The sequence below is a fragment of the Lepus europaeus genome, chromosome 8 (assembly GCF_033115175.1).
Source record: "Lepus europaeus isolate LE1 chromosome 8, mLepTim1.pri, whole genome shotgun sequence".
In the NCBI taxonomy this organism is placed as follows: Eukaryota; Metazoa; Chordata; class Mammalia; order Lagomorpha; family Leporidae; genus Lepus; species Lepus europaeus.
This window is the reverse complement of record NC_084834.1, coordinates 43,178,105-43,322,283: the sequence shown is the minus strand read 5'-3', so window position 1 is coordinate 43,322,283 and position 144,179 is coordinate 43,178,105.

Genomic DNA, 144,179 nt, shown 5'->3' with positions numbered 1-144,179 from the left:
ATATTAAAAGGGATAAAGTATTAAATTGTACATCAACAGTCAGGACAAGGCCTGTTCAAGTCTCTGTTTCTCATAGTGTCACATAAACAAGACTAGTTTCTGCTAATACTAACTGATAGAATAAAAAATGGAGAAAACGATCCAACATGGGAAGTGAGATACACAGCAGACTCATAGAATGGCAGATGTCCCAAATAGCACTCTGGCCTCAGAATCAGCACTTAAGGCATTCGGATCTGGCTGAAGAGCCCATGAGAATATTTTAGGCACGGAAAGCCAAGACACTCTGGCAAAAAAAAAAAAAAAAAAAAAAAAAAAAAAAAAAAAAAAAAAAACAACTAATGAAAGATCTCTGTGAGTGAGATCCCAGTAGAAAGAACAGGCCATCAAATAAGGAGTTACCTTTCTCTTAAGGGAGGAGAGAACTTCCACTTTGACTATGACCTTGTATATATAAGATCTAAGTAAGCGAACTCAAAAAGCATCCATAGCCTTGGCAACTCATGACTAGAGCCTAGGGAGATTACTGACGCCATAAACAAGAGTGTCAAATTGTTAAGTCAGCAACAGGAATCACTGTGTACTTACTTCTCATGTAGGATCTCTGTCCTTAATGTATTGTCCAATGTGAACTAATGCTATAACTAGTACTCAAACAGTATTTTACACTTTATGTTCTGTGTGGGTGCAAACTGATGAAATATTTACTTAATATATACTAAATCGATCTTCAGTATATAAGGATAATTGAAAATGAATCTTGATGTGAATGGAATGGGAGAAGGAGCAGGAGATGGGATGGTTGTGGGTGGGAGGGAAGTTATGGTAGGGAAAAAGCCATTGTAATCCATAAACTGTACCTTGGAAATTTATATTTACTAAATAAAAGTTTAAAAAAATATGACCTGGATAATGGAAAAAAAATCTATTTGTTTCCAACAAGAAACTCTCCTCATCAACAAAAATACCACAGATTGAAATGGAAAAAGATATTCAATGCTAACAGAAAGCACAACTGGCAGGCGTAGTCATCCTAATATCTGACAAAATAGACTTTAACATGAAAACTGTTAAAATGGACAAGGAACGGCCTTATAAAATGACTAAGGGATCAATTCAACAGGGAGATATGACTATCATAAATATATATGGACCCAATGGCAGGGTACCTCTCTATTTAAAACAATGTTAATAGGTCTAAAGGGAGACATAGATTTTAATACAATAATAATGATGGGGGTCAGCACTGTGGTGTAGCAAGTAAGGCCACCGCCTGCAATGCTGGAATCCAATATGTGCACCAATTCAAGTCCCAGCTGCTCTACATCCAAGACAGCTCTCTGCTATAGTCTGGGAAAGCAGCAGGGGATGTCTCAAATCAATGGGCCGCTGCACCCGTGTGGGAGACCTGGAAAAAGCTTCAGGCTCCTGGTTTCAGATTGACACAGCTCCAGTCATTGTGGCCATTTGAGGAGTGAACCAGCAGATGGAAGACATCTCTTTCTATCTATCTATCTATCTATCTATCTATCTATCTCCCTCTTTCTCTCTGCCTCTGCTTCTCTTTATCTCTGCCTTTCAAATAAATAAATAAATGGAAAAATCTTCCATATTCATGTACTTGAAGAATTAATATCAAAATTTCTATACTTCCAAAAGGAATTTACAAATTCAACTTGATTTAAATCAAAATATCAATTATATTCTCCTCAGCTTTAGAAAAATCATTATGATAAAATTCATAAGGAAACACAAGAGATCATGAATAGCTAAAGCAGTCTTAAACAATAAAAACAAAGCCAGAGGCATAACAGCACCATATTCAAGAAATACTACAGGCTGATTATAATCAAAACAGCCTGGTACTGGCACAAACATAGACACATAGAACAGTGTAACAGAATGAAAACCCTAGAAATTAACTCATGCATCCACAACCACCCAATTTTTGACAAACAAGGTAAAATCAATCCATGCAGAAAGAAGCTCCTGGCTACTAGCTTCCGATCAGGCCAGTTGCAGGTTTTATAGTCAATTGGGGAGTGAACCAATGGATGGAAGACATTGATTTCTGTCTCTCCCTCTCTGTGTCCGTAACTCTGCTTCTCAAATAAATAATAAAGCCTCTTAAAGAAAAAGATATGGGCAAAGGACATAAACAGGAAGTTTTCGAAGGATGAGATATAAATTGTTATCAGACTTGTGAAAAAATATTCAGGATCAGTAGCCATTAGGGAAATGGAAACAAAAAAAAAAGTATTTCCTCACCCAAGTTAGGATGTCTATTAACCAAAAAAAATCAATAAACAGTACATGCCATGGAGGACTTGGGGGAAAAGGTACCATATATACACTGTTGGCATGAATGGCAACTAGTACAACATTATGGAAGAGAGTATGGATATTCCTCAGAGATCTGAAAATAGATCCACCATATATCCAGCCATCTCACTCCTGGAAATTTACACAAATGACATGAAATCAGTTTATTATGAAGTTATTTGTACCCTTATGTTTATTACAGTTCAATTAACAATAGTTAGGATACGGAATCAATCCAAATATCCATCAGTTAATGACTGGATAAATAGAATGTGCTAGATAAACACAACAGAATATTACCTAGCCATAATAAAGAATGAAGTCGTGTCTTTTGCAACAAAATGGATGCAACTGGAGAGCATTAGGCTTAGTGAAAAAAATCAGTCTCAAAAAGATGGATATCGTACGTTTTCTCTGATATTTGACAGTTATTATAGAAAGCAAAAGGGTATAGGAATCAAATGGTCATTTTGAACTATGATTGTTGTATTTAGAACTTATTTATACTCTTGTGGAACTGCGTCCTTTCTGCTTTTTACTTGTTGAATATTATTATTACTGCTGATTTAGGACTATGGCTATAAAGTGGATTAAAATGTGTCTTAGCAAAAACTGATAAAGAGAGGTAAGGGAAGGAGCTGAAATTTGGGGAAGCAAGGGAGTGAGGGAAGCATGATTGTCTTCTTGGAACTGTACTGATGAATACATAAAATCTGTTCCTGTTATATTAATTATTGGGAAAGTGCACAATTGCTGAAGTTAGCTTGCATCTTAGAGGGTGACAGGGGTGAACATTTGGCATTACATCTCACATCAGAGTACCTTAGCTTGAGTCCAGCTCTGTTCAGCATTTTAGCTTCTTGCTAAAGCACACCTTGGGAGTTAGAAGGGGATGGCTTAATTTGTTGGGTACCTACCACCCACATCAGAGATCTACATTGAGTCCTGGATTCCTGGCTTCAGCCAGGCCCATCCTTGGCTATTGCCAGTACTTGGCAAGTAAACCAGTAAATGGGAGATCCCATATATGTCTCTGACTGTCTGCTTGTCTTCAACTAAAATTAATTTAAAAATAAAATTATCCAAAAAGAGAGGGAAAATTAAAAAAAATTCTTTTATCTCCTAAAAAAGCATGTGAAAAACACTGATTTGCTACTTCAGTTAGATATCAGAGAGAACTGACAAACTGCACAGAAAGCACCTGGTAGGCAGCAATATTTATTCTAACCAATGCATATTCTTGCTATTGACAGAAATTGATGGTGATTTTTGATTATATTTCCTACTAAGTATTTGCTTGAGACAGTTAAAGCACCTCAGATTCCAATAAAAATGCTTCTGTGTATGCATAATGCAAATATGACTATTTTATTGATAGCCTTACATACAAATTTCACCTTCACATTGGGAAAGGGAACATGTGAGACATCTAAGAAAATTCTTAAAATAAATAACTGAAGTAAATAGCAATGTACTAATGGTTTTATTGAATTTATTTCACATTTCATTTAAATTTCATTTCATATGTGCTCATTTTTCTTTCTGAAAATGCAGGTAGTAAAGTTTAGAACTCTTTTAGAGGCTAGCATTGTGGCATAGTGTGTTAAGTTATCGCATGCAGCGCCAGCATCCTATATGTATGCCAGTTCTAGTCTCAGTTACCCCACTTCCAATCAGCTCTTTTCTAATGTGCCTGAAAAAGCAGAGGAAGATGGTCCAAGTGCTTGTGCCCCTATACATATATGAGAGACATGGAAGAAGCTCCTGGCTCCTGACTTTGACCTGGCCCAGCCCTGTCTGTTATGCCCATTTGGGGAGTGAACTAGCAGATGGAAGACCTCTCTCTCTCTGTCTCTCCCTCCTTCTTTCTCTCTCTGTAACTCTACTTCTCAAATAAATAAAATAAATCTTCACAAAAATAACTATTTAAGTATATATAAATGATAAAAATGAACTATTTTCTATATTTGTACTAAATAATAACATTGTATGGATTTAACAATTAGCAAAATATTTTTGGTTATTTTTACCAGCAGAGTTTTTGGTATTCAACAGAGCTTGATAAATTTTTGTTCATTCATAATTAGCTCAAAGGAAAACAAAACAAAGAAAATGTTTAATCGATTCTAATGAATAATTAGATTGACTCTGCCAGTGGAATAAATTCCTTGAAGCTAGAAAATTGCATCATTGTTGTATATTGTTCAGCACATAGACCAGAATTTAAAGCAAAATAGATGGTAAAAATAGATTTTAGGAACAGCCAGGGCCATTAATTATTTAGGGAAATAAATGTTAATACAGAGTTTAATTGAAACCAGAAAATACTATAGGGAAATATATGGAATCTCTACTCCTAAAAAGTTTGAAAACAATCTATCTTAAGTAATGTTTCTGTCGGAAGAAGTTACCCTGATATTTTAGATGCCTTTCTCTATAATGAACATTCATGAAAACCCTATAGTCAATGTATGACCCCTTCTACAATAATAACCGTCCTCCCTAAAATTACGAGATGAATTTATTTTTCTGAAGAAAAAGTACAGGTTTTCAGGAGAAAGGAAATTATACGGAAGTAAACGATGATCTTCTGTAAATGAGATATTTTCCACCAACTTCCCAGACTACGAATTGCATATACATTTCCCAATCTTAAACTGCAGAAGCATGGAAATAAGGAAGAAAGTCTTGGTTGTGTGCACAGATGGGTGCAGATATCCGGGCCAGGCTGCCCAGGAGTGGCAGAGCCAAGAAGAAGCAGCTTTTCCATTTTACAGCACAGTTGGCAGACAAGCTGAGTAATTATCCAGTGAATGTAAAGTCACAGTCAAAATTGGCTGTTTTTCTTTATTTTGTTTATTGGTGTGTTCCTTGCCTAGACATAATTAAAAATGGATTTCAAGAATAGTAAAATAAATATGATGACTACTCAAGTATATAAATTTAAAAAGAAAAACAAATCTCATCCTATTTTGCCAATATGTTTTTACTTTTTAGTTGTTCTTTTGGGTCTTCAATTCTCCTTCATTTAGTAACATAGTTTATCAGAAGTTAGGTTAGACTGATTTAATTTTATCTAGACATGAAATCTCCATGTCACTCTGCCTTTCAAATACATTTTTAAAGAAAGATATATTGCTCATCCTTAGGCTCACTTTGGGTATGTTTTTCATTTTGAAATATTAAGAGATTTCAGTGATGTACAATAATTTTACTCTCTATCTGACCTGAAAGATACGGTTAGTACAATTCTGAGGTTTGATATAGAACAACTTCCTCAAAACGAGTTGAAGGAATTAATAGTCTTGAAAACCATCTGCTAGCTTGATGAGAGGAAAGTCAATCACGTAAAACAAGGCAATGGAATAAATAAGTTGATCACAATGAGCAGAGCTAGAAAGTAAGCAGCTATTGCTTACTTCATGGACTCACTGAAGGGTTGTGCGTGTAGGTTCTTATAGCTTGGAGTTAGACTGAGGCTTGCATGATCAGCAGGTATCCACGTTCCTGGTTTATTCATGGTGCTCAAAACCTTCCATGATTGGTAAGTACTACCATGTTCTTTAGGATACAAAAGTGGGTCTCAGCCAGCATGGGAGCTGTATACAAGTATTAGGTACTTCTTTCTCTGGCCGTAGAATTCTCTGCACTCGTCCCTGAAAGCAAATCTCCTGAAGCACAACTAACTATCAAGATAGTAATTATTAGAGGAAAAATTAACCCCATGATTCTGGTGATTAGAATCTTGTAGGAACAACAGGAATCCTATAATTCAGTGAGTTAATTTTAATAAGTGCTTGTTTGGCAGTCATAATGGGTGGGGCACTTAAAGCTAAAAGTGAGAGGCTAGGAGAGTGAGACCTGGTGGTATCTTGCATCTGCATTCAAGGCACTGTATGGAGAATCAGTTTCAGTAGAAATTTAGGAAAAATAGGCCGGCGCCGTGGCTCAACAGGCTAATCCTCCGCCTTGCGGCGCCGGCACACCAGGTTTTAGTCCCGGTTGGGGCACCGGATTCTATCCTGGTTGCCCCTCTTCCAGGCCAGCTCTCTGCTATGGCCCGGGAGTGCAGTGGAGGATGGCCCAAGTGCTTGGGCCCTGCACCCCATGGGAGACCAGGAGAAGCACCTGACTCCTGGCTTCAGATCAGCACGGTGCGCTGGCTGCAACGCACAGGCCACAGCAGCCATTGAGGGGGTGAACCAACAGAAAAAGGAAGACCTTTCTCTCTGTCTCTCTCTCACTATCCACTCTGCCTGTCCAAAAAAAAAAAAATTAAGAAAAATGTTTTTCTATCATTGAGTAATGGGAGAGATTTCTCTGTTCTGGAATAGTGACTCCTATGATCCTATGACTCCTTATGATCGAAATTTTAAACACACACACACACACACATATAAAACTAATATTGTATGCCAACCTTACAAATGACTGAACTAAGGAGCACCAAAATCAATTAATCAATTTAAAAAAAAAATGAGTATATGATCTTCTGGAGAAAAAATGAAAGGTGCTATATATCTTTCTCAGAGGCATGTTTTTAGGTACAATTAATAATTCACATGCATGAGGATAAATAAAGAGTAAATTTTATGTTTAACTACATATGGTATAAAATGGGCAGTTAGGATGAATTTTTGGGTAAACTTGCTCTAGATTGATGAATGCCTGACAAATTAAGCATAATTTATCATGAACAAACAGAGATACAAAAATCTAATATAGAACTCTAAAATTTCTTTTAAGAAATTTTTTATGCAGCTAAACATTTTCCTGTTGCTTTACTTCTCCAAAAACTTAATTTTTAAATAAAAGTCTAGTTCATAATCCTTTGTAAAGGATAATGAGCAGAACCCCCCCAATATAATTTGCAGTTGTAAAAAAAAGGAGATATGGATATTTGTATGGAAAATAAAATTTAATTTTCAAAGTATGTTCTTATAAATAGCACAGCAGTTTATGAAATCATGTGTAGAGTTACTGTAAAAGCTCTAAGGTTTTTAGATGTTTAGACAATTCTTGAACTGAGATAAAATGGAGAGTTATGCTCTCAATGTGCTAAGCAGTAAAACTTGACTTAGATTATTGAAAGTTCTATATTCTTTGATCATTCCAAGACTCTGAATAAAAAGCAATTTGACTTGGTCAACATTGAAATAAGAAATACCATACTATTTGTAAAATCTTCCAAAAACCTTAATATTAAACACACACACAAATATGACACATACATATTAAAATTGTTTCTGGTTTATTTGATATAGTTTCATTTTTGGTTTATCAAGATACGTCTTTTAATTACATTAACCCTTGTATTATTCATCTTGATTTGAATATGTATGTATAAATTGACTCAAACATTGTAATTAAATTAAGTAACAGAGGCAGACACAAAAGTAATTTGAAATTTAAAAGATATAAAATAAGATTGAAAGTGAAAGTTTAGATTCTTTAAACTGATTATTTAGCTGTACTTAGGCATGATATCAGTAGAGCATTAAATCCTATATGGACTTAACCAAGAAAAAAAAAAGAGTACTAACTGTAGCACATTATCTTGTTTTTTGAAAAAGATGTATTTTATTTATCTGAAAGACACAGTCACAGAAACAGAGAAGAAACATAGAGACAGACAGACACACACACACACACATATACACAGAAAAATAGAGGAGAGAGAGAGAGAGAGAGAAGAGGGGAGAGAGAGAAAAAGAGAGAGAGCTTCTATCCATTGGTTCATTTCCCATGTGGTCACAATGGCCATGGCTGGGCCAGACAGAAGCCAAAAGCTATGATCTTCTTCCAGGTCTCCCACATAGGTGCAGGAACCCTAGCACTTGGGCCATCTTCCACTGATTTCCCAGGCTCATAAGCAGGGAGCTGGACTGGAAGTGGAGAATCTGGTACTAGAACTGGTGTCCATCTATGATGCTGGCATTGCAGGCTGCAGCTTTACACGCTGAGAAAATGCCAGCCCTTCTTGAAAGATTTTTCTAAAGAGAGAAGCAAAGTTGATTGTTTTGATCCTTTCATTTTTGTTACTATTCATTCAAGTGTGAAAAGATTAATACATAGGAACCTACTGTGTAAATAGAAATAAAATATGTTTAGCTTGATGCAAAAACTTAAAACTATACAAAAAGTTTTCATAATATGCATTTTCCATGATCTTTTCAAATCACCCTGTATTTTCTTCAAAGAGTGGTCATCAACAAGTCACACCAAATGATGTACCTTGACACATATTTTTCTTTTTTTAATATTTATTTATTTGAAAGGCAGAGTTACAGAGAGACAGAGGCAGAGAGAGGTCTTCCATCCTCTGGTTCACTCCCTAAGTGGCCGCAACAACTGGAGCTGGGCCAACCTGAAGCCAGGAGCAACGAGCTTCTTCCAGGTCTCCCATGAGGGTGCAGGGGTCCAACTACTTGGGCCATCTTCTGCTGCTTTCCCAGGCCATGGAAGAGAGCTGGGTCAGAAGTGGAGTAGCCTAGACTCGAAAAGGCACCCATATGGGATGACAGCACTGCAGGCTGCAGCTTTACCTGCTACACCACAGCACCAGCCCCAGTTGATATACATCTTTAAAAACACAAGAGAAAGCATTTGGTGTAGCAGTTAAGATGCTTCTGGGGATGCACACATCTCACATTGGAGTGACTGAGTTTAAGTCCATGATGTACTCCAAATTCCAGCTTTCAGATAATGCAAACCTAGAGAGCCAGTAGTTTATGGCTCAAATACTTGAGTGCATACTACCCATGTGGGAGACACAGACTAGGTTACAAGCTCTGGATTTGGCCTAGCCCAGCCTTCACAGTTGCAGCCTTTTGAGAGTTAACCAGGGAGTGAAAAATCACTTATGCATTTCCAAATTTCTTTTTACCAAAGCAATCTTATCTTTTACTACTTATTTAATGCTGAACTTTTTATAGTGCATTTATATGTACATATAAATATATGACTTTGTCATATCATATGATTTATTGACAATAATGTGAATCATTTGATAAAGTATAGCTTGTTAAATAAATAATACCAATAATCACCAAAATTATATGGAATTCATCAAAGGAATACAAGAATTAACATATTTAAATCAATAAATGTGATAAACTATATCAACAGAGGAAAAAACAAAAGTCATACAATCATCTTAATAGAGAAAAGCATTTGATAAAAATTGAGATCATTTCATGATAAAAATTATCAACAATTTAGGTATAAAACAAATGTATCTTAACATATTAAGACCATATATAACAAGCTGCAAATGACATCATACTTATACAGAAAAGTTGATAAGTGAGAATTCAACAAGAATGTCCACTTTCACCAAATTTTATTTAGAAAGATGCCGAGGAATCAAATGAGAACAAATGAAGTATATCCAATTAGAAAGGAGAATTAAAATTATTACTGTTAACAACTGTCATGATCTTACACATAAAGATCCCAGAGAATTCAGGAAAATGGTGAGAACTAATACATGACTTCAGGAAAATTGAGTTTCCATATATAAAAAATCATTAGCATTTCTATCCACCAACAACAAATTAAATAAAAGAAAAATCAAGAAAGCAATCACACTTACAATAGTTACAAAGAAAAAGCATACAGAGGCACAAATGAAATGAAAACATGAAATATATGTACAATGAAAAATATTTTAAAAGATAATGAGGTTCAAAGAACACAAAAAACTAGGAGAGTTATATTATGTTCATGCATTGATAGAATCAATAATGTTAAAATGTCCATACTATCTAATAGCAGTCTACAGATTCAATGTAATCTCTATGAAAATATTAATATTCTTTATGAAGGTACAAAAACATATATTAAAATTTGCATAAAATCACAAAAGATCCAAAGTAGCCAAAGCAACCTTGAGAAAAAGAACAAACAGTAGGCATTACACTATGGAATCTCTTAAATGTCTATTAACTAATGAATGCATAAAGAAAATTTGATATATATGAATAATGGAATACTATTTACCTATGAAATAAATGAAGTCCTGTCATTTGCAACAGTGTGGATGGAACTAGAGGACATTATATTAAGTGAACTATGCCTGGCACAGAAAGGTAAAATCTGTATGATCTTACATGTGGAATAGAAAAAGTTAATCTCACAGAAGTAGACAGTACAACAGTGAAGGGTAGAGGGTAGAGTGTATGGGGATGAGAAAACATTTATCAATGTGTGCTGTTTTAGCTAAGCAGGAGAAATAAGTTTTGATACTCTATTTTGTTGTGGTGACTATAGATAGTGTACTGATTATTTTTCATTTAATTTTTACTACTTATTTATTTATCTACTTGAAAGGCAGAGAAACAGAGAGCGAGAGAGAAAGGGAGAAGAAGAGGGAGAGGGAGAAGGACAGGGAGAAGGACAGGGAGAGGGACAGGGAGAGGGAAGGGGGAGAGGCGGGGGGAGAGGGAGGGGGATAGAGAGAGAGAGAGAGAGAGAGATCTCCAATCCACTGGTTCACTCCCCAATGGCCAAGACTGGGCCAGGCTGAAGCCAGAAGCCTGGAACTCCATTTTGGTATCTCATGTGAGTGGCAGGGACCAAAGCACTTGGGCTGTATTCTGCTGCTTTCCCAGGCATATTAGCAGGGAGATAGATTGGAAATGGAGTAACTGGTACTTGAACCAGTGTTCATATGGAATGTTGGCATCATAGGTGGTAGCATAAACCACTATGCCTCAATGTCAGCCCCTCTATAGCTTTTTTTTAAAGATAGAATAAAAGTTTTTTTAATGCAGTCTTCATAAAGAAATGATAAATGTTGGAGAATATTTATATTATGAACATATATATTTTTACAGTGATTTTTAAGATTATGCAATGTAAACCTGTAGGAAAACATGCATGGTATCCCATAAATACATAGAATTTTTATGTGTTAATTTGAAAAAAAAATAACAAAAAACAAAGAAAAGAAGTTGTGGATTTGGTCAGGTGGAGCAGAAATTTTCCACTGGTATTTTTTTACTTTCTTGTGAATCTTAACCAATAATAAGAAGAAAGGGGTCATCATTCTGATTTATATGATGTATTTTTACAAGTTTGGTTGGTTCACCTTTCCTAAGATTTGCGAAGATGTAAGATCTGAGTCTCTTTGGCCTGACTTTCTATCTCTGTTGATATTTTGATAGCACAGAACCTTACAAATCTTGATGTAGAGAAAGTTCATTTAAAGCCATTTATTTCTTCAAAAACATGTATTTATTTTTTTCAGAGGCACAGAAATGGAGAGAGTGATATGAGAGAGAAAGAGAAAGACAGAAAGAGAGAGAGGAGAGAGAGAACACTCACATGCAGTGTTCATTCCCTCAATGCCTGCTACAGCTGAGTCTCTAAACACAGGGCCTGGGAACTCAAACACAGGTGGCAGGAACCCAATCACATTGCCTTCTCTGGGTGCACATTAGCTGGGGGCTAGAATCAGGAGCCAGCGGTGGATATTTAACCTAGATATTCTGATGTGGGATATTATGTATTTCTCACTTTTCCCTGCTCATTGACAATATATATTATCATAAGTCTGCCTGATACATAAGAAAGCAAATTGATATCATGAGTATTCTAATATTTGTGTAAAATGTAACACTGCATACATATGTAACATACATACATATAATTCTAATTTAATTTATTTATACATATTTTCATACCTTGAATTCATTTAACATGGAAGATATTTTGTAATTTTCATGTTTATGCAAAATCAAATAATTTAAAGCAAGTAATTTCCCACAGTAAGTTGTACCAGTCAGCATGTTCATGGATGGCAGTTCACTTATGTAGCTACTGATATAGTCTTATGTATCTTAATTTTATTCCAGATCCTTATCCCAACAGAGATAAAAATCCAGATTGGAGGCATAATATAGTGCATGAGTGAGGATAGGATGCATTTAAAAGTATGAGTGTGGGCAACCCCACACTCAGATATACCCATCATGAGTATGCCAGTGAGTTGCCTAAAAGGACAGAGAAAGAAAGCCTAGTTTTGTCCCCAAACATGAACATATGCAAAGAAGGATCTCTCTTCTATTATGAGTTTCTTTTATGACATTGGGAATGGTGCTTAATTAAATAAACGTATGAGGTAGGGTCTTAACATGAGTGAAGTTTTTTGGGATTTTTGTGGTGCCTCTACAAGGAATTTAACTTCCATGTGGTCATTCTGTTTTCATCTACTCTCTGGCCCAGGATGAGACACGGGTGCATCCTAGGAATGTGAGCATATTAGATTGACAGGTGAAGAAATACATTACAATGCCAGACTGGCAAAAATTCCAGCTTACCTAACTGCCTGCCTAGTTTCCCCCATATCACTACCACTAATTGAAATCCTAATTCCTCTAGTGAGATTTCCACCGATTTAGTAAAATAAACTGCTACCAGTGTGAACAGAAGTGTACTGATTACATACTAAGAATGATGACTGTAGCACAAGGGAAATGGAAGCATGGATACCAGCTTCTGTAGTAGATAGAGAATAAGGCTAAAGTTCATCTCAGTGTGTTAGACTCAGTCTGCTGCCATTACAATTGATAAATCACCATACCCTGGGCAAGTACCTTCACTAACTAGAATAAAGCATTTAAAAATAGTAATCCTTGTAACAGGGCTAGAAATTAATGAATATGAAAGTAGTAATAGAATACAAGAAAATGGATTTACTACATTGTCTACTATAAAACTAACAATAGGTCATTGTTTTTTAAATTGAGGTAACAAATACAAAAAGTATGGGTTAAAGTACTCTGACTCAATTATCCATAAACTTGTCATTATGTTTTCAAAAGAGCAAATTTTGTTGTACTAAGCCAATTTAATATACCAGATTTTTAAAATTATTTGATAATGTTGAAACAGTTGTGTTTGGAGTAAGTCTGTGACACATTTAAATAAAATACTAACTCAATACATGTATACTTCTCACATAAATTTACACAGAGCTTATTAAATTATGATGTTATATAAAGGCAATAATTTTAATTAGAGTTTTATAACTCTTTTAACAAAACACATTCACACACATACACACATACACACACAAACATCTTGCACACTGAACCAGTCTCATTTCCCCATAATAAAACAAAATACAATAATGTGTGTTTTTTTTTTTTTGCTTTATTGTCAAGAAAGAGCTTCTATGGATTTTTAATATAACTGCCAGTTGATGCTTTCTTATAATTTGTTAGATTTAACTGCTGACAGTAGACAATTTTAAGCCATTTTAACAAATAAACATGTACACAGTCAGAAAAACATAATACTTTCTTTCATTCTATGCTTCTCATATTATTGGCTTCTCGTTTCTAAAGAAATTAAAAGTAATTGAAGTTCTTCTGATCATTTTACAAAGATCTAATATGTCCATAACCAGGCAAGATCCCAGCAGTAGCTTGAAATGAAGATGTGGGGACTTTAAAGACATTTCAGAGGTGTAAATTAGCTTTGCTTTTCAGTTAGCAACCGACAGATGGTAATATTTTGAGAAGATAAAATAGCAATGGATTAGCTGCTTGACTATACTTCAAACTTTCTGTATGCTGTATTTCCAGACACCAGTACTTAAATCCTCAAATCCTGAGTGTGCTCTGAAGAAACATACACAAATACTCATGATGTTTTTTTTTTTTTTCTATTTGACCTGAAACTTCCTCAGAATCTCTGGGAATCTAAGATAACTGAAAGATGAGCAGTCAGTTCAGACTTATTTTAAGGTAGGAGCCAGGATAGGTCAACAAGAGAGGTTACCATAGTTGTGCTGTTTTACTTTCTTGAACAAAATAAATAAATAAATACAGCATTTCAGCAAGGTAGTAAATCTTCAGTTTTCCAAAGTCCTCTGGACACCTTAGTGTTTAATACCTGACATTCCTAAGAAAAGTGCTCAGCAATAGAATTTGCTCAATAAATGTCACCGAAGAAATAATTGTTACTTCTGCTTCTAATACATTTGTGTTCATGTCTCATGAAGTTTATCTTTTTTAATTAGGCAACTCCTTAATCAAGTCAGATGTTTAACAAAGATGTCCAGATTTCAACACTTTACATAAGTGATGTTAGACAAATCATAAATTATGTATTTAAACTTGAGGAAAGAACTCTATGTGATTTCTTGTTTCTGTCCCTGTTACTGAAACCAGTCAAGACTCTCCTAATTTAATTTTGTAGTATTCTAAAAAGTTCTCTCACTTTCCCTTTCAAATGTAATTCCAATTAATTTAAAAATATTAATACAACTTTTGATTTGGATGGATCACAATATTGGCTAATGTTGATAGTATGCTCATACGTTTGATAATAGGTTCTCATGGAAGTGGTGTATTTCCTTTCATAAACTAACTTATTTACTGCCCTACTTTCAAGCCATTATTTAATATAGTTACTCCAAGAGACTTTTAGATTATTCTAGCCTATCACCAAACTATTGACAGTTGGAGCTTCCAGCTCACAAAGCTCTCAGTAATTGTTTTGTGCTACCATGTATATTTCATGTGTTTTTATTTTGTTTCTTTATCAATGGTTCATTAAACAGAGAATAAACTGGAAGACTAGTCTGTCATTGTTAGCTGAGACTAATCATAAGGTGACTTTTTGTGGATTTTGAATTATTTAATGTGAATGGGGTAATCATATAATTTTAGAAACATTTAGGAAAATGTGTAAGAACATGTAAATTATGTTCAATTAGTCTCTTCTTTAGATCCTCCAACTTTTATTTTCTCTCAGAACATTCTAAAGATACAAAACACAAATGTAGTTATAGATGTGTGGGGGAATCACAGTTATTATGAAGGTGATTGTGAAATCGATTACCTTTATATAATGAACAGTGCATTTTTAAAAAGCAATTGGACATAAAAATTATGAATGACTTGAGACATGTAATAAGAAGAGTGATAAGATTTAGTTTTATTTCTGAGGATATATGACATCTCTATTTAATTAAATATATTTTGATAGAATTATATTTTTAGTATTCTGCATGGCATATTAAGGTGAGATATTTCTTTGTTTTGATAATTTTCATTAGGTCCTATTTTATTTCTCAAATGTTAATTTTAATTAGAAATTAAAAAATCTTTTGAGATATTTCTGTAGTCAAAAGCATTTTATGCTTTGGTGGAACTGACTAACATTCTTTAGGCAAAAAGAAATATATAAAACCATCTTTTCATTTCATTATTATTACATTACAGCTTATATCTATTTTAACATTTTATTCAAAATCAAAACAAATTACAGTGGAAATTAGCTTACTATTTATTTGTTCCTGGTAGTAAAGACATGCATCAGAACATTTACTGAACTTTCCTGGTCATTAGATTACTCTCTCATTACATTGTAAATTATCCAAATTGTCTAGACTTTATTTCAGTTACTGGAAGAAAATGACAACAAAACTGAAGATGTATTTTTAGAAAGTTATCAACGTCTAGTACTCTTGCAGGAATACTTAAGAATTAACAGTACAAAAGTCAAAACTGATTGATATGACTAAGATCTTTACTGTGGCTGGAATACCATCTCAAGAACTTTATGCATTCTATCCTCACTTATGAATATTCATAATTCAGATTAAAAGTCACTGTATCCATTTAGTGATTCAGGCTATATATCATTCTCAAGTGAGTTTTATATTGGCTGAGGAACTCAATCAAGCTTTCACCTAGAATTTCTACAGGGATATTTCTGAGCTTTTCATTTCTGCCTCTTCTAAACTGATAAACAGTTTTTTTGAGCATTTATAATCACTGTTTTACATTGTTATATATATATATACACATATATATATATGTATATATATGTATATATATATGTATATATATATATATATATATATATATATTCCATCTGGTTTGAAAAGTACAGGAAGAGAGAGATTTTGCAACTGCTGGTTCAATCCACAGCAGCCCTAAAGAGACAGGCCAGGCTGAAACCAATCCATAGGGCTCTACCTTGGTAACCCACTGGGTGCCAAGCACTTGAATCATCATCTGCTACCTCCTATGGTGCACAGTGGCAAGAAGCTGGATGGGAAGTAGAGCTGAGACTCAAATTCAGATATTTGTATATGGGATATTATGGACATCCTGTTTAATAAATTAACTGCTAAGCCAAATGCCAACCTCTCATAGCCACCATTTTTTTAAAGAATTGTTTATTTATTTGAAAGGAGAGATACAAAGAGAGAGAGAGAGAGAGAGAGAGAGGCAGAGAGAGAAACAGAAAAATCCTCTATCAGCTGGTTCACTCCCCAAATGGCTGCAATAGCCAGAGTTGAGCCAGGATGAAGCCAACAACCAGGAGTATCTTCCTGGTCTCCTACATGAGTGCAGGAGCTCATGCACTTGGGATGTCTTCCAGTGCCTCCCCAGGAGCATTAACAGGGAGTTGGATGGCAGTGGAGCATCTGGCACTTGAACTAACACCCATATGGGATGCTTTACCTGCTATGCCAGAATGCAGCCACACAACCAACACTTTAAACAGCTTTGTTACATACTATTATATTGTCAATGTGATTGCTGCAAGATTATTTTGGATTTAAATTTATATAAACTATTGGCAATCTATTTTGTTATTAAGTATGAGTTGGCCTGATGGGGCAGGGAAGAGTGGAGTTACACACTAACCTGAAATATATATATATATATATATATATATATATATATATAATATATAAACACACACATATACATAGAAATGCACATTCTTACATAATTGTGTAATTCATTAGAAGTACATATGTGATTTTGTGTATATGTTAATAATTATATATATATATATATTTATATATAATTTTTACAGACTATGTGGAACTGGCGATCAGCAGTCAGAAAAAAATATTGTTCTGTTGTGCACAGATCGTTGGATCCCCAAACGCCACCAGAAACTTGAACACACCGAAATGCAAGAGCAAGGTTTATTTCGGAAGTACAAGCTGTAGCAGGGACCCTGTCTACTCAACCGCGCAGCAGAGGGCAGAGGAAAGCCCTGAGCCGTGCTTGGGAGCCTCCTTTAAAGCCCCTGTTAAGTCATCGTGGGGTGTGGGGTAACAGTGGATTGGTTGTGGTCACCTCTGGTACTTCCTGATCCAACACCATTGTTCCTGATTTCCTTATATGGTGAACGCTAGCAAGCTGTTCCATTGTAACTTTCGGTTTCCCCAGAGTGAGGCTGCTTAAGGGAAGTCTGGCCTGCCTCTGCAAATGGGGGCACTTTTTCAAAACATAGTTACTCTGGCCCTTCTAATCTTCCCTTGATGCAGTATTTGCATTCCAACGGGTATCAGACTGAGGACTTGAAAACAGAGACAAAAGAGAATAGATTAAGACTATTTCGCAAATTGATTGTCTATTTTCATTCTTCAACTGTTTTGAAGTTCTTTATTACCATTTTTTTAAAATTTCTAAGTCCAAACTGTAAAGAAGACAAGAGTACCCAGATATTAGCAAACTACTGCATATGAAAAACAGTGGAAATACAATCATTGCAAAAGATTTTTGGTGCTTTTTATATATACAATATTGAGTTTTCAAAGGTGTGCTGGTAGGGAATTTATATGATCAGAAAATTGAAAGTGTAGTACTGAAAGTAAGACAATCATAGATACACGTACATTTTAAAAAGGAAGATTATTTAGAGTATCACTTTGATTAATTGTGCATGCAATCATGTGGGACTGAATGACGCTGCTGATAAAAATGAAGAATTGTGCTAATTTATTACATGTATCTGGACTGAATTCAAAAGACAGCATAGGTATGTAGAACAATATTACGTTTAGCAAATTTGCTGAAATAAGCTATAATTTTTGTATACTCATTGTCTATGTTTTAAAGTGCAGCGAATGAGAAAGTAGTTGTGTTTTTAAAGTTGTATGGGTGTGATAAGAAGAGCATGGCTTTGTTCATGCTATAATTTGCTCAATAATTAATATTAAGTGAAAATCTTTTGATGACTGTGTAGGATTAAAGCAACACTGGCACTGAAATTGCCAACTCCTAAAGTTCAAAACTTGCCAATCACTTCTTTTCATTCCTTGCTGTTAGGTTTGCTAACATTACTCTCTTCTCCTCGTTATCATTGAGATAATATCACAAGAGTCATTAATTTAATATTGTTTCCAAAAGTGTATTATCTTCATCTCAGCTCTAAGAGTATTGTAAGTCAAAAGACCAAGTTCTAATTTGAGTTCAGGGCCAGGAAACTTTCTTTCATATTTAATACTTTACAAATCTGGATTCATACAGAATACCAAACATCAAAAGAGATTTGATGGTATTCTAAACCATAAAGTAAAAAAGGAAGGTAGAGATTTTAGATTCCCTCACGTTGCGTATTGTAACCACCTTGCATCTCACGAACTAATTTTGGATTAATTAACTGACATCATGTCTTCTGTCTGTTGAATAATTTGAGCATTTTGTCATATCTAGACTACCCATAGTTAACTTTTACACTGAAGTAACCTTTATTAGTTGTTGACACAGTAAAAAGAAAAGCCTTCGATCAGATCCTTTGGTCAGATCTAAAATTGTTTCCTTCCTTTTCTGCCTGTAGTTCTAGCATTATGATAGCATGTTTCTCCAAAAATGGAACGTATGACAGAACTTAGGAAAGTTACTTGAATTTGAGCTTGAATTTGCTGATTATCAGCTTGCTAGTCTAGAACTTGAGGATGACAATTCCGGTTAAAAATTCACTTAAGTATTAACAAGAGGTAAAGTACGTAAAAGCAATTAACAAAATGTGAGTCACTATCAAAATGTGAGAATAATATTTATAAACAATAATGATAATTTTCCATGATTTGAAATTTAGTAATTCTTTTGAAGCAAAATACATCTGAAATGAGCATGAAATATGTCTTTATTTTCTGATAAAGACTATTTCAGTCATATTTTACTCATATCTACATAGCATTTTTAACAAAGCAGCCAATTTTATATTTTATTACAAAATAAATGCTGTTTTCTTTTTATTCCCTATAAAAATCATTCCCCCAAAGGGTTTAGTTCCTTGACAAACTCCAATGGTTAGTGTCTGTGATGAAGCTCCAATAATTGCTCACTAAAATGTTAGTTTTTCCTCAAGGAATTATTGTTTATAATTATTATGGCATATCTATCAAGAACTAAGACACAGATTTTGTTGCATTGGGATTATAATTCATTTGTGGAGATAAAAAGACAAGTAGTCATTTATGTTACAAATTAAATTGATTTAAATGTTTAATAATGATAAACCCAAACAGTGATAAAAGCAAAGAGAAATTTTCCAATTCCAAGAAAGAAAATAGACCTTTCGTGGAAGAAAGGTAAATTAGGTTTTGAAAGATACATAGAGGCCGGCGCTGCGGCTCACTTGGCTAATCCACCGCCTGCAGCACCGGCACCCCAGGTTCTAGTCCCGGTCGGGACTCTGGATTCTGTCCCAGTTGCTCCTCTTCCAGTCCAGCTCTCTGCTGTGGCCTGGGAAGGCAGTGGAGGATGGACCCACATGGGAGACCAGGAGGATGCACCTGGCTCCTGGCTTCGGATCAGCACATCGCACCTGCAGCAGTGCGCCAGCCATAGCAGCCATTTGGGGTGTGAACCAACAGAAAAGGAAGACCTTTCTCTCTGTCTCTCTTTCTCACTGTCTAACTCTGCCTGTCAAAAAAAAAAAAAAAAATGAAAGATACATAGAAAATCAATCATAAAGAAAGTAGACATAGAAAGAAGTGTTGTCATGTTAAGTTCACATTTTCTTTTTTTTTTTAAGATTTATCTATTTCTTTTGAAAGGCAAATTTACAGAAAGGCAAAACAGAGTTGGGGGTGGGGGGCTTCCATCTGCTAGTTCACTCCCCAAATGGCCAAAATGGCTGGAGCTGCACTAATCTACAGCCAGGAGCCAGGACGTTCTTCCAGGTCTCCCACGTGGATGCAGGGATCCAAGCATGTGGGCCATCTTCTACTGCTTTCCCAGGCCATAGCAGAGAGCTGAAATGGAAATGGAGCAGCATAACCTGAACCAGTGCCCATATGGGATGTTGGCAGAGCAGCTGGCAGCTTTACCTGCTATGCCACAGACCTGCCCCAAGTTCACATTTTCAACAAATATATATTGATTGGGGCCTGCATGTGGCATACCAAGTAAAGCCACCACCTGCGGAGCCAGCATCCCATATGGACTCTAGTTCAAGCCCCAGCTGCTCCACTTCCAATCCATCTCTCTGGTATGGCCTGGGAAAGCTACCGCTCAGGTCCTTGGGCCCCTGAACCTGCATAGGAGTTCTGGATGAAGCTCCTGGCACCTAGCTTTGGATTGGCACATCTCTGGCCAATTGGAGAGTGAAACAATGGATGGAGAACCTCTCTCTGTGCCTCTTCTACTGTTTTCTTTCTGTTTCACTGTGGTGAGTTTAATTACAACGTGTCATGGTGAGGATGTCTTTTGGCCATGTTTATTAGGGGTTCTATGAGCTTCCTGTACTTGGATGTCTCTTTCCTTCTCCAACCTGGGAAATTTTCTGCTAGTATCTCACTAAAAAGGCCTTCTAATCCTTTCTCCCTCTCCATGCCTTCAGGAACTCCTAGAAACCGAATGTTGGGTTTTTTAATAGTATGCTGTAGATTCCCGACAATATTTTTTAGATTTCTAATTTCCTCTTCTTTCTTTTGTTTGACTGTATACTTTCCTGTTCTCTGTCTTCTAATCCCGATATTCGCTCTTCTGCTACACCCATTCTGTTTTTAAGGCTCTCTAACATGTTTGTCATTTGATCTATTGAGTTCTTCATTTCATTATGATTTCTTGTCACTATCACAGTTTCATGTTCTGCTAGTTGCTTCATTTCATTTTGATTCCTCCTTATTATTTCATTTTCGCTAGATTTTCTATCCTGTCCATTAAGGATTTCTGTAGTTCAAGAGTTTGTTTTTGAGAACTTCTTAGTGTTCTTATCAATTTTTGAGATCTGCTTCTTGCATTTCTTCAATCTCCTCATCTTCATAATCTTGAATTGGGGTGTGTTTATCATTTGGCAGCGTCGTAGTGTCTTCCTTGTTCTTGTTACCTTGGTTTCTGCATTTGTTTGGCATATTGGATATATTCTTTGGTTTCTTTGCTGTGGTGTTTTTTCTCGTTATACTATGACTCTAGATTAAGTGGACTGTCTGCTTTTGATGGATCCTTAGAGGCTGTGATGGGTGTGGCCAGATAACACTGTTTGGTTCTTCATCGTTAAGGGTGTGCCAAAGTTGACTCACCCAGTTTGTTTTCTCCTCTCTCTCTCTCTTTTGACTCAAAAGGGAAGTAATTCCAAACAGCCAAGTGGAATTGAGGGTAGTTGATGTATGAAATCTGGCCCCTGTGGGTATTAGTCTGCTCTACCCCAAGGACCACACAAAGGGTCTATGCAGCCCTCAGTGTGGTCTCAAATTTCTCAGCAATCTCTCACCCATTTGCCAAGGTTACCAAGTTGGTGTACTTGGTGAGTTCTCTCACCCACCCTTAGATATTCACAGTCTCAGTTCGTTAGCTCCACACTTTCACTAGGTTCTAACCTCGAGTTATTTCTCCCCACCAGAGTCAGGTTTTTCTGCTTGGCTGATGGCGGGCAAAGACTTCCTGGAAAAGACCCTAGAGGTGCAAGCAGTCAAAGCCAAAATTAACTATTGGGATTGCATCAAATTGAGAAGTTTCTGTACTTCAAAAGAAACTGTCAGGAAAGTGAAGAGGCAACGGACAGAATGGGAACAATATTTGCAAACTGTACTACATGTAAAGGATTAATAACCAGAGTCTACAAACAGATCAAGAAACTCCACAACAACAAAACTAACAACCCACTTAAGAGATGGTCCAGGGACCTCAATAGACATTTTTCAAAAGAGGAAATCCAAATGGCCAACAGACACATGAAAAAATGTTCAAGATCACTAGCAATCAGGGAAATGCAAATCAAAACCACAGTGAGGTTTCACCTCACCCCTGTGAGAATGGCTCACATCCAGAAATCTACCAACAACAGATGCTGGAGAGGATGTGGGGAAAAAGGGACACTAACCCACTGTTGGTGGGAATGCAAACTGGTTAAGCCACTATGGAAGTCAGTCTGGAGATTCCTCAGAAACCTGAACATAACCCTACCATACAACCCAGCCATCCCACTCCTTGGAATTTACCCAAAGGAAATTGAAGTGGCAAACAAAAAAGTGGTCTGCACCTTGATGTTTGTTGCAGCTCAATTCACAATAGCTAAGACCTGGAATTAACCTAAATGCCCATCAACAGTAGACTGGATAAAGAAAATATGGGATATGTACTCTACAGATTACTATACAGCAGTCAAAAACAATGGAATCCGGTCATTGGCAACAAAATGGAGGAATCTAGAAAACATCATGCTGAGTGAAATAAGCCAGTCAAAGGGACAAATTTCATATATTCTCCCTGATCGGTGACAACTAACTGTGCACCAAAAAGCAAACCTGTTGAAGTGAAATGGACACTATGAAAAACGGTGACTTGATCAGCCCTTACCCCAACTGTTGATGAACAACTTAATACTTTATCCCTCCTAGTATTTTTTTGTTTGGTCTACTTAAAACTATTGGTTGAATTCTGTAATTAATGCACAGTTATTCTTAAGTGTTGATACTTAACTGAAAAAATGATCCCTGTTAAATATAAGAGTGGATATAAGAGAGGGAAGAGTTGTACAATTTGGGACATGCTCAAGCTGACTTGTCCCAAACAGTAGAGTTAGAAACATACCATGAGATTCCAATTCAATCCCATCAAGGTGGCATGTACCAATGCCATCTCACCAGTCCAAGTGATCAATTTCTGTTCACAATTGATCATAATGATAGGACTAAGAGTCAAAGGGATCACATAAAGAAGACTAGTGTCTGAAAATACTAACCGATAGAATAAAAAAGGGAGAAAACAATCCAGCATGGGAAGCGGGATACACAGTAGACTCATAGAATGGCAGACGTCCTAAACAACACTCTGGCCTCAGAATCAGCCCTTTGGGCATTCGGATGTGGATGAAAAGCCCATGAGAGTATTTCAGGCATGGAAAGCCAAGACACTCTGGCAAAAAAAAAAAAAAAAAAAATGACCTAAATGAAAGATCTCCATGAGTGAGATCCCAGTGGAAAAAACAGGCCATCAAAGAAGGAGGAACCTTTCTCTGAAGGGAGGAGAGAACTTCCACTCTGACTATGACCTTGTCTAAATATGATCAGAGTCAGTGAACTCAAAAGGCTTCCATAGCCTTGGCATCTTATGACAAGAGCCTCGGGTGATTACGGATGCCATAAACAAGAGTGACAATTTGTTAAGTCAACAACAGGAGTCACTGTGCACTTATTCCTCATGTAGGATCTCTGTCCTTAATGTGCTGCACATTGTGATTTAATGCTATAACTAATACTCAAACAGTATTTTTCACTTTGTGTTGCTATGTGGATGCAAGCTGTTGAAATCTTTACTTAATATATACTAAGCTGACCTTCTGTATATAAAGAAAATTGAAAATGAACCTTGATGTGAATGGAAGGGGAGAGGGAGCAGGAAAGGGGAGGGTTGCGGGTGGGAGGGAAGTTGTGGGGGGGTAGCCATTGTAATTCATAAGCTGTACTTTGGAAATTTATATTCATTAAATAATATTTTTTTTAAAAAAAAGAAATACTCAAAAAAAAGCCTACTGCAAGGCAAAGTGATAGATGAGGTATGTGGTCGTTCTTTCATGGCTGGAGATCAGCAACAATATTAGAAAAGCAATGTTGTATAATCATTTGATTTTGATAAATCTAGTAATAGAAACTTAAGAATATCACTTACACAGATAAATGTAAGGAAGTGATGACATCTAGTGTAGATTATTCTTTAAAAAATAAGGGTGGCTGGTCTACCTTCAATATTTTTCTGTTTTCAGTATGGTGTTATCTCCCTTTGACTTTTAGTGTTCCCAACCTCGAAAGAAGAATTTTTAATGCATTTTCTATAAAAATTGTGCCCTGTTGTGCAGGATGTAACCAATTTGGCAAGCCTGTGTTGTGTATCTCCTGCAGATTAAAGGCTTGTGAATTCATTGTATTCTGACAGGTGACCTCCATGCCCTTGGGATATTCTGACTAAACAAGAATTTTTGTTTATATGTGGGGTTTGGGCTCTACAAGATAGCTTCAACAACATGACTTAGGTAGCATTGTTTGTCCATGTCCAGCATTCTTGATAGCTGGAGAAGCCAGAAAACAAAAGGTTATCTGTGTCTCTGAACAACAATAAGAACCCCACACTCAAGGCCTCAAGACAAGGTTTTCTGGCCGGAAGTGCTCCGTTGTCACATGTCTTTGCTGGGGAAAATATGCAATGCCTGCACAACTGGTGGCAGGGGGACACTTAGGAGCTAACACCTGAAGTGTCCTGTACTTTGTCCTGTGTACCCCTTCCCCCTGCTCTTTATTCTGTGTGCTATTACAGTTATAAGCATTAATCATGATGCACTGGACTTTCTGAGCTCTGTGAGTACTTCTAGCAAAATATCATAGCCAATTATAGCCATGAGGACTCCCAAATCACATCCATAGAGGTCAAAGAAAGTATCTACAACAGTGACACTCTGTTTTAAATCTATTTTTCATTTAATAAATTGAAAAAGTAGCTAAAATGTGATTATTCACCAAAGTTTTAAATTAATAGAGTTTTTTAAAAGTTTTAATCCTAGATGCCATTGTAAAGGGAAGTATTTAGAAAGAATTACGTATGGCATGTATATTTACAGAACATTACTCATGGAGGGGCCCGCAGCAGGTTTAGCTACCACCTGTGATGCTGGCACACTATATAGGTACCAACTCAAAAGCTGGCTTCCCCACTTCTGATCCAGGTCCCTGATAACTTGCCTGGGAAAACATTGAAAGATGGCCCAAGTATTTGGTCTCCTGAAACCCACGTGGGAGACCAGGGGGAGCTCCTGGCCTCTGGCTTGGGTTTGGCTCGGCCCTGGTTGTTGTGGCTATTTGGGGAATGAACCAGCAGATGGAAGTTCTCTCTCCCTCTCTTTCTCTCTCTGTCACTGTATCTGCTTCTCTCTCTGTAACATTGCCTTTCAAATAAATAAATAATATTTTAAAAAATCCTCACAAGAAGCAGAGAAATTATTAAAATATAAACTAATAGTGAAAATGCATTCAGCCTTTATTTCCGAATAACTCATTTTTTGTGATAAATACTTTGGTATGTTAAAACTTACACCTTTTTAACTAATTGTTATACCTCTAGTATTTAGTATGTCAGCAATAAATATTGAGTGAGGATCCAGAGATGTAGTGCAGTGGGAAAAGCCCCTGCTTGTGGTACCAATCCCATTTTGGAGTCCTGGTTACAAAGCTGACTGCACTGGTCCCAGTTTGGCTTCCTACTAATGCAACTGAAAAGGCAACAGAAGATAGCCAATGTGTTCCTGTCAACCATGTGTGGCACAAGCATGAAGTTCCTGGCTCTTGGCATCAGTCTGGCCCAGATCAGGCTATGGTAGCCATTTGAGGAGTGTACCCATGGATAGAATCTTTCTCTCTCCCTCTTTGTCTCTCTCTTTCTACCTCTCTCTGGTGCTCTGACTTTTCCATAAACAAATGCATAAATAAACAAATCATATATATTATATATATGGAAAAAAGATGCTCATTGAACTAAATAAATAAAACCAATTCTAAAAGAAATTAATATTTTGTGCAATTTTCATAATTTCATTCTAATTGAGTATTCTTTTCCACAATACAGAAGGAAGATGAGCAGATTCCTTACTATTCTTAAAATCCTCAGTCAAGTCTGATAATCACACCACATTCCTTCCTCATCATTATTGGTTTCCTCTTTAGAGTTTTGCAACTACTCTTTCATTTGTGTTTAACCCAGAGTTTATACAATTTGACAATAAATAGCTGAAATCTAATTGGGAGTACTATTCCAGTTGTTAACTGCATAATTATCTTCATTCAAATTACTTGAGTCATGTTGCTATCTTAACTCCACAATGTTCAGATTCTTACTGTCTGTGAAAGTATTCAACAAATATTCAACTCTGCCATTTATTGTGAAGTCAAGGACCTATCTCAGGATAGTAAAAATTTAAGTCTGTTATTTTCCAATGATAGTCTAATATCTTAGTGATGTAATGGATTGTTTCCTCTAGATTATAATTTCTTAATGTTCAAAATATTAAAGAAATTAACCTTGGCAATGGTCTTATCATTTAAGGCCTGTAGCAATTGGCTCCTGGTATTGTTAATGTTTGGGTACATCTTTAACAGAGGAATTTATTTTTCTCACTTAATGAAGTCTGTTTTATTTTAAATGATTCCTCAAGGACATAATTTTAACTCCTGGGATTGCTAGGTAATTCACTTTTCTATGAGTAATTTCTGATTTGCTTTTTAAAATTTATTACATGTAACTGAAATCATTTGAAAACTTTATAATAAATTTAATACATGACAAAAGTGTACTCTGAGAGCACACGTGCCTTGTGTAGCTGTAATGGAAGTTCATTGTGAATCTTCATAAATTCATTGGTGTAATATGAGTTTCTATGATAATTTAACAAAAATGAGTATGAAGACATTCAAAAAGTAGGATATTAAACATGAGAAAGAGTCTGAAAAATGCTCAAATAAACAAGTAGAAATTAGAGTATCTTGCTTTATATTTATTATTATTATTATTCCTGGACAATATAAGAGCATTGAAATTGCTGTAGTCCTGCTGATCTATCCAATATATTGAATATTTATATGGTAAATTTATTATAACTCGCTCTTCTACAGTTATGTAGAAGATCAATAATCTTGTAACATGCCTATTACAGATGTATGCAGACTTTTCTTTAATACCCATTGGATAGTTGATGAACCATCAGTTCTAGTTATAAACCTATAGTGAGTTGATGTTTTGGAGGTGATTATGCTATAGCTTCCTGTGTCAGTCCTTAAGAGGACAAGGAGAGAACAAATCCCTGGAGGAGTATTGTCAGGGTTCCATCTCGAATCTCAACTTCATCTTGATTCTGTCAAAGGAGAAAAAGAGTATTTCATTCATACAGAATAATGTCCCCGTGGAGCAAGCATCACCCACTTATCTTACTGTTATTTAGAGTGAAAGCAAAATATTTCCATTCACAACAGAGCATTTACTAAAATAGACAAGGCTAACAATGTTTGAGAAACAGATTGGTTCCATAGATGCCAAACATTTGCTGCTACTTCATTAGGCTGATATCTCACTGCTAAAGGCCAACTAAATATCATGTAAGGCCAGGCATTTTGAAAATGTAGCTTTTACATTTTGTTTCAGAATAGTAACTAGAAATAACAGGCCTCCAAAACAGATGCCAAATTCCTTGCTAGAATTTAAATTTTACAGAAAATTTCCTGCAAAAAGTTAAATAAATTAAGAAAACATATTCATTTTTATATTTATATTTAATATAACAACAGTAATAAATTATTTACATTAACACTATTTCTGAATATAAATCCATCTTATTTTCTTTGAATTTTGTTTTGGCATATTTACAATTTACATTATAAACATGATTAATCCTCCACTAACAAATATTTCTTTTTTTTTAACTTTTATTTAATGAATATAAATTTCCAAAGTACAGCTTATGGGTTACAATGGCTTCCCCCCTCCCATAACTTCCCTCCTACCCGCAACCCTCCCCCCTCCCGCTCCCTTTCCCCTTCCATTCACATAAAGATTCATTTTCAATTCTCTTTATATACAGAAGATCAGTTTAGTACATATTAGGTAAAGATTTCAACAGTTTGCCCATATAGCAACACAAAGTGAAAAAACTACCATTGGAGTACTGATTATAGCATTAAATAACAATGTACAGCACATTAAAGACAGAGATACTACATAATAGTTTTTTTTAAAAAAATTAATTAATTTTCTGTGCCATTTCCAATTTAACACCAGGTTGTTTTTTTTCATTTCCAATTCTCTTTATATACAGAAGATCAATTCAGTATATAATTAGTGAAGACCTCATCAGTTTGTACCCACACAGAAACACAAAGTATAAAAATATTTCAATAAGTAGTAAGTAGGAAAAACACAGTCCTCCGGGTTGCGGGGATCCTGATACTTTCTGTTGTACAATTCACATGTGCAGTGCAGTGAAGGAATGACCTAGTTCTTTTATTTCCCCAAAAATAAACAAAAATACAAAGTGATTGTCTATTGTCTTCATCTTCAGTACTTTTCCATGATGTAGATGGTTTTGAGCAGATGATAATGAAAGAGGTTAAAATTAAAATATAAACAGACACAGACACAGAATGTCAATGCATAATGCATACGATTTTGAAAATGTGAGACATTGATAAGATTTTTATAATAGGAATGTACAGAATTAGTAAAAAAGAGAAGTAGCTCAAAATATTTCGAGACTACATGTTTGAATATCTGTAGAACTGCGGATATAAACTATCTCACTAACAGATCAGGCAACTCAAATTGTTTTGGTTACTGCAATTTGGATATTTGGTTCAACATATAAAATTATTCATAAAAATAATAAAAGTGTATAAAGTTATATATGTGTGTTTCTATTGTGGTTACATGAACATTGATGTTTATATAGAAACTATTTTGTGATAAACATGTTTTATTGTTCTAATAAAATTGAGGACATACATCTTTAAAGAATTTCTAGCACACTATCTGCCCTTAGAAAAACATCATCACTAATTCATTTCTGAACAATGATAGGGGTCAGGGGCTGTCTTCTCAGTTGAATAGACATTGTTCTCTGTGCAATGCCAATATCTATTTTTAAAGATTTATTTAGTTAGTTAGTTAAAAGGCAGCATTATAGAAAGAGGAAGAGAGAGAGAGAGGGAAAGAGAGAGAGAAAAGGTGGAGAGAGAGAGACAAAAAGAAATCTTCCCTTTACTGGTTTGCTCCTTACATGGACACAACAGCTGCAGCTGAGCAATGCTGATGTCAGGAACCTGGCACTCCATTTGGTCTCCCATTTAGGTTGCAGGTCCCTGAGTACTTGGGCCATCCTCTCCTACTTTTGTTCGAGCATTAGCAGGAAGCAGGATTGGAAACAGGGCCAGAGCTCCTATAAGATGCCAGCATTGCAGGCAATGACTTAACCCACTGTGCCACAATGCCAACCCCATCTGTAGTGTGCTAACATCATAAAATGATCTGCCATAATGCATAAGGAAATACTAAATGTTTGGTGCATGTTTTCTAATTACATCGTTGCTATATACTATGTGAGTTCTTACATGGAAAAGTAATGGTTGGAAAAGTCACATAACCATTCCAACGTTTGACAGTGAGGAAAGTGTCTGCTGACTAGGTTGGTTGATCAAAGATGAAAAGTTCTAACCATCTGAGCTATATTTTCTTGTATTTCCTTGAATAATTATTTTTTTTAAATAAAACTGATTCTACAAATGTGAAATACAGAAGAAACTGAGACACTGGATGTTTATACTCTGTCCAAACTAAATAAAAACAAACAAAACACTGAAAGGTTAACCTTGAAGCATGATTGATTCACTCCGAATAAAGCAGGGCACATGCTTTTTTTTCCCCTTTATTATACTACAGCACCCAACATATTGTACGTGTTTATTTATTAAGTGACTTTCAACATAAATATGAGAGGGAAGAGACACACACACAGAGAAAAAAAGAAAGAGAAGGTAGTTGTGTGGATAGAGGGAACAAACAATAACTTGACAAGTTACTTGCAAATTGTGGAAAGATAAGACAATTGAGTGAAAAAATGAGTTCATTTATCATTTAATGTAATTTTATTAAGCATCAGTATTTCCTAAGAGTGTATTTAGCAGGAGAAATTCAATGGTGAAAAATACAAAGAAATGTCTTCCATCACAAAGATTAGAATACTAGAGAAGAAAAGAGATTCAAGAGCAACAGCATTAAGCATGACAAGTGTTGGGCAAGAGGAAGTATGGGGTTCTAAGCGGATGTTTAAAACGAGCAATCTCACCAGTCTATGTGGAAAACAGATAAGCCTTTCTAGAAAAAGTGACACTGAAGACTAAAGCTAAGAATTAAGAGGAGTGAAATTATAAATACTTCAGTAAACACAGAGGGAAATGCTAAAGAATTAATAGGTATGCCAGAGTCTTCAAATGTAAAACACTTCATTATTCTAAGCAGATCTGTTTTTGTTTCCATGTAGCAAGATTTAATTCAGAAGTCCACATACAATTAAAAGGAGTGAAGGAAAGAATCAATTATGATTGTGTAGCTATTCAGTTAAATTCCAGACCTACCCCATCACTCCCTCCATCCTTCCCACCCAGACATACAGAATTATTCTAACCTGTTTTATTTATTGATTCAACTTCAACTCTGACTTAACTGTACCATGCATGCTTTATTATACAAACATTTTTAGTAAATTTTCTGTCTCCAGTTGAAAACTTATTGGTATTACAGCATGCAGATAATATTTTTATTGACATTAGTGTTTACTATTTCAACATACAATAGGGAGTGCTGTTTTAGATGCACTGTGCAGGGATGCCTCTTAATTTACACAATTTTGAGCAGACATCTAAATGATAAAGAGTTGACACTTCAAGGTTTGGAGAAAAAGTTTTCCTTGGAGAGAGCATTGAGGGCAAAAGCCAAGAGCTAGGGATGAGTTTTGTATGGCCGAGGGCAATGAGACATTGTAGATGGAGCCCACAAGAGATCAGGAGATGAGGGCAGAGAAATGAGCAGGAACCATCTCACTGGGTCTTGTAGGATTAGTTAAGAGGTTGAATTTTAATTTAGCAGTAGTAGGAGAATTCTGAAAGTATTTTAACAGGAGAGTGGCATGATCCTACTACATTTTTAGAAAAATCACTAAATACCACGAAACGAAGGGATGTGAGCTATCCTCCTCTCATCTGGAGTTGGAGAAACCCAGCGTGCCACTGATTTACAAGACTCAACATCTCATCATGCTTAAATCAAGAGGACTGACTGCTGCTCATAACAGACTTAAGACTCTTCAGAGGAAAGGTGTTGCCAGGAGAAGAATTTTTTTAAAGATATTCTCATAAGAATTTATTGAACAGAGAAGTCTCTTAGGACAACATAAATGACACTCATAGAAAATTGTAAATTTTTCTACAACAGACATTGGGTAACATCACCTCTCTGTTTCATTGGTTGCTGACTAGCTGAGGGTTGAATATAAACCACAAAGCATTAGATGAGGGTCCCAAAATCTGCCTGCTGCCTTCTCCTCCATTTTCAACTGCAGCAATTGAAGTGTTCTGAAGTCTTATACTGCTGGGTCTTATTTCCCTATATCAGGAATTTCATCCCCTCACTGTCACCAACCACATGTTCATGTATGAACTCATACTTATCCCGCAGAATGCAGCTAAAACTTCTACTCTCATCTGAATAATTCTATGACCACCAGTGAACTGCAAGGGAAGGCTCATCATTCCATCCTATGGCCACTACTATATATTGCACATGATTCTACTACAGTCTAGTACATTGTTGCAAATCTTCATATACATACATATGCCTATGCTCCCTTCTAAATTCCAAACTCCTTGAGGTCAGTGACCATGTCTTATTCATCCTTGACACCCATTAGAGTATCTGGAACATTGTACAAACTCAATAAATATTATAACAATTAAAAATACTTAAGAAAATTATGAAAAAATTAATAACAATCTCAAAATAGAGAGGTGAAATATAGCAAAATATGTGAAAAGTTAATATGTAGTATATAAAACACACTCTGTATATGAGAATCATGTCTAATTTCAAAAATCAGTTTCTAAGAAAATGGGCTTTGTTATTATTATGAAGAACTCTAAAATTCAACGTTCTCCATTTTCTGACATTTAATATTGTATGAATATCGTGTCCTTTGAGTTGTCTTTGCACATGTAGTGTTTTTTTTTTTTTTGATACATTTTATACCTCTCATCCCAATGAACAATGATGCCTGAAGTTAAATACTGTCCTACACAACTCCATTTCTCTGTAGTGTTTACTAGAGTAGGCACTACAATTCAGATTTTTTAATATTTAAAAATTACATTTCTTAGAAAATAAATATGACTTTTCAAACATTTTTTCCACAAAATGTTATGAAGAAAGAAGTCAAGATTACCTGACAAAATTAGGTTACATATATAAAGGTCTTCAAGAAGTTCAATGAAAATGCTTATTATGAGAAAAATGTGTATGAATTTAAATATTTTTGCAGCATAATGCACATTTTAATTCTGTTTTTCCCCAAATTTAAAAAAAATTCCTATGTACTCTATAGTTATGTAAATATACTCAAAAGGGGAGAAGAAAGGCAAAAATACACAGAAAACATGTAGCAGATAGTTTATGACACAAGGGCTTGCTATAATCTTTCAAAAAGACATGTCTGAAGACAATAAAGCACAATTCATTTTCACAAAGTATTAAATGTTAGTTGTGTTTATTTCTAATAACCACATCAACTCCCCAATAAAATAGAGCAAAATGAGAAAGTAAACATGGGCTGTCCAGGTAACAGAAATCAAGTCATAGAAGAGCAAAAGCTGTGGCTATAACTTCTTTAGAACTTGAGAGCAGAAAGCTCAGTGTGCTTCAGTATTCTCCAGTGAAGTCTGCACTAAGGTAATTTAAAAATAAATTATCATTTGTTTGACTTGCACTTTGTTAGGTGCTTCTGTAATCTTTCTGTTTGTTAGTATCTTTTCACCTACACAGCTGCTAATGGACAGTGGCAGGGAAAGACCAAGCACCTCTGAATGGCCTAGGGCCAATCACCCACACAGCCTTCAGGACTGCTTCCCAGACTTCCAACATCCTCTAACTGGAGAAATAATTCTCATGGTATCATTTTATTAGGGGAGGGAGTGGAACAAAACCTAAAAGGTAAGATTGAACACCTGACAATAACTCCTATGACTATTACTCTAAATCATAATCATATCCAAATTATAAGGTTTTTAGTTGAACAATAACAAAAAGCCTGCATCGAAAAACAAAGCCCATCCTGGCATGTTTCTCCCGAAAAAACAAAAGGTAAAATTAATGATACAAGCATTGAAACATATCAACTAATTCAAGCTCAACAGTTAATGTGTCCATCATTCTTTCTGTTTTGCTTAACAATTTGGGTAAATGCTAAATACAAAAGCACAAGAAAGAATTGCAAATTCTAGTTGCATATTAAACTGTAAGTTGAGAGAATTATGTCATCATTAATATTTGACACTTTACACTCTTTTCGTATTATTTGCTTTTCAGATATGTACTTTAGATCTCTCCCTTCCCTCAGTAGATCACATACTTCTTGAAGTCAGTTGCCATGTATTATTTATTTATCATTTTAGAATGGCAAAAGATGTAAGACAAACAACTAGAGTTGAAATGATATTTATTTAATGACCTAATAAATACATAAGAATAGAAAATATGAAAACTTTGAAAGTATTGGAGATATTAAAATATGGCAAACAGGTGAAATATAAAGCTTTTGATGTATTTTCCTTCATTTCTTTTTGATCTTCAATTCTGTTTTATAACAGAAATCACTTTACAAGGAAATAATTATGAATATTTACCCTTGCAACAGATTCAGAATTTTCAAGAGAGTTTGTTGACTTTCATCTATTTTAGAAAACTGAATAATAAGCTATTTTGCCATATAAGGGTATCTTCTTTATTTGGCTACAGAAATAAAGGATGATTCAAAAAAGCATCGTGTTTATTATTGGGTTACAATTACAATTAGGTAATTTTGTTCTAATGTAGTATTATTATATAGCTTGAGTTCATGATATTTCAAGAATAAAAATATCAAGGGAAAAAGAAAACAAGTGGAGTCAAACTTCATGCTGTACTTGTGCATAAATTCAAGTGTGAATTTTTATGTTGGAGAATAAAAATAATTAAAGAAAAAAACACAAAAAAATAACTTAAAATAATAGCTTGAATACAAGGGCAGATGATCCCTGAGGCAGAGTTTGAGTAAATAGGAGTGGCCTTTGAGGAAATTCCCTGAAAATTTCAGCCCTGCAGGGATAAACAAAATGTTAAAAAAAAAAAAATTTACAATAGATCAAAGAGGGGAAGGAGGAGATATAGCACCCAATATAGGGGTGTGGGAAATATTAACCAACTGGACACTCCCTGCATATAGACAGAGATAGGGGGTCCAACTACTTAGACCTTCGGTGCTCCTGGACAGAGATGGGTATGCCAATCCAAATACAAACCCTACTGTATGCACTAGCTGATGGGCCAGTATGTCGCAAATAAGGGAGAAGAGGGAGAAAAAAAAATAACAGAAAAGAGATTCCCCTGGGGCAAGGGATTCCCAGCTCCAAGGCTCCTCTTCCTTCATGGGGGAGCTTCTGTAGCTTATTGCAAATAAACTTGCTTTCACACTTGCACTCTCATTCACACTTTTTCCTTTATTTGTATATTGAGCAACAAGTCCATGGACCAGGGGAAGCTGCTCTCCACAAACCAGGACATAACAATGAAGAAGGCAAAGAGGGATGCTGCAGAAAATAGAATAGTGAAGTACATGCTTAACTGGAATATTAGACGATTTTTCAACAAAAGATTAGTAAAAGCAAATAAAAATATAAAATTTTGGAGTCTTGATGTAAAAGAAATGGATAAGGAAGAGAACAATGCAACTCCCATATTTTGACCAAATTTGAGAGGACAAAATATTTTATTCCAATCCAAAATTGAGGATGAAAAAAATCCTAATAAACTACAATTAAGCAAAATAGTTATTGCAACCCAGGATGGCTGAATAGGGAGAAGCTGCACTAACTTCAGCCACAGAAGGATCTATAAATAAATAAATAAATAAATAAATAAATAAATAAAATGGAAGGGCCATGATTCCATAGATGGACTGACAGAAATTTTCAGTGGGGATGTGACAGAACAGAGACTTCAATGGGACAGGAACTAAAGAGGACAGACTGCTCTGTGGCCAGTTTTATTGCATAGAAAGCTGCCGGCTGGGAGTTGCTATCGTCCCAGGTTAGGATAATAAGAAGCTGCTGCCTGACCAGCCATCAACAGCTTTAGCTGAAGGAGAATTCCACAATCTCCCACTGAATTTTAATGACAGCCTAGGGAGCTCCCTGGGGTGTGTGCTACTGCTCTGTTCTGAGAAGGAAAAAAACATTAGCTTCCTCTTCCACCTACCCAGGCCCGCAGAGCCCAGGACTCAGTTGGTTGTCACAGTTGGTTTTTACAGGCTTTGGTCTGCTGCTACTTGAAGTGAGGAGAGTCAGAGAGCCAGAGTTGGAGCAAGGTGCAGAGCAGAACAGAGACCCCCTGAAACTTGCAACTGTGGTTGTTTGGGGCATAAGCCCGGTAGCTGCAATCACTCACTCTACATTATCCAGAGAGGATCCTTAGCTTCTTGATCTACCACCTGCAACAGCCCATTTAAAATAATCCAGATGTGACCTGAAGAAGTTCCCTCTGTACCTCCTAGTTCATGGTTCTGGGAGCCTCTAGCACAACCCTCAGCGACAGCTTTGCATGCCTTAGGAGAAACAAGGGCAATTTCATCTATGCCCTGCAGAACTGGGGCTCTTTATGTTGGTATTATAATCTTTGGATCAATTTGCAGTCATGGTATCTGGAGTGCTCTCTCTGCATTTCTCTGCTTTGGACATGTGGCTCCCACCTTGGGAGATCTAGCTAATGACCACTCTGTACACTGCAATAGCAGGAATGTAACAAGCGACATTAATTTCCTCAAGCCTACTGGAATCTATCTGGTAGAGCATAAGGAAATCCTGCCCCCATTCTGCCTCTCTGGACCCACACCTGCCAATGCAAAATCTCTTGTATACCATGTTGTTACCCTGTAGGACTGGAGCAGGGTTCAGTTCACATCCCCCCCATTCTGTTTCTGTTATGAGCCCAGGGCTGTAGGTGTTATAAGCCCTGGCACAAGTTGCTATCTCTTAGCAGTGCAACTGAGTAAGGTCCCATCCTTATCATGCAGTCCTAAACCATAGTCATTGTTGCCATGTGCCCCAGCACCACTCAGGCTTGAAAGTGGGAAAAGGGGACAGCCCCATTTATATCAGACCTGAGAAAAAGCCTCAGGCTATCACAATTCCCAAGGTAACTGACAAGAAACTCTTTGTACACTGAAGATAGACACCCTAAAAGTCCACATTCCCCTGTGAATCATTCTTTTACCCTTAAGAACTGCAACAAAATAGACTACCAGGTCACCACACAGCATTCTCTTGTTTTTTTTTTGTTTTTGTTTTTGTTTTTGTTTTTAACTAAAGCAAAAAAAAAAAAAAATGCAGAAGATACACTTCTGGGCTCACATAGAATCAATTCCAGAGCAACCAGCCAAGTGATGTCCTGTGTTTCATCTAAAACATAAACTCTTTTCCAACAAATCATATGTCATGAAGAAGAAGGGACTATTATACCAGATACATAGACGTCAATGTAGGGACCTAAGAAACTGAAGGTAGTACGACACCTCCAAAAAAACACAGTGCTTCTCCAGAATTAGATCCTGATCTGAAGGAAATATGTGAAATGCCAGAAATAGATTTCAAAGTAATGATTATTTTTAAATTTTTAGTTTTTAACATATTCAATGATATTTGTAGATACAGTTCTTAGAATATGATATTTTCAGTTTTATCAGTTAGTATTAGCAGACATTAATCTTGTTTGTGTGATCCATTTGACTCTTAGATCTATCAGTGTGATCAGTTGTGAACTGAAATTGATCACATGGACTAGTGAGATGGCATTGGTACTAGCCACCTTGACGGGATTGTATTGGAATCCCCTGGCACTTTTCTAACTCCATCATTTGGGGCCAGTCCAATTGAGCATGTCCCCAATTGTACATCTCCTCCCTCTCTTTTTCTCATTCTTATATTTAACCGGATCACTTTTCAGTTAAGATTTAGACACCTAAGAAAAATTGTGTGTTAATTACAGAGTTCACAAAAAAAATACTAAAATGGATAAAGTATTACATTGTGCATCAACAGTCAGCACCATGGCTGGGAGAGAAGGATCCAACATGGGAAGGGGGAGACACAACAGACTCATAGAATGACAGATGTCCTATTTAGCACTGTGGCCTCAGAATCAACCCTTAAGGCATTTGGATCTGGCTGAAGAGCCTATGAGAATATTTTAGGCATGGAAAGCCAAGACACTCTGGAGGAAAAAAAAAAAAAGATGAAGAAGAAGAAGAAGACCTAAATGTAGGATCTCAGCAAGTGTGATCCCAGTGGAAAGAACGGGGCCATCAAAGTAGGAGTTACCTTTCTCTGAAGGGAGGAGAGAACTTCCACTTTGACTATGGCCCTGTCGGAATAGGATTGAAGTTGGTGAACCCTAAAGGCTTCCATAGCCTTGGCAACTCATGGCTAGAGCCTAGGGAGATTACTGACGCCATAAACAATAGTGTTAAATTGTTAAATCAACCTCAGGAGTCACTGTGTACTTATGTCCCATGTGGGATCTGTCCTTAATAGGTTGTCCAAGGTGAAGTAATGATATAGCTAGTACTGAAACAGTATTTTTACACTTTGTGGTTATGTGTGGGTGCAAACTGATGAAATCTTTACTTAGTATATACTGAATCGATCTTCTGTATATAAAGATAATTGAAAATGAAAAAAAAAAAAACTCTGGTGTTAAATTGGAAATTACATAGAAAATTAATCAATCTTTTTTAAAAAAATATCATGCAGGATCTCTGTCATTAATGTGCTGTACACTGTTATTTAATGCTATAACTAGTACTCCAACAGTATTTTTTCACTTTGTGTTGCTATGTGAGGGCAAACTGTTGAAATCTTTATATATACTAAGCTGATCTTCTGTACATAAAGAGAATTGAAAATGAATCTTGATGGGAATGGAAGGGGAGAGCGAGTGGTAATGGGGAGGGTTGCGGGTAGGGGGGAAGTTGTAGGGGGGGAAGCCTTTGTAATCCATAAGCTGTACTTTGGAAATTTATATTCATTAAATTAAAAAAGAATATGATATTTTCCCATTATTTATTTATTTTTAACTATTATTTAATAAACATAAATTTCAGAAGTACAACTTTTAGATTATAGCGGTTTTCCCCCCATATCCACTCTCCCACCCACAAACTATCACATCTTCCACTTCCTCTCCCATCCCATTCTTCATAAAGATTCATTTTTACTTGTCCATATATGCAGAAGATCAACTTAGTATATACTAAGTAAATATTTCAACAGTTTGCACCCACACAGACACGCAAAGTATAAAGTACTGTTTGAATACTAGTTTTACCATTATTTTGCATAGTACAACACATTAAGAACAGAGATTCTACATGGGGAGTAAGTGCACAGTGACTCCTGTTGTTGACTTAACAATTGGCACTCTTATTTATGACATCAGTAATCACCCAAGGCACTTGTCATGAGTTGCCAAGGCTATGGAAGCCTCTTGGGTTCACAAACTCCGACCTTATTTAGGCAAGGCCATGATTGTAATGAAACCCATTGCTATGCAAGGGCATAGGGAGCTTAAATTGAGGATTTGATGAATAATGTTAAAGAAAAATTAAGGAGACAGTAATTATTAAAAACCAAATAGAAATGTTGGAGTTGAAATCTTCAATCAGTGAATCAAAAGATATCACTGAGAGCTTTAATAGCAGAATAGATCAGTGGAGGAAAAGATTTCTGACATGGAGGACAAAACTTCTGAAATTACCCAATGAGACAATAGTACAGAGAAAAAAAATTCAAAAGAATGAAGAAATCTACACAAAATATCATTAAGCAGCCAAATATTCATGTTATAGGGATTTCTGAAATAGAAAATGAAAAAGATGGTGAAAATCTGTTAAATGAAATAATAGTTAAAAAATCTGCTAGATCTTTACATAGATATGGGATGCCAGATACAGGAAGTTCAAAGATTCAATTAAAAAATCTTCCCTGGCCGGCGCCGTGGCTCAACAGGCTAATCTTCCGCCTTGCGGCGCCGGCACACTGGGTTCTAGTCCCGGTCGGGGCACAGATCCTGTCCCGGTTGCCCCTCTTCCAGGCCAGCTCTCTGCTGTGGCTAGGGAGTGCAGTGGAGGATGGCCCAAGTCCTTGGGTCCTGCACCCCATGGGAGACCAGGAGAAGCACCTGGCTCCTGCCATCGGAACAGCGTGGTGCGCCGGCCGCAGCGCGCTACCGCGGCGGCCATTGGAGGGTGAACCAACGGCAAAAGGAAGACCTTTCTCTCTGTCTCTCTCTCTCACTGTCCACTCTGCCTGTCAAAAAAAAATAAATTAATTAAAAAAAATCTTCCCTAAAATATATTGTTGTCAAATTGTTAAAGTTAAAAACAAGGAGAGAATCATAAAGACAGTGAGAGAAAAGTATAAATGAACGTATAAAGAAAAAAACAAAATAATCACTGACTTCACAGCAGAATCTATACAAGTCAGAATAGAATGGAATGATATTCAAAGTTTAAAAGAAAAGAAATTCTAACCAAGAATATTGTATCCAGCCAATCTATCCTTTAAAAATGGAGCTAAATATGGTATTTCACAGTTAAGAAAAAAACTGAAAGAATTCACCACCACCATAGGAGCCTTACTAGAAATTCTTCTAGAATTTAACATCACAAAAAATGACATAACTAAATTCAATACATACCATTTATAATCAATAAATAATCAAAAAATGAGAAGTGTTAGTTTTGAATCTATCAATACCAAATTGAATGTAAATGGATTAAATCACCCAACAAAAAGATTCAAGCTGGCTGAATGGATAAAAAACCCAGCCCCCACTACATGCTACCTACTAGAAACTCACTTCACAGGGGACTGCACCATGGCTCACTTGGTTGATCCTCCGCCAGTGGCGCTGGCATCCATATGGTTGCCGGGTTCTAGTCCCAGTTGCTCCTCTTCCAGCCCAGCTCTCTGCTGTGGCCTGGGAATTCATTGGAGGATGGCCCAACTTGGGTGCCTGCATCCACTTGGGAGACCAGGAGTAAGCACCTGGCTCCTAGCTTCGGATCAGCGTAGCTCCGGCCATAGTGGCCATTTGGGGAGTGAACCAATAGAGAGAAGACCTTTCTTGTCTCTCTCTCACTGTCTATAACTCTACCTGTCATATAATAAAAAATAGAGAGACATCAATAATAATAAAAAATAGAGAGACATCAATACAATGATAGTGGGTGTCTTCACTACCACTCTCTCAGCAATGGACATCCAGACAGAAAATCAGCAAAAATGCATAGAACTTGAAACATACTATTGAACAAACAGACATAACAGACATTTACAGGACATTTCACAAAATGTTTACAGAATATAATTTCTGTATATACTAGAATCTAGAATATACATTCTGTGTTTTATAGGATCAACCATACATTAGGTTACAAATCAAGCCTCAATAAATTTAAAAAGATTGACATCATACTACATACCTTCTCAGACCACGAAAGAATAAAACTAGAATTCAATGAGAATACTAGAACATTCACAAACAGGTGAATGATAAACAACATGCTATTGAATAACCAATAAGTCATTGAGGCATTGATCATTGAGGTCTTTTGCCAATTGCTTAACCATACTGGTTATTTTTTAGTTGTCAAGTTTTTTGAGCTGTATATATTTATTTTTTATTAGAGAAATAGATTGAAAATATTTTTCCCATTCTTCTGGATGTCTCTTCACTGTATTGATTGTTTCCTTTGCTGTGCAGAGCCTTCTGAGTTTGATATAATCCTATTTGTCCAGCTTTGGTTTGTTGCCTGTGCTTTGAGTGTCTCATCCAAGAAACCTGAAAGCTAATCCATTTTGAAAGAGGGTAAAGCTAGTAGTTCAGTATGCATATTTTATCCAGATGCAATAATTTTACTCTGTTGTGTTGAAATGTTGGCTTGATAATATAAGAAGAATTGTAAAAATCAATTTTTATCAGAAGAAAAAAGTTCCAGTGGTCAATAGAAATCATATGTTCATTTTATTATAGTGATAAGAAAACTTTGCTTCAGAGAATTATGCTTTCACAATAATATCCAAAAATAATACTCAAGAATAGTGTCTTCCTTTCTCCTAACTGACATTCTTTTAATCTTAATAATATTTTACAATTATTAATTGAATGGAAAATTATTTCTAAATGGTCTTTCATGGGAAAAATAGTGAACAATAAGAAAAACATGCTTTTATGTTGCCAGCTACTACTCATGCACAGAATGTGCACAGTTAGAGAAATATGTACATGATTCACATGTTAGGTATGTAAATATCTCCTAAGTTGATTCTGAATGCCAAAAGCAGTTACAAATTCCTCTGTTATTGTGATTTCATTAAATATATCTCAGCCAACAAATGCATTTTAAGGAAATATTTGCTCAGTTGAATTCTCAGTTCTTCAACACAACAACCATATCTCATGTGTATGGAAAACTTTCTGGCATCCCTGAGTTCATGACTCATTTAAGAATATAAGTGGCTATGAAAAAGACTTATACCATCAGGGCTCATATTATTATTGATTGCCATAATAGTGATCTTATTCTGCAGTCAGGAAATATTTAGCTTACATCATAGTGAACATGTTGTGGAGACTACTCTGTTTTCTTAAAGAAGCAGTGACAGGATGCATTATTGGTATTTGCAGTAATCTAATGAGTGGATTTACATACTCAATACCTCTTGAAAAACTTCCTTGTGAGAAGAATCTCTGAATACACAGTGAGTGTATATCCTGAAAACAGATTAAAGCAAGTGATTCAGCCAGATGTCTTTTCATCTTGTGATTGAAAATAAGTTTAAAGACAGAGATAGAAACTCAAAGAATTTTACTTCCATTTCAACATTTATCTGCAATACAAAATTTCAGAGAGCCAGCTAGAGCACATTATATCTAATTATTAAAGATAAATGTGCCTATTTTGTTTTAAAGTATCACAATGGATATGTGTGGGCCCTTTAAGCTCTGCCTGACCTAGGTGGAAATATTCTAAGATTTTTATATTCAGAATGCAGAGAGACATTGCCTGTGAATTATGTTTAATAACTATATTTACCAAACTGTTGACACAATAAAAATGGTTTTCTCAAGTAAGAATATTTAGAAATAATCATTGTTGATCAAGAGAAAATATACAAGTAAAACATTTACTTTGCTAGAGATTATAATTTACAGAAGTACAGTTAAGATTCTTTTCCTTTTGTCTGATACAAAAAGTATCAGTTTTGAAAGAAAAAAAATTGATATTCTAATCAGTTTGTAAAACAAAATAACATTTAGAATAGTTAGGAAGTTATGGATTATATCAATAAAATGGATTTATGTTACCCAAATAATATTATGTTATACAACAAAATTTAAGGTATACAATTTTTTAAAATAAATTACATACTCATTTAGATATAAAAATGCATACATAATGTATGCAGATATAGTTGTATACTTATGACTTATATAAGTTGCATAAAATTATTCCTGAATTATATAGTTTAGATAACATAACAACCAGTGGTCTTCCATATTACCATTAAATTTTATGATTTTTTAAGTATAAAGCATACTAACTCAATATAAAAATATAAATTAATTGTGGAAAACAACACCACCTTATGCTAAAAAGACATGTGGGTCTGTAAATATTAAATTGAAGTTTTTTTCATCAAGAAGACAATATATCACTGGTTATATTCACAAATAGGTGCAAGCCTCCTTCTCATTAAGATTGATACTTTCACAAGCGAAGTCACCATCAGACTTCTTTGATCACTTTTGACATTTTATGAGATCATGTATGTGAATGCCCTTGGGTTGGAACATTTACTTAGATGGCACATCATTTGTCTCTGCATAAAAATAACTGAAATAAGGTCTGGCAACCATAGACATTTTATTTTGACCATATTAAACTTATTTATTAAGGATTTTTGAGAATGATTATTCCCCATAATATAATAAGAATTTTTGTTTATTTATTAAGGTGATGAGGGACAAACAGAGATGGACTGAAGGTCAAACATATAACATATATAATACACAGCTTACTTAAAAAATACTCAGGCAGTTTCCATAGCCACTTGAAACTAAATAAGTTACAAAACAATTTAAAGTATAACTCCCCTTTAAATGTATTATAAAGTGTAACTTTCAGGAATAATAAAGTAATCATTAAAGTGTATTTACTAGGGCTGATGCTGTGACGTAGCAGGTAAAGCTGCCGCCTGCAGCGCCAGCATCCCATATAGGCGCTGGTTCAAGTCCTGGCTGTTCCACTTCTGATCCAGCTCTCTGCTATGGCCTGGGAAAGCAGTGGACGATGGCCCAAGTCCTTGGGCCCCTGCACCCAAGTGTAGACCCAGAAGAAGCTCCTAGTTCCTGGCTTCAGATAAGCACAGCTTTGGCTGTTGTAGTTAATTGGGGAGTGAACCAGGAAATGGAAGGCCTCTCTCTCTCTCTCTCTCTCTCTCTCTCTCTGTCTCTCTCTCTCTCTCTCTGCCTCTCCTTCTCTGAGTAACTCTGACTTTCAAATATATAAATAAATGTTTAAAAAAATAAAGTGTATTTACTTGTATATCGCCCATTAATATGGACATCTTGTATTTAAAAAATAGGTAAACTTAAAATGATAAATAAAATTATATTAATATTTATTGAAAATCCAAACCCCAATCATGTGAGCTGTCAATGCATATATACAAATACACATACATATGTACATATATATGTATATATTTCATTTGAATTTAATATAATTTATCCGTGATCATCATCTGCATTTCTGAGATATCAGATTATCTATGTTTTTATATCTTATAGCTTATAACTGAGTTCTTGAGTCACTATGGTAACTGAAATACCTTAAACAGTGAAACAGATTCTATGACTATAGTCTTGAAAAAGTTTCATAAATAATGTGGAAGTGAATCTTGATATCACATTAGTCTCTGGCTAATCTGAATTTGTCACGTTTGTAATTATGTTTATAAAATTGGTTTAGCAGACTGTTTGTCTTCCATAATAATGTAAGTAGTGGTGATAGAAACGAAGAAGCTTTACTAATCACATTGGAAATGAAAAATAATTCTTACTTCTTAGTAGTAGATTACTATTGGAAGAGCAAATAGGGCATGTGGAAAGGCAGCTGATCTAGTAAATCTATTGCATGTCATCAAAGTTCCATATGGCATTCCAGTGATTTTCATATTTTGGATGTAGTCTAATCTTTAAAAATACCTATTTATGTATATTTATTATATGTATTTACAAATATGTACATATATATACAACATATATGGGTGCAGGTGCAACATGTATGTGGACATGTGTGTGTATTCTCCTTTAGAGATGCTATTTAACATCAGAATAAATTATAGCCTTGTTGGTAGCATTTTATTGCCCACTGTTACTTAGATACAGCATGTTGTTAGATTTCTTTACTTTAGAACATACAGAAAAACATTACTAATATTATAAATACCAACATTAGAGATAATTGCTTTGTTTAGTATGCCATGTTTATCATTTTATGCAGTGTGCAATAAATTTTATTAATTATTTAACAACTATAATAAACATCATAAAATAATATTACTTGGTATTATACTTAAAGCAATATGTACAAAATTTACCATAGAATAAACCTGGCCTATAATTTTCTGAATACATCCAATTATCTAACAAACATACAGGCAGAGAATGCAAAATTTAGTTAAAATAGTTGGAGTAAAACAATTAAAAAGAAAAAGAAAATTCACATAGAAAAGAAAAATGATCTGTTTAGTTACATTCTTGTGATAGTAAAATTTTCAAAACTATTTTAATAATAACTTGTTTTCCTATATTTCTTTCTGTGGGAAATTTATAGTTTTCACGTTGTTTTCAAATGAGATCTATCTATTTAGATACTAGGTAATGTGGTTTACTTATGCTGATAATACTGGATTCACTTTAATGGTTATCACATGAAAATTAAATGAGTCCTTCAAGGGATTCAGTAAAGAGAGCATGTTAAGGAGGTTTTAAAAAATTAAAAGCCCACTAAAGAAAACACTTGCAACATCTGTTACTTGAAGCATATAATATTTTAAAGTCTTTAACTCCACATGCCAGAACAGTACTAGGAAAAACCAACCCAAAACAATGTGATTTTGTAATAAAAAAAGGATAGTGAACTATATCTGAACATATACTTAAAACAAATTGTTTTTCCAATTCAAATGCATACAGACAACAAGAACTAAATCAACTTCATAAAGTAAGCTGAAAATTCTTTTTAAAAATGCATTATAAATACAAGATTAAAAATCATGATATTTTCCCACTCATATTTTACAGGGATCAATTTTCATTTAAGTTTCAACACCTAAGAATAACTGTATTAATTACAGAATTCAACCAAAAGTATTAAGTAGAACAACAACAACAAAATACTAAAAGGGAAAAAGTATTAAGTTGTTCATCAACAGTCAGGGCAAGGGCTGATCAAGTCACTGTTTCTTATAGTGTCCATTTCACTTTAACAGGTTTCCTTATTGGTGCTTGGTTAATTGTCATCGATCAGGGAGAACATATGATATTTGTCAATCTGGGACTGGCTTGTTTCACTCAGCATGATGTTTTCCAGATTCCTCCATTTTGTGGCAAATGACCAGATTTCATTGTTTTTGACTGCTATATAGTATTCTATAGAGTACATATCCCATAATTTCCTTATCCAGTCTACTGTTGATGGGCATTTAGGTTGATTCCAGGTCTTAGCTATTGTGAATTGAGCTGCAATAAACATTAAGGTGCAGACCACATTTTTGTTTCCCAGTTTAATTTCCTTTGGGTAAATTCCAAGGAGTGGGATGGCTGGGTCGTATGGTAGGGTTATATTCAGGTTTCTTGCACCAAATGGTAGATTTGAAACATACTAGGGGATTCCAATTCAATCCCATCAAGGTGGCATGTACCAATGCCATTTCACTAGTCCAAGTGATCAATTTCTGTTCACAATTGATCATAATGATAGGACTAAGAGTCAAAGGGATCACATAAACAAGACTAGTGTCTGAAAATACTAACCGATAGAATAAAAATAAAAGGGAGAGAACTATCCAACATGGGAAGCGGGATACGCAGCAGACTCATAGAATGGCAGATGTACTAAACAGCACTCTGGCCTCAGAATCAGCCCTCAAGGCATTCGGATGTGGCTGGAAACCCCATGAGAGTATTTCAGGCATGGAAAGCCAAGACACTCGGGCAAAAAAAAAAAAAATCTAAATGAAAGATCTCTGTGAATGAGATCCCAATGGAAAGAACATGTCATCAAAGAAGGAGGTACCTTTCTCTGAAGGGAGGAGAGAACTTTCACTTTGACTATGACCTTATCTAAGTAAGATAGGAGTTGTTGACCTCAGAAGGCTTCCATAGCTTTGCCATCTCTTGACAAGAGCCTAGGGTGATTACTGATGCCATAAACAAGAGTGACAATTTGTTAAGTCAACTACAGGAGTCACTGTGCACTTACTCCTCACGTAGGATTTCTGTCCTTAATGTGCTGCACATTGTGATTTAATGCAATAACTAGTACTCAAACCGTATTTTTCACTTTGTGTTTCTGTGTGGGTGCACACTGTTGAAATCTTTACTTAATATATACTAAACTGATCTTCTGTATATAAAGAGAATTGAAAGTGAATCTTGATGTGAATGGAGGGGAGAGGGAGCGGAGATGTGAAGGTTGCGGGTGGGAGGAAAGTTATGGGGGGTGGGAAGCCATTGTAATCCATAAGCTGTACTTTGGAAATTATATTCATTAAATAATTTTTTTTAAAAATCATGATTTTTAAATAATTCCATGACAATATATATGCAGGTCACTATAGTGGTCAATATAAATAGATCAATATAAATGAGCAAGCAATGAAAATAATTTTAAGAATATAGAAACTAATTTAATAACACAACAAAGATATTGCATTTGAATGATCTACTTTTTTGTTGGCAACTTTATTCACAGGTAAAAATAATATGAGGTAATAGAATTATTTTATAATTATTAAAATGCTAACAGTAAATAAAATAGAATTAGTTATGAAATTCAGTTTTTTGCTGGTTTAAAAAAAAAGAAATAAAAGGTAAGATAGGAGAATAAACCAATTGAGTCTGTCCTAGCCAGGTTGTAGTTTGGAAAGGAGGTATTGGTTCAGTAACCTAATGTAATTTATTCTCTAGGTCTTGCAAAAATGATTTGCAAAAAGATTATCCCATTAAAATCCAATGTGTCCTTTACAGGATTCTACATGTCCACACTCACATCTTTGACCTTATAAAATCCATGCTTTTTAAAGCCCCTCTAATAGGAAAATAATCATAATAACTACATAATATACTATGTTATTTCTTTGATTTATCTCTTTGTACGGGTTGTTCGCTCAATATGAATTGGCTTTTTTTTTCTTTAGCTGCCTGTTAAATGTGTGCTTAAAATTCAGCCAGTAACTGTCTCCTAGGAAGCCTTTTGTGATATTAAAAGATAGTGTTGGGGCCGGCGCTGTGGCGCAGTGGATAAACCTGCAGCCTGCAGTGCTGGCATCCCATGTAAGTGACCTTTTGAGTCCTGGCTGCTCCACTTCCATTCCGGCTCTCTGCACTGGTCTGGGAAAGCAGTAGAAGATGGTCTAAATCCTTGGGACCCTGCATCCACACATGGGAGACCTGGATAAAGCATCTGGCTCCTGGCTTCAGATCAGCGCAGCTCCAGCCATTGTAGCCAACTGGGGAGTGAACCAGCAGATGAAAGACCTCTCTCTCTCTCTCTCTGCCTCTCCTTGTCTCTCTGTATAGTTCTACCTTCCAAATAAATAAGTAAATATTTTAAAAAAAGAGGTAGTGTTGAGTACTTCCATGGCAAGATACTATGCTAGTATATGTTAGTTTTAATTTTAATTGACACATTAAAAACTGAACGTATTTGTGGAGCACTCCGTAGTATTTCAATATATGTATACATTATGTAATGTTCAAGTGAGGGTAAGCATGTCTATATTTATGTTGCAATATTAAAGTACATGTATATGCTTTTGGAAATTTCCTTTAAATATTAAGGAACATGGTAGCCAACAACTAGGCTTGCTTCTGAAATTATGTAAGGCTTCCCAAGGCCATCTTCAGCCTCAATGATTTGCTAGAAGAATTCACAGGAGTTAGAACAGCTGTCATGTTCATGGTTATAGACGAACGAATATAAATCAAAACTAGCAGAGGAAAAATGTGTATGGTAAGACAAGCAGAGGAAAACAGGCACAAACTTCCAGGTGCCCTTTGCCAGTAGGATTCCAAAGATATCCTTTATTCTCACATCAGCAGAACTGACCTCAGCTACTCACAATTCAGCTTCCTAGGGCAAAACCAGATGCTCAGCATGAATTATGTGATTAGTATATACAAGATGATCTGTGTGGCAAGTGTCTCTCAGACATGGAAATATACTTCATCAGCCACAAAGACACTGAGTTCCTCTCTCAGGATCCAGCCAAAAACTGGACACTGGCCTTTCTTGGGGATGTATTGGGAGCTTGAAACAACATCTGCTATATTATAGTTGCTGGGGGGCAGGAATCCAGGTGGACCCCCCATGTCAGCATTTCTCAGAGGTTTGGCCAGAGCTGCAGTCAAGTGAGGGTCTGCTTGGGAATGACCAACCTTCACGCTTTCTTGGGTAGTTATGGAAAAGATTCATCTCCTTGTGGGCTCTTTGACTGAGGCCCTCAATTCCTCATGGCTGTTGACTGTGTTCTTTGCCATGTGAGCCTCTTGAACATAATTTTCTTCTCTAACAAGAACAAGCCAAGAGGATTCTGGCAAAACAGAGAGTGTTCACCAGACAAAAGTCATGGTCTTCACAACCTGATCTTGGAGGTGACATTTGACCTCTTGACAAATTGCATTAATTTGAACCCAGTTACTAACCCCAGCCCATATTAAAGTTAGTGATTTAGCCAAGGGCATGAATATCATGGGCAACTATTTTAGAACCCTGCATACTATACTATTAAACATAAAGTAGTTTTATAATACAGCAGTCCAATTGAAAGGACCACTCTGTGGCCAAGATGTAGCAAGACAGAAAAAAGAAAAAAAAAAGAAAAAGAAAGAAAGAAAATGCTCAGTAATCAGGCCCAGCCATAAAGAAAAGAATACAGTCAAAAAAGAAATCAAGTAACAAGCATCACTATTTTTCTTCACCTATGCAAACCCTGGCCATGTTTCACTCTTCAACCTCTTAACATTAATTTAGACAACTAATCGTGAAATTGACTCCACTTCAGATAGAAAATAATCTAAATTAAATCCTGTTTAGCCCTTCCCTAAACAAAAGCTCTACAGTAGGTCTCAGTAGATCTCTTCACCATCCAGCTTTCTAATATGCCTTGTGTCTTCCCACTGTGTGCCTTCGCTGCTACAGCAAGCCCGAAACCCAGCTTTTACTCTGATTCTTTGCAGTTTTGGGCTGGTGGACATTTGATACCAGGCTTTGTGTTGAGAACTTCATAGATACTGTTTTATTTAAATCCTCGAAATAAATGCCTGAAGCTTAGTTACTTTAAGTCACTTTGTCTATGAAAGAGCTAAGATTTAAATCCAGACAGCTACTCTGTTGTATGAGTTTTAAATCACTCAACATATTGCATCACTCTTCTACTTTCTGCATAGCTTCTTGGCATGTCTTTATGCTGTAATGAAATATTTTTTTATATCTGTCTCACCTATTAAACTTTAATAGTCTCCCTGAAGAGGATAGACAGTTTTATAAAAATCTTTTTATTATATGGATAAAATATTGAGATAATCATACGTGTATGCATTTTATTTAAATCACTTATATATAAATTGCAGTTATATTTTCCTCCCTAACCTCAATCTTGAACTTTATATCTAAGTTTCTAATACTACTGCGGGCTTTACGTTTTGTGAAAGTAAATGCTCTGCTTTTAGTCCATACCAACACATCATTTCCCTGATTCTATGGCCTTTCTGTCTACCCAGGCCTGAGTTCTTGTGTAGTTACCTTTATAGTGCAGCTGGTCTTCTGGAATTACAGTCTTCTTTGCCAACTAAGTTCTTAGCTACCAAATTATCTCCATGGCAGGGACCTTATTAATTTCTTTTTAACCCTGGATGAAAATCACTTTCAGGGATTCTGGGGGTACTGTTAATAGGTAATGTTGCATGATGCCCCCAGACTTGGGTCTCTGTTTTATTGCCGACTTACTATCTTATAGTTTGAAGACAATTGTTGCCTGGTCTTCCCTATACATCTACTTTATTTATTTATTTTTTTCTGATATGGTCAATTCTTCCTGAGATGTGCCTGAACCCTGGATGAGACAGGCTTAGGTAATGGGTAACTTGACAAGAAGTGTTTCTGGTCAATAGTTTTAACAAAAGAAGAACTGTCTTTACCCTAGCTTCTCTTTTTAGAATCTTGCCAGAGCTACTTGCCACTACTGCTACCAGATTTATGTACCTGGAATAAAACTTCATTTACAATATGATACGTCTATATTATAAAATCTATCAGGAACATTCTGTTGTATATAGTTTTCTTTTACTCTCATATCTGTTGCTCATAGTTCTGCCAATTCACCTTCTTCACTTTTTAAATCTTTCTACAAACTCCTAAGTATATTCTCCCTACTCCAGTCAAAAGCTCTATGCATGACTCTCTATAGGTGCATCTACATTTGCACTTCAAAGAGTTCATGGAAGATGAGATTAAACATAAATTTATTTTGATAGCAAAATAACATGAAATTTGTGTGTATAAAGGGTCTTCAAGAGGCTCATGAAGGGGACTGTGTTGTGGAGTAGTGGATAAAAGCCTCTGCCTGCAACGCTGGCATCCCATATGGACACCAAATTGAGCCCTGGCTGCTCTGCTTCTGATCCAGCTCCCTGCTAATGTACCCGGGAAAGCCCAAGTACTTGGTCCTCTGTAAGACCTGGAAGAAGCTCCTGGCTCCTGGTTTCTGCCTGCCCCAGCTTGGCCATTGCATCCATTTGGTAGTGAACAAGCTAATGGAAGATTTCTATCTCTCCCTCTGTATCTCCCTGTCTTTGTGACTCCACCTTTCAAATAAATGAATAAATCTTTAAAAAAAAAAGCAACACATGAAAAGTGCATGTAATGAAAAAGCTTTGCATGCATAGCAATTTTTGTAAAATGTAAGCTTTTATTTTAATCTCATTTTTCCAAACTTTTTGAAGTTTCCCCATGTATCTTCAAACCTTCCTCATGTCTGAATTTCTGTCATGTCTCTCTAACACCACCTGATTGTAGTGATGTTACTTTTCCATTCTCCAAAACACTATTATTTAATCCAATGTGAAACTGTCATGTGCAATTTTCTGTTTATGCTCTCTTGAACTATATTTTTAAAAATATTCATTTATTTATTGAAAGTCAGAATTACACAGAGAGAGGAGAGGCAGAGAGAGAGAGAAAGAGAAACAGAGAGGTCTTCCATCTGCTGGTTCACTCCCCAGTTGGCTGCAATGGTCTCCTATGTGAGTGCAGGGTCCCAAGGACTTAGGCCATCTTCTATTGCTTTCCCAGGCCATAGCAGAGAGCTGGACTGGAAGTAGAACAGCTGGAACTTGACCTGAACTGGTGCCCATATGGAATACCGTCACCACAGGCAGTGGGTTTACCCACTACGCCACAGTACCGGCCCACTCTTGAGCTATATTTTAAGGCCAATTAGTATAATACACAGTGAAGACCCTTGAATATCAATTTATTAAAGAGAAGTTCGGGCCAGGGACTGTGGCGCAGTAGGTTAATCCTCCGTCTGCAGCACTGGCATCCCATATAGGTGCCGGTTCTAGTCCCAGCTGCTCTTCTTCTGATCCAGATTTCTGCTATGCCTGAGAAAGTAGTAGAAGATGGCCCAAGTACTTGGGCCCTTGCAACCATGTGGGAGACCTGGAGGAAGCTCCTGGGTGCTGGCTTCAAATCAGCATTGCTCTGCCCGTTGTGGCCATTTGGGGAGAGAACCAGTGAATGAAAGACCATTCTCTCTGTCTCTTCCTCTCACTGTCTATAATTCTGACTCTCAAATAAATTAAAAAAAATTAAAAAAGAGAGAATGTAGCAGCTTAAACTACCCACTAACAGAACAGCTCAAGGAGTCATTTATGAACATATGGGATTCATAATTCTGGTTATCACAGAAGAGACCTTGAGACAAATAATAAAACCCAAATAAATTATTTGGGAAGTGATCTCATGAGCACTATTAAGACCATAGGCAAGTGCAACATGAAAGGGGGGAAGCGTGAAGGGTGCAAGTAGCGTTCCATAGCAGATAGGTGGAGATCAATCCTGCTGGGAGAGTCTGCTAAACTGCCTAAAACAGGCCCAAGACTTACAAATGAGGGTGAAGTGAGGATTTGCCATCAATTTGTCAGTTGAAGGCCCTCATAAAGAGCATTAATCCCCCCAACATGTTCAGCCTGCATTTCTCTTCTAGTGCACGTTGGAGATCATCGGTGTAAGTAATGTTACACCAATGTTTAAGTAAAATGTTATGGGTGCTGGAAATTGTAATTTTGTGGTGTTATCAGGACAGAGGTATGGAAGGATACCAACAGTACACTCAACAGAAGATAGAGAACTTAAGGTATACCCATATTAGCAATGTTACTGTAATGATAGGAGGTTATTATTAATGATTACCAAGTTCTTGGCTTGATGAAAGACTGTACCAACTAGGAGATTTTAAATATTAAGTTTAGAAAATAGGCATAGTATTGTAAATTGTGATCATTTCATTCCCTCTGCTTCATGTGAGATAATCTTATATTGTAGTGCTGTCTGGAGTGTGGTCTACATAGTATGTTGTTATCCAATATCAAAAAATGGCATGAGGCCCTATGGCTAATCCTCTGCCTGCAGCACCGGTACCCTGGGTTCCACTCCCGGTCGGGGCGCAGGATTCTGTCCGGGTTGCTCCTCTTCCAGGCCAGCTCTCTGCTGTGGCCAGGGAGTGCAATGGAGGATGGCCCAAGTCCTTGGGCCCTGCACCCACTTGGGAGACCAGGAGAAGCACCTGGCTCCTGGCTTCGGATCAGCACAGTGTGCTGGCCTCAGCGTGCCGGCCGCAGTGGCCATTGGAGGGTGAACCAACGGAAAGAAGACCATTCTCTCTGTCTCTCTCTCTCACTGTCCTGTCAAAAAAAAAAAAAAAAAAAAGAAAGAAAAGAAAAGAAGAAAACATGGAGTGAATGGCATTTAAATCATCTAAACCACTCAGATCAGCTGAGATTTCAGCTGAAGTTCTGCCATATGTTTCTTATCTCTCAGACCCAGGAGCAAAGAATTTATGGACAGCTAATATTTTGAGAATTACAAACATAAAATTATTTTAGTTCATGACATAATTATATACCATTAAAATCATACTTAATTCTACTGTGCTATTCCCAGTCTCAACCATTAATTCTTGCAGCACAATCCAATTGTTCATGTAAACTCAAAAAAGAATTGGTCAATTAAATCATATGTTAAGGCTAATTTAGTCTTTATATTTTGCTTTAGATTTACAAATTGTCTCTGTGATTTGTACACCAGTACTCTGTGTTTTATTCATAGTGCAGACTCCTAAGAGTCTTGTTATTTGAAAGTGTATTAGTGAAACTGAACTTCTGGACATTCAGAGCTTGTTACTGTCCCCTGAAATATGGTTACAAGCTTGTCCGTGAGTTCAGTGTGCCTCCACGTGTGATAGTTCTTCCTCACTCTCTGTGACAGTAATGCACCTTAAATAACTGTGACAGGTTTCATGCCTCTTCCTATTTCTAAAATCTGACTTATTATAGGAGTACACAGAAGTTTATTCATCATGGTTATATATGGCCAAAGTACCATTGAAAAGTTCAAGACTGTTAATTAAAGGAAACAGAAATTGAAATCTGTAAAGGCAACAGTATTGGGCTACAATAATTTAGTTAACTGTAGAAAATAATGGACCCAAGGTTTTAAAATCCCACTTCAGTGCTTCAACCTCTTCATCAAACTAAATCATCCGGGGATGGAGGGATTTGTATAGAACTTTTGCTATTATTCAGTTTCTTTCTGCATAGTGAGGAAAAATATAGGTGAATGGAAAAATATAAATTATGTTCTTATATATTTTAAACAATTAGTTGTATACTAAATGAAACCAAATATGTTGATTTGTTTAATACTAAGAATTAATTCACTCTCTGGAAGTGACTCAGGCACTGGAGGTAATATTATCACAATTTCTGTCATTGACAGACTCATTTAAAAAAAAAAGAAAAAATAAGATACTTAAAATATGCATAGAAATTTGCATTGTCTATCATGCCTGTACTCAGAATTAAGTTGAAAGGCTTGCCCAATTTAGGTTTATCCTAATGAATGAAGATCCAGCAACTTTTTCATACAACATTCTAAAATACCACCACTTTTATCAGGAGATATATTTAAAAATATGTGTCAGCTAATACAAAATTCCTTAAGTATAAGGTTATTATTATAATTATGTTATTTTAAATATGGGAGAAATAAGTAATTCTAGCAGGTATCATACATTCTTCATTTTTAGTTTTTTAAAATACATTTGGGAATTCAGATTTTCATTCCATAGACCAGATCAGTTAGAAGATAGATTCCTGGGTAATATGGAAATACATTGAGCTGAAAATAAGGAAAATTAACTTAAATTTCTAGATAAATCACTACATATCTGTTTCATAATTAGTAAAAAAAAGGAAAAGAAAAAAAAATGTCATCTTATGGGCCTTTCTAAATCTAAAATTTTGTAATTTAGATGGGCTCTCTATTGATGTGGATCTGACTGTAACAGCAGGGTGTGAAGTGAAAAAAATAACCTCATAGAGTTCTGTCATCAGTTTTCTGGTGCAGAGCTAATGGGACACCTGCTAATGGATGGACATTAAGTCATGAAAAATGTCAAAATGGTGAAACTAAGTGTGTGTAACATCTGCCCTCAATAATGGGAATCAGTGAGTAAAACCATGTCCAACAAGGTGTACAGTATACCAGTGTGTGGTTATTTCGTTTGAAGAGCATTTTCAAATGAAGGCAATGGCTAAGAGTGGGAAAAAAAGAATATTTGTTTATAACGAGCAATCATGTAACTCCACTAGATGGGACACACCACACATAATTGCTAATTTCTCCTGCTTTAAGCCACTTACACACGTTTGCTACATTATATGTCCTATTTGATGCTTGGATTAACTTATGTCATTATTTTCAATTTTCTTTCTACAACATAGAAATTCTTTGAGAAAATGGAGCACATTTTAATTATCATTATTAAAATACCACTGAGTTATTTCTCATGGTTAAAAGCTCCAAAAAGTAAAGAAATTAAACACTGTGATCCTCTCAAAGGCACCTTAAGGTAAACAATGTATGAATTCTTGGTAAAAATCTTGGAAAGAGATGTATAAAACCATGAGAGACGGAGACTGCAAACTTTCTCATATCAGTTATCAACATGGTATAGTAGTGACATTGCAACTTCCAGGAATATGCTTTATAAGACAACTATTCCACTTTCCTTGTCAAGATTGGATCTAGAACAGCTTAAAGAAGTGAAGTGAACTTGGGAACAGAAATCATAAAAAATGAACACAAACTGAAACAAATTTTAAAAATCCAGAGAAGAAACTTGGGTGTGTGAGAAATTTGTAAAAGAAAATTATATTGCCTACTTCAATCTTAAATAAACAAAAAATATTTTTTTCTTTTTTAAGCCAATAAATCTGGGATCCTTGTCTCTAATATTCAGTTATATATATTCTTAAGTAAAATATCAAGCATACAATGTAGTTAAAATCAAGGTAAATTTATTTAAAATGCTTACTCTGAAACTGGTAGAATTTGAGTATACACTTTCTGATCTCTGAGTAATCTGAATGAATCCCTAGTAATTTGATAAAAATGTATAGCTTATACATTGCTTCTAGTTACAACAAGTGATCAAGACATTAGTCCAGGTTAGAGAGAAGACGAAAATAACATTAAAAAGGCCAATAGGTTAGTTTCACATGGTCCTGTAATAGAATAGAAGGGAAGTTGGGATGAAATTCCATTTCTCATTCCCAAGACAAATGCCATTTTGAAGACTGAATTGCAACCACATAAAAGGTTTGTATGCAGAACAAGTAATTTCATGGAGTGGAGCCAGGATTACACTCTACCCATGCTGAGAAGATGCTTAAACTCATGGAGATATTTTAAATACACCCAGTGTTCCAATACGCAGATGAGGAAGAGTTTAAAGAGTTTGCAGACAAAAAAGGGAAGAGAAGAGAGCAATGCCTATAAGAAACCAATTACTCTAAGTTATTTCAATTTCTTGGATATTCAAAGTTTTCAGAGATTTTTTTTTTTTTTTTTTTTTTTTTTGGCTTCCAAAATAGAGATTCCCAGGAGTTTCAGGCTTGATTGATTTGACTTCAGAGGAAGCTGTTAGAAATACACAGGGATCTCTGGCAGATGGATTTGGAATACTGAGAGTAGTGATAGCACCCTAAGGGGAAACTATTCAAGCTTCCCCTAGGTTAGCTATGATAATTTATTAATCTACATTTTAGACAAATTGTGCTAAATATTTGAGAAGAAACAGTACAAATATTTTTCTCTAATGAGTCCAGACACATAAATTCTCTAATTTTTTTCAAATTGCATTCCTCCATTTTTTATATTTATTAGCCTGAATGATGTGTGCATATCAACTGAAATTTTACTTAGTACTCTCTTTTATGTTACAGAAAATGATATTTAATAAAAAATAAAATGAAATACTTAGATTAATTTTCTTGTTAATAAATTTTCTGATAAATCCTGAAGATATCTTTATATAGTAGAAATCAGTATTTGGATATTGGATCACATTTTTCCTATTTCCAAGAATTAACATTTATTTAATTTTTATTTGACTAAGCATATTTTGATAAAAAAATTTATAAAGTCACAAAGTTTGTCCAAATTTATGAAATGCATTCACAATGATAGTCACCAGATTTTGAGTGAAATTGACCTATATTTTTCACACACACACACACAGCCATAAATGATAATTCCCCTTTAATATTAATGCTAAACCATTAGTATACAAACTACTATTCATAGAAATTCAATTGTGTTTAAAGATACAAATGAAGAATAAGATGGGCATCATATTTCTTTTTTTGCGACCTACAAAGAGAAAAAAACAAAACACACATGTTATCTTATTTTAGTTTTCCATTTCCACATCCTTCAGAGAGTAGTAAAAACCATCTTCTTGTAGGATAGTGATTTTCCACATGGTGGAAGGTAAAATATTTCCCTAAATAATTTATAATAGGATAGGAAATATTATTTCTGCCCACTGACATAAAACCTACCAGAAGTGTACATACTACAAATGCATTGCTAATATTCCTGGATAGGAGATAGCATCAGTGCACAGAATTGATTGATGTGTGTATTTGCTGCACTTAGGCCTGTTGAAGACATGTTTCCTGAGCCATGTAACAACTACTCACATTTCAAGTAGGATATATCCTCCCACACAGTGTTTTTTTTTTTTTCCTAATATTAGGCAAGAGTATATTTTTTATTTTTTTCTTTCAATGATTTATATCATTTGTTTGAAAGGCAGAGTAACACAGTGCGAAAGAATTGAGAGAAAGAGAGAGAGAGAGAGAGAGAGAGAGAGAGAGAGAAATGCTCATATCTGCTGGTTCACTTCCTAAATGGCTGCGGCAGCCAGGGCTGGATCAGGCCAAAGCCAGGAGCCAGAAACTCCGTCCTGGTTTCCCATATATGTGGCAGGGACACAAGTATTAGGGACATCTTCCACTGCTTTCCCAGGTGTATTAACAGGCACTGTGTCTGAAGCAGAGCAGCTGGGATTCGGACTGGTGATGGTTTTACAGTAACTTCCTACTACACTCGGGCATCCTGCCCTGAGAGGAGATTACCACACCTCTAACTGAGGAAGCCATAAAAGTCTTGTTAAAAGCATGACCAAATTCAGGAACACTGTGAGGATACTGCAAAGTAATGAAGTATAAACAGAAAGTTATTATTTTCCTGGAAATGCTTGTTTACTATGAATTATCGATTTTTATTTCTTCTCCCCTTTTTCATCTTTCATGTCAATTAGAGAATAGCATTAATCTCTCAATAAATAAATCTAACCGTTTTAAATATCATTTGAGTTACTGTGTTCTACATTTGCTTTAAAAAAGTGTATTTCAACTAGATCTTTAATAATTTTATTGCGATGTACCAAGGTTTTAAATTTTATTCATTTTCCTTTATCACATTCAGAGAAAATTATCCTTTTTATTTATGATCACCATGGTATATTTCAAATCATGTTTTAATAATATAAACTATTTAAATAAAAACTGGGTTTCAATTTAAAATTATTCATCAAAATACACATGTGAGGTTGTTCTTTCTCTGAAGTAATAAACGAACTACCTGAATTCCTACCATTTCTTGTTTTATCAAAGTATTCCAAATTCTTCAACACTTATATAAATTTTTGTGATCATACCTGTTTAAATGTATAGGTTTTCATCACATTCAGTGTTAATTTTTTTCTGATGTTTAACATCATAGCACAGTAACCACTATAAAATATAAAGTAGATTGAATTGTGATTTTTTTTGTACCCCAAAAGATACCATTGATAAAATCTCTCTCTGTGAGAATGTGTTCCATATTTCTTTACTTAGAACCAGGGTCTCAAATAGCATGACTTACTAAAGCAAAATATATTAAGTTAAGATAATTATATGCCAGATAGTTTGAGATAAGTACTAGTATCTGTCACACAGTTGTAGAAAGCTTTTTGGCTTTCTAAAATGACTGTTATCTACATTAGGCTTAATAATTAGGATAAAGTATATAGTCCATGTAATACAGAAAAAAAATATTCACAGGATAGAAGTAATATGCTCAATAAGGTTCACTTCATACTATGTGTTAAAGCAAATTTTAAACTCTCTTGAATAATAACCTAATTATATGTGATTAATATATTAAACTTTATGTCCATAATGTTTAAATAATTTAAAGATCTTGATTTCAAAAAGCAGAGAGATATAGAGAAAGGCACTCATTTAAGGAAGTTCTATATAAAAAAGAAATGTATACAATACAGAAGAATGCACTATCTCAGGCCTAGATGACTTGAGTATCGAACAATAAAGAAAACAAGTAGTAAAGAGAAAATGAACGCTGAAGTCTAACAAGGAAAAGACAGTGCCTAAATAATACATGGTAACTAGAAGAAAAGGTATGGTTCGTAAATAATAACAAAGTCCCGGCCGGCGCTGCAGCTCACTAGGCTAATCCTCCGCCTTGTGGCGCCGGCACACCGGGTTATAGTCCCAGTCGGGGCACCGATCCTGTCCCGGTTGCCCCTCTTCCAGGCCAGCTCTCTGCTGTGGCCAGGGAGTGCAGTGGAGGATGGCCCAAGTGCTTGGGCCCTGCACCCCATGGGAGACCAGGAGAAGCACCTGGCTCCTGCCATCGGAACAGCGTGGTGCGCCGGCCGCAGCGCGCCTACTGCGGCGGCCATCGGAGGGTGAACCAACGGCAAAAAGGAAGACCTTTCTCTCTGTCTCCCTCTACTGTCCACTCTGCCTGTCAAAAATAAAATAATAATAATAATAATAACAAAGTCCCAAAATTAAAGCAAAAGATGAAAACAGGAAAGAAGAAAAGTCTCAGGGGAGAATAATGGGAGGGAGGGTAATGTCTTTGATGACTGATAAAATAATAACAAAAAAAATCCCTAAAAATCAACCTGAGAAAAACATTTTACAGGCTATGATTTAATATTTAAAAGGATTTGTTATCAATTTGGATATTATAAGCTGACCTATACAACTGGCTAAAAATTCTGATTTTCTTCTTTAAAATCATAACATCATGACATATATAATATTGAAACATCTTAAAGAAGTCTGTAGTGCATTAAATACAATATGATCACTGAAAAGAATATATTTCATTTTTCACTATGTTGCTGAGGGTTCTCTAGAGAAGCAGAACCAAGAGGATCGATGAGAAGACTTCAGAAAGTGCATGGGAGAATAAGATTAAAAGACAAGTTGGGGCGGGCGTTAGCCACAGTAGTTAAGTTGTGGCTTGAGAAGACTGAATCCTGTATCACTGTGGTTTAAGTACTGTCTGTTCTGACCTGGCTTGCTGCTAATGCACATCATGGGAGAGCGGATCACTCCTGCTACCCACATGGGAGTCCCAGACTGAGTTCTAGCTTCTTGGCTTTGGCCTGGCCCAGCTCTGACTGTTACAGGTATTGCTGCAGTAAACCTACTGATGGAAGACATTTCCTTGTCTACTTTATATCTTTCTTTTCAAGTTTAAATATATATGCCTGTATAAATAATAAACTTAAAACATTTTTAAAGATAATTTTATTAGAGCCTGTACTGTGGAGTAGAAGGTTAAGTCTCTGCTTGTAGTTCTGGCATCCCATATTGTTCAGTCCTGACTGTTCCGCTTTAGGTCCAGTGCCCTGCTAATGCACCTAAGAAAGCAGCAGAGGATGGACCAAGTCCTTGCTCCCAAGTAGGAGACCTGGAAGAAGCTCCTGGCTTCTTCCTGATTCAGCCCCAGCCATTTAGGCCATTTGGGCTGTGAACCAGCTGATGGAAGAGTCTCTCTCTCTCTCTCTCTCTTTCTCTCTCTCTCTCTCTCTCTCCCCCCTTCTCTCTCTGCATCTCTGCCTTTCAAATAAATAAATAGATCTTTTTTTTTTTTCAAAAAAGAAAGATAATTTCTTTCATTGTAAAATCATTTTGGAAATATAAAATCCTTTAAGACATATCTCTATGAGAAGCTATAAATCGATGGGTGTTTTAGCTATAATCTGACATTTTTCTTACTTCTTAAATCCATTGGCTATTTTTTGAATACTTAACAATTAGGGATATAATCTTTTTTTTTGGTTTTTGTAATGTAATGCATTTAGTGCCCAAGTATAACCATGGAGATAAAGTCCACAGTAACTAAAATTTCCTGTTTACTATTCTAAAATGGGAAGGTGAATCATAATAACAAGAATATAGCAGTCTTTAAGAGGAGGTTCTTTACCAAGATATTACCTATAAAATATTCTAATTTTCCCCTGTAGAGGAACGTTACTTTCCCACTTCCCAAAGAGTAGAGAATAATCACATCCAAGATTACAAAGCAATCAACTGAACAACATACTAGACTAGCTGTCTAAATCCAAAATTTTTTTTTTCTGCAAACTATTTGCCTTCTCTATGGAAGCTGTACATAATATACTATTGCCAAAAATGAGTGAAACAGAAGACTATATTTTCAATTTGTTTCTCTTTTTTTTGAAGTGACAAGAAGGCAAAGAATATAAGTTTTTGAACTTAGGTAAACACTTCTGCTTTCAGTCTTTCCCATGGATCTGAGCACACTTCTTATTTGTCTGAAACCCTTGAAAGCACCTGGAGTTTTGCAAGGGGAGCACTTCACTGATTGCTGGGATGATGGGATAACATTTGGTACTCATTTTCCTTTCCTTTGATTCCATGGGACTTCAGTATGGCTACACATATAAATTTCAAGTATTGACTGGTTTGAAGGATCAAAATAAGCTGACACTTGGAGGAACGTTTAGTATATGAATGTCTTGTTAAAGTCACCTTGCTTATCTGACTTTGGCTTCTGTTGTTTAAAAACTGTGTACAATAATGTTCAAGATTCCCTTATCTACATTTTGCTATTCTGTAGATTCTTCCTAAAACTTTTTAATGCTAAATCTTAGGAGAGTAAAGGCACCTGCCTGGCGCATTGCCACACTCATCCATGATCTGACCTATTCACCTATGTCTGTTCGGCTTCAAGCAATCCCTTAGATACTCTGCCCAAGGGACAGGGCAATTACTTTTTCTTTGCTCTTTGCTGCCCTCATCTGATTATCCTATTAAAAACTTGAAAGCAATATGGTTGCATCAAGTGGTAAAGTGATCTAAGAACTTTAAAATTTATATATTTTAAGGAGATAAAGATAAGGATACATACTAAGAAAGGTAAGAAAATAAATGAATAGAGTCTATAGTCTTAAATTATTACTAAGAGATGCAGAGATCAAATTCTAAGAAAATAATTCTGTTATTTAGTGCTTATCCTATGAGAGCTGTGTTGTTGGCAGAGTATATAATACACCTCTCTCGTTAATTCACTGAAAAAAAATGTGCTTATAGAAATTATTACTTCTAAATATAGTTTTATATTTTGGTGGATTTTTTAAAATATTTATTTATTTGAAAAACAATGTTACAGAGAGGTAGAGGCAGAGGAAGAGAGAGAGACAGAGAGAGAAAAGAGAAGTCTTCTATCTGCTGATTCACTTCCCAAATGGCTGCAATGGCTGAAGCTGAGTTGATCTGAAGCCAGGAGCCAGGAGCTTCTTCCAATTCTCCCAGGCAGGTGCAGGGGCACTTGGGCCATCTTCCACTGCTTTCCCAGGCCATAGCAGAGAGCTGGATTGGAAGTGGAGCAGCCAGGACTTGAACTACTGCCCATTTGGGAGGCCAGCATTGCAGGTGGCAATTTTACCCACTACACAAATGTGGATGCCAGTGAATTTGTTCCATGTCATCCTTGCTGGTGTTTTGGAAGTATGATTAATTATTTTAAGTATTTTTTTATTTTAAATGAAAAATACTAATAATTTCATTACTCAAAGAAAATATATTTTTCATGATCACCTTTAAACATTTATATGTAAAAAGCCACATATAAAATGTTAGAAGTTATCAATGAAATGCTATATATTATATATAAAATGCCATGTGCAAAATGTGCATAAAGTATGCTATCTTATTTTGAATATGAAGGTGTGTTACTGTACTTTGAATAGATTTGACTTGCTACCTCACACAGATATTTATCCTCCAAAGTCTTAGGTTAATGCTTAACTGAAAAAAAAAAATGCTTAACTGACTAATGGTTGATGGATTAAAGATGGAACTTAATTCAATTATAAGGTTTAATGGTGGGGCCTTGAAAAGTAATTGGGTTGAATGAGGTTGCCAGAGTGAAGTCTATGATTGAATTATGATGGTGATGGAAGGAGAGGCCACTTAGTAGATGAAAGAGTGTTCTTGGGGCTGGCGCCATGGCTCAATAGGCTAATCTTCTGCCTAGCGGTGCCAGCACACCGGGTTCTAGTCCCGGTCAGGGTGCCGGATTCTGTCCCGGTTGCCCCTCTTCCAGGCCAGCTCTCTGCTGTGGCCAGGGAGTGCAGTGGAGGATGGCCCAAGTGCTTGGGCCCTGCACCCTATGGAAGACCAGGATAAGTACCTGGCTCCTGCCATTGGATCAGCGTGCTGGCGCAGCGTGCCGGCAGCGGCGGCTTTGGAGGGTGAACCAATGGCAAAGGAAGATCTTTCTCTCTGTCTGTCTCTCTCTCACTGTCCACTCTGCCTGTCAAAAAAAAAAAAAAAAAGAAAAAAAAAAAAGAAAGAGTGTTCTTGCTGCCTTTTTGCTTCTTGGTTCATTCTGTGTTTCTCCCTCCACTCAGGTTCCACCACCCAATAGATGGATTCACCTGGTCTTGGATTGTGAACATGTAAAAGTCCAAGACAAACTAATATATCATTCCTAGGATGTTCCTATCAATATTTTAGTTAAAGTATCAAAAATCTCACCACTGCAAGTACTGAAATTTTATTTCTTTACTTTTTTGGTCTATGTTAATTTTTTGTACCTTTCATTGATTTAGATTCAAGCCACCACTTATTGAAATTGTATCCAAATGTATGTCATATTCTACATAGAGAGGATTCCACAATCTTGTTTCATCTATGCTGAATGTTATGGACACATCTGTTAGAGAATACAAAAATCTGAATTATCAAATGTCTTTCTTAATTATAAGACTTGCTATTTCTCTGAAGAAATCCAAGTGCTATCTGGTAGAATTTCATAGAAGAGTTCTAATTAGCATTTTGGTAAATTTACCAGATGCTACTTATTGTTTAAGTACAGATTAAGGTAATTTTAACAAATCTCAATATTTGAATTTTTATAAATATATATTATAATATAACATCACCTAATAATGTAAAATGGCTGATATTCTTTAATTTTCTCTTTTTGTACTCACAAAAAGTCTGTGGTGCCATTGAATTACTTCCTAAGACTCCTTTATGTGTATACTGGAACATGAAAACATCATTTTTCAAAATAGTATGAGAAATAAAAACATTAGAATTTCAGATTCTGGCCATTTTGCAGGGGGATTTTTCACCATAATTTAATCCCTTTTACTTCTACACAGATCATGGCATTATAACACTTGTTTCAACAGAATGTGCTTGAAGTCACGGTGTTGGCAGGTGCCCACATTCTGGTGGTTGTGTTGCTCAAGTATAAAATCCTCGGTCTGTGCAAAATGGGAAAACACATTATGACATATCTTACTGCCTAGGATTGGACTGAAGTTGCCAATGTATTATTAGCAGGGAGTGATGCTTGCCAAAAATTACAAAAGTCCGATTGTCAAGGTAAGCACCTGCATCTGTTCACTTGAAGCAATGATTCCTATCTGTCCAATTATTCACAGAAACTTGACCAAATTCCATTTTACACACTGAAAATTATCGCTGGCATCCATCTCTCCCCTGAAGCAGACACTTTCTAGTATGGCACAGGTACAGTAGATTTAACACAAATTGCACTAAATGTGTGCTTTATCTGTCATACATGATTTAAGGAGGAAAAGGGCTCTGATGGGAAAAAAGCAAAACCTGAAAATGTCACTGTCTTTCTGCGGAATCCTCCAGGCTTCAATTGGGTCACAATTTATTCTCTGTTACACATAGGGAGACATTTTAAAATGAAACAATAGCGTAAACAAGCATGACTTGTATTGACTACAAGTCAAGGGCTTGATCATCTCTCCTCCTCATCTGTATTCTCTCCAGCAAAAAAGGTGGAGCTAGCCACAAAGCAGCTGAGACAGGACTGAAATGCAAACTTCTCTGTCTCCATCTGCAGAGACTGTGAACTCTCTTAGGACTCAATGCCCCTCTTCGGCATAATAAAATGCATGATGTGATGTTTCCATATAGAAGAAATGCTTGCCGACCAAGGCACTTGCCCTGTTTCACTTAGGCCACCTGCATTCTGCCACTTTTGAAAAAGAGGAATGCTTTTAACCATGCAATGTTTAAATAAAAGCTATGTGAGGAAAGCTCTCTTGCCCTCAATTTATTTTTAAAAGCTTTCTAACAAACTCCCCATTAATTTGGTCACCAAGAAGCTCTGATTATATACACCTTCGTTTTAAGATTAAAAAACTGTTATCCAGAGATAAAGCAATTTTGCTAATGGTACACAATTTGTTAGTAGTTGATTCAGCTCTGTAACCCAACTTTCCTGACAACAGCTCTGCTCTCCTTTCAATGTAAAATGTATCTTATAAGTGCCTGCTTCATAGAAGCAAGCAGTATTTCGGTACTTCTTACTAACATGCACTTCAAAATAAAGTTATTGGTTTTATCTAAGGTAAAGAACATATGTTTAGCGGAAGGTAATTTTTAACAGATTTACTGGTCTCATGTGTATGATTCACTACTTTGTGAACTGTGGATGGAAAGCTTCACTATCAAGTGCAAGCATAACATGCATAAAGAAATATTAACATTAAAATACATTAAACATAATTTGTATTTCTCATACATTAAGGAACTATTTTCTTAAATGGGAAAGTAAAATAAGAACTACTAAGTGCTCCAGGAAGAGCTAACTGATGTTTTCCAGTCAATTTGGAGGAAATGTCATAGTACTTCCCCAAACTCCTTTTTTCAGCATCTGAAGTAATGTTTTAAAGGATGATTCATCATACTTTCTATTATATCTGTCAATTAACATGGAAATTAAGAACAAAGAGGAGGGCTGAGGAGGACTGATCTTAGCAGTCACCAATTGATTCTCTTAATTTGAGGAAAAATGTGTTTGCAGTGAAATCACTTTTACTCTGTTCATAAACCTTGTTTTATTTTTTAAATGTTTATCAAATTGTTTGCCTTAGAAGAGACACAGGTCCTTTGAGAAACAATTTCACAAATAGGCTCAGAATTTTGTATCTCAAACTTGCTCTGAAATAGATTGAGAAAATTCCCCTTATAATGAAACAATTAAATTCTAATTTCAGTTCTCAGTAGACCCAGGTAGGCAAGATCAAAAGGAAAGGGAGGCTTGGGTTAAGTTACTAAATTTGCTGTGAAACTTTATTTAGATTTGTAGAAACCAAACAGCAACAACAAAAACAAAACAAAGACACAGGAGATTTCACACATATTCCACCATTTTGTTTTAATTCATTGCCATTTGTTAGGAAAAGGTGCAATGCATCAAAACAATAATCCAAAAGATAATCAGGAAAATTCCTTTTATTAGAAGGGATCTAAAAAACTCTCACAGAAAAAAAAAAATGTAACTGGGAAATCACTGTTTAAAAAAAAAAAAGAAACTTTCTTTTTTTTTTCTTTCTTTTTCTTTTTTTTTTTTTTTGACAGGCAGAGTGGACAGTGAAGGAGAGAGACAAAGAGAAAGGTCTTCCTTTTTCTGTTGGTTCACCCCCCCCAATGGCCGCTGTGGCCTGTGCGTTGCAGCCAGCGCACCATGCTGATCTGAAACCAGGAGCCAGGTGCTTCTCCTGGTCTCCCATGGGGTGCAGGGCCCAAGCACTTGGGCCATCCTCCACTGCACTTCCAGGCCACAGCAGAGAGCTGGCCTGGAAGAGGGGCAACCAGGACAGAATCTGGCGCCCTGACTGAGACTAGAACCCCGGTGTGCCGGTGCCGCAGGCGGAGGCGGAGGATTAACCTATTGAGCCGCGCCGCCAGCCAAAAACATGAAACTTTATAGCCTAAAGTAATACGATTTTATATTTCCTTCAAATATATATATATATACACAGATAAATATATATATATATATACACACAAATACACACACACACACATATATACTGGCTATACTATTCTACTGGCATGCCTGAGGCTCACTAGTGTGCCTGGTGTAGCTGGCATGTGGGCTAGAAGCTGGCTCAGCCCAGGAGATTGAGATAGTTTTTTTTTTTTTTTTCATCCTCTTCTTATTTCTATTTTTATTTTGCCTTGGGTCCTAAAAATTATGTCACTATATATTCAGGAACAGAGCAGGGCGTACACCATAAAATTGCGATGATGGTGGATCTGAACAAGGTGGTAGCAGAAGTGGTGCAAGTTAATTTGAATTCCAAACATATCTGAACTATTGAGCCAGCATGAACTTTTGATGAAGTATAGGTTAGCTATGATAGAAAGGGGGAAGGCTTCAGCTGCAAGTGTTTTTTGGTTTTTAGATTTTAATTTTTTTATTCATATAAAAGGGAGAGAGGGAGAGGGGGGAGAGAACGAGAGAGAGAAAATCTACCTGCTGGCCTACTGCCTAAATGCTCACAACAGTCTTGGCTGGGCCAAGTCAAAGACAGGAAAACTATACAGATCTCGCACATGGACAGCAGGAACCCAAGCACTTGAGCCATCATCTCTGCCTCCCAGGTACATTAATAGGAAGCTGGATTGGAAATAGAAGTGGGACTCCATCCCAGGAATTCACACGTGAGATACTGGTGCCCCAAACTGTTGTCCTCAAGATAAATGGTCAATATTTAAGGATTGAAAGATTCAATGTATTTACCATCATAGTCAAATTTCAGATTCAATGTATTTACTATCATAGTCAAATTCAAACTACTAATAACTAATACAGATACACTCTGGAATATAGACTCCTTTTCCTTTTTCACTCTCAACTAGCCACACATTTGCAGATGCAAAAAAATAAAAATAAAGCAATATACTTCCTTTCCTTCTTACATTCTAACTAAGAAATGTTAATTTTTAATCACGTGCTAGTCAGAATGCTTGTTCTTGTGAATTGAGATGTAAAGAAACCAGAAGCTGACCACTAGAACAACAAAACCTGGATAAGGAAGAAGTTTATGAAAACCCAACCAAGTATCTTATCAAAGAAACCTCCACTTAAATGGTGACAACACCAACTCTAGAAACGTGTTTGAAAACCTCCTGCTAAATTGCAAATTTCATTTTTGGGATTAAAGGATCCCCTTGTTCCAAGGAGTCACTTGAATAAACCTACTCCTTTGTACCTCTTGTCTTTGATGGCATGGCTGTCCAGTTTAACACATCCCAGGCCCAATTTTAACCAGTTAACAATATTAGCATTGTGACTACAGGTAAATTGCTTGGTCTTTCCATACTTTAATTGCTTCATCTAGTAATTTTTTTATTTTATTTGTGATATTTTATTGTACTTTTTTTAAAGATTTATTTGAAAGACTTACACAGAGAGAAAAGAAGAGGCACAGAGAGAGAAGTCTTTCATCCACCGATTCACTCCCCAGTTGGCCATGATGGCCACAGCTGTGCTGATCCAAAGCCAGGAGTCAGGAGCTTCTTCCAGGTCTCCCACCTGGGTGCAGGGATCCAAAGGTGTGGGACGTCTTCTATTGCTTTCCCGGGCAATAGCAGAGAGCTGGATCAGAAGTGGAGCTGCTGGGACTCAGATTGGCACCCACATGGGATGCCAGCACTGCAGGCAGCGACTTTACCTGCTATGCCACAGCACTGGCCCTTATTGTGCAATTTAAAGAAATTCTTTACTTGATGTAGTACCAAAACATAAAAGTTATTATTATTATCTTAACACTACAATGTTATCAACTTATATATTTGGACATCACTTCAAATGCATGCTCAATATTAAGGTTCTTTCCAATCATAATAATTATCTTATTGGCACTCTATATCTCAGTTAAAAAAATTGTTTTCCCCCATATCACTTCTAACACCATACATAATAATATATTTAATATATACATTGTTTAATATCAGCATATTACTATATATGAAGATATGTATTAAACATATTTCAGTTTTTTAGCATTTGTCTTGTTGCTGTAAAGATATCGAGTGAATCTTCAAAGTTCTCAATACAGTAAGTACTATTTTCACCTCCAAATCAAATTACTTAAAAAGAATTGACTATGTGTCAAAAGACGCATGTTTCCTTTGAGTAACCTGTACTTCTCTTATTACACTCCTTGCTCCACTTTCACTGGGTTCTAATTTCCTATCATGGACATACTCTGTCATTGAAATTCTATTTTCTGATGACCTATATAGATGGATTAAAACTCCATCCTTCTCTTAAAGCATCAGACATAGATGAGGAAAATTTTATTCTACTCTTAGAAAAAAATTCAGAGCATGGTTTTATAAAATTAAATCGTATCCTGCAGTATAAACTGAATTTCACATACAGTTTTTAATTGTAGTAGAATTATTGGGTAGTTAATAATTAGTTCCTCTATAAGTATCTGGAGATTATTTCAAATAGGTTCAAGTGTCATCAATATTAGAACATTATTTTTCCTTTATTTAAAATAGTTACTCCTGGGGTGGGTGCTGTGGTGCAGTGGGTTAAGCTGCCACTTGTGATATCTCCATGCCATGTCAGAGTGCCAATTCAAGACCCATCTCCTTCTCTTCCAGTGTGGCTTTCTACTTGTGAGTCTTGGAGAGCATTAGATTATGGTCTAAAGGTCCAGGTTCCTCCTACCCACATGGGAGACCAAGATGGAAGTCCTGGATCCTGGATTCAGCCTGGTCTAGCTCTGGTTGTTGTGAGCACTTGGAGAGTGAACCAGCAGATGTATGATATCTCTTTTTCCTCTCTCTTTTCTGTCTCTCCTTTGATTTTTACTCTGCCTTTAAAATAAAAATAATACATATTTAAGAATTTTAAAAAATAAAATGCTCTCTCTTAATTTGACCTTTTTTGAACTCTCAGAATTCTGCAGAGGATTGTTATGGCTGTGGACAAAAGGGATATTCACCTATTTTGGAGGACTACTTCTATATTCATGATATAATCCTTGCAAAAGGTGACCAAGACTGCCTTTAATTTTGTCTCAGTCTGACTGAACTTTTAGTAGGTCTCTTCCTGACTTTAGGCACCTTACTGCTTTTGTAGTGCATACTTTAGGCAACTTTCTTGTAAATTCCATTTCTGCCCCATTGAAATCTAAATTTTCTCCCAAGTTCTAGGCAGCTTAGAGAATATTTTTCTCAAGGACCTAGGAACCATCTCTCTGAAATGGAGTCATTGGGAAAGACAGCATCTCTGTCTCCCATTCTCGGTGGAAGACTAGGAACCTAGATATAATGAGAGTTAACGAGCAAACACACATGTACTAATCACATTGAGCAGTCTCTGGAAACATTTGGGAATATTTTTTCCATTAGCTCCACCCAACACTTAAAATCTCTCCCACGTTTTCCCCCACATTAGAGCAAGCTGCTTTGATCCCTTGTGTGTTGGTTTTGAATAAAGTCTTTGTTAGTCCAATTCTTCCACAATACCCCTTTTATTTGACTTATCAGGAATACCCTCCAATCACAATTAGAATCAGAATAAACAAAGAACCAGTGTCAAACATATGGATGGGCATCACTAGGCAATAAGTGGACTAACCTAACTAAAACCAGTATGGCACAGATTGATAAGGACAAGCCATAATATAGGAAAAAGGCTTCAATGGCTGTGGAATGAATAAAATTACAAAGTTATGTAACAAATAAACAATGTTTAAGACTCAATAGTTTGTATTCAATTGTGTATCATACGAAGATTTTGTAAAGATTTGCATGGTCTGAAAAATAGTGCGAAAAATGTCAATCATTTACTAATCAATTTCCCAAGAAACAACAAAGCATGTTAGTATATTTTCTGTAACAAATTTTGCAGGCCAATTTCATGAGATCTAGAAATATCAAATAGAAAACAGAATATATGGACATTCGGACAGGGACAGGGCCATATTGATCTTAAAAATGAATTAAAATGACATTTCAAAAAAATCTGTCAGTTAAATGAATACACTCATATTAGTTAATCTTTCACATTTTTTATTGAAACAACTTTCTGAAGTGGATTCATTTTAATCAATATGCTTTGTTAGGTAGTCAAGGATTATATGTTTTATTTGTTGTAATTTAACATGCTGCACATGCAAACATTTCAAATGACTGTTAGTGTAGATTTTTATAAATTTCTCTTTCGGTTTTGGATAGTTTAAAAAACATCTGTTGTAATTTTTTTTGGTAAATAATAGGCTATATTTTTCACAATGAAAAAAGAATAAATTCCACTTTCATGTAACATTATGAGAAAATCCCACAAGTATATCATTTAGCAAAAGATGCCAGACATAAAAGAATATACATCTGGCCATTCACATCCATGCTTCCTATATCTGCAGAGCCAGCCAACAGTGGCTCAAAAATATTAGATATCAATGACATCAGTACTAAACATGTACAGACTCAAGATTGCTATGTTTTTCTATAACATAAAGCATAATAATTATTTACATTTTATCATGTGTTATAAGTAATCTAGAGTTGTTTTTTTTTTTTTTGAGTGAAGCTGATTTTTATTTTTGATTGATAGGTTTTATTTGGTCATACTCTTTAGAAGTTTTTAGAAGAAAGTTGTGCCTACTCATTCATGGAATGGGCTAGGAAGTGCAGTGGAAACGGATATGTTGATAATCAACAGAAAATGTTTCCATATGCTCACAGGTTATTTTCAAAGTTGTCTGTGAGACTACCACCTGTGTTTGGTTAGCATTGAGTTCAGGAATTGATGTGGTTCATCCTAACTAGAGGTCTTGAGCTCTGCCTATTCAAGTGTTCTGCTCTACCTTTCAATCACTTCTAATTTCCATAGAAAAGTATATCAGGCATGACTTCCCATTCTTGCTCTGTAATTAACAAGAAAAATTTAAATATTATCAAAAAACTGTTTTGTGTTTGGTAAACTGACAGTATGGAGGATATATTGAAAGCAACTATTAAGCCTTTGAAAGGGAAGAAAGCTAAAAATACAATGTGTTAAACTTTTTAAGACAGCAAAAAACACATTTTATTTTTAAATGTTAATCAAAGGGTCATAAACATAATACAGCTTAAATGTAGCAAGGGAGGCAGCCAACAATCTTGGTAATGGATGCATTTATCTACGATTGTCAAACATAAAAAAGAAAATAATTTGTACATGTCAGATGGAGGAACCTCTTTTCCTCTTGCAACAGTTAGACCAGTACATCAAATAAAATATCTATGCTTTCATAAGATACGTCCCAGTAGTGCCTAATAATATAATCAAAACCATTAAGATTCTCTCTTACCACCACCCTCTCTTCATACATCACTGAATAAAAATCTCTCTGATAGTTTTTATAAGACTACATTGAGGAAGGTTCATTTATTTCCTGGTTTGACTCTTTTTTTTTTTCTTCTGCTTGCAATAATACCTTAAAATAAAGCACACATTTCCAATAATTAAAGAAAAATTAGCCTGTAGCTCTCATGGAAACGACATTTACACATCTACTCCGCATAAATCAGATGGAAAAACCAGCACATATATCAAGAGATTACACATTTAATGACCATACACCTGGTGCAGAGAGAATAACCAATAGACATCAGTGCGAGGATTTCCCTTCTTAGGGGAATAGTGAGGTGGAAGGTCCCCTTGGCAACCTGACGCAAGCTTTCTGTGTGCAGGATTCCCCCACAACCCTTGGGGCTTTTGTAGAAAACACTCACTGGGGAAGACCAGAAGGAGTCAGCAACACAGCAAAGATGGAAACAATTGAAGGTGTTTTCTATCAGCAGTTCTCAAGGAAAAATGCTGGCTTGTTTCTTATGCTTTCTCTGACCATATTTAAGGGTTCTGCTAATAGTCCATAACAATTTCTAAATCTAGTAATCATACTGAATGATCTCAGACTTTATTTTGATATACTTGGTGAAGTCAGCTTGAGTTTCCACATAGTAATGTGAACAGAGGTGCCTCTGAGCTTGTGACATTAGTGTTTATAGATTACATAAACGATCACCTGCACTCTATGCATAGATTAAGAACACATACTGTGTAAGAGGCACTGCATTGTTATGGCCTATATATTTCATTTCTGCCTGTGTGAAAAGTGTCTTGCTGGAAAATCTGTTACAGTGCAATGCATAACTGCTAAGGGGAAGGAACACTGAGATACATTTTTCCTGTACTATTCAAGTGGAACCACCATAAGCAGGCTAGAGGTCCTAACCGCACATGCTATATGAATGATAAATGTACCATAATGCCTGCTTCACATTTTCAGCATCCCATGTGTGAGGATATTTTATACACACACACACACACACATATATAATTATTGGACCCATATCTCAAGATTGCTGACAAAATGTCTGGTACAGTGCTTTCATATTTGATGACTTATTGAACTATGATTTTAAATTTGTTCAGCACATCAACGTGTTAAGTGAAGATGCCAGATTTATTTTCGTTACATTTCACTGAGCTGTGTAGCCTTTCAGAATGACTTCGTGTACACAGGCATGAAAAATATTCTGGCTTTAAAACTGCACTCATCAGACCTGAAAACAAAACAATTAAAATTAAATTATTCCCCAGTGCCTTAAAACTAAGGCTATGATTAAAAATAGCTGTTTGTGAGGCAAGTGAATATGGGGAAATCTGTTTACTACAGTAAGAGAGCCTCGAAGGAATTATTGCTTGCTGTGTGCCTGAAGAGAAGGGACTCATTTTCAGTCTCTTCACATTAGTAAACAAAAACTGATATAAAAAGAGGTTAAAAAACACAAACTCAGGTGTGTTTAGGGTTAGCACAGAACCCAAAACATTTTTACTCTCATTCATCCTGAATGTTTTTGTGGTTTCCTTAATATACAGGCCATAAAAACACTGCTACTGCTAACCCTATTACCTGCAAACCCACATTTATTCTACTAGCTGATTTATACATTGACACAACTTCATGTGTATGTATGTAGCCTATAAAATTTCTCTTGATTTTTAGTCTTAGCATCCAAAATATATTAGTATCTTTGGGGATATCACTCATTGGAAAGAAAATGTTAGAACTTCTACTATTACTATTTTTAACCTAGAAAATAAAAAGGTTGGCAGTGAGTGAGATCCTAACTCAGAGTGTGTATAATTGGCGTTTTATTATCCAGTTTTAATCGAATTAAACATTACAGTGTGTACAGACATCTCAGTAGGTCTTTCTGGAAGTAGGCACATATCAAGTGCAACAAAATATCAAAAACACAATGAAAAACCAGCACAAATGACTAGTCTTCTACACCTGAGGTCTCGTTCTAAAGTATTATCATATCAATAAATTTAGGAAGTAAAGATGATGATAAGTAAGTCATATTTGATAATAACATAGGCAAAACATCTACAAATATTGTTCCTTGAAATGCAAAAGTATTTGTATTTACTGAGTTCGAAACTCATATTGTATTTTTTGCATATTTCCCATTTATGCAAAGTAAAATTTCTAAATTATCTAATGTTATTCATGATAATGTGTTATCTTTCATAGTCTTTCCAACAGATTTTTTTTAATAGAAGAGGTAATCCACTTATTCTTTTCTTTCTACTAGGGGACATGAGTGACCTGTTCTCTTGGAGTGTCACCAAATCCAGCCTCAAGTGGAGTTGCTCAGAAGAAAACTTCATTTACTTGCGACCAGCAAAGGAGACAGATAGAAAGTAAAGAATCCTAAAGAAACTGCCTCCCTGAGAAACAAGGGTTGGGGAAGTGTTCAGGATACAGGAACCATGTAAATGAGAGGACTCTTCTTGCTTGTAACATACATGGTTATGTGAGGGGTGTTCAAAAAGCTGATTTCTACTAGTCTCCTGAATGTTTCCTTGGCTGGGGTGGTCTGGCACCCTCTGAACACAATATTGCCAGATAAACTTTTCTGGAACATCTTCAGCAAAACAATGTCAAGGGACAGATTCTCTGCCCATGTTCCTGGGCTTCCCTCTTGCCCAAATCCTACATTTTTGGATTTATTTCAAGGTAGGGATTATATTTTTAGCTAAGAGTGAGAAAATATATCTAGGGAAAATGGATTTTCTTCCAAAATCTGTGGTACAGAGAGTATATTTGGATTTTTTAACTGAAATAATTTTTATTGCTACAGGCAATGAAGCATATTTTATATTGTTATGAGTTAAACTATATTTCTAGGAAGATGTTGACATCCTTACCTCCAGAACCTGTGAGTATGATCTCATTTTTAAATAATGCCTCTCCAGGTGGTCAAGTTCATATGAGGTGATAAGGTTGACTATCATCCAGTATGACTGTGTGATCCTATGAAAAGGTGAAATTGGACATAGGGATCTACAACACAGAGGAAAGACAATGTGGAGATGTAGGAAGGACATCACGTATATCCCAAGGAATGCCTGATGCTACCAGCAGCTAGGGGAGAGGCACGGAAGACGTTTTCCCATCGCTGTTCCTCAGAAGGAAGCAACAGTGCCAACGTCTTGATGTTGGAACTTCACCTAACATACCATCCAGATAAATATATTTCTATTGTTTAAACTACGCAGTTCGTGGTACTCTTTTATGACAGCCCAATAACACTATTACCCATACAAAAACTCATATATGTCTATGTTATAAAAATTTGGAGAAAGTGGAGGAAAACAAAGTTTGCTAAATCTGACAACAGAGAAATATTTTTAAGACCTCAGTGTTTATTTGCGCTCTTTTGAAGTAGAAAAATAGAAAAGAGGCTCAGGGTGTGTTAACAGAAGTCATTACCATTAAAGAAATATAGCAAATAGTTTTGTGTGTGTGTGTGTGTGTGTAGAAATGATAGACATCCTCAAAGAATTTAAGGGGGACATTTAGGCTAGCAATTAAGACACAGTTTATATCCGTGTCTCACATCAAAGTGCCTGGGTTTGGTGCTCATAGCTTCAGTGTTTTGTTAATGCAGACCAGACAAGACAGCAGGCATTGTCTCCAGTAGTTGGGGCCCTTCCACCCACAGGGAAGGCATAGACTGAGTTTCCAGCTCCCACCTTAGAGCCCCACCTCCCCAGCCCCAGCTCAATCACTGCAGGCGTTTGGTGGAGGAAACCAGCAGAATGTGGGCTCTCTCTGTCTGTTTCTTTCTATGTCTCTCTGTCTCTGACTCTCAAACAAATTATTATTATTATTTTTTTAAATCATGGATAGTGTTTCTCTTTCACCTTCTTTCCTTTTTGCTCAGTCTTTCTCCTTGCAATTCCATGCCCTCCAAACCTGCACTGGATTAAAAACAAGAACAAAAAACATCAAAATTTTTACTTGATTTCAAGAAATGTAAGAACATTTATCCTTTCTTGGCATAGGAGAAAAGGTAGGCAGGCCATCTCTTCCTGAGAATTTTCTGCTGTTGGCAACAGTTTCTAACGTAGGTTTAATTGGTTTCATAGCAGCTAACAGTGAAATGGGAATAGCTAATTAGAAGTGAGATAGCAACAAGTCCCATAGAATCTTTATACTTTAAGTCACTGAGCCTTTAGTTTAGCAACTAGAGATGTATTTTATTGGTAGAGAGCGCTCCCTACTGCCATGTCACAAATTTTCATAACAGCATTCTTTACTGGTAATAATACTGCCGCTATTGATTTATTTAAATTATATTAAAACTCTACATGTCATATGACTAGATGCTCTAGAGTAAGTGCTCAAAGTAGTGACAAAATCTGATTAATATTCATTGGCCAGGTAGTGAACCATATTGACAGACATAGAGTTAATTTAAAGCATTAGATGAAGAATCAGGTTAGATTTGTTCTTCTTTCTAGTTCTAACAAACACCTTCAAAAATGCTAGACAGGGTAATAATTTACAATATACACTGATTTGTATATGTCTTTCCCAGCTTGAATGCACACTCTGAAAGAACAGGAATCTTGATTCACTCATTCACTTGTTTACCCATGTAAACCAAGGGTCTAGATCAGTACCTACTACTATGAAGCACTCATTGAATATTTTCAGAATGTATTGCAGCTTGCTTTAATCAGTTTTTAATCTGGATTTTGTAGTTTTCTAGGCAATAACATTTATATACAGTTTAATCTACATGGGTGACTGTTATAATATTTCAAGACATTATATATATATATATATATATATATATATATATATATAAAAACTAAAACATGTTAGGGTCCAGTGTTGTGGCATAGCAGGTAAACCTACCACCTGCAATGCCAGCATTCCATATGGACACTTGTTCGTGTCCTGGCCATTCTTCTCTGTTCCAGTTCCCTGATAATGGCCTGAAAAACAGCATAAAATTGCCCAAGCATTTGAACAGCTTTCACCCATGTGGGAGATCTGGATGAAGCCCCTGGCTACTGGCTTCTGCCTGGCCCAGCCCTGTTCATTTCAGCCATCTGTGCAGTGAACCAGTGGATGGAAGATCTCTCTGTGTCTCTCCTTCTCACCCTGGAACTCTGAATTAAAAATAGTAAATAAGTCATTAAAATAGATAAAAAATATTGGAGGCAGACACAATTACAATCCACATTTCATAATACAGAAATCAAGTTTTATAATTTTCCTTGCTGCTAAATATTTAATCACAACTCTGTTGGAAAACCAACTTAAAATGTTTCTGATCTACGGTGCCTTCAAATTTCTGTGGCACAAAATTTGTAACCATTGCTGATTTCAAGCCACATGTATGACTTCAACTGGCTCAAAAAATTTCAAAAACGCTTTCATTGGCTCACATACATTTTACTAGTCAATGCCAGAACTCATTGGGAAACAAAGTTGCATGTAAGTTATCTAGGGTTTTCCAGCTAGAATTGGTATATATAGGCTAGCAATTCAGGCAAAATGGCCACTGTTGGTTCTAGAGTGTGAAATGAGTCCAAGCAGTCTTCTCAAGCAATAGGAATTAACAAAAGACACATGCTAATATTTTCTCAGGGTCTTTCCATCTACAACACTGGCTTGTCCTGTATATCGATCTGTCAGTCATGACTACTGTAGTTGCTGGATTAGGCTTTCTATTGTGATTGTTAATATTTTATTGTATTACTTTTGTCTATAAATTATAACATTTGGGAAGCAGAGCCATTTTTCCAGTAACACGTTTTCCTTTCAAAAATATTGCTCTACTTAGCACTACTGTTTTGAGGATTGGGAGAGCCATATACCTTGGAAGATGTATTGGATTCATCCATTTCAAATCCCTAAGTGCGTATTGCAGCTGAATAAAGTAGGCATTTGAAATTTTGAATCAAAATATAAATAGTAGATATTCAAAGTGGATCTCAGGGGTGAGAAGATGGAGGGCGTTTAAATCATATTACCAGATGTTCAGTCTCTACTGTGAATTCAAAATCAAGAAAAAAAATGCTAATGAGAAATATTTGAGATCATCATACATTTTAAAAATACACTCAGAATGTTGCCTCATAAGCAAATATAACTTTGAAATTAAATGTGTATTAAACCTGAAACACTGCAGGAAAAAAAGGATTATAAATAGCTTGATTTTTCCAGACTTACAAAAGGATCCCAGCTGTATGGAATTGGCTTTTTTATTATTTTGTTTTGCATGGAAGATTTCCATATTAGTATTTCAATTATAGTCACAATAACCAATCCAGGTATCAAAAATATAATCATCGCATTTTAGTAAGCAATGATTTCTACAATCCAATGTATTAATGGTTAGATAGAGAAAGGGTTCAATATTAAACCTTTCTTTTTGAATCAGTTTCGGGTGATTCTATTTCCAAAACTGTTGAAGCAAAGGCATTAATTATACATTTCTGTTATGACAGAGCCAACATCAGCATTCACCAAGGCATAATTTCTTTAGGAGGCTTTGCAGCCTGTTCTCTGATCAAGTTTTGTTTCCCACAGGGGGACATCAGTCTTAAATTACATAGCAAAACGGCAAGAAAAAGGAAGCAAACAATAAGCTCCTCCCAGGAGGGAGAAAAAATGAGGATCAGACTTAGGTATCCTATTGAATAAATATTTTCTATTCACACACACTTATACACAATATACACTGACAAGATATTCAAGATATTTATTGCTATTATTTTATTCCCTTGTGTTATCTTCTTTTAGACAGAAAATTTTACCTGTCATTTCAGGATCATTAAAATTTCCTTTATTCTTTTGAAAAACTAAAATGCATCAGGCGATTTCCTTTTTTACATTCAATGAATCTACATAAAACCTCTGAATAATTTTGGCTTACTTAAAAATACTCTTCATTTATTTCATTAACTAATATCTTATTACAGTAAAAAGTAGTTTTGTTCATTCATCAGGCTGATAAAGACCACATAAATGAATAGGGTAAACTCCTGAAAGATGGCATCAGACAAAATCTACATGACCATATATATATGATGATGAATTTTCAGATAGAACACCAAAAATACAACCAATGAGATAAATAATTGATAAGCCAGACTTCGTGAGAATTAAGATTTTTCTGTTCAGTGAAAACACTGTCAATGAACAAGAAAACAAATGGCAAAGTAGGATGGATAAAATATTTGAAGAAAACATACTGGATAGAAGATTACTATCTGTAATATATAAAGAACTCTTCACATCCAAAAAAAGTAAATGAACAACACAACAAAAAGCTAAGAAGAGGCTGGAACAAATATCTTACCAAGAAGATATATTTCTGAATAATCATATGAAAACATGGTCCACATCATATGTCATTGTGGAATCACAAATTGAAAAGACAGTGAGGTACTGCTATATAGCTAGTGGAATTGTCAAAGCTTAAATCACTGACAGGATAAAATGCTAACAACACTGCAGGAAAAACAAGAATTCTCAACCATTGGCAGTGACCAAGTAAAATGGTACAATGGATGAGAGCCTAGCAGTTTCTCAAAAAAACTACATATATTTTAATTACATAATCCAGCAATTATGACAGTTGGTATTTATCTAAATGAATTGAAAAATGATGTCAACACAAAAATCTTCACATAAATGTGGATAGGAGCTTTTGCAATTGCCAAAACAGAAATAATCAGGTTTGTTTTTCAAAAGGTAAATGAATGAATAAATAAATACAGAAAGGCAGTATAATATTATTCAATGCTAAAAAGAAGTGAGAAATCAAAGCAGAAAATACATGATAGAACCTTAAGTGTATATCACTAAATAAAGGAAGCCAACATGAAAAGACAATGTACAGTAGGATTCCAACAATTTGACATTTTGCTAAGGACAAAACTATGGCTAGATAGAAGATAAGTTGCTCAGACAACAGGATGGCAGGAAGGAGGCGGAGCACAGAGGCATTTTAGGGCAGAGAAATTATTGTCTATGTCATTCTTATACTGGGTACATGTCATCATGCATTTGTCAATGCCAATAGAATATCAAACATGTAAGCTTATGAACCTTGTGTGACAAGTAATTTCATCAAATGTAACTAATGTACTACTCTAATGTGAGATGTTTTTAGTGGAGAATGCTATGGTGTGTGTGGGGTGGGAAGCAGGGCAAAGAGGAATATAGAAGACTGTATATTTCATGATAGATTTTGCTATGAACTTTACATTTCTCTGAAAAATAAAGTCTATTTCAAAGGTATGGGGGTGAGAGAACCAGGGTGGACAGAATTTGCTCTAACAAGCTATCAGAACACAGAACTACCAAGGGTGCAACTGTTGAAAGCACTATCACACTATCCGAAATATCACCAAGATGAATCATAAAAGGCGTCTTTAACGGCCCATAGATTTTTCACAACTACAACTAACTGATTTGAGTACTTTACTTAGAGAGAAAAAATGGAGCACTCTGTTGTAGTCTACTGAGTCTAATATTAAGGAAATCAGTTGAGGATATGATTTTCTTGTTTCTAAGCCCAAAGTGGATACTAAAGCATCACAAACATAACTAACACAAGAGTCCTAAATTCATCTATCTTGAAATTCTGAATGTGCACTTTCTGTAAAAAATTTCATTGTACAGACTTAGAACACCTGGCCTTCCCAGAAGGAAAGCCACTCACAATGGTAGTGGGAGGTCAGGAGATTGCAATCATTGATTCATTGGGAGCTGCTGCCTCTCCTTCCACCCATCCACCCAAGGTGGTATGAGAAGATATAAAAGACAAAAATAATGATTCAAGCGGCAGATCATTTTAAGCGATTTTAATAGCTGGACTTGTCACCTTGCAAACCTGCATACCAAAGTAAGTAGCCAATCTCTATTTTTCAAGACATACTTGAAAAGCACAGAAGAAAGAGAGGATTACCCATCCATAAAAGCACATGCCACCTATGGGCAGACCCTGCTTTGCTATATAACAGAGAAGCACAAGCAAAATAATAACCTCCAGAGTATCAGTATTTTAAACACAAAAGAATATTTTCACACACACTTATGTTCATTTCCAAAGCCATAGGTAGAAGGACCTTTAATAAACTTAATCACTCCCATATATACATTGATGGAGGATGTATGTAAACAAGTTTCTACTTCCAAACAACAGTAAAAAGGAATATGTACAAAAAAGCTCTCTTGGAAGGGTGTTAGGTATAGCAGTTAAGATGTTTCTTGGAACACCCACATTGCCTGTGGGTGTGCTTAGGTTCAATGATTGATTCCACTCCAAGTCCCATCTTCATCAAATGCACACGTTGGGAGATAGCAGCTGAAGGCTCAAGTATTTGGGTTTTTGCCATCCCCATGGGAGTCCCAGAATGAGTTCCAGGCTCCTGGCTTCAGCCTGGTTCAGCTTCAGCTGTTGTGGGCATTTGGTGAGTGAACCATGGAATAGAGAATCTGTCTGTCAGCTTTCAAAACAAATAAAAAGAAATAATCAATAAAAAATTTTAAAGTGTGCTCTCTCCTGAAATTTCTACCTAATGGTGATATATATATATATATATATATATATATATATATATATGTAAAACGTATGCTCACACTTCATTGCCTAAAGCAAATCACATGGACATGTGGTGTAACATCAAAGAAGATGGGAAACTATAATTCTGACAAGTTTCTAGAAGGCCAGGGACTGAAAATATTTCTTTCATAGCACATAGCATAGTTCTGCCAGACAGACCATCAGGATGGTGTGTGAAGCAGAAGCTGACTAAACTCAAGGTTGATATATTCTCTGATCAGCACATGCATTCAGATCACCACTATAACATTGTATTTTCTCAGTGCTGAACAAATGTACTTTCTTACATTGTCTCTAAAATTTTAACAAAATGTCCTGACAAATTTACAACCTCACATACCAGCATTGTCACCGAAAATCTCCTTTCTGTCTTTTTCCTCTTTCCTGTTGTCCTTAATTGAGACCATATGCCACTATGCAGACACAGCTTTTTTGACAGCCACACTACAGGTACCTAAGGTAGAGTTAATAGAGTTGCTTGTAATAGTGGTCCTTATAGTGGACTAAAAATGGCCATAAAGGTTTTTCTACTTCCCACATGAGTGTATAGTCCCTTCTTTTGAATATGAGCTATCCTTTTACTTTTATCGCTACAACGTGACAAAAGTGATGCTCTGAGAGTTGCAAGGTCAGGTATTTTAGGAAAAAAATGGCAATTTCCATTTCCTTCCTTTCCAAGAGATGCAACCACCATGCAGTACAAAGCTTGGTTGGAGTTCATGAATAATGAATCTCCTTGTGGAAAGGGAGAGGCCAGGTAGAGAGCCCCCTGAGACCCAGCTCTGTGGGTGATGACTTCTTGGACTTTCTAGCCCAGGCTGTTCCAACTGTCATTCTTGTATGACCTCAGCCCACACCATGGAGAGCAGAGCAACCCAAGTGAATTTCTTCTACTTTACATAAATTAGTGAAAAGTAATACATTATTATTGTTTTAATTCCATTTATCTGGGAATTTCCTTTAATGGAGCAATACTTAAATTAACTACTTGTCTATTCTGGCTCAACATTTGGGACAACTAAATTGCATTAAAGTTTTAGATGATCTAAACTACACAAGCCAAATGAACATTTTTGGTGGTGAAGTTCCAGTTTTACTATTTTTAAAAGCTCTTATGGTGATTCTAACACTCAGTTCCTTTTGAATTATGGAGTCAGTTTTACTTGTCATCTAGTTCAGCTTCCAACTAAGATCTCCTATAGCATTTAAGAATTGTCCACATAATTTAGCCATGTGTCAACAAGCTCTATTGCTCACCATTATTTAGTCTGTATGTCTTGTTCTTTAATAGCAGTTAGTCGGTCACTTCCATTGTGAAAATGATGTTTCTGTTCGATGTGAAATACAGTGGAAGGACCATCACTTAAGCAACATGTTTAGTTGCCTTTTATTAATTCATTTGGTGTGTATGGCTATGTCTCAATGCAAAAACAGCCTCAAGAAATGCATATTAAACTCCTTTCCAACATATGAGTCACAGAGCATATAGGAATCTTCAGGGATCCTCTTTCACAACTTCAAGTAGTTTCATGAATTAAGTTGCTAACGTAGAAAATTGTCAGTTGATGATTCAGTGTTCCTATAAGCAGCTACTTTCTGTATTCCAAATGTCTGTTGTATACTTTCAAGTGATGGATATCATTTTAGATCTTAAGGAGCCATATAAATATGAACTTAAATCCGATTAGCAGATGTCTTAAATGCCAAATAATTTAATAATTGTATAATAAGTACTTGCTATTCATTGAATTCACTGATATTTCAGATTTTCATTCAATAGATACTCTTTCAAATATATATTTTTTGTTGCAACAATTCTAATTTAATATTACTAAAGGGCTTAATTCAACTACACTGGAAATACACAATTAATCATTTAAATCCAGGTACTACCAAGTACTCCCCATGTGAATTTAATAAAACCATTTATGCTATCTAAGCCGGGTTCCTCATTTATAGAAATGATATCTAGGGGACTGGCATTGTGATGCAGTGGGTGAAGCCAGCATCTCATATCGCAGTACTGCTCTGAGATCCAGCTGCACTACTTCAGATCCAGCTCCCTGCTGTTGAACGTGGGAAGACAGCAGAAGATGGCCCCATTACTTGGCCCCTTTCCACCCAGAAAGGAGATTAAGGAAGGAATTCTTGGCTGTTGTGACCAAATGAGAAGTGAACAGGGGGATGAAATCCTTCTCTCTCTGTGATTCTGCTTTTCAAATAAGTAAACAAATAATTATTTTTTAAACAAATACCAACAATATCTCAGTTTGAGACTTAAAATAAAGACAATATTCAATTATAGTTCTCAAACATGTAAGTACTAGGTAAATGCCATCAGTCATAATTATGTCTCAGTAATCTTACAATGCATTTTTTGGTAAAATATAGCTAAAGAAAACCTCTTACATATAATATCTCATATCCTCCATTCTACAGGGAATCAGAATGCAGGAGAAATTTGAGAAGAGTTCATGATTGACAATTTCAAAAGTCCACCCAATAATAGACAAAAAATTAAAGATTCAAAAAATAAATATTTATTGAATATCTATTACAACTCATTAAATTTGCTAAGTTAACCAAAAACCAAATGAGAAGAGATACTTTTATAAGATTATCTCAGATCATTGCTGGGGTGGCCAGATACTCCTGCTCAATATCTTTTGATTAGTAAAGTCATTTTAATTAAGATTACCTCATTTATACTATCTTAATATTTGAGAACCTCATTTCATTTCTGTTTAGGCAGACAACCAGGTATAGAGTCCCAGACTCCTGAGTCCCTGAGACTTCCACTTTCTATTGCAACTTGCAGCTGTAAGAATAAAAGAGCACAGTAAATGCTACTTGAATTTCATGATTTCAAATATCCAGTAAAGATGAATTCACTTGCTGCACCTGCTTGTTGTTTTGTCATTCCATTTCCTATTTCTCTTGTGAATTGGCCCACAGACACAACACCTATTTAAAATGATCGGATCTTGAAAAAGTGTAAATTGATATTTCATACCCCATAGGTTCTTCTGCAATGGTAATCTCTGTGCTATATGCACATTGAAAATTAAATCATTTTTTAGCTAGCGAAGGGTCTGTCTAATAAAAACCCTTATGAAATCCCACTGTGTCTGCTTAGTAGCAGCTCTTCACAGTGAAGCATTTAAGCTTTTAAAAGCAACAGAACAAATGTGATTGATTATCAGTTCACTTGCCAGATTGTGAATTGAAATTAAGGAAAGTAAAAGCTCTTTTATGAAAGTGATATAACCACCTGCAATATTAAACCAATAAAATATGTGTTGAGCTGTTTTTGAACCATCTTGACCCAGATATATAAAGTAGTAGCCTTCTAGTACGTAAGAGGCTTACATGGCAACTTATCAATCCTTTCTAACTGTAGCAAAACAGTAAAAATCATTCTAAATTGACTAAAAGGTCAAAACACTCTGAAAGAATTCTCTCGTTGAAGCAAACATGAAGTTAGCCACACTGGTGATAAGCAGAACAAATGAAAAAATTCAACCTATTAGTATGTAATTGCAAGACAGTCTAAGAATTATTAACTCATTAAAAACAAGTTCCCAGTGCCTGACACACAACAAAACTAGATTTGATTGAGCATTCACTAATTTTTCTGCTTATCTAAGTACAAACCAATGCCCTGATGATTTTGAAGTAGCTGACACACTTCTCTGCAAATAGCTGTGTTATGTATAAATACACTAAATGACCACAGATATAATTTGTGTATACTTCTTTGTTTAAGGAATACAAACACAACTAATCATTGCAGTAACTTTGGCATCCAGGTTAGGAAGAAGCCAGTTTGAAGCTTGGACGAACCTGCTCAAAGATCAGTTCTCTTTGGCAGGGAGGAGTGTAGCAGAAAAAAATGAAAACTGTCTTAGAGTAGAATGGTACCAACATCAGAGTTGCCTATCATTTCCTAGAATTTTCTGGTAAGATGAACAGTATTAAAAATATCTTATTACTGAAGATTATTCAAATTTACATGAACAGTTGACGATGAAAGACCATATTGTAAAAAGGCAACAATTTTGTCCTAGGCAGAGTGATTGGATAGGGAATAAGATGGACAAACTGAAATATGAGGAAAAAAAATCAATAATGGTTTGCTAAAACAAGGATGTAACTCAGAGAGGTGGTTATAAGAACAAAGATATTTCTTATTTTATGAGAATCAGGGAGCAAGCTTAAATCAGTGGCAGAAACAGCAGACAAATAAACCAATTGATTTACTTGGCCCCTGGGGCTGGGTTAGGTTTGGGCCTTTGATGTGGTTTATGCAGCCTCACACATGTAGTACAAACTGTGGCAGGAATCAAGACAAATTTCCAGGAGGCAGAGATTGCATTTATTTCATTATGGCAGAATTCTTCACGTCTGTGTTTGTGTGCTTATGTGTGTGCATGTGCACATTTTCTCTTAGAATTGCTTCAGGCAGTCATTACGCATTGATTATTTGAATATCTTATATCAGTTTAAGTCTTTCTTTCATGTAGTTAAATACATTCTTGGGACTAATTTTATCAAAAATATAATCAATTGAAGCAAGTATTATAGTGAATAAATGCAAAAAAAATTGAAGATATGTATAGAGAGACATTGAGATTAGCAACAATGAATAAATTTAATATTTTGAGAATTTACATAATTATTGCCTAGGCTAATTCCAAAATAAAAGTTCTAAAAATTCACATGTTATGACTATATTATAGTAAGCATAGAGAAAGTCATCAAGATGGGCAATTTGTTTGACAACAGGTTCTAGTTACAATGATAAAATATTTCTGTGATATATAATCACAACATAAATATCTGGAATTCTACTGTAACTTTGTAACAAAGTTACATTTTTATCATTTATGCACATATGGAATAAATATCCAAGAATAAATGTAAAATATTGACTATTCTGGTTGGCATAGATTCAGTCTGTTGAATTTTTCTTCAAAAATATCAATAGTCACAGAATTGGTATTCCAATTAATTCCTTTCTCCATAGTCAGATGGTGGCTTTTAGCAGTATTGCCCTATACGTGAGCACCCCCTGCTGGTACTTGCTGGAGACCCATTCTTATTATTTTTTAAAGGGCTTATTTGAAATATCCTTTACCATATCTTGAGTAAATGCTTGCATAAGTACATACGTAAATAGTTTTAGTATCTCAAGTACTTAGTTCAAGAACTCTATTATTTGTCTCAAATTTCAAAATAGCAACAAAATGACAAAGAGAATCATTTTGTTTAACATATAAAATATAAAGTTAGGGAAGGCATCTGGCATGGCAGTTTAGATACATGAAGTTCCTATCAGCATGCCTGGGTTCAGGTGCCAGCTCCACTCCCTTTTCAAGTTTCCTGTTGATGTACATCTTGGGAGGCAGCAGGTGACAATGCAAGTGGTTGTGTCCTTGTTACCTACTTGGGAGACCAGATTGAGTTCTTGATGCCTGGCCTTTGTGTGGCCAATCTCCAGCTGCTGTAGGCATTTGGTGAGTATACTAGAGGATGGAAAATGCTCTCTCTCTCTCTCCCCCCCTCCTCTTTCAAATAAATAAATAAATGAATAAATGAATTTCAAGTCAAATAAATTAATAAAAGAATAAAAATTAATTGTGTGAGTTTCTTATTGTTATTGCCTGTAGGGTTTTTCAAAGGGGAGACGTGGGAGTGTCCATTCTAAGGGTGCGCCACTGGTTATCTATGCACTCCCCCTTTTATTTAGAGGGTACCAGCAAGTCTACAAGCCAGCAGGCACGTAGTTTATGCATCAACTTAAATATTTGGGGAAAGGAATTTGGTCTGGTGGTCTAACATAGGGATTAGAGCTGTGCTGTAAATCTTCAGCGACTGGACCATTTAGGTGCAATTGGAAATCTGCAAGTTCCCAAAAACACTCCAGGTACCAATTCCTGTCCATTAGGCCCCTGCTGCTCCTGCTGCCACATTCCTTTGGGGTGGGTTTGCCCATCCCTAGCCTGTTTTGGCTAGAGCAGAAACTGCTGCCATGCCTCTAATTTCAGGGGGGTGTGCCCCATGAGAGGCATCCATGCAGCATCTTTACAATTGTCACAAATTACAAAGTTTCGGCCGGCGCCATGGCTCACTAGGCTAACCCTCCGCCTGTGGCACCAGCACATCAGGTTCTAGTCCAGGTCAGGGCACCGGATTCTGTCCCGGTTGCTCCTCTTCCAATCCAGCTCTCTGCTGTGGCCTAGGAGTGCAGTGGAGGATGGCCCAAGTCCTTGGGTCCTGCACCCACATGGGAGACCAGGAGAAGCACCTGGCTCCTGGCTTTGGATCAGCGTGGTGCGCAGGCCGAAGCAGCCATTGGGGTGGGGGGGTGAACCAATGGAAAAGGAAGACCTCTCTTTCTCTCTCTCTCACTGTCCACTCTGCCTGTCAAAAGTAAAAAAAAAAAAAAAAAAAAAAAAAATTACAACGTTTAAGTGATTAAAAGAATATACATTCATTACCTTACAGTTGAGTTGTTCAGAAGTCTGACATGGATTACACCAGGCTAAAATCAAGGTTTCTGTAGGGTTAACTCATCTTTTTGGTAGCTCTGGATAAAACTTTCTTTCCTGCCTTCCTCCAGCTTCTGGAGAATCCCTGTATCCCATGATTTTCTGCTCCACTCCCTCCTACCATTTTTAGGGACCTTTGTGAGTACATTTCTTCTACTCAGATAGTCCAAAGTAATGTCTTTATTTTTAAAATTAGCTCACTAGAAACCTTAATTTCCCTTTGCCAAGTTCCTAAACCCTTCCAGAGGTTCTAGACTCTAGACAATGGGCTTACTCTCGCCTACATTTATATGTTGAAATTCTAAACCCCAGGCGACAGTATTGGGACAGGAGGACTTTTGGCTATGATTGGATCATAGTGAAGGACGCTTCACGAATAAAATCAATACTTTATAATAAAGGAGGCCAAGGAAGTTTACTTTGCCCTTTCCACCATGTGATCTTAACTGTGAGAAAATAGGCATCTATAAGGAAGTGGGCCCTTAACAAGTATAGAATCTGCCAGTAACTTAAACTCTCTAGCCTCCAGAATTGTGAGAAATCAACTTATGTTGTTTATAATCCATGCAACTTGTGGCATTTTGATAAACCAACCTGTACAAACTGAGGCAGACATCTTGGGGGAAGACTATTGATGTGTTTACCACAACATCCAATAATTTCTTCTTAAAGATTATAATAGCACCGGCGCCATGGCTCAACAGGCTAATCCTTCGTCTTGCGGCACCGGCACACCGGGTTCTCGTCCCGGTCGGGGCACCGGAATCTGTCCCCGTTGCCCCTCTTCCAGTCCAGCTCTCTGCTATGGCCTGGGAGTGCAGTGGAGGATGGCCCAAGTGCTTGGGCCCTGCACCCCATGGGAGACCAGGAGAAGCACCTGGCTCCTGCCTTCAGATCAGCGCGGTGCGCCGGCTGTGGCGGCCATTGGAGGGTGAACCAACGGCAAAGGCAAAGGAAGACCTTTCTCTCTCTCTCACTATCTACTCTGCCTGTCAAAAATTAACAACAACAAAAAAAAAAGATAACATTTTTGGGCCGGCACCGTGGCTCAACAGGCTAATCCTCCACCTTGCGGCGCCAGCACACCGGGTTCTAGTCTTGGTTGGGGCTCCGGATTCTATCCAGGTTGCCCCTCCTCCAGGCCAGCTCTCTGCTATGGCCTGGGAGTGCAGTGGAGGATGGCCCAAGTCCTTGGGCCCTGCACCCGCATGGGAGACCAGGAGAAACACCTGTTTCCTGGCTTTGGATCAGAGCAATGTGCCGGCCGCAGCGGCCATTGGAGGGTGAATTAACAGCAAAAAGGAAGACCTTTCTTTCTGTCTCTCTCCCTTTATCCACTCTGCCTGTCCAAAAAAAAAAAAAAAAAATTAAGATTATAATAGCTTCTGGTTAACTGTTTAAAGGAATACATACCCATCATTGTGTCTGCATTTTTACTATTTACTCAAAAATTAATACTATCCAAATTCCTTAAAGATACATGTGTATATATACATATACATATACATATATACATGTATATGTATATATATATATATATATATATATATATATACTTGTATTGAAAATGTGAAGGAAGAACATCAATAAAGCATTAAAAAAGGAAAAATGAACTTAGAGTCCCTATTGTCATGTAACTAAAATGCTCAGTATTTCTGAGATAAAAATACAATCTGAGGATTTTCACATGCAATGCAAATTAAACATACTTCAAATAATTGCACAAGATGAAAACAACAGCTTTCATAAGTTTTATTGTTTTGAAATTGTGTTAAGAGCAATGCAAATGATTCGTAAAGAAAGAAACATTAATTAGGTAATTTATTTTGAATCTCTGCTATACCATTTACTGGGGGCTGTTATCTTAATCAAGCTCTTAACCTCTTTCAGTCATTGGATACTACATTTGTAAAGCAGACATAACTATAGTACTGACCACATCAAAGGATTAGCATAAATATTAAGCGATTTATAAATAGTAATTACCTATTGGAGAAAGGCAGACCAAAATGGTAGAATAAAATTCTCTAGCAGACATCCTCCCATAGAAACATCAATTTTAACAACTGCATATATGAAAATAATTTCTCAAAAACTAAGAAAATAAAGAAGAGATCCATGTATGGGGTTATCACAAAATTATAAGTAAAAATGCATTGAAGAAAATAAGAATGTTGACTTTACATTACTCACATCAATTTCTCTCTATCCCTAAATGGCACAACATGGAGAGTGATACTGTCCATTTCGTGATAGAGAGAGAAATGATCATAGAACTTTGCCTTGAGCCCATTTTTGGACCCACAACAGTAAAACCCAGGATTGGCAGAATCCCACAGGAGCTAATGATTCCAGGTCAGTATCCATGGACTAATCCTTCCAACCTACCCCTGACTCCAGGTCAGTGTCAATGGAGTACATCTTTTGATTTCCCAAACTCCAGATTGTAACCATGAAACTTGCAGACTCAATCTTAAGTCTGTATCAGCTCCAGGAAACTTCAGCAGCCTTGGACACCAGGTAACTGTCAATGGCTGGAAGACTTAGGCCCACCCAGTTCTATTCCAGTCCTAATAGCCGTGAGATTCCAGTCTGGCATCATGCTGGTCACAGCAAGCCTGAGTTTAGGAAACTAATCCACAATAAGTAACACTGGGCACAATGGCCCAAGATTTAGGAACCAGGCCAGAATTTTTTTTTTTTCTTTTTGACAGGTAGAGTTATAGACAGTGAGAGAGAGAGAGAGAGAGAGAGAGAGAGAGAGAGAGAGAAAGGTCTTCCTTCCATTGATTCACTCCCCAAGTGGCTGCTACAGCCAGCACTGCACCGATCCGAAGCCAGGAGCGAAGTGCTTCCTCCTGGTCTCTCGTGTGGGTGCAAGGCCCCAAGCACTTGGGCCATCCTCCACTGCACTCCTGGGCCACAGCAGAGAGCTGGGCTGGAAGAAGAGCAACTGGAACTAGAACCCCGCACCCATATGAGATGCCTGTGCTGCAGGCGGAGGATTAACAAAGTGAGCCACGGCACTGGCCCCGCCAGAAATTCTTGGGACAAGTTTACTATTGAAAATGTTCCCAGGCAAGTCCAATATGTGAAAACTGGAATAAATAACAACTTTTTCAAAAACACAGACATGGACACTCAGCCACAAGTTGTAAGAATCATTAGGGTAATTTAATTCCACCAAATGGAAAATAGAGTACAACTGCATGACTCCAAAGAAATGAAGGTATATGGAATGCTTAACAGATAATTCAAACTAAACTAATTGCTTTAAGACAAAATAACAACTGAATTCAACAGCACATTAAAAAAAAGCATTCAAATGAGATTTATCCTAGTAATGCAAGGATGGCTTGATGTATCCAACTCAATAAACATAGAACATCACATCATTAGTATCATTTTAATAGCTGCAGGAAAAGAATTTGATAATATTCAACATCCTCTTATTATAAGAATTTACAATGAATTAATAATAGAATGAGTAGACCTCAAACCAATAACATCCATATGTGAGAAATCCACATCTAACATCATACCAAGAAGGGGAATGTTGAAAAATTTTCCTTTAAGGTCTGGGATAAGACAAAACATCCACTTTCACAATTTCTATTTAACATGATACTAAAAGTAATAATCTGAGCAACTAAACAACAGAAAAAAATTAGAGGCATCCTAATTGAAAATGAAGTAATAATTTCCTACTTTGCAGTTAATATTATTCCATGTATAGAAAGAATGCTCAGTATCATTATCAGAGAAATAGAAATGAAAACCACATTAGACATATCACCTCATTCTTGTTAGAACTTCTATTAATAAAAGACAAAGTGAGGTGTGAAGAAACTGGAATAGTTCTGCACTGTGAGTGGAAATATAAATAAGCACAGCAATTACAGAGAACAGCATGGAAGTTCCTCAAATATTAAAAGTACAACTACCACAAAATCCAACAATCCCACTGCTAGGAACATATTTTAAAACACTGACATTACTATGTCAAAGAGATATCTTGATTGCCATGTTAAATATTGTAAGCTTTGTTCCTTATTTAGTGTTTGTAGCCTCATCATATTACAGTATTACGATAAAAGCTTTCTTTTCATAGGACAAGAGATTGGAGCCTTAGTAGATGCTTGATTTTTAAATCTGTTAGTCTTACCAATTTCTTTTTTTTTCTTTTTTTAAACTTTTATTTAATGAATATAAATTTCCAAAGTACAGATTATGGATTACAATGGCTTCCCCCCACACACAAACTTCCCTCCCACCCACAACCCCCCCTTTCCCGCTCCCTCTCCCCTTCATTCACATCAAGATTCATTTTCAATGCTCTTTATATACAGAAGATCAGTTTAGTATATATTAAGTAAAGATTTCAACAGTTTGCCCCCACATAGCAACACAAAGTGAAAAATACTGTTGGAGTACTAGTTATAGCATTAAATCACAATGTACAGAACATTAAGCACAGAGATCCTACATGATATTTTTAAAAAATTGATTAATTTTCTATGCAATTTCCAATTTAAAATCAAGTTTTTTTTTCATTTTCAATTATCTTTATATATGCAAGATCTATTCAGTATATACTAAGTAAGGATTTCATCAGTTTGTACCCACACAGAAACACAAAGTGTAAAAATACTGTTTTCTTGACAACAAATTACAAACTAATGTAAAGTCATAATTTGAATTAGATAAATAGATGAAAGTATTGGCAAAATAGGTGAGAACACTACATATTACTACTGGAGAGAGAAAAATAAAATCCTATGTTTGATTTTGCTGTTTATAATGCTGTCAGATTCTTCCATATCACCCTTACTAGTTTCTATCCCAATTCATTATTCAGAGAGAGCTAATGAGCAAGCGATCTAAGTAATGACCTCCTAATTCTCCAGTTATATTGAATCTTAACTTTTAATAGATGGAATTCCTATCATCAATTATTAGAACTATCATCTTAGTCAAGTCTCCAAACTGAAATTTGTTAATTCATTGAATCCTCAATCAAAAAATTTCAGCATTATGTGCAATTTATTTCAAGTTCTGAAGAAATCCTGACCAAAATTGCAAAATTGCATGTAACATATATGCTCATAATATCACACACACTGAATAATCAAAGAAGATTCTCAAGCAGTGAAAGAATATTTCCTTTAATATACGGTATAGTTCTTCAGAAATGGAGTTTACAGTGCAATGGGAAAGGAAAGGGATGCATACATAGCTGTTATTTAAGGCTAATTCAGGAAATGCTCAAATTACAGAATTTCTAGTTTATACAAAAAGAAGCAAGCTTCAGATAAAGCCGTTAGGAAATTTTCAGACAAAGAAAAATTGAGCTTAAAGTTAAAAAGGGCAAAATAAAAGATATGAGTAAATGGATTTCTAATTGATAAGTAACCCCTTAAAAAGCAAAATTTAAATAGAATATAAATTTGGCCATTAGGAAAGACAAACATTTGTGGTTGTGATACATCAAGAAAGAAATAAACTACTTTGTGCAGCCTGAAATTTGCTTATCATTGCAGCTTGTGTATGTTTGCAAGGAAATCGGTGATGTAATATATCAACCCATACAACTATGCATCAAAAACCAAAATAATTGCTCTTCACCAATTCAGTCTCATGTTTTAAAAGTTTAGATGTGCATAATTCTAAGGAAAGAAGATAATTTACACACATACATAGAGTATACTCCTCTAATTAACTTATTGACCAGATTTATTAGCTTATACTGCCATGTTCAAAATAACAGTTTTCTTTTCCTCTCACTCAAAATTTGCTTGTCAAGACAGTCCAATGCTCACTTGATGTTTATCACAGTCCATCATTTCATTTGGGTTACAGGACTTCCTGAGTGGGAAATGAGCTGAAGAGCTACACAGGGCTTTCTATTGAGCTGATCCTAACGAGACACTAAACTTACTCAAAATTTGTGTATCAGAAAGAGTGACATGAATCAAGAGTGCTGGAAAGTATGTCCAGCAAGGAGGTGGGAACCAGTGGTAGTCACTGGTCACTCTTACTGCAGAAGCACATTGTTACTATTCTGTGACAGGTAAACCCAAGAGTAAGAATATGTGGAATCAAATGGATGGAAGAATGCAAAGTTCAACATTATGTTATTTAACAAGAAAAAATTGTCCAAAAATCCACTGACATAAATGTGCATTGTCATTTATATTTATCTCTGCCAGATTATTAAAATGCGAATTCCAGGGCTGGCATTGTGGCATACAGATAAAGTCGCTGTCTGCTATGTGGACATCCTATGTGCGCAACAGTTCCTGTCCCAGCTGCCCCACCTATGAACCAGCTTCCTGCTAACAACCTTGGAAAAGCAGCAGAAAATGGTACAAGACTTCGGGCTCTGGCAACCCACATGGGAGACACAGCTGAAGCTCCTGGCTCCTGGTGTCTGCCAGGAATAGCCCCAGCCATTAGGCCATGTGCAGAGTGAACCAGCAGATGGATGCTCTCTCTCTCTCTCTCTCTCTCTCTCTCTCTCTGTCTCTCTCTCTCCTCTCTTAATAACTCTGACTTTTAAATAATCTTTAAAAAAATTAAAATAAAATGTAAGTTCCAGAGCAATTAAATGTCTGTTATTTCCTTGAAAGAGGTGCCACTTGAAACTGCAGGTTTCATAAAATGACAACATACAGGAATTTTGTACTATGAGTGGCTTTGTATTTTTTTAATTCTGCCTATTTTTTGTGATTCTGGAAACAAATCATAATTTTTCTGAATCAGTTTTTTGGTCTAAAGATCTCTCAAGGAGAGATGAGCAAAGTTTCCCACCTCAAGCATACTAACCTCAGATGGCATGGTGCATTTTTAAGTTGTCTGATTGGATTTCTATTAAGGACAACATACCAAATCAAAGTTATGAGTAAAAGAATAAGTTAAAGTTCATAAAAGTTATTCTCCTAGGTTCCAATATAATCTCTAGGTGACATTTTTACAGCAGGCCACTTTATGAAGAGTCCCTTTTCAAGCCGTAGTTAGATTCTAGTTGGAACTACTTCATATAAAATGATTATTTTCTAAAAACTGTAATAGTGTATGCATTTTTTTGATTGTTATTCTTGGGTATTTGTGTACATGCAGAAATAACTGATAATATTTACAAAGCATACCATTCAAGTGGCAGACATGCTTTTCTGCTATAGGTTTTTATTGTAATGCTCTTAAAATATTCTAAAATCTTCATAAGAAATCTTATTTACAGATGCTAAATAATGTGATGTTATGCAAAATCTTTCTACATATTTCTTTTTAATACAGCATTTCAGGATTAGGTAGCTCATTTACTATACTGTTTTTTTTTTTTTCTCTGATGAAGGGTAGAAAAGAAAAGACATGGGAGAAACAAGCCTGTGGACCTAAAATGGAACCTAAGAAAGGATATTATTTATAGAAGCTAGCATATGAAAGGAAATGCCAGGAGATGTCAAAATTGATTGAAACACTCAACCTTGACAGCTCTGAAATTTGCAGGTTGGATGCCTGCCACAATTTGTGAATGATCCTCTATATTCTTAAAATGCTTGGTTTAGCTAGCATTGTAAGAGAAGTGGATGAGAGAATCCAAGAAACTATAAGCCATATTCTTGTGACACTCCATTACTTTAACTTGCCCCTAATATATATTATTCTTCAGTTAAAAAAACTATGGAAAAGTACATATTGATGTCAATCAGAGTTTTCCTTGTTAGTGACTTCTTTGCTACACTCGAAAAATTTCAGAATGTTAATACTTTCAAAGAACATTTTTCTGACTGAAATGCTCACTTCTAAATTAGTGATCTGTATTTGAATATATGCTTGTATTAATTGTATTTGTTTACCTGTTATTGTATGTTTGCTTGAATATAGCTGTATATATATATATATATATATATATATACAGTAGAAATTTACTCAGTTTATGCTAATGAAGAATTTATGGCAACTTTAATAAATAAGAGTGACTGAATTTCAGGATATTCCAAATAACTAAGCAAAAAAATAATAAGTATTGCCAAAAGAAAATGTACAAAAGACAGTCAAGCTCTCTTGGTTAATAAATGTAACACAATCTAATTGAAGCCTACTAGCAGTGATGCTTACAAGGGGTGAGATAAAACTAGAATGGAAATTAAATTACTTGATTTTAATTAAATAAGGGCAAGATAAGTCGTAAACCAGGAATGCACAATGCACAAATGTAGAAATAGTTTTTAGCTTAAAAAAATATCAATCCAGGGGCCGGTTCTGTGGCTCACTTGATTAATTCTCCGCCTGCGGTGCCGGCATCCCATATGGGTGCTGGTTTCTAGTCCAGCTTGCTCCTCTTCCAGTCCAGCTCTCTGCTGTGGCCTGGGAAGGCAGTGGAGGATGGCCCAAGTGCTTGGGGCCCTGCACCCACATGGGAGACCGGGAAGAAGCACCTGGCTCCTGGCTTTGGATCAGCGTAGCTCCAGCTGTAGTGGCCATTTGAAGGGTGAACCAATGGAAGGAAGACCTTTCTCTCTGTCTCTCTCTCTAACTGTCTAACTCTGTCAAATAAATAAAGAAAATATATAAATCCCCACCATTCCCACTCAACTTTTAATTTTTAAACAATCTGCTCATCCATATACCCTAATACATTACACACATAGTATATCAAATACAGAAAGATTTTACCAGAAGTATTATAGTTAATGTTCAAGAAATCACAACACTATTATAAATTGTATAACTATAATTATTATATTCTATAAACTAATGCAAAAAATTTTACAGATATTAAGAATCCTAACCATGTTATACCTTTATTACAAATATTAAGGACAAAACACTGAATCTGTAGAAACTGCATATTTCATTTTTTTTAAAAAAATATGATATGCCACAATTCTCCAAACAATTCTTTTATAAGAATAGCAACACTAAATTATATGTACAAAAGAGTTAATATTTAAATATAGAAGGCAGTAAACAATTGTCTCTTTGATTTATAAGTATTTTACAGATGGGAGAAAGGGCACTGTTGACTTAAAAAATTATTTCATGAAAAATAAAGTGACTTTTATAATGTTAGAAGATGGAATAATGCATGTATTTTAGTACATGATTTCCTTTTCAATATATTAGTGAAGTGTGCAATGTCATCGAAACATCAAGGTGTTTCTCAAATATATTCGAGAAATTGATTCTGAATATACCACTCCTCCCATCATCACCACGAAGAAAACTTTGATCTAATTATTATTCAAGAATATAATTCACTTGTTTCTAATTAATTGGGAAACATAAGCACACACAAAGATTTAGAATTTAGTAAGGAGATGAAAAGAAATATTTCATGTTATACCTTCCTTTAAGATACTGTACAAATTTATGTAGATGGATTATACCATCATCCTCACTTTAGTGTATACTTATTCTTTCATTTGCATGTAAACTCAATCTTGTTATCTTAATCATTCCCAGCCTAATCACCTCATTTGGTTATTCTGTCTTGCTTGTAATTTTTTTCATTCTATTCCATTACTTATCCTATTCTACATCATCAGGCCCCTGAAGAGGTTTATATGGTTGAAATGACCATGTCTTTAGAGTTAAGGTTTGAAATTTAGTCTAATGGACTAAATTTTAAGGAATGGTTTCAACCTTGTATTTAATTAAAATATTTAGCAAATATCAAACTCTCAAAGGCCTTGACAAAAAATGAAAAGCAGTAAAATATAGCAGTATCGATAACTCCAGATTTTATATATATATATATATATATTTATTTATGTGTATTACATATATATTTTTGAAAATAATTTATGATCAAAATTGATTCTTTCTATATAAATATTATACTTGAATATTTTCATGTAATATAATTTCTGTTATAATCTGTCAAATATATAAAAAAGTAGATTGAGAAGTTAGCTAAGTCTTAGCATGTAGAATATATATATATAGATAGATAGATATATCCTGTGATAAGAAAATATTAGATTTTGTTTTACATGAGAGTTATGCTTCAGTATATCCTTTGAAAACAATGGGAGCTAAATATGAAGAAAAACAATGTACTCAAAAAGAACAAATTATTTTCAAAGAGTTAACTTGAATTGGAATCTCATGTTTGGTATTTATTGCATTGTGATTATGGAGAAGATGCACACCCATCCCAGTCTCCATGAAATCAGTGAGAAAGCCACTGTCTAAATAGTAATGCTTTCCAAAGAAAATGCTTTAACACAGGGCTCACATTTGGACATCACTGGCTAAAAGCTAGTTTCTCTATTAAGCTGCCAGATTTTGTTTCTTCAATAAGTTAGTTTTACTTGAATTTCTTAAGACATTAGATTCACATATGCAATCAAATCAAAATCTATGAGAGAACTAAAAACAAACAAAAAACCGAAAAGCAATTTACTATTACATCTGCCAGTTGATAGGTGTACACCCTTGAGAAAAATATTTTAAGTCTCAAGCCTCAATTTTATGTAAATTAAGGACAAAACTATGCCCCACTCCTACTCATAAGAATGCTAACGGGATCAAGCCAGAGAAGAGATGTTAACAATTTTTTAAATTGTACCTGGTATTAAGAAAAAAATAAGACTAAAATTGAAAAGATGAATCAATATCAGACCAAATAAAGGTGACAGAAAAGTGAAATAAGAATTCACTGTCTTATTTTTGGATTGAAAATTATCATATGATCTAATTTATCAAACTAATATGTATTTGCAATGGATAGCAAGTATTTTTTTCAAAGGGACAAAGTCACAAGGAGTATTTTTTTTAATTAGACACTAATATATTATACACGCACATTATTCTGCAATTGGGAAGAGCAAGGATATAATTGTTGCAGGAATCCAAATCTTAACACTTGCTAAGATTTCTGCACTATCAAAATGAGAAGCAAAAACCTGTCAGTTAAGATGCAAAGACTTCAGGCTCTCAGTGAAATAAATTGCAGTGAGGTCCACAAACTTGTCCCATTCTCACAAAGTGTGAATTGACACATGGAAGAAGGATCAACAAGTATATCAAACCTAGGAAGTCCTCTAAAATCAGTGATGGCAGAGGAGTTGGGTGTGGGATCAGGAATGCCCTTACGTGGAAAATAGCAAGGGTGATGGTTTGTAACTCAGGAGTCAGGCATGAGTTGGTAAGCAGTTATTCATGGGAGGTCCTTTGTTAAAGGGGAGGAATAGTGGAGCAGTGTCCAATTCTGAGGAAGAAGGGTTAGAAGGAAGTAGAGCTGTGAGTATGGTGTAGGGAAAGTGAGAGTTAAGAGTGTATATTAATATGGCAAGACTTCACACAAAAAAAGTGCTGGATTTCCTAAGTTTGAGGGTTGTCTTTATAAAAATGAAGAAAAGGGGGCTGCTGTTGCAGTGTTGCAGGTTGAGCCACTACTTGTGCCAGTTGAATCAATTATCAGGGCCAATTCATGTCCTGGCTGTTCCACTCCTGATCCAGCTTCCTGCTAATGCATCTGGGAAAGCAGTGAAAGACAGCCTAAGTGCTTGGATCCCTGCTGCCCACAAGGGAGACCCAGATGGAGCCCTGGCTTCTGGTTTCAGACTGGTTCATCCCTGGATTTTGAAACCATCTGGGAAGTGAATCAGCAGATTAAAATCTCTCTCCCTTTCTCTCTCTCCTTCCTTCCCTCCCTCCCTCCTTGTCTCTTTTTAAGTTTGCCTTTCAAATAAATAATTTTTTTAAAAAAGAAAGGGAATTCATCACTAATTATATAGAAGGAATATGTGCCTGGTTCGAGTACCAGCTATTCCACACTTCTATTCCCAATTTCTGCAAATGTTGGTGCAAAGCAAGGTAGATGGGTCAAGTATTTGTCCGGAAGGTATTCCTGGTTCCTGGCTTCCACCTGTCCCTGTACTGTCTGCTGCATGCTTAAAAAAATGTATTTATTTATTTGAAAGGCAGAGTTACAGAGAGGCAGAGGCTGAGGCAGGTAGGGAGAGAGAGGCAGGGGGGAGATAGAGAGAGAGAGGTGTCTTACATCTGCTGGTTTGCTCCCCAAATGGCAGCAATGGCTAGAGCTGAGCTGATCCGAAGCCAGGAGCCAGGTGCTTCCTCCTGGTCTCCCATGTGGGTGCAGAGGCCCAAGGAATTGGACCATCTTCTACTGCTTTCCCAGGACATAGCAGAGAGCTGGATCGGAAGTGGAGCAACCAGGACTAGAAGCAGCGTCCATATGGGATGCCAGCAGAGCAGGTGGTGGCTTTACCCACTATGCCACACTGCCAGACCCTGTTGCATGTATTTGGAAGCAGTGGATGAAAGGTATTTCTGTCTGTGCTTCATTTTTTACTCTGATTTTGAAATGAGTAAATTAATTTTAGAAATTATAAAATTATAAATATACTCTCCAATCACAATCATTTCCATCATGCATATTATGGCGATTCTAAGATGTTTTTCTGTCATGTTTTTTGTTCTCCTTTTTTTAAGGTAAAATTATGAGAACACATGACTCAGAAGGCAGCTACTCTATTATGTATGTATTAAGGGGAATCAGCCACATGCTTGAGTTGAAGTTTGCCATGGAGATAGAAGCTCTCTTAGTCCCTTAATACTTAAAATACTTCGCGTTTATTTTTCACCAGTTAGTAAGTTATTACACATTGATTCATTTTATTAAATGCATAAAATATTTAAAATTATGCAGGCCTTTTAAACTAACATTAGACCAAATTAACAATTATAGAAATGATGAAGAAGGACTTGATCATTTTCTCTAAAAGCTTTATTTTTGTGATAACATTCTTTGATTTATCCTAAATAGAGTTCCAGTTTTTGAAGACTTCACAACTATGAATTTCCACGTATTTATATGCAGATATTTTATACAAAGTTACACAAGAAATATGCAATTATTTTTATTCACACATAAAGAATCTAAACATCTGTGGAAAATTACTTTTGTGATTTTTTTTTTTTGTGATGCTGAGTCCAAATACATCAATACTTCCAACATACTGTGTAGATGCTTATAGGAGCAGCAACTCACCTGAGAAAATCATTAGCCATATAATTCGAAATGAAAGAAAAATACCCATTTTATAGTTTAAAGAACACATTGTTGGCCCAGCGTCGTGGCTCACTTGGTTAATCCTCTGCCTGTGGTGCCGGCAACCCATATGGGTGCTGGTTTCTAGCCCTGGTTGCTTCTCTTCCAGTCCAGCTCTCTGCTGTGGCCCAGGAAGGCAGTGGAGGATGGTGCAAGTTCTTGGGCCCTGCACCCGCATGGGAGACTGGAAGAAGCACCTGGCTCCTGGCTTCAGATTGGCCCAGCACGCCCGCCGTAGCAGCCATTTGGGGGGTGAGCCAATGGAAGGAAGACCTTTCTCTCTGTCTCACTCTCTCTCACTAACTCTGCCTATCTAATGAAAAAGGACAAATAAGAAGGCTAATAGAACACATAAAATAACATTCATCATCACAAAATATAAGTGTACGTTCAATGGGGCCAGCACTGTGGTAAAGCCACAGCCTGCAGTTCCAACACCCCATGTGGGTGCCATTTTGAGTCCTGGCTGCTCCACTTCTCTGCTCCAGCTCTCTACTATGGCCTGGAAAAGAGGTAAGAGATGGCCCAAGTGTTTGGACCCTGCACCCACAAGGGAGACACGGAAGAAGCTCCTGGCTCCTGGCTTTGGATCAGCTCAGCTCCTGTGATTGCAGCCATCTGGGAAGTGAACCAGCAGATGGAAGACTCTCTCACTCTCTCTCTCTTTTCTCTCTCTCTTTTCTCTCTCTCTCTATCTCTCTGCCTTTCAAATAAAATAAATAAATCTTTAAAAAATTCAATATTGGTTATTTTAATAATTATTCATATAGAAAAAATTTCTCCATAGATTGGAATAGCTGCGTTTCAAGTCACTGGCACACTGAATATACTAATGATTTAAGTTACACAATCATTATGTAAGTGCATTTTATTGAGTTGTTTTAAATTATGTTAACCAAACACTAAAAATAACAACCTAATACATTGTGTTAGGCTCTAAAGCAAAACTCAAAAGACAAACTCCATAATTATATATAGAGATAGTACTAGTAGGTTTCATTTTAATCTCATTTATTGGTGACAAGTGGAAAGATCAATTTTGTAGCCTGTATCACTGAGTTTTGCAAACATTCGTGGAGCTAATGTCTGACTCTTTTTTTTTTTTTTTCAATATCGGAGTGCTAAAGCTTTTAAATGTCACTTCTTCCTTCTTCCTTTTGTGCCTCACATGTGGGAACATTGATAGATGCTTGCTCTTTGATAGAAGCAGGAGAGTCCAACCATTCCAGGACCTCCCTGCATGCAAACCCTCATCCCAGTCCAGCTTATTATTACAATGACAGCTCAGATCAATCTCTATTATTGGCTCTCTTGAGACTGTAGGACATGCTGAGAAACCTACCCTAGTCTGACAGAGACCTCATTTATGGAAGTAATAAACGTTTTGCTCTCTCTTTCTTACCATCACCAATCTTCACTTCTGAACTCAATTTGGGATGAGGGTTCAGGTGCCCATATTATTGATTCATCACATTCATTTGCCCTTGGGTCATACATTGTGCTAGGAACTGTGGGTACAGAGGTTTAAATAGGAATAGTATTGCCGGTGCCGTGGCTCAACAGGCTAATCCTCCGCCTTGTGGCACCGGCACACCAGGTTCTAGTCCCAGTTGGGGCTCCGGAGTCTGTCCCGGTTGCCCCTCTTCCAGGGCGGCTCTCTGCTATGGCCCGGGAGTGCAGTGGAGGATGGCCCAAGTGCTTGGGCCCTGCACCCCATGGGGAGACCAGGAGAAGCACCTAGCTCTTGCCTTCGGATCAGCGCGGTGCGCCGGCCGCAGCGCGCCGGCCACGGCGGCCATTGGAGGGTGAACCAACGGCAAAGGAAGACCTTTCTCTCTGTCTCTCTCTCTCTCACTGTCCACTCTGCCTGTCAAAAATAATTTAAAAAAAAATAAGAATAGTATTACTTCTCAAGGAGTTAATGGTCTGTTAACATCCAAGAAAAGATAAACACAAAATTAAGATTGAATATCAGAATTCTATAGTGGTGAGTGGCACTAACTGGATTTCTTAGTGTGAGAAAAATGTAGAAATATTTAAGTAGACTTTGAGGCTACAGAAGATTTCCTGATTGATTGAGTTAAATTTTAAGGGATGAATGAAAGTGAGCCACATAAAGAATTGCTATAGCAGTATTCCCAAAACAGCAAATATGAATACTCCTCAAGGCTTGTGAGAAGCAGATCCCAGATTCTCCTAATTACAAGTAATTTTTCATGACAAGGAAGTATCTTTAAACAATTGTGAGGACTTGTGCTGTGGCATAGCCGGTAAAGCCAGCTCCTTTAGTGCAGTCATCCCATATGTGTGCTGGTTTGAGTCCCGGCTGCTCTAATTCCAATCCAGCTCTCTGCTATGGCCTGAAAAAGCAGTAGAAGAAGCCCAAGTCATTGGGTCCCTGCATCCGTGTGGGAGACTGGAAGAAGCTCCTGGCTCCCGGCTTCAGATCAGTGCAGCTCTGGCCATTGTGGCCAGTTGGGGAGTGAACCAGCAAATGGACCTCTTTCTCTCTCTCTCTCTACCTCTGCTTCTCTCTCCGTGTAACTCTGACTTTCAACTAAATAAATAAATCTTTAAAATACAGAATATAGAAGCAAAAATCCTCTAAAAAAGAATTGTGAAAAATTTCATTACAATATATTATATTAGGAAGAATTAGATATTGAATAATCCTGTATAATAATCCCTGGAAGTTACATTTTCTTATTACTTGTATTTTCAATATAGATTTTATTACTACTCATATTTACAGTATAATCCCATAACCAACATAACCAAGACACTATCACAGACTATACATGATCTCTGGTGCCTAAAACATTCTTAATAGTTATGTTGCCTATAGTTCATAAAATATTATATAGCTAGCTAGCTCATTTTTCACTTGATGTCTTACAACTAAAAGAGAAAACTGAGTTATTGACCAAACAATGGGATGCATTGTGGCAAAGTTTGTGGTTGTCCATGGTAAAATATGTTGCATTGTTATTTATATCCAATACCTTATTCTGTACTATTGATCCATTATTATCTTTTCTACTCCTGATCCCAAATGACAAAACCATTTTGGTATAAATTTCATTTGCACTTCTATCTGTTTTTCCTCTTTTAACCTATCTTCTCCTTAAGAATTAAGCAAGGCTTTTTCACTTACCGTTGTTGATGATATGGAAGCAAGAGTAATATATGTCTTTTCCTGGTAAGCAGGCCTGGAAGGCCATAATTCCACAAGGTACAGCTGATGGTTGGAGAAGTTCCCCTCAGCCTGACTGCTAAACTGCTCCATTTTGTATTGTTGACCAGACAATCTGTGAAGCCTTATATGTGAGAAATACAACTTTGTTGTATTTAAACACTGAGATTTCAGAGTATTCTATGTTAGTATAGCACAAAACGATGAGTAAATACAATTTGTGAAAAAGGTCTACATACAGAAATGATTTAAATTTAATAACTAACAGTAAGAAATCAAGTAATAAGAACATTATGATAATATCAATGATTATATTTTCTAAAATGTAAATATATGAGAACTTCAGAAATCATGTGTGCATGCTATCATGAGACATTGTCTCTGCTATTTGTAAATACTACACTCAGAATAGGCTACATTCTGAGGTCTCTCAAGTTAACTAAAGAAAATTGTGACCTTCTAGGAGTCTATTGTCTGCTGATTAAATATGCCACAAGATTTTAAAAGGCTACAGGTGTTACAGAAGTGGAAATTGTTATATTCAATACTATTAGGTAAAACAATAAAGGTAATTATATTTTGTCTATGTCAAGTTTTTTTTGTATTATCTGTTTGTATCAAAGATTTGAACATATTCATAATTTTAGAAATGACGAGAACAAATAAAACAATTTATTGGATTCTTAGTTCTGCATGTTTTTTTTTTTAATTTTTATTTGACAGGTAGAGTTATAGACAGTGAGAGAGAGACAGAGAGAAAGGTCTTCCTTCTGTTGGTTCACTTCCCCAATGGCCGCTACAGCCGGCGCTGCGCCGATCCGAAGCCAGGAACCAGATGCTTCCTCCCGGTCTCCCATGTGGGTGCAGGGCCCAAGCACTTGGGCCATCCTCCACTGCCCTCCCGGGCCACAGCAGAAAGCTGGACTGGAAGGGGAACAACGGGGACCAGTCCTGGTATCCCAACCGGGACTAGAATTTGCGGTGCCGGTGCCACAGATGGAGGATTAGCCAAGTGAGCCAAGGTGCCCGCCAGTTCTGTATGGCTTTTCCTAGTCATCCTCCTATCTGGATTTAGTCTTTTGCATGGAAATTTTGTTCAAACTAGACAGCAATATAAAAATTACTACTCACTTTCCCTAAATATTTGCATGCCCACCTTTGTTGCTTTGAATTTCAGCTGGAATATCACTTCTTCAAAAAGGTCTACATTTATCATCTTTAGTTTTCTTCTTCAAACTAATAATCAACATGTCATTATATCACTTTTTTATATTTTCTTAATGGCTATATCTTCCACTCAAATGCCTACTTCATCAAAGTAGGTATTTTGTTTGATGCGGTATTGTATCTCTAGCTATAATGCAGTGCTTGTCAAGAAATATTTAGTGAATGATAAAATAAAATAAATTTCACAAATATTTTTCAGAGAGGGTTTTTTTTTTTCTTGAGGATTAAATTGTATTATTGTATCAACCACAGGGATAAATTAGGAAAAATGTATGACAATTTGGCTGGTTAACAAAACCCAATAGGTATCACATTGTTTATTTTCACTTATTCTACGTTTTATAGAAGTGGCAAGATGTGAAAAGATAAATCAGGACTTTTTCTTCCATAAAGGACTTTTGTACCCTAAATAAAATAAAAGCAGTGTATTTCTGTAAGTTTAAAAACGCAGCTAGAACTGTTTACTCTCTAGACAAGTTTTGATTAAAAATAGTAGACTTTGCTTCTCTTTTCCAATCTCCTTTATATAGTGGTGGAGTAATTTCTATGAAATGAGTCAGCAAAATGAGTCAGATTAGAGCAAAAGAGCAATCCTGCTATTGCTCATATTGTTGAACTTTGTACAAATCTAAATTTAATACAAAGTTTTAAACAAATTTGAGTGAGATAAAAATTGAATTTTATAGTGTTTTTTTCTGCTTCTTCAATTATCTGATTGCATGTATGCATATGAATTTAAGACAAAAGTGAATTCTCTGTTATTTAACTCCTTTAGTTTCAATGGGAGAGTAGCAGAGAGCTGGATTGGAAGAGGAGTAGCCAGGACTAGAACTGGGACCCTTATGGGATGCCAGCGCTGCAGGCGGAAGATTAACCTAGGCACCACAGTGCTGGCCCCTTGAACCATCACTCTTGTCTCCCAGTTTGTACATTATCAGGGAGGTGGAATCAGGAGTTAAGCTGGGAATCCAACTCAGGCACTATGTCATGGCAGATAGTTGTCCTAATTGGCCTGTTAACTGTTATGTCAAATGGCCACACCCCAGAAAAATATTTTTAAGACATATTTAGAAGTCCTCAGGGAAAAACTAAAGATCCACACCACTGCATAACTGTGCATGTCGAACAATTTGTGGTTAATTTAGCACAATCCAAGTGCCCCCTGCACCCGCGTGAGAGACCCAGAAGAAGCTCCTGGCACTTGGCTTCGTATTGGCAAAGCTCCGGCCATTGTGGCCATTTGGGAAGTTAACCAGCGGATGGAAGACCTTTCTCTCTGTCTCTCCCTCTCACTGTCTGCAACCTTACTTCTCAAATAAATACATAAAATTTTAACAAAAAAGAAAAAAGAAATGAAAGAGTGATGGCTCAAATACTCAGATCCCTGCAGTCCATGTGGAATTCCTGGAATGAGTTTCTAGCTCCTGCCTTTGACAAGCCTGGAGTGCTACAGGCTTTTGTGAATTGAAGGAACAGATGGGAAGATGGAATTCTCTTTCCCCTCTCTTTCTTTCTTTCTCCCTCTTTCTTTCAAGTAAATAAATAAAAATTTAGAAAGATATTTTCCTGATGAAATTAGCAGTCAGAAGGTAAAGATATAGATATAATTTTTATTTTGCAAAACTGCAATAGAGTTAATTACAATTGCTCTATTGGGAAGCATTTCCACAGCTTAAGAGTTTTAAGCAGACATTTACTTTGGCATAATGAGAGTTTTTGAAGGCTATATGCTATTTGATTAAAAACAAATGCATTGATTGCAAATGGAATGAATGACTTCATTTATAAGGAAAATGGTGCATTGAGAAAAATTTCAATTTTAAATACCTTAAGAGATTGTTTTAAGATAGGATTGTCTGCCTGCGCTGAAGCTCAATAGGCTAGTCCCGGTCGGGGTGTCTGATTCTGTCCCGGTTGCCCCTCTTCCAGGCCAGCTCTCTGCTGTGGCCAGGGAGTGCAGTGGAGGATGGCCCAAGTGCTTGGGCCCTGCACCCCATGGGGAGACCAGGAGAAGCACCTGGCTCCTGCCTTTGGATGAGCGCGGTGCACTGGCCGAAGAGCGCCGGCCCCGGCAGCCAATGGGGGGTGAACCAACAGCAAAGGAAGACCTTTCTCTCTTTCTCTCTCTCACTGTCCACTCTGCCTGTAAAAAAAAAAAAAAAAAAAAAAAAAAAAACAAGATAGGATTGTAAAACTTTTACTTAAATGGCTCATGTTATTAGAATGTAAATCTACATAAAGTATGAACAGCTTTTTTAAATTTTATTATTTATTTGTCCTGATCATTGTCTTCTTCCTTTTTGCTAAACATCACATATTTTTAATGTCATCACTTACAGTCAGGAAGACTTTGGGTAGTTACAGTTGTTCCCTGCTTTGGATTTCTCATCCAGAAAGTAGGGGGGAAGTGCTTGGAAGGTTCGTAAAGAAATGCCTAGCACATATTAGGGTCCCGTTACTATCAGTGGCCTTGGTATTGTAAGTATACTGCCTATGCTTTTAGATTATAGTAATAGCAGATTCAATATTACTGAATGCCCACGTCATATACATAAAATATTTATTTAAATATGAAGAGCAGTCATAAGATTATATTAAAAAAAAAAAATCTTTCAGAATCTTAGCCAGAAATGCAAGATGACTGTTGTGTACAGGGTGTGACTGATATACCCGGGGCTTGGTTTCCATATCTAGGCCTTTAGTGTTGAAGGAAGAAGCAGTTATCAGAACTTAGGGAGAGAGAGAATCACGTGGAGTGGCTGCATGACAGAAACTGCGACTTTTCTCACATAGAAGAGTGAGGTCTATAGTCAATCCAAAGGGAGGAAGAGGGGAGAATAAATGATTAGACTCATTCACACCCCTCTCTTATTCCTGCTAGTACTCCTTATTAATGGTATCTAAAGTTCACCCAGAAGACAAAGGAACCCTTAATGCAATGAATACAGTAGTTTCCTGGAACTCACAACAGCAGGGAAATGAACCAAAAATCCAAGGACTAACAGATATTGCCCAATATGTGTCTTTTAAAGTAATTATGTGATTAAACAGGTCTGAAATGCCATATTTTATCACGTCAAAATATTAGCCAAATGCTAATGCATAAATTTGAGCACATTTACTAAATTAGACAAAATCAACTAAGTATATTCTGTGCTGCTCTCATATCAGGGAAAGTGGTATTTGTTTTATTTTAGAGAAAAAAGTAGTGTTTAGGTGAGATTAAAACATAAATTTTGGCAGATGTGCCGGTTTGCATTAGTGTAAACGTTTGGATTTGTGGCTTCTGGATAGCAGTATATATTTTCTATTTTTAAATTTTCTCATTTTTGAGGTGAATCAAATTGTTACCTTCAGAAAATTAATTCTTTCAAGATTTATTACATAAAAATACTTACTATAATAATTTAAAAGCATAGTATATGACTAGCATTTCAATAGTTATCTGTCAACAACATTATTTTATATTATGCTTCAGATTGCAGAGGCCATTATTTTCCTGCTGTAAAATCACTATTTTTCTTTATCTATATTTCTATTTAATATTGATTAAAACATAATTTTAAAAAATTCATTATCATTACATAAAATACATACAATGTTTAAATTGTTATGTTAAAGATTATTAATGAAAATTGCCAAACTCACAAGGTAGGCTAATAGCTAAATTGGTAAATATGAGATCGAGTTATAAAATAATATTCCAAATCAATTAAAAGATGTTTACCACCTCATGCTCTGTTTATTGCACAGTCACCTCATAAAATCTTAGTCACTGATTGTCTAAAAATCCATATTAATTTATTGCTGAGAGTTGTGTTTGAACAGGGCAAAGGAACGAGTATAACTGGTTCCTTCAGAAATCATTGTTCCAAAATCAAATAGGTTCATCAGTGTGGAAAGAACTTGTGGAACTACTTCCAACTCCCAGTTCTCTTAGCCATACCACAGTAATTTACAGGTTTTCTTATATAAGGAAAAATGTGCTGTTTTTCATTCTGTGTCTGACTTTCACTCAACATGATGTCCTCCAGTTCCATCCTATTTGTTGCAAATGACAGGATTTATTTTTATAATTGAATACTATTCTATGATTCTTATTATATCAAATTTTATATTATTTTATATTACTGTTTCATATACCACAATTTCTTTATCCATTCATCTGATGATTTACATATTGGTTGATTTCATGTTTTTGGATAATGTATAACAGTGCTTTTATAATATGGTAGAGCAGCTACCTATCTCACTTTTTAATACCCTTTTTCCCAACTGCAGTAGATAACTCTAAACATAACCTACTTGTAAATAATATAAAAGCCATTAAGTCTAAAGAACTTGTAAGTCTGGTGCCAGCGGTGTCAAGTCACTGCCTCCAGTGCCGACAGCTCATATGGGAGCCAGTTCGAGTCTCGGCTGCTCCACTTCCAATCCAGCTCTCTGCTAAGGTCTGGGAAAGCAGTGGAAGATGAACCAAGTCCTTGAGCCCCTGCACCTATGTGGGAGACCCGGAAGAAGCTCCTGGCTCCTGGCTTTGGGTTGGCACAGCTCTAGCTTTTGCAGCCAATTGGGGAGTGAACCAGCAAATGGAAGACCTCTCTCTCTCTCTCTCTGTCTCTCTCTCTTTCTCTCTCCCTCTGCTTCCCCTCTGTGTAACTCTGACTTTCAAATAAATAAAATAAATCTTAAAAAAAAAAGAACTTAAAAACCTATTCCCTCCTCATCCACAAGCGAAAAATAGTGTATTACCCCAAGAAAACACCCCAAGAGCTTTAGAAATCAAACTACAACCATTTAAATTAACATTGTAGACTACTCATAAGCCATACATATCCAAGATTCCTGGAAATTGTATAAGTTAAGCAGAAAAAATCCTTTTAAGTACTTTCCAATAAACAAAGAAAGGCCATGCTTCAAAAAATAAAGGGGTGCTGAAGATGCTGGCATTCAAATTACTTACATAGTGATTTCAGAAAAAGATGATGCAGAGGTTTGAATTTTAAGGAGCAAATCAGAAACAGTATACAACTCTTTTAGCAAAGATCAATTGAGTAATGAGAGTTGAAATCCACAGATAAACCCAGGATACTAAGTAGTCACACAATCAAACAAGAAGATGGCTAGAAGATATCTTTACATCAACAAAAGAAAAAGAAAAAAGAAAACGATTATCTTTTTTAGGCTTTAGGGAATAAAATCAAAGTCTCATTTTAAATTTGAGTTTTGATCATTCAGAATACATTTGCTTTCTGTTATATTTTGCACTCCAATGAATATTACTATATAATCTAGAAAACTCAAATTTGAGAAAACATTTAATTGGTCTCAGGTTGACAAAGAATCAAGACAGCTAACAGGAGCAAAATTATACTCTCCTTAGAGGAGCATATTCTCACATCAGGATCACCACCATGAGCATCTATAGACCTCACATGAACATTTTCATAGTCCAAATTCTGGGGTATAAAACATGAAAATGTGCAGATCCCTAGGAGTAAAAGTTCAGAAGAAATAGAAATAAGTAGCAAAATTCAACATTCAAGGACCTCTTATAATAGACACTTTCTGAGCATAAGTTAAGTATAATTAAAACTTTTACAAAATTTCAAAGAGAGCTCAGTGTCTAAACAAATTATAAGATGTATGAAATCAGATTGAACTGAAAAAAAAAAGTGATTTAATAAAATTCTGTTAGTCCAGTTTTCTTTTGATGCCTATACCTTTGGGTCTCCTAAACAAATGTCTTGAAGTTTTTTGTCAATATTTCATATTTTCTGTCCTAGCATTTGGGTCTCTGAGCCAAATTGAGTTGATTTTTACATAAAGTGGAGGTGGGGGATGTCTAGTTTCAACCACATTTGGATATTCAGTTTCCCCAGCACTACTTACTGAAGAAACTCTGTCTCCAGGTATGTTTTCAAAACTTCGTTCAGAATCAGTGGTTTGCAGATATGTGAATTAGTTTCTGTTGTCTCTGTTCAGTGCCTTTGGTCTATGCATCTGTTTTTATGCACATATGACACCGCTTTGGTAATGGTAACTCTGTCATATGTTTTGAAGTCATGTATTATGAAGCAGACAACTTCGTTCTTTTTGTTCGAGATTGTGTCAGCTATTCATGGTTTCTTGTGGCTCCAAACAAATTTTAGTGGTGAAGAATGTCACTGATATTTTGATAGGGACTGCACTGAATTTGGGTATCCCATTGAGTTATGTTTATATTTTAATAATGTTGATTCTTGCAATGCATGAACATGGGATTTCTTTCTGTATTTATTTCATCAATGTTTGATAGTTTTCATGCAGAGATCTTTTATCTCTTTGGTTAATATTTTCCAGCTCATGATCATTTTACTTATTTTCTTATTTTTGGGATAAAATTTTTATCAATTAAATAAAGAATTCAAGAAATAAAAAATAAAAAGACTGTAGTTCAGTAGGGAAAATAGACAAGGGCTATAAACAATAAAAGAAAAAAATACTCAAATTGATTCAAATTAAGTGAATTTTAAAATAGTCAAAAATAATTAAAACTACAGTAGTATATAATTGTTAACAATTTGCTTGACAAAGATGTAAAACAAAGTTTGACAAAGCGTTTTATTTGCACTAAAAGTGATACACATAGCTGTGTCTTTTTTTTTTTAAATTTTAGCTCCCACATGCAACAGAGAGCATATGGTATTTGTCTTTGTGTGTCCAACTTATTCTACTCAATATGATTTCTAGCAATTCTACTTATTTTGATGCAAATGATAGGATTACATTCTTTTTTAAATCTGAGTAACTCTCCATTGGGCATGTATACCTCATTTTCTCTATTCTTTCACCTGATAATGGGCATGTTGGCCAATGCCATATTTTGACCATTGTGAACAAAGCAGCTTTAAACATGTGAGTACACATATCTCTTTGACACAATGACATCATATCTTTTGGGTTACATTTCTTTCCATGAAAATTTTGTAGCATTTGGGAATGGAATTATGTTCTTATGGGATGCTGGCGCCGCAGGTGGAGGATTAACTTACTGTGCCACCGTGCTGGCCCCTGAATTTATTTATTAATTCTAAAAGATTTTAGGTGTAGTCTGGAATTATATATATATATAATCATATCATCTGAAAACATTGACAGTTTATCTTCTTCCTTCCCAACTTAAATACTTTTTATTTCTTTCCCTTGCCCAATTAGAATGACAGATTGAATGAAACATATTTCCCTCCCTAACACTGGTGACTATCAGTTAAAGATCCAAATAGCACAGCAAGCCTGGGGCTGTCATTGTGGCACAGGGAGCTAAGCTGCCGCCCTCAATGCTGGCATCCCCTATCATATACTGGTTCAAGTTTTGGCTGCTTTGCATCCAATCCAGTGTTCCACTAATACTTGTGCCCCTGCCACCCATATGGGAAACCCAAATGGACACTGGGGCTTCAGCCTGGCCCAGGCACAGCTGTTGTGGCTACTCAGGGAGGGAACCCACAAATGGAAGATCTCTCTCTCTTTTTCCCTCTCTCTCAGTTTCTCCACCCTTCAAATCAGTCATTCAATCAATTTGTTTATTTGAGACACAGAGTTACGGAGAGAGGGGAGAGGCACACAGAGGGAGATCTTCCAATCACTGGTTTACTTCCCAAATAGCCTTCATAGCTTGGGCTGAGTCCGGTTGAAGCAAGAAACCAAGAGCTTCACCTGGGTCTCTCACATGGGTGGCAGAGGTCTAAGTACTTGGGCCATCTCCCGTTGCTTTCCCGGGCTCATGAGAAGGAAGTTGGATTTTTTTTAAAGATTTATTTATTTAGGGTTTTTTTGGTTTTTTGTTTTTTGTTTTTTGTTTTTTTGTTTTTTTTTTTTTTGACAGGCAGAGTGGACAGTGAGAGAGAGAGAGAGACAGAGAGAAAGGTCTTCCTTTTGCCATTGGTTCACCCTCCAATGGCCGCCACAGCCGGTGCGCTGCGGCCGGCGCACCACGCTGATCCGAAGGCAGCAGCCAGGTGCATCTCCTGGTCTCCCATGGGGTGCAGGGCCCAAGCACTTGGGCCATCCTCTACTGCACTCCCTGGCCACAGCAGAGAGCTGGCCTGGAAGAGGGGCAACCGGGACAGAATCCGGTGCCCCGACCGGGACTAGAACCCGGTGTGCCGGTGCCGCAAGGCGGAGGATTAGCCTAGTGAGCCTTACTGATGCCATAAACAAGAGCGTCAAATTGTTAAATCAATAACAGGAGTCACTGTGTACTTATGTCTCATGTGGGATCTGTCCTTAATGTGTTGTCCAAGGTAAAGTAATGCTATAACTAGTACTGAAACAGTATTTTTACACTTTGTGTTTCTGTGTGGGTACAAACTTATGAAATCCTTACTTAGTATATACTGAATTGATCTTCCATATATAAAGATAATTGAAAATGAAAAAAAAAACTTGGTTTTAAATTGGAAATTGCATAGAAAATTAATCAATTTTTAAAAAATATCATGTAAGATCTCTATCCTTAATGTGCTGTACATTGTGATTTAATGCTATAACTAGTACTCCTACAGTATTTTTCACTTTGTGTTACTATGTGGAGGCAAACTGTTGAAATCTTTACTTAATATATACTAAACTGATCTTCTGTATATAAAGAGAATTGAAAATGAATCTTGATGTGAATGGAAGGGGAGAGGGAGCAGGAAAGGGGAGGGTTGTGGGTGGGAGGGAAGTTTTGGGAGGGGGAAGCCATTGTAATCCATAAGCTGTGCATTGGAAATGTATATTCATTAAATAAAAGTTTAAAATAAGATTTATTTATTTATTTAAAATGCATAGATACACAAAGAGAGAAAGAGAGGCAGTGAGAGTGAGAGATAGAGAGAGAGAGGTGTCTTCCATCCACTGGTTCACTCTCCAGATGATCGCAATGAGTATAACTGTGCCATTCCAAAGCCAGGAGCCTGGAGCTTCTTCTGGGCCTCCCATGTGAGTGCAGAGATGCAAGGACTTGGGCCATGTTCTACTGCTTTCCCAGGCCATAGCAGAGAGCTGGATCGGAAGTGGTGCAGTCAGGACACGAACTGGCGCCCATATGAGATACCGGCACTGCAGCCAGAGGCTTTACCCACTATGGTACAGCGCCAGCCCCAGGAAGTTAGATTTTAAGTGGAGCAGCCAGTACTCAAACCAGCACCCATATTAGATGCAGGCTTCTCAGGTATCAGCCTAATCCACTGTATCACAATACTGGACCCATAAATCAATAGTTTTTTAAAAATAAGAATAAAATTTCTAACTCTTCCACAGGTATGAAAGAACTCCTTCCTCTATGACTTCCCTGAGCTGGTACATTAGCCATTTCTAGTCTGCATATTCAAGCTGAAACATTAACTTGTTGAATTTTGAACCTGCTGGTTTTGAAACTCCAACAAGTACCATTGTGTCTCCTCATTCTGAGGGCTGTGGACAGACTATAATTGTTCCATCAGCTGACCTGTGTCTCCATTTTGTCATCTGAAGTCCTTAGGACTTCTTAGCCTGCATTATCATGGGATCCAGTTCTTTATAATCAATCTAGCCAGCTAGCCAGGAAACTAGCTATGTAGATGATACTTTTGTACAACCATATTTCATTGCTCCTATTTCTCTGAAGAATACTAACTCAGAATTTAGTTCTGGGAAGAAATTACACATGGTTTCTGCAATGGTTATGGGGTTTCTATAATTGCTTGTCTATCATTATTAGATTTAAAGACATTAACACCTGGACACTATAAGAAACAGTGACCTGATCAGCTCTTGTCCTGACTCTAGATGTACAATGTAATACTTTATCCTTTTTAGTATTTGTTGTTGTTGTTGTTCTAGTACTAGTGGTTGAACTCTGTAATTAACACACAATTATTCTTAGGTGTTTAAATTTTAACTGAAAACTGATCCCTGTTAAATTTCAGAGTGGGAATAAGAGAGGGAGGAGATGTACAATTTGGGGCATGCTCAATCAGACTTGCCCCAAATGATGGAGTTAGAAATGTGCCAGGGAATTCCAATACAATTCCATCAAGGTGGCATGTACCAATGCCATCTCACTAGTCCAAGTGATCAATTTCAGTTCACATTCGATGGCTCTGATAGGTCTAAGAGTCAAAGGGATCACACAAACAAGACAAGTGTCTGCTAATACTAACTGATAGAATCAAAAAGGGAGAGAAAGATCCAACATGGGAAGTGGGATACACAGCAGACTCATAGAATGGCAGACATCCTAAACAACACTCTGGCCTCAGAATCAGCCCTTAAGGCATTCGGATCTGGCTGAAGAGTCCATGAGAGTATTTTAGGCATGGAAAGCCAAGATGCCATGGAAAAGAAAAAAAAAAAAAAAGAAGAAGACCTAAATGAAAGATCTCTGTGAGTGAGATCCCAGTGGAAAGAATGGGGGCATCAAAGAAGGAGGTACCTTTCTCTGAAGGGAGGAGAGAACTTCCACTTTGACTATGACCCTATCGGAATAAGATCAAAGTCAGCGAACTCTAAAGGCTTCCATAGTCCTGGCAACTCATGACTAGAGCCTAGGGAGATTACTGACGCCATGAACAGGAGTGTCAAATTGTTAAGTCAGCAACAGAAGTCACTGTGTACTTACATCCCCTGTGAGATCTGTCCTTAATGTGTTGTCTAATGTGCAGTGATGCTATAACTATTACTGAAACAGTGTTTTTACACTTTGTGTTTCTGTGTGGGTACAAACTGATGAGATCTTTACTAATTATATACTGAATCGATCTTCTGTATATAAAGATAATTGGAAATGAAAAAAAAAACCTGGTGTTAAATTGGAAATGGCATCGAAAATTAGTTAATTAAAAAAAATATTATGTAGGATCTCTGTCTTTAATGTGCTGTACACTCTTATTTAATGCTATAACTAGTACTCCAACAGTATTTTTTTTTCACTTTGTGTTGCTATATGGGGGCAAACTGTTGAAATCGTTACCTAATATATACTAAACTGATCTTCTGTATATAAAGAGAATTGAAAATGAATCATGATGTGATTGGAAGGGGAGAGGGAGCGGGAAAGGGGAGGGTTGTGGGTGGGAGCGAAGTTTTGGGAGGGGGAAGCCATTGTAACCCATAAGCTGTACTTTGGAAATTTATATTCATTAAATAAAAATTTGATAAAAAAAGACATTAACACCTAATAGTTCATGATGTGATCTGTCAACAAATATATAGAAAATATCACCATTGGATACTTCCAGTCAACCACTAAAAAGCAATGATGTAGGTGACTGTGTATATGATACATTCAAAGCTTATTCATTAATTTAATGAGATAGTTTGTTCCTAAGTTGATGGACAAAAACAAAAGAAAATTAGGAGCCCCTAGTCCAGTTTCCGGCTTAAGTCCTCATGAATGATCTGAGAGCTCTTATGCTTGCATTGGATGAGACTCAAAATGGCACTATGAACTGCTTGTCAGAGAAGCAGTTATGAAGGCTGGTTTACCAAGAATTTTAGCTGAAGTCTTACATTGAGCCTGTATACGCTGGGTGCTATTGGTCAAACAAGCCCATATGTCAGGTGTGCACATTAGCACTCCTTCATCAAATGAAAGTAGTTTATACATGATCATGCCAGATTAGCCCTTAAAGATTCAAGTCCGTTACATGGAGAAGTAGCACCAATGCTCATCATCTGTAGTCCTATGACTATGCTTTTTGTCTTCTAACCTTCAACTATGGACTCATCAAGGGTTCCTACAAATAGTTGCTAGAAGAAGAGGAGACTGGAGCCTAGTTTTCACGTTGTTCTACAGAGACCACTAAAAAATGGACACCCATAGAATTAAAGTTCCATTCTGAGATGTTCGTGAGCAAAACTGGTGAAGGGAAATTTTCACAATGGAAAAAATTTGGATAATGAACCTGGTTGTGCACTTTCCTAAGAAGGAAAACGAATCAGACGTGATTATAAAAATGTTCATGGGCTGTGGCTAATGATTTGGCTGGATTTATCAGGGATGCATCAGAAATGTAGTTGAAAGATTAGAGACAAGGAAGTCTAGGGGAAAGATACATAGTCCAGCACACTTCTGTAAATGGGCAAAATAGATTTGTGTCCTGTGTGAATGTTGAGCTAAGGATAATATTTGTAGAGGAAGATTTTAACAACTATGTGACCAAAAAGAGGCCAATTTCTTTCCTCAATCACCCCATGTCATCATCCATTGCATTCATAAAAAAAGTCATGATGGTAAAGATGTTGGTTATGCATAAGTTCAGCAATAAACAGTGTCATTCCCAAAGTTTATTCTGGCTATGACCACTGCTGAATGTCCAGTTTGTCAACAGCAGAGACCAACACAGAATCCTTAGTATGACAATATTCCCGGATGTTTGGTGGCAGATTGATTTCCTTGCATCAATTTGGATTGGCAATAAAAATCACAGCTGTATATAACTTTACAAAATGACTCAAGGACATCAATATCACAGGTCTTTAGAGAGAAGAGCTTGCCAACACTGATTTCTATTTTGATTAAATTATGTGAAGGCTTGAAGTAGCTCTCATATGCTTTAATTTCAGTGAAGTGTTGTATCAGTGTCTTACAAAATAAGCTCTGAATAATTAACTAAACGTGGGTTGCATATGAGTACTATTAAAGTGTAATTGTGGAGAACAACAAATCAAACATACTTGGTACATTTTATAACACTAGTTCTGAAAGATTGTGAGAATTTTAGTTCAATGTGAATTTAAAAGAGAGAAAAGATTTCTTACTTTCCAGAAAATCACAAGTGAAGTAGCAATATTGTTTTCCAAAAAGGTGAGTAAAATAATAAAATTATTAACATGTGCTTTAGAATGTTGGTGATAAATCATGTATTTTCTTTTTAAGTAGTTGTACTGATAAATGTAAGGTGTAAGGCGTCCTGTTTCCCTTAGATCGTATGTATTTGTTACATAATAATCCAATCCTTATTTCTAAAAAAGCATTTAAATTTATATGATCTATTAAAACATATACAAATTTTAAGAAAATATCTTCAAAACTAAGTACTTTTAAACACTTGGGAGACTTTGAGCATAAAATATTAGGTTAGAAGCAATTTGGAGCAAAGGGGAGATGATTGGAGTACCAGATTTCTGAGTGCTAAGAGATCCCTGGAGACTGAAAGAGAACAAAATGCACTGAGTAAGCACAGATCATAGTGACAAGGAACAAACAACTCCTTTATTGATTGTTTTTATGTTGTAGCAAGGATAATGATGCCAGGTATTATGATATTATGATACTTCTGTGACCAGTCCCACAGGATGTTAACGTGAGAAGAACAGAAAAGAAGAAAAACTGAAAAAAGAAAAAAAAAAAAACCTTTGAGTTGGTGGCTTCTACTTCTATGCCAAATAATGCAATACAATTTTAAAAAACCCACTGAGTCTTTTTATCAAGATCTTGAAAAGGTTAGGCCAATGCCACCTTCCCAACCATATGACCGTATTTATCCCCAATAATCTGATCCACTGACGTACAATGTCATCCACACCAAGGTGATTCTCAAAGGAACTGAGCAGATAGAATTTCTTTATTGTGGTTAAAGGACTAAACATGTAACACTTTTTCTTCTTCATCAATCAATATTCTTTCTTTTCAAATTTTTTATTTCTTTATTACTTATTTGAAAGGAAGGTAGAGGGAGGAAGAAAAAGCTTCCGTCTGCTGGCTCACTCACCAAATGCCTGCAAGTGCCAAGGCAAGGCCAGGCTGAGACCAAGAGCCCAGAATACATTTCAGGACCCCAAATGTGTGGCCAGGATCCAATTACTTGAGCCCTTACCTGCTGCCTTGTATGATACAGATTAACAGAAAGCTGGAATTAGAAGTGAAGCTGGGACTCGAATCCAAGCACTTCAGTATGTCATGCAGTTGTTTTACACAGTGGCTCAACTGTTGCATCCAGTGCTCACTCATAACGTTCTTTTGCAATTCATGTAAGTCTAGATTATTTATTTGTTTGTTTGTTTGCTTTTATTGTTGAAAACTGGATTCACTGTTCACAGACATTCAGTTAACATTTTAGATTCTTTTCAGTCTATAACTTAATACTGTCACAATTTCATCAGTGTTTTCTCAGTGCTTACTTCTCTAATGTACATTTCAATGCATCTAACTTAATTGCAAAATCAACTCACATATATTATTCACCAACTTAATGCTACCTACCTTTTTAAAACTCTTCTGTAAGTTTCCAAGATACAGAATTCAAATTAAGAGTGAATCCAGGGCTGTATCATAGAAGTTTAAGCCTACTGCTCCATTTTAAGTCCTGGCTGCTCCACTTCCGATCCAGATCTCTTCTAATGTACCTGGGAAAGTAGTGTATGATGGGCCAGGTACTTGGGGCCCTGCTCCCATGTGGGAGACCCAGAAGAAGCTCCTGGCTACTGACTTCAGCCTAGCCCAACCCTGGCCATTGTAGTCAAAGGAGAGTGAACCATAGATGGAAGATTCTCTCTCATTCTCCTTTTTTCTCAATATCTCTGCCTGTCAAATAAAATTTTAAAAAAGCGTGAATCCATTAGATAAAGTCCAGCCTTACCTCCACTGGTAAAAAAAAAAAAAAAAAAAAAAAAAAAAAAACAACCTTAGTACTAGTAAGGTGAGTAGTAATGAGTGCCATTATGTCACCCTGCAGGCAGATAATGGCATGTGATGTTATATGCTTGTTTGTTTTCCTGAAATGGTGATTGCAAGCAATACATGAAAGGTTGAAGCTCTCCAAACAAAGCAGCATTTTGGTTGTTTAATTTAGTTGCAACATGTGCTAATTTTGCTTCTTTTAGAAGCAATGCCAGATGTTATTAACTATGAAAATTATTGTTAAAAAATTAAATGATACAAATCTCATATTTTATTAAATATATTTCTGGTCAGAAAATGCAAAATAGCAATACATTAAGAAAATATCAGGGACATGTAAAGAAAAAGTGCATAGAACATACATTAAAACATATCCATAGATAGCTTATCAAAATAGCCCCCAAATGGTGAATTTGAGGCTTACATGCATATGTTTGTGAAAAGACTGAAAAGGCTGTTACCAGTGGATTTCATGGAAGAACAAAGTTGTAGCATTCTTCCAAGATTAAATGGATAGAAGTGAACAATCACAACACAAATTGACACATTACTTCCAATTCATGCTTAGCATTGCCTATTTTTAATTCTATTAAGAGCACAACCTTATTCCATTAATTGAAATGTATTAATTTACTTATTATTTTGTGCTTCTTCCTGGTCTCCCATGCGGGTGCAAGGGCCCAAGCACTTGAGCTGTCTTCTACTGCTTTCCCAGGCCACAGCAGAGAGTTGGATTGGAAGAGGAGCAACTGGGACTAGAACCAGTACCCATATGGGATGCCGGCGCTGTAGGCGGAGGATTAACCTAGTGCGCCACGGTGCCGGTCCCATACTTCAATGAATTTTAAAGTGTAATCACAGATCATTAAAAGTACAGTAGTATAACATTCTTAAGCATTGGTTTGACAATGGTATAAAGTTTGACAAAATTATATTTGCAGCAATATTGTTAAAGACATCTCTTTCCTTTCTCTTCGTTCTCCTTTTTTTTTTTTTTTTAATTGGCTTTAAAAAAATTTTAGCTGTCACATATAAGGGGGAATATGCACTATTTATCTTTTTTTTCTGGCTTATTTCACTCAACATTATGTCTTCTAGTTGTGTTTATTTTGCTGCAAGTGGTAGAATTTTATTCTTTTTTTATAGCTGAATAATAACGCATTGTGTATATATACCATATTTTCTTTATCCATTCATTTAATGATGGACACCTTTGTTGATTCCAAGTTTTGGCTATTGTGAACAGTGCTGTTATGAACATGGTGGTACAAGTATCTCTCTGATATATTGTGTTCAAGTCCTTTGGGTATATACCCAGTAGTGGGATTGCTGGATCATATGACAAGTCTATTTCTAGTTTTTAAAGAAATCTCAGCTCTGTTTTTCACAGTGGCTACATTAATATTCTCACCATCAGTTTATAAGTGCTCCCACTCTCCACAATCTTGCTAGCATTTTTTACTTTTTGTATATTGGATTTTACCCATTCCAATAGGCGTGAGGTGATATATCATTATGATTTTGATTTGCATTTTCCTGATGGCTAATAGTGTTGAACATTTTTTCTATATTTGTTGACCATTTTTACTTCTTTTGAGAATTATCTATGGAAGTACTTGGACTGCTTGTCAACTGGACTGGCTGTTTTTTGTTGGTGACTTTTTAAAATTGCTGATATATTCAGGATATTAAACCTCCATCAGATAGATGGCTTGCAAAAATTTTTTCCCATTCTGTTGCATGCCTCTTCACCCTATTGATTCATTTCTTTTGCTTTGCAAAAGCTTCTGATTTTTATATAGTCCCATTTAATTAGTTTTGTTTTTGTTGCCTGTACTTTAGGGGTCTTGTCCAGGAAGTTGTCTCTTACAAAAATATCTTGGTGTGTTTCCTGTATATTTTCTTTCTGCGACTTCATAGTCTCAGGTTTTTAATTTAGGTCTTTGATCCATCTTAAGTTGATTTTTGTATATGGTGAGAGGCATGGATCAAATTTCATTCTTCTACACATATAAATCCAGTTTTGCTAGTACCATTTGTTTAAGACACAGTCCTTACTCCACTGTATGGTCTGAGCACATTTGTCAGAAATCAGTTAGCTATATGTATATGGATTAATTTCTGGGCTCTCTATTCTATTGATCTGTGTATCAGTTTTTATGTCAGTACCATGTTGTCTTAATTATTATAGCTTTTTTTAAAAAAGATTTGTTTATTTATTTTAAAGGCAAAGTTACAGAAAGACAGAGGCAGAGAGAGAGAGAGAGAGGTCTTCCATCCGCTGGTTTACTCCCCAGATGGCTGCAATGAAGAGAGCAACGCTACTCTGAAGCCGAAAACTAGGAGCTTCTTCCGGGTCTCCCATGTAGGTGCAGGGGTCCAAGGACTTGGGCCATCTTATATTGTTTTCCCAAGCCATAGCAGAGCCTGGATTGGAAGTGGAGCAGCCAGGACTTGAACCTGTGCCCACATGGAATGCTGGTACTGAAGGCTGTGGCTTTACCTGCTATGCCACGGTGCTGGCTCCATTTACTAAAGATTTATAGTATGTTTTAGAGTCAGGTATTGTGATGCCTACAGCTAGATTTTTCTTGTTCAGGATGGCTATATTTATTCTTTTTTTATTGAGTCTTTTATGATTCCATATGGATTTTAAGATTGTTTTTTTCTAGTTCTGTAAAGAATGTCATTGGTGTTTTGATAAGGTGTTGCATTGAATCTATAGATTTCTTCAGGTAGTAGAGATATTTTCATGGTATTGATTCTTCTGATCCATGAGCAAAGACTATCTTTGCATTTTTTGTGTCCTTGATGATTTCTTTTATCAGTGTCTTATATTTTGATGCAATGATCTTTCACTTCTTTGGTTAAATTTATTCCTAAATATTTGATTTTTTGTGGCTATTGTGAATGGGATTTCTTTCTTGATTTCTCTTTCTGTAAATTAATCATTAACATACAAATAAGATGTTGATCTTCCTAAGTTTATTTTGTAACCTGCAACTTTACTGAATTGGTTTCTCAATTCTAAGAGCTTTTTGATGCAGTGCTTAGGTTTTACTATGTACAACATTATGTCATCTGCAAACAAGGATTATTTGACTTCCTTTTTTTCCAATTTCAATTCCCTTTATTTCTTTCTCCTCCCTAATTACTCTCGCTAAAACTTCCAGTACTGTATGAATAAGAATGGCGAAAGTCAACATCCTTGTCTTGTTCCAGATGTGAGAGAAATGTTTTCATTTTTTCCCCATTCAGTATGTATTGGTTGTTGATTTGTCATATACAGCCTTTTTTGGTTATTTATATTATTTACTCATTTTTTAAAATCTCATTTAAATTACATAAGTTTGAAATATTTCATATAAACAACTTTGTGGTACTTTGTGAACATACTGATACTTCCCTCCCTTCCACCCTTGGTCCAACCCTTCTTCCTCCTTTAACTCCCATGCGGACTCTTAATTTTGACAGAGATCTACTTTCAGTTTACTGACTAATCATAAGGTTAACCCTACACTAAGTAAAAGAGTTCAACAAATTGTATGAAGAAAAAAAAAAGTGTTCCGCAACAGAAGAGATAAAGGCTATAAGCAATCATTGAATCTCAAAATGTATGCTTCAATCCAATACATTACATTTTAGGTACTCTTATTAATATGCTGATCAGGGAAAATATATGGTATCTGTCCTACAGGGACTGGCTTATTTTACAAAGTAAAACAATTTTGCTGCAAAAGGCAATATTTCATTTTTTAAACTGTCACTCATAATTTCTTTATCCACTCTTCAGTTGATGGACATATATAGCCTATTAATTTTGAGGAATGTTACTTACATATACTATTTGTGGATGGTTTTTATCATGACAGTGTGTTGAATCTTATCAAATGCCTCATCTGCATTTATTAAGATGACCATATGATTTTGGTTATTTTTTCTATTGATGTGATTTATGTCATTTATTGATTTGCAAATGCTGAACCACCTTTGAATTTCTTGGATAAATTCCACTTGATCATGATGTATGATCTTTTTCATGTGGTTTTGGATTCAATTTGCTAGTATTTTGTTGAGGATCTTTGCAGCTATGTTCATTAAGTTATAGGTCTGTAGTTTTCTTTTCATGCCTTTTTTTTTTTTTAAGTCTTTTTTTTTTTTTAAATTTTTGACAGGCAGAGTGGACAGTGAGAGAGAGAGACAGAGAGAAAGGTCTTCCTTTGCCGTTGGTTCACCCTCCAATGGCCGCTGCGGTAGGCGCACTGCGGCCGGCGCACCGTGCTGTTCCGAAGGCAGAAGCCAGGTGCTTCTCCTGGTCTCCCATGGGGTGCAGGGCCCAAGCACTTGGGCCATCCTCCACTGCACTCCCTGGCCACAGCAGAGAGCTGGCCTGGAAGAGGGGCAACTGGGACAAGATCGGTGCCCCGACCGGGACTAGAACCCGGTGTGCCGGCGCCGCAAGGCGGAGGATTAGCCTACTGAGCCACGGCGCCGGCCTTCATGCCATTTCTTTAGTTTTGGTATAGAAGTAATGCTGGCTTCCTGAAGAGAGTATGGGACAGTTCCATCTACCTCAATATTTAGGAATAGTTTGTAAAGTGCTGGAATTACTTCCTCTTTGAATGTCTTGTAGAATTCAGTAGTAAAGCCATCAGTTCCTGATTGTTCCTTGATGGAAAACTTTTGATTTCCACTTCAATCTCATTTATTGTTATGGATCTATGTAGCTTGTCTATATCTTCTTGATTTAATCTTTGTAGGTTTTATGAATCCAGGAGTTTATCTATTTCTTTGAGGTTTTCCAGTTTATTGTATGTAGTTCATCATAGTAGTTACTTATGATCCATTTTATTTCAGTTGTGTTGGTTATAATGGCTCCCTTTTAATCCTTAATTTTATTTGAGTATTTTTTTCCTTTTTTGTTAGTCTGGCTAGAGGTTTATCTATTTTGTTTATATTCTCAAAAACAATATTTTGCTTTGTTGATCTTTTGTAATTTTTTAGGTTCAACTTGATTTATTTCTGCTCTGATCTATTTTATGTCTTGCCTTCTGATTTGGGATTTGGTTTGTTCTTGTTTTTCTGAATGTTCAAGATGCATCATTAGTTTGTAATTTGAGACATTTCTCTTTTTTAATGTAAGCACCTAATTAATACTATAAACAATATTATGAACTTCTCTCTTAATACTGCTTTTACTGTAACTTACAGGGTTTTATATGTTACATGTTCATTTTCATTCATTTCATGATTTTTTATTTCCTTTTTAATTTCTTCAATGATCCTCCAATCATTCAGCAGTGTGTTTAATTTCCAAGTATTTACGAGTGGTCAATTGGTCTTCTTATTGTTGATTTCTAGCTTTATTCCTTTATGGTCAGAGAAGATACATGATTTCAATCTTTTTAAGTTTGCTCAGATTTGATCTGTGGCCTAATATGTGGTCTATCCCAGAAAATGTTCTATGTATTGATGAGAAGAATGTGTATTCTGTAGCTGTTGGGTGAAATGTCCTGTAATCGTGTTAGGTCCATGTGCTCAATAGTGTGTTTCAACTCTGATGTATCTTCATTGATTTCCTGTCTGGATGATCTGTCTTTGATGAGAGTGGGGTATTGAGATAATCCACTATTATTGCATTGGAGTCTGTCTCCAATAATATGTGGTCTAATAATATGTGTTGTATATATCTGGGTTATCTTGTGTTTGGTGCATATATACGTATGATCGTTATGTCCTCTTGCTGAATATAAACTTTTTATCAAAATATACTGCTATTGTTTATCTTATTTTTTTTTTAATTTAAAGTCTATTATATCGGATATCAGGAAAGCTACACCTGCTCACTTTTGGTTTCCATTTTCTTGGTATATATTTTACCAATCTTTCACTTTCAGTGTGTGTGTATCTTTTTTTATAGACTGAATTTCTTGTAGACAGCATATAGAGGGGTGCTGGTTTTTTAACCATTCAGCCAACCTAAATTTTTTTGTTGGTGAATTTAATCCATTTACATTCAAGGTTAATATTGATAGCTAAGAATCAAGACCTGTCATTTTGTTGATTGGATAATGATTCTACCTGCTCTGTTAGTGAATTAGGTGCTGTCATATGTTTCCATATTTACTTCTAATGCAGGATACACTGCAGAATTTCATGTAATAATGTTCTCTTGGTGATGAGTTCTCTCATTTTTTGCTTATCTGGAAAACACTTTATTTCTCCATCACTTTTAAAGTTATTTTCATTTGATATAGCATTCATGGTCAGAAGTTTTATATATATATATATATATATATATATATATATATATATATATAAAACTCTACTCTCTTCTGGCCTGTAGGGTTTCCAATCGGAAGTCTAATATTAATCTAATTGGTTTACTTTTATACATAACTTGATGGATTTCTCTTACTGTCTTTAGGATTCTTTCCTTGTCTTTAACCTTTGGCAATTTGATGACAAGATGCCTTCTGGATGAACTTTTTAAATTGATTCTGCTTGGGTTCTTTGAGCTTCTTGTATCTGAATGTCCATGTCATCCTCAAAATTTGGGAAGTTTTCAACTCTTTCACTTATCAGGTTCTCAACACTTTTTTTTTTCTTCAGGAATACCTATAATATGAATATTAATGGCCTTTTAATGGTATCCCATCTTTTGTGTAGACTTTCTTCATTTTTTTAAAATTCTTTTCATTTTTGACTGATTGTTTTATTTCAAAATTATTGTCCTCAAAGCAGAAACTCTTTCTTCCACCTGGTTTATTCTTTTGCCAAAATTCTTAATCTTGGTTTTATTTCAATGATTGAAGATTTCACCTCCAAAATTTCTATTTTGTTCTTCTTTTTTATTTTTTTGACAGGCAGAGTGGACAGTGAGAGAGAGACAGACAGAAAGGTCTTCCTTTGCCGTTGGTTCACCCTCCAATGGCCGCCACAGCCGGCGCGCTGCGGCCGGCGCACAGCGCTGATCCCAAGGCAGGAGCCAGGTGCTTCTTCTGGTCTCCCATGGGGTGCAGGGCCCAAGCACTTGGGCCATCCTCTACTGCACTCCCTGGCCACAACAGAGAGCTGGCCTGGAAGAGGGGCAACCGGGACGGAATCCGGTGCCCCGACCGGGATTAGAACCCGGTGTGCCGGCGCCGCAAGGCGGAGGATTAGTCTAGTGAGCCGCGGCGCTGGCTTCTATTTTGTTCTTCTTAATGAGTTCTATCTCCTTAGTAATATTTTGATTCATGTCACTCATTGATTTCCTCATTTCTTTAATCTGTCAATATCTATTTTTTCACATCTTGTTGAGTTTCCTTACAGTCATTATTTTCAATTATATATCTTTCATTTCATTAATTTCCTTCAGTTCAAGATCTAATTCTAGAGTAGTTTTATCTTCTTTTGGGGGTATGGTGCTATCTTGATTCTTCATGTCTCCTGTGTCTCCATGTTAATGTCTGCCCATCTGGTGTGCTCAACCCTTCTTCTTTATGGAGAAGGTTTTGTTGTAAAATTTATGATTTAGCTGGAGTGCAGAGTGTCACTCAGCTTGTTGTATTGGCTTTGGTTCTAGGTGAATCCAGGAGTGTAGTTTCTGCATGATTTCTTTTATGTTAATCAATGTCAGCTGTGTATATAAGTGACACAGTGGTCCAATCTGCTGCAGGTCATAGGGATAGAAGTCTGGCTTTGACATAAATAAGTGTTTCCTGCATGTGTATCTTTGGCAAACACAGAGTTCAGTGTCAGTCTCCCTGGTAATGTGACAGCCAGGGCCTTGTTCTTAGTGCTCAGGGAGACAATGGTGGTCATTCTCTTGTCCTCTTGGCCAGCCTGAGTGATGCTTGGGCTTGTGACACCAACTTCTGTGACTCTAGGACTGTGTGATAGAGATGGACCCTTCCTCAGGACCTTGTAGGAGAGTTCAACTGATGGCATGGCTTATAATACCAAAAACTTTCATACTAGGACTAGAGGATGTGAAGTAAACCCTCTTCCAGTCCTACAAGGTCACTACAAGTTGTACAGAAGAGAAGTGGAATGCAGGCATGTTCTTCTGTATGTCCAGTGGGTAGATTCCACTGACACTGAGAAATTTAGAATGAGTTGTTACAGCAGGGTCATTATCCTCATCTCCCAGAGTGGGAGCAGATTTATTTCAGGGACGGCTTCTGGCATTAGCCCCCAACAGCTTAGGCAAATCCTCCTGGCTCATATAGAGTATGTGAACATAGCTCTGAGGCTAATGCCCCAAAGCTCCTGCAGTAGCAGGATGCAGGAGATCTGTCCATTGCCGCACAGTTTGCCCTCACTATGACTACAGTTCTGGTAGGAGCAGAATAGAGGTTTTTTGCTGCCTAGTATGGTGTTCTGTGCAGATGGAGGAGGGGAGGAAAGGAAAGCAAAGTAGCTTCCCTGCTCCAAGTCAGGCAGTTGCTCAGACCCCAGTCTGCTCTCCAGGGAGAAGTAAAAGCCAGTGGGTGACTGTGGAATTCCTTCTCAGTAAAACTGCGAGCAGCAGGGCATGTGGCAATTTGTACCTTGAAGTGGTAAACTGGTGGCTCAGAGTCAACAGCTCACTGTGCAGAGCAGCTGGTTGCAGAGGTTTCTCTGTCTTCTCTCCTCTTGTCCCATGGAGTCTTTGTTGCTTTTTTTGCTTCTTTGCCAAGAGTTTTCATCAGTCAGATGCCTGGAAATGTAGTCCTTTGTTCTTTCCATATTCCAGAGCAGTTTAATTTAGTGTGGCTATACCCTTCAGACATCATGAATCCCCCCCATGAATTGAAATTTAAATAATTGGTGAAACTACCAAAAATGACTGGAGATCATATAGATTTAATGTGAGAAAAACTAGCCACTCTCAGGGACAGAAACATTTTTATAAATGTTGAGACGTATATGCTGTGTTGTGATCATGAAGTCTGCCTCTCCCGTCAGTGACCACAGGGAACATAGTTGAGCTATGGCCCCAGCCACTGAGCTCTGAAACCCATTATATGCCCTCATTAGGATCTGCCTTCTTACATACACTCTATTCCCCGTCAATGAGTGAGCATGGCAGGGATACCAGGCAAATCTAGTGCTGAAGGAGCCACAGGAGCTCTGTAATGCTGGGTGACTTTGGCTTAGTCTCCACAAAAGCCTTCCTGAACTAATAAGGGTATTACAGTCTATGTAGGATACCTCTACCCAACCTTCCTTCTGTCCCTCTTTCCTTCAATCTAGTATATTAAGATCTAATGGCTGGCTCTCTTTCCCTTTCTCAACTCCTTCATTTTCAGTAGTCATTGTCCCTAATAAATCAGATCTTCCATCTGCTGGTCCACAGACACACACACACACACACACATACACAGATGTTCCATCTGCTGGGTCAATCCCCAAATAGCTGCAATGGCAGGAACTGGGTCAGAGTGAAGCCAGGAGCCAAGAGTTTCCTCTAGATCTTCCATATGGGTGCAAGGGCTCAAGGGCTTGGGCCATCTTCTGTTGCTTTCAACAGGCATCAGTAGAGTGCTGGATCAGAAGTGGAGCAGCTGGGTTTCCAACAATGGCCCATATGAGATTCCAGTGTCACAGGCAGAGGCCTCACCTGCTAAGCCACAATGCCAGCTCTATTGTTTTCAGGTTTCTAACCTTAAAATTGTTGCTTTTAATTACCATTTCAGAATAGAACCAGCAGAGAAGGAACTACCACTTAAAAAATGTATCTGCTTTGTGACATTGTCACAAAGAACTTTGTTATTTTTGAGTTACTATTGCTATTTTGCATTTTATGTGTTCCTTTTGTCCTTGTCTTTGGGTACAACAGAGAAAAGGAAAACTAAGAAAAAGGGTTACTATTTAGTCTATGTGTACCAAGAGGAAAGAGAAACAAATCAAACAAAAAGTAAAACAGAGCTTTTGAAAGAGAGCAAGCACAATCAACCCCTGCAGAAAGAAGAGAGGCAGGAACACAGTGAAATCTGCAGGGTCTGAGAAGGAGCCCCAGGCTTTGCATTTGAGAGACTACTACTGAACTTGAACAACAGGATACTATGTACACAGTTCGAATCACACTACATATTGATTATATACGCTTATTCACGTAAATGTTCTTAGTAAAATGTTCATTTCAGTGAAAATTAGCTTGGTTGAGTTACTCCTGAAAAACTTCACATAGTAACATTTTCAGTTTCTCACTACAACACATGGCACAGTAACAACTATATTTAAATCTTTTTATTACACTTAGAACTTGTTACACATAACTTGTTAATCTTTTTGAATGCTTCTTCATTACATGAAACTTCACAAAGTTCTTAGACAATGCATATTATGAAAAAAAGGCTTGGGTTTCCAAAAAAGTTTTGCAACAAAGTAAATTAATCCTTTTATCCCACGCTCCACAAACTTTTTGAAGTGCCTTCATATAATAATGATATTAATATAAAAGTACTATTATTTGTCAAGAAGCAAGGTGTTATTAATTAAAATTATTTTAAATAACTTACATATGAAGTTTGAATTGTTGAAGAACTAAAGTAATTATCTGTTAGTATTTTATAGGTGAGAAATTAAGCAGATATTTGAATTGTATGCATAAAAATGGTGATCAACACAATAAAGAGGAAACAATATAATATTTATCATTCTATCAGTTTGAAGAAGAATGACTGTGTTGATATGACAGAAATTATTTGAGAAGGAAAACTGAGATTGTTATAGCAGATATACAAAATTTGGTTTTATTTAATATATACCTGTGATTTTTTTTCTTCAAAGAGGATTTTCCTATAGTCAGGTTATTTTTGCCAACGCTCAACAATTTGTCTCCTTTTGAGCTTACCTAACATACTGAGAGGGTAAGAGCTATGTGCCTCATATAACACATAACACATGTACATTTCAACTTGTTAATTTTTAAGATTATTCTTTATTTATTAGGAAGGCGGAGTCACAGAGATGGGGGGAAGAGAGAGAAAGAGAGATCTTCCATCTGCTGGTTCATTCCCCAAATGGCTGCAATGCTCAGAGCTGTGTTAGGCTGAAGCCAGGAGCCTGAAATTCTCTTCCAGGTCTCCCATATGGATGTAGGGTCCCAAGAACTTGGGCCATCTTCTGCTACTTTCCAAATTACATTGGCAGGGAGCTGGATTGGAAGTGGAGGAGCTGGGACTCAAGCCAGCACCCATGTCAGATGCCAGCATCAAAGACAGTGGTTTAATCCCGGGGCCACAAAGCTGGCCCCATAAACCTATTTTTTAATCTCTTTCCTTTCTGAGTCTATTTGCCCAAAGCACGTTTTTATGATGCTCAATAATAGACCACACAAATGGGGCAGGCATTAAGAGCCAGGGTTAGAATGTTGCTTTTGATATCACATCCTTGATTGGAGTGCTTGGGTTCAGGCCCTGGCTCTACTCTAATTTATGCCTTCTTATTAATGCACTCCCTGGGAGGCAGTGGATGATGGCTCCAAGATTTCGGTTCCTGTCAGCCATGTGGGAAATCTGGATTGAATGCCAGTCTCCCAGCTACTACTTGGCTCAACCCTGGCTGTGTGATCATCTAGAGTGAAGTACTGGACTTGATATCTGTGTGCCTCTCTTTTTCAAATAAATTACATCAATAACTATACAATTTATAACGTGTATTTACAACAAAACAGATTCTCACTTTTTTTTTTGACAGGCAGAGTGGACAGTGAGAGAGAGAGACAGAGAGAAAGAAAGGTCTTCCTTTTGCCATTGGTTCACCCTCCAATGGCCGCCGGCACACCGCTGCGGCTGGCGCACCGCGCTGATCCCAAGGCAGGAGCCAGGTGCTGATTCTGGTCTCCCATGGGGTGCAGGGCCCAAGCACTTGGGCCATCCTCCACTGCACTCCCAGGCCATAGCAGAGAGCTGGCCTGGAAGAGGGGCAACCGGGACAGAATCCGACGCCCAGACCGGGACTAGAACCCGGTGTGCCAGCACCGTTAGGCGGAGGATTAGCCTGTTGAGCCACGGCGCCGGCTAGATTCTCACTTTTCAACACTCATGTTTCTGTGTATCCAGATGTCATATAGTCCTATCAAATCTAAACTATATATATTCTATACTGAATAAAAAATTTTTATGTTAATGAGTTTTAAACCCATTATTATTTGGTCATGTTTTATATATTTTGTTAGGTTGACAATTTTGAAGTCTGACACTTAACAACATGCTACATTAAAATGTCCTCTATCTGATAAATACATGCAAGCCAACGGGCAGGGAAAATTTCACAGCTCTCCATGAATATGCTTGAAGAAAGGAAAGATTTTGTTGAGAAAATGGAAGAGAAGTAACTAAATTCAAAGTCAGTAAAATGTGATATTTAAGTGTGAAAGGGTTGACCAGGAGGAATATTCAACTACAGTTCTATAATGTATATGGTAGTTAGTTGGATTTTAGGCCAGTGATGTGGACCCCTAAGTGGGGACCACAATCACAGGTGCTTCCCTTGGAACCAGCAAGCATTTGATTCTCCACTTATTCATCCTTTGTTTAATTACTGGTTTGATTAGAAAGTCAAATAAAAACAACCTTGTATTGAATCAAAAGCATTAATCTTATCAATTTTAGATTGGAATTGTCCTATGAGACATGGCTTGGCTTCTCAGAGTTAGCAGGACTGAAAAGAATGAGTTCATGAATAAGGAGGGGATCAAATATAATACCTTGCATCTTCAGGGTTTTTTTTTTCAGTTGACTATGGGACTCCCTAGGAGTTTGAGCATTTGGATTCCTTCCCAGGGCAAGGTGGAGGGGTTGGATCTAGAGGTGTGAGACAGTGCTGTACTGGACGTGGGTTACATGAATGAAATCTGAAGAGGATTTGTATTGACAGCAGCTCAAGAATTACATGTCTTGAGAAGTAGCATTAATTTCATGTCTCTATTACAGGTTTTCTATCCACTATTGAGCCAGATTCTTAAGGTCTTCACTACTGGGAACTTGGTGAGACCTCTAACTTTAGGTGGCCACATTGCCCTCACAGTGTCAGTGAAGGGACTGGCATTGTGGTGTAAAGGGTCAAGTTGCCATCTGCTGCACTGTCATCCCACATGCGCTCTAGTTCAAGTCCTGGCTGCTCCACTTCAATCTAGCTCCCTGCTAATGCACTTGGGAAAACAACAAAAGATGTTCCGAATCCTTGGGCCCTTATACCCACATGAGATACGTGAGTGAAGATCCTGGCACCAGGCTGTAGCCTGGCCTAGCCATAGCCATTGTTGCCATTTGGGAAGTGAGCCAGCTGATGGAAGATTCCCTCTTTCTCTCACCACCCCCCTCTATAACTGTCTTTCAAATAAATGAAATAAATCTTTAAAAAGAATCAATAAAAAATGATATGGCAGTAGCTACAAGGCCTGGTGAGAGGTTGTTATATAGTATGAGGACAGATGAAAATGACTATGATTAGATTAATGTGATAGGCAGATAAGTGCTCCCCAAAGATACCCTCATACTAATCCCTGATGTATAATAGGTGACATGGTAGTGAGGATTAAGGTTGTAGATGGAATCAAGGTTGTCAGACAGCTAACTCTGAGAGAGGGAGATTATTGAGGTGGGTACAGTGTGATCGCAGGGTCCTTAAATGTAGGAGAGTGTGGTAGAAAAGTGACAGTGATGTGATGGGGAAAAGAAGCTACCACAAGACCTTTCTGGGCTTGAATATGGAAAAGAGCAAGACCCAGGAAATGTGAGGCAATCCCTTGAAGCTGGGAATGCCAAGAAAATGGATTTTCTTCTAAAACCTTTAGAAAGAAATCCAGCACATTATTCTTACCCCAGTGAAAACAATTTGCATGTCTTAACTGTGGAATTGTGTAAGCAAATAATTTTCTGGAATTTTTAAAGACACTGTCTATAATATTTTTCTACAGCAGCACAGAAAACTAATATATACTTGTAGTGAAGTCTCAATGAGGCCAAACAGATCACACATTTCTTATGCACATAATAGAAGCCTCCTGTGCTGAACAGTGCCCAAATGCTGTCAAAATATAACATGACAAGCACTGAGCAGAAAACTTGGGAAATATTAAAGACACTTAATAGAGACAAACCGTGTGTACTCTAATTTTTTTTTAAGGATTCGTAAGGCCTATAGTAGACCTGTGAGTTTTGTATTTTTGATCCCATCCATGGAAATGACTACCTCTTACATATTATAAGCACCCCTCAACTTCAACTCACTTCATACTTTTAGGAATAATTTTAATAAATTTTACCAGTTTTTGCTTTTTCCAGGAGAGGAAGGAGGCCATGGGGAAAATGTTGTAATTGAAATATGAGAGGAGAATGTGAGCAAGGGCTCTTGGAGTTCTTCTAAGAAGAGTGAGACCTATGAGTACCAGGGGAGAGTTCATCAGGGGACCAGCTTCAGTACACTCAGCTTGCTTCACAGAATGAATTAACACTCCCCACGGAGTACTACACACCACAGCCCTAAATAAATCACTTGCACAGTCCACTGGTCACATTTTCTAGACTACAAAGAAAACTAAGGAGCATTTAATGCCCTCTGCCTCCACTCACCTCCCTTGTTTATTTACCATTCTTGAGAATATTGCAGATGTCTTTTATTTTGTTTTCACCAACGAACGTCTGCTTTTCCAAGGGCCTCTACACTGCAGATATTCAATAATCAGTGAATGAATTGCTGAACACTGAGTGTCCAGCAGGAAGACCTAAGAAGGAGTATTCTCATATCTAAGTGCTTATGGAAATTTAAAATATGGGCAGGCAGGCACTGGCTTCTTTTAGAGTTTTTTTGATCCTCATCTTGAGTTTGTGGATAAGACATGTTCTGCATATAAGGAAAGACTTCTTGTACCTGGCAACATGATGGATAAGATTGATATCTGCTGGGATTTTGAGTCTTGCAGAGACTAATAATAGATGACAGATTAAGAATAATTGACACTGTCACTGTGAAGTGTTTATAATAATAGAAGAAGGGGCTTCAATAGACAGCTGGGGAAGTCGAGATACTGTCAGAGGGAAACAAGTGCTTTTGTAGAATTAGGCTTCACATAGAACTTTAACAAGCTTCCAATTCTTGTAGTGATTGAAAAATATTCTGTGGCTCCAATCTAGTCTTTTCTTATCACTTTATCTCAGATCATATGCCACATGATCTACTTTAATAAAGTTCAGGAGAGTGGGTCTCTTTTACTTGGAATGTGCCTAAAAGAGATCAACAATTACTTTATGAGTTTTGCAGTTATCACGAGTTGATAAGTTTTGCAGTGATTAATGACATGTACACATCACATTTAGGCATGGATTGAGCTAGAGGCAAGCACTTTATAAAATTGCTTAAAATCTCCTTATTTAGTTATTAGTATGAGCTGCATTTTTTAACAAATGGTATTATTGTAATTAGCACTCCTAATAATGATTTAAGGAAATTGTTAATTAGCTTGATTCCATTACCTTTCAAACAGAAAACAATAACACAAAAGTGTACTTAAATACATACATGGAATTTGGAGGTTAAACATAAGTTACTTCAAGGATAAATATGACATGAAAAAAATAAGATGCTTCACAAGAATTTGATGTAATTAATTTATAAGGACATTTGTTATAGAAAGAAAACACTTGATTATTGGCTAGACTAGCTCAAATTTAGGGTTAGCCTCACTTTTTCCTTCTTACGTGAAGTCTAAATGCCTAAGTATTAATCCATTCCTGTCTTATGTTCAGACTTAAAAAATCATATGAAATTACCTTAAATGCTCTAGGAGCTATATAATTATGCCAAAGACTGTTAATCCACAAGGATTTATCTGCTTATTTCCACAACTTTTTGTGCTTGGTCTAAAAGTGTATCTATTTTTCTCTTTTACCTATGGAAGTTCAAGTTGTAATCAAAGACATGCATATTTAAAGTTGTAAAAATATTCCCGAGACTTAACTTATGGCTCAAGTGTGTCTTTCCTATGATTTGTTTGCCTATCTCCTCGAAGCAGAGTGCATTTGAAGACCTGAGGGAGTCTGAGACCCCTTGTCAGCAATGGAAATACATATCCTAGCCATGAATGTCTTCATGCACATTAATAGTTAATAAATACTAATTGTTTTAAAATAGTGAATGTTTATTATTTTATAACATTATTTCAGAATTAAATGCATCCATGAGATCATTCAAATTTTACTCATGTAGTTACTTGCAAACATTCATGTATTCTTTTTTAAAAAAATATTTATTTATTTATTTGAAAGGCAGAGTTAGAGAGAGGCAGAGGCAGTGATAGAGAAGTCTTCCATCTGCTGTTCACTGCCCAACTTGCTGCAATGGCCAGAGCTGGGCTGATCCGAAACTGGGAGCCCCTTCCAGGTCTCTCATGAAGGGGTAGGGTCCCAAGGACATAGGCCATCCTCCACTGCCCTCCCAGGCCATAGCAGAGAGCTGAATTAGAAATGGAACAACCCAGACTTGAACCAGCGCCCACATGTAATGCCACCACTGCAGGCAGCAGCCCCGCTTACCACGCCACAGCACCTGTTCCAACATTCAGCTATTCTAAGCAAGTGTATTCTTTGAAACATTTTTGTAATAAAGAGGAACCAAGAGTTTCATGCATGATATAAAGAGTAGTTGTGGAGGATATTTAAATGTACTTTCATACTATAATATTCAAAATAAAGATGTTTGGAAATAAAGAGTAATACATGTGAAATGACTGAGGCTTTAGGAGCCATAAAAAAAGGTCACATTAACCTGACTATCCCTAAGGTGTTGCACCTCTTTTCCCTTAAAAATTGCATCTTGATGTTGGTTATTTGCCAAGTCTCCCATCGCCACTTAATACTATAGCTACCTGCACTGATTTGATGGATTCCCATTTCCCACTCCTGCTGCCCTTAATTTTCCATTACCCAACATCATGTGTAAAATCTGCAGATCCTTGTTAGCTCAGTGGGGACTCTCCAGCAGAGGTCTTGGTAGCACAGCAGATCCACCCCTGCAAACTGAGTTGTATTTCAGGCCACATACTAGCTGTGCTGCAGATTCCTTATGTAACAACACTTTTGCAAAGGGAAGAGAATTTAGTTTCCCTTCTGTCTGTGTGGTATTAAATGAAATGATAAAAATGTGTCTTGCTTTCCTCTATCTAAAGTGTCAGAAGTTTTCCCCAGATTGTGCAGCAATACATAAGTGAAAATCACTTCATTTTCTAAAATAATCTTCTTCAGACCCTTCTTCCCTTCTTTCTTTTCTTTCCTTTATCTCTCTCCACCAGTCACCTCCTCTTCCTTTCCTCTTTCCATCTTTCCTTCTATCTTTCCTTCCTTCCTTCCTCCCCACCCTCCTCCCTCCCTCCCTCCCTCCCTCCCTCCCTCCCTCCCTCCCTCCCTTCTTCCTTCCTCTCTTCCCCCTTCCTTGTCTTCCAGATCCAAATATATTTCAAGTATAATTGGGTCTCCGAACTTTGAAGTGACTGACACCTGGCAAACCAATACATAGGAGAGGATACTTCAAATACTTTATGGAAAAACTGAAAAATTGTTGCTTATTTTGTTGGAAAAAAATTTGAAGCTCATGCATAATTTTTGCAATACACATTTTGCATGAACTATGAAAACTCCACATATGCACTGATTTCAATTATTTTGCATTAGAATAAACATTTTTAAATTTCATTTCCTACCATCATTTGAAGTACACTTGTAGTGCTCCCTTTTGGACTCTGTATTGTTAGCTGTATTGTTAACAATGGGATTTAGTTTCAGAATCTATACTCAAATTCTTCCTTGCCCATCCCTGCCAATCTTCCAATTCCTTCTATATCTTTTTGTTTTTTATCTGAGTCTCATATATTTAACTGAGTTCATGTATCTTTCCTCCTCCAACTCAACAAAAGAACTTTATGGAAAGTTTTCTTTGTAGAAAAATAGGAAAAGGCCATTGCATATCCTCAACTCCATAGATGCATCTAATCCTTACATCTGGCCAAACCCACATAATATGTTACAAAAATGAACACCGATGGGGTCGGTTCTGTGTTATAGTGGACTAAGACTCTGCTTGAATTGCTGACATTCCATATGGGTGCCAGTTCATGTACCAGCTGCTCCTCTTCTTATCTAACTATCTGCTAATGGCTTGGGAAGGCAGCGATTGCCCAAGTGCCTGGGACCCTGCACCCAGGTGGGAGACTAGGAAGAATATCCTGGCTCTGCTCTTCAAACAAGCCCAGCTCTAGACATTGTGCCATTGTGGATGAAAGAACTTTCTCTCTCTCTTACTCTAACCCTTAAAATAAATAAATAAAATATTTTAAAAAATGAAAATTGGTATCAGAATTTATTTTCCTTTTCTTTCAGAAGATTTTGTTCTGAAAGAACAAAAAGATTGTTTTGTTCTTTTCTCTTTTTATGAGAAAAGTTTGATTTTAAGTTAATTTTCTCTAAAGTGTTTCACCATTTCCTAATGGTAGCTCTAATTTTACTCAGAGTGAGGAGGAAATATGCACTTCTCATGTGAAAATAATCTTATTAAGAAGAGAAACCAAATGAAAAAAAAAAAGTTTAAGTAACTACCAAGGAGAGATAATCCTTTAATGCATTAACCAACTGACAATCACACTAAGTTCTTCAAGTTTTAGAAGAAAGTATTTTCTTATTTCCATATTCTCCTTTGCTTCTCATCCTAAATGTTAATCTGTAGAAATTGTTTTTCAAAGGTGAAAAATAACATCTGAAATCTAGAAGTAGAAGTAGAATATTGGAATTATTATTTTCAAATTATTAAAGACAGTGGTCCTTCCAAATACATAGCACAGAAAAAATGGTAAGAAAATGTAGTTATTTCATAGGCAAATATTCATTTGAAACACATTGACATGCCCAAAGAAATTTATCAGAACATTTCAGGAAAAGCTTGAAGTAGCAGTTCATTCAAGGCCAGTTTAAGTTATCCAATTTCACATTTCTGAAACTTGACATTTATGTATTGCCACACTGGCAGCACAGTGAATATCTCCAAAGGGAGATGAGGATTTTGTGATGCACTGAGTATTATAAAGGACAGTCATTTTGCAATTCTAGATTAAGTCAATAAGTGTATTACCAAGTAAGTGGTTTTCAAGACAGAAACTCAATAATCACTTGTTTAACCTGAATTGCACACTGTGGAATTATACAAACATTATAACCTGTCTACTAAGATGAGAATGTTAGAGTACATATCTAGTCACCTTGGGATTTTTTTTATGAGAAATAATTCAAATAGAAAAGACTCATTATTTACATGTACCACTATGTATAACATTATATATACATGTATGAATATTCTTATATGTACTTATATGTATAGACGCATATGAATATGAGAATAGATGTCTCATAACCTTTTAAACTAGATGTATTCAGATTACAGTTATTCCAGTTATATATACTCAGAAACCACTGCTATATTAAAACATTTTTGCCAAACTTTAAGGCATAATAGATATAAAGAATATTGGTAATTTTATAAATCATAAGTTGCAGGGAAAAGTAAAAGGAGGAAGAGAGATTTTGCCTCATTGTCCTATTTCACATAATTTGAATCCTAGGAACCCGCTTTCTGTATATGGTATACTTATGAATATACACTGATCATAATGTACCCATATATATTTATTACCTCTTTTGTTTCTCACATAAAACCAATGAGACTAGCAGGGAAGTTGTTTTTGGACTGGACTTTTTTGAAAGGCAGTGAAGTCAAATGGCCAGAAAGTAGAACGCTCTTTCCCAATTTTTTCCTCTAACAGTAGACCTTTCTGTTTATGGGATAGTGGACAGAATGAATATGTATAATAAATATGGTCTTACAGATGCACAACAGAAAGGTAAGAGCTTCTACCTTATACCACATTAAATTTAAATATACTTGATTGCCTGAATGCCTAAGCTTGATACCTAATCCCTGAATATCTAAGCTTTTCAAAAATGAAACGCCAAGCATTTCTATCTAGATATTTTACACTTGGCTTCCATAGCCCTGGCAACTCATGGCTAGAGCCTAGGGAGATTACTGACGCCATGAACAGGAGTGTCAAATTGTTAAGTCAGCAACAGAAGTCACTGTGTACTTACATCCCATGTGGGATCTGTCCTTAATGTGTTGTCTAATGTGCAGTGATGCTATAACTATTACTGAAACAGTGTTTTTACACTTTGTGTTTCTGTGTGGGTACAAACTGATGAGATCTTTACTAATTATATACTGAATTGATCTCCTGTATATAAAGATAATTGGAAAAGAAAAAAAATAAAAACTGGTGTTAAATTGGAAATGGCATAGAAAATTAATTAATTTAAAAAAATATTATGTAGGATCTCTGTCTTTAATGTGCTGTACACTTTTATTTAATGCTATAACTAGTACTCCAACAGTATTTTTTTTTCACTATGTGTTGCTATATGGGGGCAAACTGTTGAAATCATTACCTAATATATACTAAACTGATATTCTGTATATAAAGAGAATTGAAAATGAATCATGATGTGATTGGAAGGGGAGAGGGAGCGGGAAAGGGGAGGGTTGTGGGTGGGAGCGAAGTTTTGGGAGGGGGAAGCCATTGTAACCCATAAGCTGTACTTTGGAAATTTATATTCATTAAATAAAAGTTTAATAAAAAAAAAGAAAGAAATAGTACAGATACTACTACTGAAGCATAAATTTTGTCAAAAATTTTCTAAATTAAACAATAATTAAATGTTTGGGAATATTCAGTTATATTCAGTACTTGATGTTTCACCAAGTAAGCTAATTTTTAAATTTTAGTTTATAGTTTTATTTAGTATAAATTCAATATACAGATCAATAACATTTTGATGAAAATATATATTTCAAATGGAATGTTATAAACACATCTTGAAAGTAGTAGTATCTGTTTTATTCCTGAATTCTAATTCTCATTATTTAGAACCAGCAACACATGAATTCAAGGGCATAATAAAATAACAGCTGCTATTTTTTAAAACTAACTTGAAATTTCCATAAAATTTTAAGTATTTTGTGATGAAATCAAAATACCTTAAAGGAAATTAAAAGGATATATTTACATCCAGATGAATCATCAAAAATATTTAATAACTATTTCCACTTCTTATTAAAGTAAGATAATAGCACTCAAAATTATAACCTACAGGGAAACTGCGTAATGTATTATTGTCACTATAGGACAGGTTGCTTGCTAGGCAGTTGACAACTACTCTGTGATGATATAATGAAAAAAAATGAGTTTAGTATAAATTATATCCATTTGATTGAAGTAAATGTACACTTTACTATTTGATTCCTTTGTCAAAGTAGGAGTCTAAAATAAAATATAAATATTAATATCCAATTCACTAAGATTCAGAACTATGATATACATGAGAAAATTTAAAACACAAGCATAGAAAGGAAAAGAAGCTACATCTTAAGCTATGTATATGGGAAAAACTTAATCAGACAGCACAAGCTAATATACTTATGGTATTCAAGGCAATATGTATCAAGCGGAATTCAGGTTTTTTTAGTGTGTATGTTATCAGCAGTGGAACTGACAGCTTGCAATACTTAAATATATTTAGATGATGAAATTGGAACCAAATGACATTACAACAAGGAAATTAGAATTAAAAATCCTTCTAAGGCTTCAGGATATTTTAATAACACCTTGGAAATAAAAAATAGACAAAATGCATTCATTTATCAAGGTCACTACTAAAGAAAAATATTACCTGAAGGAATTAAATACATCCTAATCACATAATTTTTGAGTAAAGGATGATTTAAGCACAAGGTGGAATAATGTCCCCCATTAATTTTTTATTTCCTTAAAGCAAAATGTGGACATTTGAATGGCATAGTGCTGGTAATATAATTTTGGTGTCTCCTGCCCCTCTTCCAGGCCAGCTCTCTGCTATGGCCTGAGAGTGCAGTGGAGGATGGTCCAAGTCCTTGGGCCCTCCACCAGCATGGGAGACCAGGAGAAACACCTGGCTCCTGGCTTTGGATCAGCACGATGCGCCGGCCGCAGCACGCATGCCGCGGCGGCCATTGGAGGGTGAACCAATGGCAAAAATGAAGACCTTTCTCTCTGTCTCTCTCTCTCTCACTATCCACTCAGCCTGTCAAAAAATAAAAAAATAAAAAAATAAATCAATAACTTTAAGATTGAGACAGCCAAATCTTAAAATTTTATTAGCCATTTCCATTAACATCTGCTTGTCAGCACACATTAATGTTTTGTTCTTGTTCTCCTCTTTCATTTCTACCTTTTTTCCTTTCCTCTACACCCTGCTATATGTATCTACTTGAACGTCGTGACCTCATTGCTTTTTCCTGCTTTTCCTCACAACTTTGTATTCCATGACCTTGTTTATTTGAGAACATTTCTGCAACCATTATATTAACTCTCTTTTTTGTTAACATGATGTATATGTGATAAATATGACTGAAGGACTTTTAACTGTCCTTTAAATGACTTGGAAAATTTGGTAAACTGTAAGTCTTAAAATAAAATTTCTAAGCATTATTGCAGTTTATGTTTCACCAAAAACTAAACTTTTATAGCTATCTACCTCATTTTGTCCTCATGTCAATCACTTTGAATGTTAGCCATTTTGAGACATGTATTAAAATAATTTAGTAAAGCATAGAGAATAAACATAACCATTTATAAATGTAGACTACTCAGAAAATCACCTATATGTAAAAAAAAGAAAAAGAGGTTATAGTTGCTATATATTTTACTTACTTTAGGAAACCTGACAGTAATAATCCATCCAACTAAAAATTTTAGATGGCCTTAGAAAATTTGGTTTAGACTTCCTAACCATATCAGTACTATTTCCAAGGCTGAACACTAAATGCAATGCTATTTAGAATGTATACAGGATAGCCTACATTGAATTTTGAAGAGGTTTTTTTTTTTTTGTTTTTTTTTTTTTTTTTGACAGGCAGAGTGGACAGTGAGAGAGAGAGAGACAGAGAGAAAGGTCTTCCTTTTGCCGTTGGTTCACCCTTCAATGGCCGC